Genomic DNA, 144,179 nt, shown 5'->3' with positions numbered 1-144,179 from the left:
ACGTCCTCCGCCCCAGTCAGGGACACCTGCCTCCGCACGCCGCACCCGGTGGCTCCTGACTGTCGCCTCCTTACGGCTCTGGGACCCCAATGCCACGTCCACTGTCAGCCCTGCCGGGTCGGGGCCCTCCTAAAGCGACGACCCTAGGCCTGCTGTGTGCTCCCTGCAGCCGAGTTAACCCGCAGCGTTTGTCAGTCATGCGTGTCATTGTCTGGGCTCTGGGTTCTTGCCACCCCCCTCCCTGAGCTGCTGGTCTTGCTCCCCGTCTTCTTGCCTTACTCCCTCACTCTAGAGGTTGCTAAAGTTGATTCTCTTTTTTCCCTGGTTGTCCTCCAAACTTCCTGCTCCTCTCTTGAGCCCGTATTGCTACCCCACCCCATTTCTCTCCAAAAAATCTCCTTTGCCCAGTCATCTCTGCATGCACTCGGGCTTCTCTGAGCCACATGTCTGCCTCTGTTCCGCTAGCCAGCTCTCTTAGGCATCTCACCTGTCACCACCTTCATGGGAACCATTCACTGGCTGTTTCCCTTAACACAGTACTTCGTCGAGCCACCATTAGCCCTTACTCTATGAGGCATCTTCAGCCACCAAGTCCCTACATGTTTGTTGTGCATTTCGTCCATTCTGACAATCGCCCAACCATAATGCGGTACCTAGAAGCTGGAAATAGGGCTTTTTACCTCACTGGGTCCCTGAGATTAGTGTTCTCTTTAAAACTTGAGAATTTAGGGGCGCCTGGTTGGCTCAGTCCTTAAGCGTCTGCCTTTGGCTCGGGTCGTGATCCCAGGGTCCTGGGATGGAGCCCTGCATGGGCTCCCTGCTCAGCAGGAGGCCTGCTTTCCTTCTCTCACTCACCCTGCTTGTGTTCCTGTTCTCTCTCTCCCTCTTTGTCAAATAAATAAAACCTTTAAAAAAAAAAAACAAAAAACGAAAAATGAGAATTTAGAAACTTTTGGTCTAAGTGTGTTTCCAGAAACAAATTGTGTGATTAAATATTTGTCTACAGGTAAATGGTACCCAAAATATAGAGATAGATAGATAGATTTAGCTAGCTATATTTATAAAGTAACAAGTCCTTCATCAAAACCCTCCGCAAAAGTTTTTCCATGACATGGAAATCTTTGGGGGAACCTTTCTTTAGGAAGGGACACCATCAGGTTCTCAGCGTCTGCCGATTAAGTCATTTGCTGTCCTGATGGAAGTTTTTGGAAAAAGAAGTGGTAGTGCTTAAATCTTTTTTCTTTTCTTTTTCTTTTTTAAAGATTTTATTTATTTGACAGAGAGATCACAAGTAGGCAGAGAGAGAGGAGGAAGCAGGCTCCTTGCTGAGCAGAGAGCCTGATGCGGGGCTTGATCCCAGGACCCTGAGATCATGACCTGAGCTGAAGGCAGAGGCTTTAACCCACTGAGCCACCCAGGCACCCCTAAATCTTTTTTCTTTAAGTGAATTACCATTGTTCTTTTCTTTGGAACTTGCTCTGAATTTTCATGAATATTCCAGACTTTAGGGGACTTATTTCTTTGATTAGAGCATAGGTAAAAGTCACATTTAGCAAAATGGTCTCTTTGGTGGACATCTCAGACTAAATTGCTGGCTCACATATAAATCCATTCAATAAACATTTTCTTGAGGAACACCTGCTCTGTGGCAGTGTTGGGCTGATCATATATGGGCACAAAGTGAGGTGGAAGAGAAGTTCACACTGAGAATATACTATGAGGAGCACTGAGGAAGGTCCTTTTACTTGGAAAGGAAATGAAGTCCTAAAAGCTTCTTAGAAGAAATGACACTTAGGTTTAGCATTGAAGGAGTAGTAAAATGAGAGAAGGGATCCTTATTTAAATGTAGTCGAACTGCCTGGGTAGATGTTACCTAACAATTGGTGATGGACGCTATTTCTTCCCATCTTCTACCCTTTTAACTATATTTTTTCTTTTCTGGAGTACTAAAGTAGTAACTTTTAGGGGTGCCTGGATGGCTCAGTGGGTTAAAGACTGCCTTCGGCTCAGGTCATGATCTCAGGGTCCTGGGATGCAGCCCTGCATGGGGGGGACCCTACTTCTCCCCACCCCTGCCCATTTGTGATCTTTCTCTCTGTCAAATAAACAAAATATTTTTTTTTGAGATTTTATTTATTAATTTGACAGAGAGATCACAAGTAGGCAGAGAGGCAGGCAGAGAGAGAGGAAGGGAAGCAGGACCCCCGCCAAGTAGAGAGCCCAATGTGGGTGGGGCTCGATTCCAGGACCCTAAGATCATGACCTGAGCCGAAGGCAGAGGCTTTAGCCCACTGAGCTGCGCAGGCGCCCCAATAAACAAAATCTTAAAAAAAAAAAAGTTTACTATAGTAATTGTAAATCAAGTAAATACTCAAGATGGGTTATAAGGTAAACCGTCAGATTTTCTGAAAACTTTGCTATATATTTTAAGCCTAACCACTTAGTTTGGTGGTACTCACTCATTAAAATTCAGGCTTAATTAATTGACATGTACTTTTAAAGGATTCACTGAGAAATACTAGAATTTTAAATGTCTATCTTTTGTCTTTAATGTGGCACACGGGAATTCAGTAACTACTTATAGAATAAACTAACAAATTATAAATATGTAACACAAGGAGAGATTTCTAGGCCTAGTGTCTTTATTACAGTGTCTAATTATATGTGGTTTGAATCTAGATGTCAGACTATATATAATCTCACTTTTTTTTCCCTTGAAGATTTTATTTATTGAACAGAGTGAGAGAGATGACAAGTAGGCAGAGAGGCAGGCAGAGAGAGGGGAGGAAGCAGGCTCCCTCCTGAACAGGAAGCCCAATGAGGAGCTCCATCCCAGGACCCTGAGACCATGACCTGAGCTGAAGGCAGAGGCTTAACCCACTGAGCCTCCCAGATGCCCCTATAATCTCATTTCTTATGTAAGATTTTTTCCCATTCCATTCAGTGTATAAATACATAGGTGCATTTTAAAAGAATCAAATATTGTCATTTCTCTAACATCTCTATACTTTCAAACATCAAATCATCTTAAGTATATTTAATGTTTCACCTTCAATAACTTTTTATCAATATTTCACTTAAAAGTTAAAATAATCTTCTGGAAAATATATATTTTTTAATTAGCCTGAAAATGACAGGATCTTTATTTCTAGATGTATTCTAGGTGATTCATTATCACTATTGTCTTTTATGAATTTTGGATATTTAATAATACTTCAGAATTATGCTTGAATCATTTTCAAAGGAATAGGATTCAGATGCACCAGTTCACCTAGATATCAACTTGCCAGCAATTACTAATCTTTTAAATTAATCCAGACATTTCTCTGGTACTAGTATGTCTTAATAGCTTTAACTGTCATTAGATATGGTAAAAGGAAATAAATGATTAACTGGAAAGTTTTTTGCTTTTAAAAAAAGTAACAAAACAAAACTAACCTAATTGATTTCTGGAAAAATTTCTAGAAAAGGTAACTTAAATTTTATTTCTGAAATCGTAAACTATAGTATAATCACTTGTTAATGTTACAGTATGTTACTTGTTACTGGGGTTTTAATATTCAATTCGGTTAAGAAAATCTTTGTATAGCAAGAGCTTTCAGTATAATGTACAGAAGTTGACATAATTTAGTAGTATATATGATTCTTAAATATTTATGTATATTTTGAAGGGTGGAAATGCAGTTGTGTAACTTATTTTTCTAATAGATTTTATTAGATTAAAATTTAAATTTTAGATTTAGTTTTCTATAAATTTTATTTACATTTTTAAGTTTGCAAAGTGGTTTTCGTAACTTGTGAAATGATTGTTTATTCATACAAATAATATGTACATAGTGTTTGTATAAAATATTAGGTGTGGGTTTTTTTTATTCTTCTGAAGTATAATTTTTTACTCACCAGTTACAGGGGTCCATTGTTGGAAGATGGCGCTCTATCTCAGGCAGTCTCTGCTGGAGCCAGTTCCCCCGAGTTTACCAAACTCTGTGCTTGGCTGGTGTCTGAATTAAGAGTATTCTGTAAATTAGAGGAAAATGTGCAAGCAACTAACAGTAAGTAAACATTCAGTGTTAGATACAAAATATAAAGTAAAATTGGGGTATTGTCAGTTGAACATTTTAGTACTAAACCTGAAGTTTTAAGTTTTTGTGAATTAAAAAAGAAGATTTATGAAGAAACCCAAATACTTTCTTCCTCCATTATTTTCAGAGATAAAGTGATTTTGGAAGTTGAGAAAATAGATTATAGTTGGGCAAGTACTAAAACATTGTAGTGGTTGAAAAGACCACATTACTAAGATATAGAAATGGGAGACAAGTATAGCATATATGAACTTTCCATTCTTTGTGAAACATGGCTTGTTAGTTAGATTTTTTTTTTTTTAAGATTTTTATTTATTTATTTGACAGAGATCACAAGTGGGCAGAGAGGCAGGCACTGGGAGAGGGGGAAGTAGGCTCCATGCTGAGCAGAGAGCCCCCCGAGATCATGACCTGAACAGAAGGCAGAGACTTTAACCCAATGAGCTACCCAGGCACCCTGGCTTGTTAGTTCTTAAATCAGTGGCTAGAACTGGAAATTGGGATGTTTTTCTTAGATTCCAAAGGTACATATAGCATGTAAAATAAATGCATTATAATCCTGTTATATATGGGGAGAAAGAACACTTTCTTAAGAAGTTGGTAATGTATTGTCAGGTCTGTCACAACCAGATGCAGCTCTGTCAGATTTATGAGATAAATCTCATAAGGCATTGAAAGCTGTTTTATATTTGCCAATTTTGTTATTGTATTAGCACTAGTTTGTTGACTCTGCAAAAGAGACAAAAGCTTGGAACCCAACACTTGACCATCTGGTTTCCTCCTACTGTAGGTAAACCTACAATAGGAGACAAAGAAAAATGCTCTCTTGTTAACTTCCCCTCATGGAGAACTATACACATAATCCTCCCCCCCCCACCCCTCCCCACACAGAATCCCATTTTTTTTTTTTTTTTTTTTAATATTTACTTATTTGACAGAGAGAGAGAGAGATCACAAGCAGGCAGAGAGGCAGGCAGAGGGGGAGGGGGAAGCAGGCTCCCTTTCTGAGCAGAGAGCCTGATGCAGGGCTCGATCCCAGGACCCTGAGATCATGACCTGACCCGAAGGCAGAGGCTTAACCCTCTGAGCCACCCAGGTGCCCCCAGAATCCCATTTTGAAGAGCTCACTTTCTTGCATATTCAGGATATTTAATGTGCTCATGTTAGTTGCAGCCAGTTCCGATTACTAAGAACACTGTCAGGTAACAGTAATGATGGCAGCAGCTTACATTTATTGAACAATATGTTGTAAGCAGTTTCCATTTGTTAAGTCATTTAAAACCTGAAGCAGGTTTTATTACTTTTTTTTTTTTAAAGAACTTACTTATTTATTTGACAGATAAGAGATCACAAGTCGGTAAAGAGGGAGGCAGAGAAAGAGAAGCAGGTTTCAGGTTCCCTGTTGAGCACATAGCCCAAAATGTGGGACTTGATCCCAGGACCCTGAGACCATGACTTGAGCTGAAGGCAGAGGCTTAACCCACTGAGCCACCCAGGTGCCCTGGTTTTATTACTCTTTTATATGTTAAAAAAGGAAGCACAGCTAGGTTAAACTGTCTGAGGTCACACAACTAGTACATGATACACACAACTCACTGCCTGAGGTCACACAACTAGTACGTGATACCGCCAGAATTCAACCCCAGCAGTCAAGTTTGGGAGCCAGTACTCTTTAACGCTGCCTCTTGACCTAACACTTATGAGATTGTAGGGACTTGGGAAAACACCTTCAATAGATGACAACTATTTGTAACCTGGAACCGCTTTGTTCAAACAAAAACGTAGACGCCAGCATACAAAACAGGTAACGGTGTACCGGTTTAGTTGAAGTTAAGAGGGAGTGCTTCTTACACAACGCTCCTCATCCTCCACAGCTGTTTCTAAAGGAGTTCTGTGGAATTTGAGTTCACAGAACAGCTTGCAAAACATTGATAATACAGCCTTCCCATTTTACAGATGAGAAAATGCACCCACAGAACCTGGTTGGTTCAGTCAATTAAATGCCTTTGGCTCAGGTCATGATCCCAGGGTCCTGGGATCAAGTCCTGCATCAGGCTCCCTGCTCAGCCGGGAGTCTGCTGCTCCCTCTCTCCCTCTCCTGCTCACAGTTGCTCTCTCTACTGTGTGCTCTCTCTTGCAAATAAATAAAATCTTTAAAAAAAAAAAAAAAGAAAGAAAGAAAATGAACCCAGGTCAAGTTAATTTTTGCCCTTGCGTGATAGAGAACCATCAGAAAGTAAGGGAGAAAGGAGCGTTGTTTCTTCTAGGTTCACAAAATGAACTCTCTACTTAACATGTTTGGGAATATAGAACTACAAGTCATGTTTGCTAACTTTAATCTCAGTGGGAATATTAGGCACAAATGAAACTGGAGATTAGTACAGTAATCTAACTTTGCAGCTCACAGGGGGAGGAAATGAGTGAGTATAACAGGACTTGGGGAAGGTCTTCTCAAGGAGCCAATGGGCTTTAATGGGGAGGTGGGATTTGATAGGGAAAGGGAAAGTAGAGGGTATGTCAGCCACGGGGATAGCTTCACTGAAGGCGCACAAGTAGAAATAACACTGTTCTTGGGACAGTGAGGAGACTGACCTGGCACAAATAGAATATGTATGGAGATAAAAGGTAACTAGTACATACATGTCATAGGTACTACTACAGCAATGGGCATGGGAAGGTGAAGCATAGAAGTTATGAAGAAATCTTTGAAGGCAAACAAATTATTGGATTAGATGGGGTAGAAATTAGGAAATAATTAAAGATTCTCAAATAAGGGACTTATGTAATGAAAACTTTTTTTTAAAAGATTTTATTTATTTATTTGACAGAGATCACAAGTAGGCAGAGAGAAAGGAGGAAGCAGGCTCACCACTGAGCAGAGAGCCCAATGTGGGGTGTGATCCCAGGACCCTGAGATCATGACCTGAGCTGAAGGCAGAGGCTTTAACCCACTGAGCCACCCAGGTGCCCCTGTAATGAAAACGTCTTAAGAAAATTGGCAGTGGTGTGAGAAAGGATGAATTAGTAAAGTAACTTGTGCTAGGAAAATACTATTAGAACTCTCCATTTGTATATAACTTTTATGCTAATGGGAAAAAGTCATTTTTATTAAAGTTCTTTTAATTCTTAAAAGGCCCAAGTGAAGCTGAAGAATTCCAGCTTGAGGTGAGTGGGCTACTAGGGGAGATGAACTGTCCATATCTATCACTGACATCTGGGGATGTGACCAAGCGCCTTCTCGTTCAGAAGAACTGCCTCCTTTTGCTCAGTAAGTTCATGGCTACTAGAATGTAGCTATTATTTTTATATTCATGTTTTCTTTGACTGATAAACTGACTGTTACACTATTTCATTATGGATTTATTTCAGAATGCTTCTTAAAAAAAACTATTACATTTCTAACTTAGAGGCTAGTGGAGGGCCTCTGCACTGGTAGCAGCATTGTTTCATAATTTCTACTCTTCTATCATTTAACTTTGCTGGTACTATTGTGCGTCACCTAATATGACGAAAGTTAGCGCCACGGGTTCAAGTGTGTGATCACTAAACCTTAGCATTCTAGACTAGAAACACATTTTAAAATAGACTAGGAAGGTAGTGTGGGAATGGTGAAGATTTTTTAGTAAAATTAAAGTGTTTTATATTGTGGATATTTCTTTGTGGTTGGGTAATTGTTTGGAGGTTTTGGTTTTGTTTGTAAATATATCAAATTACAGTGTAAAATTTTCTAGAATAGTATTCGAATTGTTCCTGTGCTTACTGATCATTCTGGGAAGTAAATTGTTATGAAAATTCTTTCCTTCCATGTTTTTTATATACTAACTACTATTTCTTTCTTCACCCCGAAAAACAGTAAGTAAACTCACAAATTTTATTGCCTTAAATGAACTCTCCAGCAACCACAACCAATAGTCTTAACTCAGAATTTTTATAGCAGTCTGAGACACATTCAGAATAAGCTTTGGTTAACTGAATATTATAGTTCTTATATGACAAACACAGTACAGAGGATTTTTAAAATACTGTCTTTCCAACTGTACTGGTTTCGGAAAAACGAGACAGCTCCCATTTTGAAGGTTCAGTTTTTGAAAAAAAAAAAAAAAAAAAAAGGAAAATGTATTCATTGCCATTATACCAAGGCACCGAGTTATTCCAGAGTCACTTCACATAATTTCCCCTTTGTTGAATCATTGTGGAGGACGGGAGGTGGATACATAGGTCAGATACTACTTTAAATACTGATATTGCTGCATGTTGTTCTTACGCATGCATTCAGTATCCTTCAGATTGTGTGATTTCTGTCAGTGGCTCAGCCACAGTGTACTCACTCATTCTTCCTTTGTAACACTGCTTACCAAAACCTAACATTTGGCACTCAGGATATGTTATCTTACATAGGAAGATAAGAACTTCATGGAAAACTTGCTAATGACCGTGAATAACTAATTCTTTCAAGGAGCTCAGAGTTTGGCCTTATTTAGTGTTCTGACTTACAAAAACCACTTTGAATATAAATCGTTATAAAATGCCTTTGACTCCTTCCTGTTAAATAAAAAGACTGCCCTGAATATTATTTTGGATTTGGGGTTACAACTTACAGACTTTAATAATTTATCGCCTCAGAAGCTCTTCAGTAATACACAACTATTTGCTTCTCAACTGAATGACTAAAACCAACTAAAGGTTATGCTGCTCTTGGAATTCATGGACACGTACACTATTCACTCCTCCTTTTCTTTGCTTTTGGCTGTTTCCCTTTTAAAATGTTTCCCTGAGTTTGTATTCTCTGTCGTGCTAGTATTTATGTGCTCATTCTCTTATTTTCTCTGTATAAATATTTCTCATCTTTCCAAGTTCAGTTGTTATCTTTTGGTGCTATAATTTCACTTATTTCTCCAGCACCCTTTACCTTACTGATTTGAATCTTTTAGTATGTTGGTCCAAGGGGGAAAATAACCAATCTCATTGAATTGTCAGTAAAATAGATTAGTCTTTGAATGGGCGGCTAAAAAACTCTCTTGTGTCTGGTGAAGAAGTTTTGGCTATTTATTGCCTCTCTGGTTGTCAGATTATTTCCCTTAGGTTAAAAAAAAAAAAAAAAGTCAGATAATCTGAGTTCCTAATAGATGAAGAATTCCTCATCGCAAATGCGTATATTCTTTATTCCTAACTAGATTGTCAGTAGAGATCATCTGTTTTGTTTGCTTTATATTATATCTCCAGTGCCCTTCCTGGTACTTTGAACACATCAGTAACAGATAATGTTTTTTGATGGTAATTGTATTGTATTGGTGAACTAATTTCATGGATGCCTGAGTTAATGTCCCAAATTTAGAGAATCAGTTTATTAAATCATATGATTTTCTAGAACAAGGGTTGGCAAACTTTTACTTTAAAGGTTGGGACGGTAAATATTTTCAGCTTTGTGAGCCATAGGGTCTTTGTCACAACTGCTTAACTTCCACTATTGTAGCATGTACTAGTCATAGAGATTATGGAAACGAGTGTGGTAATGTTCCAGTAATATCTTACTTAGGAAAACAGTGGTTATTTTCATGACAGTGGTGTTTTACTTTTTTGATCTTTTAACTCCTACAGTTTGCTGTAACAGAACACACTAAGATTTTATCAAAGCCATTTAGAGTGACCTTTGCAGAAACTTAGCTGTATTTATTGTTCTAGCATTACATCTTAGGTGTAGGAAATGAGATACTCAAGCTGATCATTCTTTTGAACTTTTAATAGGACTTAAGAGCCCAGAAAATATTTTTTCCAAAGCTATCATTCTAATGTTATCAGAAGGTTCTCACTTTGTCACATAACCTGAAGTCCTGAGATCCCATCTTTCATAAAAGATCTTTCATAAAAATTTAAATGTCCTTTCATAAAAGTTTAAAAGTTAAAGGAATAAGATTGGATATTTATACCCTCAGTTACCTGAAGCAGATTGCAGCTGTCCATTATGCCTGGCTGAAATCAACACACAAGGGGATGATATTGATACCATTGATATTTTCTGTTAAGAAAAGATTAGAAAGTTTTCTTGATACTATTTTTCGGGAGTTGGGGGAGAGTGAGGAAGGTAGGAAGAAAGGGAATACCGAGAAGAGGGTTTTATAGATGAAAGAAAGTTTTCTTTAAATAGAGAGGGTGGCATTAAGCTACTGGAAGCCATGAGAAAGGAGCTTTTGGGGAGTTTCATGTCTTCCCCCTTTTGTAAGTTAAGTTTGACCACTTATAAATATTTTATGCCAGTTCTGAACAGACTGCCTAAGTATTGGAAGTAAGAGAACAAGAGAGTTGTATCACTGGTGCATGTCAGTGGTGAGAAGTAAATAATAAAAGCCGGTTCCAACTGTTGCTGAAGTTGGCTACCTTCCACCTTTTGCAGATTTGTTAACAGATGCCAACCCCTGTTCTGGAGTTCCTAAATAGTGGGTTATAAGAATCCAGATTTTTAGATGTGATCTACCTTGATACTTTGGTTTCGAAGAAGAATCACTTATTTATAAATTACCCTTTAAACATATATGGATTAAGTACCTGAATTACAGAACCAGTTTATATGTTATGTCATTTGCAGGTAAAAATGGTTTTCTTTTCTTGTTTTTATCCATTCTTGCAGCTTTAAAAGTTACGTATCATTAGGTCTATAGAGTTGTGACTCCAGACTTATGATTATTAACTGTAGCTGTATCTCATTTTGAAATCTTATTTTGTTTACTTCAGCATACCTCATCTCAGAACTAGAAGCTGCCAGAATGCTCTGTGTGAATACTCCTCCAAAAAAAGCTCAAGAAGGAGGCGGTAGTGAGGTCTTTCAAGAGTTGAAAGGCATATGTATTGCTCTAGGAATGTCCAAACCTCCAGCCAATATAACTATGTTCCAATTCTTCAGCGGGATTGAAAAAAAAGTAAGACCTTTAGTACCAGATTGTAGTGTATTAAAGGCATAGTCCTACATTTGTTTGAAATGAAGCCAGTTAATTTCTCTTAATGGGAACCTAATGTGCATATTATTCATTGTACTAAATGAGTTTTGGGTTTTAAATCCTCAATACCTTAAAGAGAAATTAGTATTTTACTATTTTTTTTAACTTGTTAGCATGTTTCTTTTTCAAACAGGAAAATTTACACTTTGATTTATAAGCTGAAATAAACTAGGTATAATGTAAAAAGAATGAAGACTTAAGTCCTTTTTAAAATCTTATCATTGAACTTTGACGCAATTTTTAAGTTCTCGATCATTAAATGTTACCACCCTCCTTTCATTGACTGGACAGAAAGGGATGTAAATGTTGTTGGTTTTTAATCCAGTCATTTGAATCTTATGTTTCAATTGGCAAACTAGGTTTATTGACTACTAACATAATCTAGTATGTGAAAATAAGTCAGAATTATTTTTATGCCACACATTAATAGTTAAGAGGTTTTTAAAATAAAATTGACTAGGACTAAGCAACTTTAATAAATTAATGACTGTAAGAATGATATTTATTATAGCAGAGTTACTCTCTGTATGCATATCTGCTGGACTCCAAGAATTGGTACATTTGCATTGTGGGGTAGATGGACACCATGATGCACAAATTTGGCTGAACTCTACAGGGGAGCAGCACTGTATCCATAGTCCATATTTTTCTGTGTGTTCATTCATCCATTCAACAAATACACATTGAGTGCCTACTGTTGTCAGGCACTGTTCTAGGTACAGTGAAGGAATCATGCTTCCTTAGGCACGTGAGGAGTGGGACAAGTGAGTGTCTTTATCGTGTGGGTCCTGTACATTTCAAAACATCCTCCACCTTTGCCTCTGTCAGGAATCTTCTTTTGATGGCAAGATATGATGGGAATTGGGAAGATGAGGAGGATATGTTGTACTTTTAGATTTGTTTATTCATTCATTTATGTGTTTGTGTCAGTTAAAGGAGACATTAGCAAAAGTTCCACCTAACCATGTGGGAAAGCCTTTATTGAAGAAGCCAATGGGACCAGCCCACTGGGTGAGTAGCAGTCATCTTGAGTACTCTTGGTGAAGAACCACTTACCTATCTCATGATGTTGACACAGTTTGTGCTGTTGAGGTTATGTTTTCCAATATGTAGCTTCCTAGGTGGACATTCTTAGACTCCATTTTGGTGAATCTGAAGATTAATTCAGAATAATTTTATTTGTGGAAGGTTAGAAATACTTTAACCTCATAATTTGTAAATATTTCACATAGCTGGTCCAAATAAATTGAAGTTCAGTATGTTTTTAATTGCCAGATGGGTTGCCTTCAAGCCAAAAACGTCATTGGGCTCAACTTCACACAGCAAATTATGGGAAGGCTAAATAAGAATTCATACTTAATCTTTATTATGTTTTGAGGCATTATTTAGCCTATTATTTAATGAATTTATAATAACTTTTAGTAGTATATTAAGTAATTTGTTTTGTGTTAAGTGCTGGGGAATCAGTTATGAATAAAAGAGACACGGTCTCTGCCTTTTTGGAACAGTGTGTCAGGCACATTTAAATTCTAACTGGTCTTTCAAATTTCCTTTTTAGGAAAAGATAGAAGCAATTAACCAAGCCATAGCCAATGAATATGAAGTTCGGAGAAAGCTGCTAATAAAACGTTTGGATGTCACTGTCCAGTCTTTTGGCTGGTCTGACAGAGCTAAGGTACATATTAAATATTTTATTTACTTACTTATTTATTTATTTATTTATATTTGAGAGAGAGTACACAAGCTGCGGGGAGGGGCAGAAGGAGAGGGTGAAGCCGACTCCCTCTGAACGGGGAGCCTGATGATTTACTGCTCCATCCCCAGTACCCTCAGTTCATGACTTGAACCAAAGGCTTCTGCTTAGCCCACTGAGCCACCCAGGCACCCCATAGTAAATATTTTAAAAGAGCAGAATATTTATAGACATGAGACTTAAACATTCATAGCACAGGTTAGGTACAGTGAAGACTAAAGAGAAATGCATAAGAGACACACAGGAAGTTTTCTTCAGTGAGTTGTTGCATAGCAATTCTTTCAGCCTTCCAGGAATAATGAAAACATTATTTTTCAGCTTTTTAATATTTTTTAACAAAATGATATCTTTTAGGCTCCGTAGCTCAGGGGTTAGAGCACTGGTCTCGCAAAATGATATATTTTAGACCCTACTGGGAGGACTTACTTGTAAGAGAAACAGAGAGTATTTAAAAATAACTAAAAGACTAAATATCACTAAAATAATTTTTTTTCCACTAAAACAATTTTTATATTACTCATTTATTATACTTAAAGCTAACAGTTTCATTTGCTAATTATAATTAGAAATACTGGATTTAGCAAGACCAGACATTACTAAATATTTATAGAGAATTGGAGAATCTAGTAAGACTTCAGTTTTACTTCAGACTAAATGAGATAATCCAGGTAAAGATCTTGGTCATTCAACGGGTATTTATTAAGTATCTACTGTATGATCAGTGAGCAGAAAGTAATTGGTACAAAAGACTTCACATCCTTAGGACCCTGAAATGGAATTAATCCTTGAACTTATGGGGAGGTTGGTCCATTTGTGTGTTATATGTTCCCATAATAGTGCATTCATGTTTGAAAACAGATTTTTTTAGTTGACTCCAAAAAAAATTTTTATGTAGTTTTTTTGTTTTTTAAGATTTTATTTTTTTTAAGAGGGAGAGAGAGCTTGAGAGGGGAGGTCAGAGGGAGAACCAGACTCCCTGCAGAACTGGGAGCCCCATGTGGGACTCGAACCTGGTACTCTGGAGACATGACCTGAGCCAAAGGCAGTCACCCAACCAACTGAGCCTGAGCCACCCAAGTGTCCTATGTAGTTCTCCTAAATATGTTATTTTCGCCTAAAATCTTTAAACCTTGGTACAGCCCTGTTTGGCTGCAAAACTGTTGGAGGGTATTTGTTGGAAAAGGGCCTCAAAGATCATTTCTTAACTCCCCTCATTTTGCAACTAAAAAACAAACCAAAACAAAACAAAACAAAAACAACTGTTGACCAGTAAATGGGAGGCTTTGTCTGAGATCTCACAGCTAGTCAGTAGCAAATTGTTCTCTCCTGTGGCCGTTGTGTAGGAAACAGCTGTCCTTTCCTATGTTATCTTTGATAGAAATAATCATTCAAAAACAACAGACTGCACCTCTTCGCTAAAAAACTGTCTACTTGATAATATGCAGAGAGTGAGGCAGTAATACTGTGGTTCTTAACAGCTGTGTCTTACAGTATTTCTTGACTAGGTAGGAACACTGGTGAGTAGAACTTTTATCCTCCCATCTTAAGCCTAATAACTATTATTATCAGACATTTTGGAAGTCTTTAGCTTATTTAATATCAGTGTTTCTGGGGCACCTGGGTGGCTCCACTGATGAAGCGTCTGCCTTCAGCTTGGGTTGTGATCCCGGGGTCCTGGGATTGAGCCCAACACTGGGCTCCCTGCTCAGTGGGGAGTCTGCTTCTCTCCATCTGTCTCTCCCTCTGTAAGAATGCCCGCTCTTGGGCGCCTGGGTGGCTCAATTGGTTAAGCAACTGCCTTCGGTTCAGGTCATGATCCTGGAGTCCTGGGATCCAGTCCCACATCAGGCTGCCTGCTCAGCAGGGAGTCTTCTCTCTCTGACGTCTCTCCTCTCATTCTCTCTCTCTCTCAAATAAAATCTTTAAAAAAGAAAAGAAAGAATGCCCTTTCTCTCTCTAGCTCTCATTCTCTCTTAAACTAAAAAAAAAAAAAAATCAGTGTTGTCATTTTGAAAATTGACTTTTGTCTTTGAACACTTTGTTTCAACAGAGTCAGACAGAAAAATTAGCAAAGGTTTATCAGCCAAAACGTTCAGTTTTGTCTCCTAAAAGTACTATTTCTGTTGCCCACCTTTTGGCTGCAAGACAAGACTTGTCGAAGATTTTAAGGACAAGCAGTGGCTCTATAAGAGAAAAAACTGCCTGTGCCATCAATAAGGTGATTGAAGTACCTTTAATTTTCTTTCAGATACATTCATTTCTATTTATAAAATACAGTAGTTTAAAATAGCTTTCTTATCCCATAGGTGTTGATGGGCAGGGTGCCTGACAGAGGAGGTAGACCCAATGAAATCGAACCTCCACCTCCAGAGATGCCACCATGGCAGAAAAGGCAAGATGGGCCCCAGCAGCAAGCAGGAGGCCGAGGAGGAGGGAGAGGTGGTTATGAACATTCCTCATACGGAGGACGAGGAGGTCATGAACAAGGAGGAGGGAGAGGTGGACGTGGTGGCTACGACCATGGTAGCCGAGGGGGAGGAAGAGGAAATAAACATCAAGGAGGCTGGACAGATGGAGGGAGTGGAGGAGGAGGTGGCTACCAAGATGGTGGTTATCGGGATTCGGGTTTCCAGCCAGGTGGCTATCATGGTGGTAGCCACAGTGGTAGCTATCAAGGCGGCGGTTATGGTGGCTTCCAAACATCAACATATACAGGAAGTGGATACCAGGGTGGTGGATATCAGCAGGACAATAGATACCAAGATGGTGGGCACCATAATGATCGAGGCAGTGGTCGTGGAGGGAGAGGGGGTCGCGGAGGCCGAGGTGGACGTGGAGGCCAGGGAGGAGGTTGGGGGGGGAGGGGGAGCCAGAATTATCACCAGGGGGGACAATTTGAACAGCACTTCCAGCATGGAGGTTATCAGTATAATCATTCTGGATTTGGACAGGGAAGACATTATACTAGTTGAGGCTACAAAACCTTATACTTTTGCTAGAGCTCACGTAATAGAAACTTAGTTTCAGAATCCTGAGTCCAGCATCAATTTTGAATTAATGTGAGACCACAGGTGGCAGGCAGATTCCTGCTTGGGATAAGTATTTGTAGGTCTTCATTCGGTTCAGTTGGGTTTGTTTGTGGGCTTGTTGTTTTTGTTTTTTTTTTTCAAAGGACTTACATAATGAAGTTTGTTTGAGAAACACGTACAACATCTCCTTTATATAAAGAATTTTTTAAAAGGTAATTAAAATTGCCTTTAACTGACCAGTAGACTAATTCCACAGTCAGAACATGCATACTTTTTTGGGAAGAAATTACTTGAATAAGTAGTTTTCAAAAAGCGGTTTTTTGGAAATGAGGATTCTCCTAGATTTTTTTAGATTTTCAACTAGGAAACCTTCCTCATATTAACAGTCCATTTGTATGTGTTTTCCTGAAAGTATTCTAACACCTATTTTCCAAGCACAGTTCTGCCCTGATTGGCTTTTTATTCAGAGAGGTTATGCCACATTTGCTTCATGATAGACTCTTAAGTCAGTTCCTATTAAATGAGCTCTTCTGCAGATAGCACATTCAGTAGCCTTATCCTTTTGATGGAATACTGTACCATATGCTCAATTCTGAAAACCTTGAACATGGCCAAAATCCGTAAAGATTATAAAGCAAAAACTAAGTTGTGAACCTATAGTACATGTAGGCATTTATATAGTATAGCAATTCAGACTGACCTGCATCCATTCAAAACAAGTTCCTCCTCAAACTTTATTTTTACTTGAAATCTGTTAGAAGAAACAGCAAACTGAAATTTGTTTTATGCACGAGTTAATACCACTGGCTCAGCAAACACAAGTTAGTTTGCCTTGGGCAGGAGACTTTTTTTGTAATGGAAGAAATGCACTACCAAGTAAGAGGACAGATTTTTGCTTAGTGCAGGAGGCCCTTTATTATTGCTGCAGAAAACAAAAGCCTGGCTGAGTTGATGTTTTACATTCTCCTTTACTGAAATCGACATGAAGCTTCTTGCTGGGTTTTTGTATACATAAACATTGTCAAGCTGTGAAAGAAAATGGCTGGAGGTGTGCTTTGTGTGAAAGGTGAGCAATAAAGTATCTGTATGTTCTCTCTCTGGTTTGAGTTTTATTTTAGCTACTTCTAAAAACTGAATTCATGTTTCAAGCTTGTTTCAAGCTTATGAGCCAAGGCATCTGCCCCACCCCCCAAATTCTTGAGTGTTTCTTTAAAACAATTTGTAATGAAAAATAACCCTTACCCTACAACAGTAAATAAATTGAAAAATCCCTATTTCTAAATTTACCTTTTACCATAACATTATAGCTACAAAACGTCACTACTCATTTCTGGCCACTGGGTGTAGCTGTTGTTACACAATGTATTAGGCAAAGCTAAATTAATGACCCTAATCTTTCAGCATGTTTTTGGGTTTGTTTCTCCCTTTTTCCTAAGAATGAGGGACATTTCTCTTAAAAGGAAGTGAATTAAAAATATATTTGTAAAAACAGAAATAGTATTTCCTTTTTCTACTAATCTAGGCCTTTTAGAGTAAAGAAACAAGTCATGTCTTACATTAGAATAGCAATATTCTATTTGCTGTTGAGATAAGCACATTCTTTTGGTACCTAAAAACCACTTTGAAAGCCTGCCTCGATCATTTTGTTAATTTTACTTGTATATTAGATTTTTTTGGCTAGCTTTCACCATTCTAAAATGTTCAAACGAAGAAAATTTAAAATACTTTTTCTTATCATTAAAGACTTTAAGGTCTGTCTTGAAAGTTGTATTAATCTCCATGCTGTTAAATATGTTTAGTATGTATAGGAGTTTCCTATTACAGATAAAATTGTCAAGATTTCATATCTTAGAATGTATTCACATTTTCCTTAGCTTTTGCTTTAATCTGTTTTGAAACCAAAGACTCCACAGTATAGCTAATGAATATGTTTCATTCTTTTGACAAATATAATTGATTTATTTTCATGGTTAATAGATTGCTTTTCAAATTTGCACATACAAGCAAGCAAATTATACATTTCTCCATGATGGCTCAAATTTGCATTTCATTTACTGTTTCAAACTAGAATCCATCCCCCCATTATAATCCCAAAAGAGAACTGTCTCTTAGTTTCTCCTCTTTTGACACAAATTAAGTTCTCAGATAGGATTTCAAACCACTAGTTAGTTTGTTATTATATCAAAATAAAGTTCTTAACATTTTGTGTAGAACGTGTCTGTTGATTTTACACACATTCTTAACTTTAACTTGAAGTAAGGAAGAACTTACTGGGAATGTGGGAATTTCTTGGAGAAACAGGAAAACAAAAATTTTAGGAGGGAATTTTTGGTATATGAAATCTCAAAATGCTATTACTTGGACAGATTGAGAAAAACCGTGCCTGTTGGTAGTGCTTTGCTTCTTCCCTACACCAGGAACTAAAACAGGATGTCAGCATTCTCTATGAAAATTATCAGAGAGATGCCACTGTCATTTTTATTTCTTGATCTGGATTCAAACTGAGCTAGTGTCCAACTATGCTGGACATAGAAGAATTAAATAAATTCTTGCTAAGGGAAAGCATTTGAAATCATTTCTATGTATACCTAACCTGTCTTCCCACTTCTCAAATCACTTGTATTCTTTTTATTTTAGGTAGTGCTCTACCTACCTTCCTGGTAGGTGAAATAGTGAATATGAAGTATTATTTACCTGTATTCTATCCTTTTGAAAATAGTTTTTGAATGTATGTATATCATTTAACTCTCTTAAGTACTTTGAATGGTATTTGATTAATTTTAATAGGGCCATTGGGTTTAATTAAAAAATATATCATAGGGTCACCTAATGTTGTGTATAAAATGTCTTTTTTTTCCTGCTCTTTTTGTTCAGTGCTCCATTTCCACATTTGGATACATTAACATATGCCCACAGTTCAAACCCCTGATGAAAGCAGATACGCATGTCAGTGTTTGAACTCACTCATTTACCTCAGGTACTTTTAGTCACCTGTAAAAGTATGTTGGTAAAGATGTTGCATAAACACAGCTGTTGGCGTGAGTACTTCCCCAGTATATCCTTTTCTTCCCACTAAATGTAAATGAAGAGACTGGGATGGAACTGGAGTAAAACATTTTTTTCACATGTTCCCCAGGAATTTGAGGGGAAACATTAAAAAAATACAAAGGTAAGTTAGAAAGTCTTGCCTTGGAAAATGTGCAGACCCAGAAACAGATAATCATCACATAAAATAATAAGAAATGAAAGTTATGCCGGGGACCTAGGGTAGCAGTGTTCAGTATTGCTCATATGAGATGGAAATGGGCAGAAGTTGGAAAGGTGGTAGCGGCTGGTTACTAGGAGGCTGTACACATCTTCCTGAGTAACTTTTACCTGGTTTATGTACCTCAGTATATAAGGGTATGCAACATGGTCAGCTCTGGATTCTATATAAATCATTGGCCAGAGGACAATAAATTTAAGGAGGGACAAAGACTGGAATCAGAAGCACAGAGCTTAAACTAATGTATATAATGACAGGGATGAGGGATGATTTCAACCTGAAACTTGGGGAAATGTCTGGAGACAGATTTGGGAATTATCAGCATCCAGTGATTTTGCATTGGAATAATCAGAATAGTGATTCTGTATTAAATTACCCAAGAAGGGGAAAGAGCACCAACCAATGATAGGATCTTGGGGAATCACTTAAAGGGTGATGGAGCAGGGTCACCCTGCAAGAGGAAATCAAGAGCAGCATGGGAATCTAGGTTTAGTAGTAAGGGCAGTAGTCTGATACACTTCAAGAGCCTTGTATTACCCCAGTTTGACACATAGAATAAAGGCCAGGATGGTTGAGTAGACTGCCCACATTCATGTAGCCAGTAAGCAGGAAACTGAAACCAAACCTAGGCCATCTGGCTCCAGAGCTCAGTAACCAACAATTCCAGATGCTACAGAGATTCAGCAAAATATCCATTACATCTTGAGATCTTTTCAATAGAACTTTCGGAATAAACTAAAGCCAGCTTACTGGAGTTTAAGGAAGGAAAGACATGAAAGTAAAGTTTAGACTTTCCAGAAGCTTCACTGGAAGAGAAGGACAGAGCAAAATAATAATGTAAAGCTTAATGGGATGAAGTGTATTCTGAGAGGTTACAAAAAGGCAAGGAAATTTTCAAGAAAATAGAAGTTAATATCCACAAGAACCCGAGATAGTCAATTGCATAATTCTCTAGGAATTCAAAGCAATCAGGGGTGCCTGGGTGGCTCAGTGGTTTGGGCTGCTGCCTTCGGCTCGGGTCATGATCTCGGGGTCCTGGGATCGAGCCCCGCATCGGGCTCTCTGCTCCGCGGGAAGCCTGCTTCCCTCTCTCTCTCTCTCTCTCTGCCTGCCTCTCTGCCTACTTGTGATCTCTGTCTGTCAAATAAATAAATAAAATCTATTAAAAAAAAAAGGAATTCAAAGCAATTCCTATCTTTCATTGATTATATCTTAATGCCTTTTTTTTTTAATGAAGCATTTACAAGATGGTTGAGATAAATTAGATTTTCATGGGGAAAAGTTGTGAAAAGTACAAACAATTCCTCAGAACAGATGGGTTTACTCCCAGTTTTGCATAGTTTCCAGCACTCACCACAGCCTTAAGCAGCACTGGCTCTAATGTTTCCTAAGGCATTCCAGCTTCAGAATCCTCTTTCTCAATGGAGACCAGTTGTGGGGTATAGAAGATCAATCACAAATCAACCTCATTTATAAACTACAAAGAAATTTGTTTCATTCTAACTGATCTTCAATTATCAGAGATTAGTGAAAAAAAAATCTTAATGAAACAAGTAGAAAGTAAGTCCCAACCTTAAGGTGAGCTATTTTGTAATCTCATTTACAATGATCATGAGATACAATAGTTTTAAATCTTCCAGTGCCGAGAGCAGTTGACTTCTTACCCTGTTATTTTAGTACTTACCATGCAAAAACAAAAGTAATGGAAAGCATGTTTCCTTTTCACCAAAATACTAGCCAATAGGATCCAACAATACATTAAAAGGATTATTCACCACAACCAAGTGGGATTTATTCCTGGGCTGCAAGTTTAGTTCAACATCCACAAATCAATCAATGTGATAAAATACATTAAAGAAAAGACAAGAACCATATGATCCTCCCAAGAGATGCAGAAAAAGCATTTGATAAAAGCATTTGTCCTTTCTTGACAGTGTAGGGATAAAGGGTACATACCTCAATATCATAAAAGCCATCAACGAATATCATTCTGTGGGGAAAAAGAAGTTTTCCCCTAAGGTCAGGAACATGGCAGGGATGTCCATTATCACCACTGCTGATCAACACAGTACTGGAAGTCCTAGCCTCAGCAATCAGACAACAAAAAGAAAGAAAAGTCATCTGAATAGGCAAAGAAAAAGTCAAACGCTCACTCTGCAGATGATAGGATACTCTGTGTGAACAACCCAAAAGACTCCACCCCAAAACTGCTAGAACACACAAGAATTCAGTAAAGAGTCAGGGTATAAAATCAATGCACAAAAATCAGTTGCATTTCTATACACCAACAATGAGAAGAAAGAGAAATTAAGGATTAAATCCCATTTACAATTGCCCCCCAAACCATAAGATACCAAAGAATAAGTCTAACCAAAGGGGCAAAGGATCTGTACTCAGAAAACTATAGAAAACTCATGAAACATATTGAGGAGGACACAAAGAAATGAAAAAATGTTCATGCTCATGGATTGGAGAAACCAATATTGTGAAAATGTCTTATGCCACCTAGAGCAATCTACACATTCAATGCAGTCCCTCTCAAAATACCATCCACTTTTGCACAGAAATGGAACAAATAATCCTAAAATTTTTATGAAACCAGGAAAGACCCAGAATACCCAGAGGAATATTGAAAAAGAAAACCAAAGCTGGTAGCATCACAATTCCAGACTTCAAGCTCTATGACAAAGCTGTAATCATCAAGACAGTATGGTACGGGCACAAAAACAGACACATAGATCAATGGAACAGAATAGAGAGCCCAGAAAGGAACCCTCAACTCTATGGTCAAAAAATCTTCAACAAAGCAAGAAAGAATGCCCATTGGAAGAACAGTCTCTTCAACAAATGGTGTTGGAAGAATTGGACAGCCACATGCAAAAGAATGAAACTGGACCATTTCCTTACACCACACACAAAAAATGGACCCAAAATGGATAAAAACACTTCAATGTGAGACAGGAATCAATCAAAATCCTTGAGGAGAACACAGGCAGCAACCTCTTCAACCTTGGCTGTAGCAACTTCTTCTTAGACACATCACCTAAGGCAAGGGAAGCAAGACCAAAAATGAACTACTGGGACTTCATCAAGATCAAAAGCTTTTGCACAGCAAAGGAAACAGTCAACAAAACCAAAGACAACCGACAGAATGGGAGAAGATGTTTGTAAATAACATATCAGATAAAGGGCTAGTATGCAAAATTTGTAAAATCTATAAAGAACTTATCAAATATAACATCCAAAAAATAATCCAATCGAGAAATGAGCAGAAGACATGAACAGACATTTCTGCAAAGAAGACATTCAAATGGCCAACAGATACGTGTAAAAGTGCTCAGCATCACTCAGCATCAAGGAAATACAAATCAAAACCACAGTGAGATACCATGTCACAACAGTCAGAATGGCTAAATTAACAAGCTAGGAAACAACAGATGTTGGTGAGTAAGTAGAGAAAGGGGAACCCTTCCCTACAGTCTTGGTGGGAATGCAAGCTGGTGCAGCCACTCTGGAAAACAGTGTGAAGTTTCCTCAAAAAGTTGGAAATAGAGCTACCCTACAACCCAGCAATTGCACTAAGGATTTACCCCAAAGATACAAAGGTAGTGATCTGAAGGGGTACCTGCACCCCAATGTTTATAGCAGTGATGTCCACAATAGCCAAACTATGGGAAGAGCCTAGATATCCATCTACAGATGAATGGATAGAGAAGATGTGTACATATACACAATGGAATATGATGCAGCCAGCAAAAAAAAAAAAAAAAAAGTCGAAATCTTATCATTTGGAATAACATGGATGGAACGAGGGTATTATGCTAAGCAAAATAAGTCAATCAGAGAAAGATAATTATTGTATGATCTCAATGATATGAGGAACTTGAGAAACAAGACAGGATTATAGGGGAAGAGAGGAAAAAAATGAAACAAGAAGAAACCAGAGAGGGAGACAAACCATAAGAGACTCTTAATCTCAGTAAACAAACTGAGGGTTGCTGGAGTCGGAGAGGGTGGAAGGGATGGGGACGCAGGGAGATGGACATTAGGGAGGGTATGTGTTATAGTGAGTGCTGGGTATTGTGTAAGACTGATGAATCACAGACCTGTACCCCTGCAACAAATAATACATATGTTAATTTAAAAAAAAGAAAAAGAAAAAAAGCATGTTTCCCCCAGAGACAGTTCTCTGTAACAAACTAGGGCAATGAAATGTGTACCCATATAAAAACTAAAAAGCAATGTATGGATACAACAAATACTTGCCTAACAATTCGCTTAGAGCACCAGGAAACAGGTGATCTGGATTCAGAACTCCAGTGCACAAGCCATTATCTCACAATCTGTATGCCTTCATAGAACAGCTGTGCAGATTAAGTGACAATCTATATAAAATGCCCTCCATGGTTTATGGTACATAATATGCACTCAGTGTTCAGCTACTGTCAATAATTACTACTCAGGAACAGGATAAACAGAACCTTAGGGAGACTCTCTTCCCTTCCTGGTTCAGGTTTGGAATAAATGTTGCAAAGAAGTTCATAGCATTCAGTTCTCCTTATTACAACCTCAAAACAGCCTAAAAAAGCTTGATACCCCACATATGTACAGAATCTATGATTGACAATATTCTATGCATCCTTTTGTTTCTTGATTCTAGCTTTTGTCTGATAAGAGAATCTTTTCTTGTGCATTTGTGTGGAGCAGAGCAGCTTTGCAACCAAGGAATGGGGTGAAGATTAGAAGGATCATTCCTATTAAATATCTGTCAAATATTCTATTTGAGCACTTTTAAAAAAAATCAAGAGCATGGTAAAATAAGAAGGTAGGATGATGCCTCTGATATGGCATAGGGTTTTCCAAAATGAAATTGGCAAGAATATGCAGTCATCGCAAGAGAAATGCTACTTGAATGGATTGCTCTAAGCAAAGGAATGAATTCCCAATCCTTATCTTCCACAAATACTCTTCCCCAAAACTAGATGAGAAAATCACTCTTTCCACTTTGCCAAAAAACAAACTAGCAAACCAACAAAAAGCCCACAATACACCTCTGACATCTTCCTCTTGCAAACTGTGCTAGATATAAATTCTTTTGAATACCAAACATAGAGACTGTAAGATATATTGGTTCAAGGAAGCCTCCTTTAACACCTGTTTAAAGCATTCCAGCCCCTCTAAATCCCTTTGTATTTATTTACCTTAAGGATCAAATTGGCCTGTCTGGGGATATTCTGAATTCAGAGCAACCAAAAGAATATTGGTTAGTTATATGGATTCCTTTAAATGTAACTGGACTATTTTATAAAAATCAAATCTATTAAGATACATTGGATAAGAAATGTTAAGTGATTTCTTTCAGATTCAGAGGTCTTTATACAATAAGATAGTTAGAACCTATTTTACCAAATCATGTCATGAGATCTTTATTCCTATCACAGTGAGTGCTCATTTCATTTTACAGCAACCAAGGAATATTTAAATTTACAATGAAACTTTTTATATTTAAACCTAAAAATGTTCAGGTGAGCAGAAAAGCTTAAGGACCACTAACTGGTAAATATCTTCATGTATGTATGTATGAGGACTACTTCACTAATAATGCAGTGTCCTACACCAGAAATAGCTGTCTGTATATTGTGCACAAGAGAAGCCTCTTCTTGAGAATATAATCTCTATTATCATTGAAGTGTACAGAACACTCCTTCTGGGGTCTTTTTTAGCTATGGAAAAATCAAGAGTGATGGTGGGTTGTACTGAAAAGAATGCTAAATTTGGAATTTCTAAAAAAAAATCTTACTAATTTTGAATAGATAATACATAGCTCAAAATTCAAATGCAGTTATTCAGTGAAGCCTCCTCAATTCCGTCCTTTGCCGCACAGTCCTCCCCTACTCCTCCTCCTCATAACAGACATCTAATTTGTTAGGGGTGTGTATGTGTCCTCTTTCAGAGATATTTTAAACATATACAGAGAATATATTCATTTTTTCCCTCCACTTGTACATAAATGATGGCATGCAGTAAGTTACCCTCCTCATTTTTGTTTCTCTTGTGTCCCAGTCTATCTTGAGAGGTCACAAGCAAGAGCCTGATCTGACATGTATGGTTGGGGTTTGATTGGGCCTGTTAAGTTTTCTGTTCCTCAAGCTTTTCATTGATAAGAACTCAGGTTACTGCAGAGATTCAGTGAATGGCCATATACAGAAACTACTTAGAATGATGCCCAGTGTAGAGTAAATGCTGTATTAGCTGCTACTAGACTGCTATTGTTACTATCTATCATCAGCTTTAGGATACATTCCCAGACACTGAATTACTAGGTCAAAAAGGAAATCCACGTCAAATTTTGACAGATGTTGTCAAAACAGTCTTCATCGAGGTTCCGCAAATTTACATTCCCAACAGTGATGTGTGAATTGAATGTCTACTTTCCCACACACATGCCAAGGAAGTATTTAAATTTTTTGAGTCTGATGAGTGAAACCATTACTACAGTGTAGTTTTAAGTTATATTTCTTTTTAGTGAGGAGGGTAACATATTGTGTACTCTGGATTTCTTTTGGCACGAATTATCTGTTGAGTTCCTTTGCCCTTTTTATTTGAAACCTGGAATGTTAATTCATCTTAATGTACTTGTAGCTCTGTGTACTGTGTCATACTAAAAAAGGCTTTCCCTATCCAGATCATAATTTAAAATATTTATCCCATAGTTTATAATATGCTTTGATTTTTTTCCATTTAAATCTTTCATTCAGTTGGAAATCATTGTGGTGTAAATTTTGAGCTATAAATCTAAATGTATTTTAAGCTTGTTGCCCACTTGTCCCAAATTATTTTACTGAATATTTTCTGAAATGATATGAGATGCCTATTTATCATATACTCAATTATCATAATTATCATATTGCTTCTTCTATTTCTGGACTTGCTATTCTTTATCTGTCAATGCATACCCTTGTAATATTGTGTTACTTTATGTTTCAGTATCTGATGGATCTAATTTGTACTCATTAGTCTTTTTCAGGTACTCCCTAGCTACTCATGTTTGTTATTTTCTCCCATGAACTTCAAAATCAATATGTTAATGTAAAAAAAAAAATGTTTTTCCTCTTAGAGTTTTTTACGGATTGCTGTAAGAAATTCAAAGGTTCATTTGAAGAAAACCAAAATCTTTTTTTTTTTTTTTAAAGAGAGAGAGAGAGCCAGGTGGGGGAGGGCAGAGGGAGAAGCAGACTCCCTGCAGAGCAGAGATCATGACCTGAGCCCAAGGCAGACACTTAACTGACTGAGCCATCCAGGTGACAGAAAACTGAAATCTTCATGATGTTTTCTTCTTATCCAAAAATGTAATGCCTTTCCATTCATTTCAATCTTCTTTCATGTTTCTTGGAAGCATATTAAAGTTGTATTTGCTTGTTTTCTTTTTTTTTATCATTATTAAGGTTTTATTTATTTATTTATTTATTTGAGAGAGAGAGTGCATAAGTGGGAAAAAGAGAAAAAGAGAATCTCAAGATCTTAAGCAGAGTGTGCACTGAGTGCAGAGCCTAAATCTGGGCTCAGTCCCAGGACCCTGAGATCATGACCTGAGCCAAAATCAACAGTCAGCTGCTTAACCAACTGAGCCACTCAAATGCCCCTGCTTGCTTCTTACTAAGTTTTTTCCTTGATATCTTAACTTCTTTCTGTCACTCACGGATGAGGTCTTTTATCTTGTTAGATCTCCATATTGCTGTCTGTATTCAGGAAAATTATTTCTATCTTTAATATCCAACTACCTTATTGATTTTTTTGTTGTAGTAAGTTTTCAGTCGATTCTCTTGGGTTTCTAAAAATAGAGTCATATCATAATAATGATTTTACCTACTTTTAAATGTTGATATCCCCAGGGCACCTGGGTGGCTTGGTGGGTTAAGTAGCTGCCTTCAGTTCGGGTCATGATCCCAGGGTCTTGGGATCCCAGGGTCCTCATGTCCAGCTCCCTGCTCAGCGGGGAGTCTGCTTTTCCCTAGCCCTCTGCCCTTCCATCTGCTTGTGCTTTTCTCTCTCTTTCTCTCTCTCTGTCAAATAAATTAAACCTATAAAAAGAGAGAAAGAAAGAAAAAAGTTTACCAAAAAAAAGAATAAAAATTGATAACCCTATCAAATCAAAGAATGTTTTTCTCTATTTTATTACCTAATACTTCTCAAAGCAATGTTAGGTAATAGTGAGGATAGGCCTTCTTTTTTTCCCCCCTTTTTAAAAGATTTTATTTATTTATTTATTTATTTATTTATTTGTCAGGGAGAGAGAGAGAGAGCAAGCACACAAGCAGGCAGAGGCAGAGAGAGAAGCAGGCCCCCTGCAGAACAAGGAGACAGATGCGGAACTTGATGGCAGGACTCTGGGATCAGGACCTGAGCTGAAAGCAGCAGCTTAACCCACAGAGCCACCCAGACATCCCGGATAGGCATTCTTCTTATCTTAGATAAGACTTTAGCATAAATGCTTGTGGTGTTTCCTTACTAGGAATCATGCTGGTTTGGGGGTTGAGATAGGTAAATTTTAATCACATTCAGGAATTTGATCTATTTTTATTTTTAATACTATTTACATTAAAACATGTTGAATTTTTCAAATGTTTACTTAGCATTTATTAAGATGATCATTTATTTTCACTTTTTTGATTTATTAACATAATCACGTATTCATAGATAAATGAATATTGAACCATCCTTAAAACTCTAGTATAAACTTTCATCTGTGATTATTCTAGTTTTCTTATTTGGGGCAATACTTACTGAGTTTTATTGTCAATACTATGTTTGCTTAATTTAAAAGATTTTAGAAATTCTTTCCTTCTGTTCTAGAACAATATAAGTTATTCTGAAACTATACTTTAAAAAGTCTGATAATATTTTCTAGTAGAACCATCTGATAACTTTGAACAGTAACTCTTCAACAATGCCACTTTTTTATTAAGCCAGTTTTTGCAGATTTTCCTAGAAAATTATCCATTTTAAGTGGGTTTTTTTTTCTAGATTTGAGCAAAATAGCCATTTATTTTACTTCCTTAATGACTATTCATGTACTCATGTATTTAAGACTTTAACTTTCCTTCTGAGTACTACCTATGCTGAATCCCATAGGCAGTTTGTACAACGTTTTCATTCACATGTGTTAAACTTTCTTCAATTTCAATTTCCTCCCTGAGTCAGAAATTGTTTGAATGATTTAAAGAGGTGGGCTTTGTTTTTTGTTTTTGTTTTTTTTTTAATATTTTATTTATTCATTTGACAAAGATCACAAGTAGGCAGAGAGGCAGGCAGAGAGAGAGCAGAGAGCCTGATGTAGGGCTGGATCCCAGGACCCTGGGATCATGACCTGAGCCGAAGGCAGAGGCTTTAAACCACTGAGCCACCCAGGTGCCCCATAAATAAATAAAATCTTTTTTAAAAAAGTGAAAAAGGTAAAATTATTTTTAATACTATATTTTAACCCATTGTATCAACATGTAATCAATATTCAGAATTTCTTAAGTAACATCTTTTTTGTGTGTGCTATCTTTGAAATCAGGCATGTTTTATACCTACAGCACATTTTATTGTGGACTAGCAATGTTTCAAGTGCTTGACAGCCATAGTGGGTAGTACCTGGTGTTTTGGATGGCATAGGTCAGAACTTATTTTCTGTGTACTTGGCCTATCATGAACTGAGGAGGTGAAAATACCATTAATATATTTCTGTGTTTTTCTTGTTAAATCTCCTATAGTTTTTGGTCTATAAATAAATGTTGGGGCTTTGACTCTGGTCATGATCTCGGAGTACTAGGATTGAGCCCCACATGGGGGGGGGGTCTCTGCTCAGCAGGGAGCCTGCTTCCCCCTCTCTGCCAATTTGTGATATCTCTCTCTCTGTTAAGTAAAATAAAATCTTTTTTTTTTTAAAGATTTTTATTTATTTATTTGACAGAGAGAAATCACAAGTAGCCGGAGAAGCAGGCAGAGAGAGAGAGGGAAGCAGGCTCCCTGCTCAGCAGAGAGCCCGATGCGGGACTCGATCCCAGGACCCTGGGATCATGACCTGAGCCGAAGGCAGCGGCCTAACCCACTGAGCCACCCAGGCGCCCCAAGTAAAATAAAATCTTAAAAAAATATAAATAGGGGTGCCTGGGTGGCTCGGTGGGTTAAAACCTCTGCCTTCAGCTCAGGTCATGATCCCAGGATCCTGGGATCGAGCCCCGAATCAGGCTCTCTGCTCGGCAGGGAGCCTGCTTCCTCCCCTCTCTCTCTGCCTGCTTCTCTGCCTACTTGTGATCTCTGTCAAATGAATAAATAAAATCTTAAAAATAATAATAATAAATAAATGTCGATGCTCTGTAATTTGGTGAAAAAATATTTGTAATTATTATATTTTCATTGTGGGCTATATTCTTTAGCATTAAAATAAGCCTGCCTTTGTCTCTTTGTGTCTTTTGCCTGGCATTTAATTTTGTGTGATATTATATTTATGAGTAATGTTTTATCTTTGTTTTCATTTACCTGATATATCTTTGCCTGTTTTCTAACTTTTCAAACACTGAATCACTTATGCCCGTGTCTCATACATAGCTTAGAACTGGATTTTTCTTTACCAGTCTGAGAATCTTTTTACTAGTTGAGTTTAGCCCATTTACATTTATATGACAGATATATTTGAACTTAGTTCTGTCTTATTATTTTAGGATAGGTTTTCCATTTTTATGACTTTCAAAATTTATAAGGTCTCTTGGCTTTGTTTTTGTATTCTGGTATATAGAAATTTTGTTTTGTTCCAGTGTTCCCCTTTGTAACTATGCAGAACTGCCTCCACCTTCCATTTTCCTAGAATTACAAAGAAAAGTCATTGGAAATCTGGAAATAAAGCCAAAGATGGCTTCACAGCTTTTGGGTCTCAGTCTAAAGTATTGTCTAACTAAGGGTCATCTGACTTTCTGGAGCAGTGATTCGCAAATGCTATATCCAACTAGCAGCATCTGCGCCAACATCACATAAACAATTAGAAATGCAAGTTCCCAACCCCTAGTCTGGAGCAGCAAAATCAGGAACTCTATGGACGGTGCGCAGCCAAGTGTTTGAGTGACACCTGAAGATCATTCTGATGCATGGGTCCTGTTTCTCCGACAAGAGCAATTCTGCCCCATAGAGAACATTTGGAAATGTCTGGAGACATTTTTATTTGTTACAACTTAAGGGAGAAGAGGAAGTGCTCCTGGCATCTAGTAGTATCGCCTGCAACGAACAGGAAAGCCCTCCCCCCTCCCCCACAAATCATCTGCAAACGAATGTCAGTCAAGCAGGGCTTGAGAAACTCTCTTCTAGGGGAACAGAACTTTGTTTGCTATGCTATTTATTACGGATTAGGACCCAGACACCAACCTGTAGAAAACGTGACGAGAATGATTTTTATCTGATAGAGATTCAACTTATTTCTGTGCAATAGAGAAGATAATCTAAATCTTAGGGTTGGATTGTCCAGCAAGATAGTACCTTAGTTCTCTATTATTGTGTAACACGATACCCTAAAACTTAGTGGCTTAAAACAACACTAAGCATTTATTATTATTTTTGAGATTTTTATTTATGTATTTGACAGACAGAGATCACAAGTAGGCAAAGAGGTAGGCAGAGAGGTAGGCAGAGAGAGGAGGAAGCAGGCTCCCCACTGAATAAAGAGCCCAATGCAGGGCTCGATCCCAGGACCCTGAGATCATGACCTGAGCCGAAGGCAGAGGCTTTTTAACCCACTGAGCCACCCAGGAACCCCTAAGCATTTATTATTATCATGGATTCTGTGATTTAGGAATTCATTAAGTGACTTTGATATGTGGAGAAACAATTTTCAGATGCTCTGTAACAATGTGGCTTGTTTGTTTTCCGGTGAGAGGTCTTCTGACATTAACTATCCTATTTCCCCCTCCTCTACTATGCCCCTGGGGTTTTTGTTTTGCCTTAACTGTTAATTTTGAGCTTTTATCCAAAATTTGTGCAAAGTTCGGTTAGGAAAGGAGCCAGGATAATGTCCAGGCCAGGTGAAATTTGTCATGATCCTGGGATTCGCATGTAAATTCAATTAGCAAAGGCTAATTGGCAGAGATTGGCAATTGTGGATCCCCCCTACTCCCCTACCACAAGACTGTAGCATTCTGCTATGGTAGAGACAGATGGTTTTCTTGCAAATATTCCATGTCTGTGTGCTCTGCTTCTTAGAACAAACCAGGTTCTACTATTTCCTACCACTGGCGGTTGGTGCATTCCTTCTACTGTAAACAAAGGATGAGGCTAATACTTCTGAATGTGCCTCTTTGTGTTGACAGGGGTTTTTGTAGTGGTCTTTGTAATCTCTCTACTACAGCATCTTCTCTCCAGGCTCTCCTGTAAACCTCTGATCAATCTCTCATGTTGTGGGCCCATCTTTCCCGTTGGGCCCAGGATTTCAGATCCCTCCTTAGTTGCTCTGCAAGTGGAATTTGTTTCTTGTTTTTATTCTTGTTGTTGTTTTAAAGATTTCCAGTAGATTAGAAGTAATGATTTCTTTTTCTCTAAATTTTTTTTAGTTTTTTTTTTTTGACAGGGAGAGCCAAAGAGCAGAAGTGGGGAAAATGGCAGAGGAAGAGGGAGAATCAGGCTCCCCACTGAGCAGGGGGCCCAATGCGGAGGCTCCATCCCAGGACCCTGGGGTCATAACCTGGGCGAAGGCAGACGCATAACTGACTGAACCACCCAGGCGCCCCTTCCCTACTTTTTTTTTTTAAACTACAAAACGTCAGAAAAGCTGAAGATAGTACAATGAATATACAGACCATTTACATAGATTTAACTGTAGTTAACATCTTGCCACATTCGCTCTCTCTACGCAAAAATTTTAAAGTAAATACAGACATACTTCAACCCTAAGTATGTTAGCAGGCATTTCCCCAAAATGAAAATGTTCTCCTATGTAATCATAAAGTCATTATCACTCTGAAGTGAATAAACTTTCAGTAAGTTATTTAACATATACACTTTGTCCCCTCAGAGGAGAATATGATCTAAGAGCCCCCTAAAACTGCAGATAGTACTGAAACCTATAGGTGTTACATTTTCTCCTCTACATATGTACCTATGATAAAGCTTTATTTTGTTTTATTTTTTTGTGTGATAGACTGTGTGCACAAGCAGGGGGAGCAGCAGGCAGAGGGAGAGACAGGCAGGAGAAGCAGCCTCCCCACTAAGCCAAGGAGCCTGATGTGGAAGTCGATTCCAAGACCCTGGGATCATGACCCGAGCTGAAGGAAGGCGCTTAACCAACTGAGCCACCCAGGCATTCCTCTGATAAAGTTTAATATATAAATTAGGCATAGTAAGAGCTTAACAACAATACCTAATAACAAAATGGAGCATAACAAAATCACTGTAATGAAAATATGTGAATGTGTTCGCTCTCAAAATATCTTATTGGGCTGTACTCACCCTTCGTCCTCTGTCACATGACAATCTGCCTCCATGATGGTAAGAGGAAGTGAGGCGAGGCCTGCGTTGTGAGGCTAAGTGTTGCCGCGTCTGACGTCCAATGCCCAACGTCTGACATTGCATTAGGCCACTATTGACCTCTGAATGGGTCAGAAGGAGAAGCACCTGCTTCCAACAGTGTTGCCTACGGGTGACTGGAACTGTGGAAATCAGAGCTGCAGAGAAGGGGGATTGCTGACGTCCGTATTTAAATTTCCCTAATTGCTGCCCCCAAAGTGTCTGCTTTATTTATTTTTTGATCCAAAATCCCATCAAGGTTTACAACATATTATGTGGCTGTTGTGTTTCATTTGGTTAATGCGTTTCATGTGATCCAGAACTGCTCCATCCCTCTTTTTTTTTTTAATTACATTTTATTTTTGAAGTTTCAGGCCAGCTGCCTTAAAGAATGCAACCAAACAATGCTTTCCTTATGCTATTTTGTATAAGCTGCAAGTCACTTCGTTTCTGAATAGATGTGAGTTCCAGTGTGCCTGTTACTCACATTTTAAAAAGAAAATAGATACTTTTATTTGAGTATGCTCTAGACTTCAGGATGCAAGTTTTTTTTTTTTTTAAGATTTTATTTATTTATTTGACAGACAGAGATCACAAGTAGGCAGAGAGGCAGAGAGAGAGAGAGAGAAAGAGGAGGAAGCAAGCTCCCTCCTGAGCAGAGAGCCTGATGCGGGGCTCGATTCCAGGACCCTGAGATCATGACCTGAGCTGAAGGCAGAGACTTAACCCACTGAGCCACCCAGATGCCCCTAAATTTTTTTTTTAAGATTTTATTTATTTATTTGCCAGAGAGAGAGAGCGAGCACAGGCAGGCCGAGTGGCAGCAGAGGCAGAGGGAGAAGCAGGCTCCCCGCCGAGCAAGGAGCCCAATGTGGGACTCTATCCCAGGATGCTGCGATCATGACCTGAGCTGAAGGCAGCTGCTTAACCAACTGAGCCACCCAGGCGTCCCCAGGATGCAAGTTTTGGATGCAACTTGGAGGGAGCGATTTCCTGATAATCTTTAAATCCCAAGTAATTTCCTACCATTTCCACCCTCAGCTGGTGTAAAATAGATTCTGGTTATCAAATGTTGGTCTACTTTTTATATTTAAAGTTAATTGTTTTCCTCTGTTTTTTTTTTTTTTTTTTTAATTTTATTTACTTATTTGACAGAGATCACAAGTAGGCAGAGAGGCAGGTAGAGAGGCAGAGGAGGAAGCAGGCTCTCTGCTGAACAGAGAGCTGATGCAGGGCTTGATCCCAGGACTCTGGGATCATGAACAGAGCTGAAGGCAGAGGTTTAACCCACTGAGCCACCCAGGAACCCTTTGTTTGCATCTTTTAAACTAAATTCCTTCAAGAGCCAACAACCTCTTAAGCCTAGCTATGGGTTAACCTATATTCCTCTATACTCATTTACATTTTACCCATTTTGTTTCTTAACCTTGCCTACCTGTTTTTCAAACAGAGAGAGAACAACCAATGTTAAGAAACAGACCAGAATTAACCCTACACACACATAGTGCCAGGAATAAGAAAAAGCCCTTTAAATATTTTTCCATTTATACTTCTCCATTTAAATAATTCTTTTTTGATACAGAATTTAGTCAAATGTTGGGTTTGGAGCCTCCAAAGTACACAGTCATGTAAACACATAGTCTGGGATCTTGTTGACAATTTTAGAAAAGAACCCTGCTTAACTGCAAAGTAATGTCAACTTACTTATAAAGTCTTTATAAAGTATTTTTACATGGACTATTCGACCTGATCTTTCCAACAGCTCTGTGAAGTAGTTGAGGAAGGTGGTGAAATCTCTTGTTGTCAAAGGAGGAAATTGAGCCTCCAACAGATGTACACGACTTGCCCAGGGTTTCACAACTATAACTGGCAGAGACGGGATTTATTTTTTTAATTTTTTTTTCAGAGACAGGATTTATTTATTTATTTAAAATATTTTATTTATTTATTTGGCAGAGAGAGATCACAAGTAGGTAGAGAGGCAGGCAGAGAGAGAGAGAGGGAAGCAGGCTCCCTGCTGAGCAGAGAGCCCGATGTGGGACTGGATCCCAGGACCCTGAGATCATGACCTGAGCCAAAGGCAGCGGCTCAATCCACTGAGGCACCCAGGCACCCCCAGAGACAGGATTTAAATCTGATTGCGAATTATATGCCAGCGGCATGTTGCAATATCTCTCTTCACCGAATTTACCTCCTTAATCAAAAATCAGTGTGTTTGTTTTAGGAATGCTAAGGTTTCTACCACCAACAACAGTTGGGTGCTCCCTTACATAGGAGTCCTGCCTTCACTGTTACACAGCAAGCCCTTTGGACCTTTGGAAAGACTCCATTACCCTGGACATCTGGGGATATTATTGCATCAGGAGGCCACCACTAACCTAAAGTGTTCAACAACAACTAGGTCCACCCTCTGATTAGGCAGATCTTTAAAAAAAAAAAAAAAAAAAAAAAGCATCAGTCCAATTTGTACATTCTTCAAGGTAGTCCCAGTTGCAGCGTCTAACATACTCTCTCCTGGTATCTAATGACAGTCACTGTAAAGAATCTGGTTTCGCTTTTGCCTTTCACCTAAAAGGTATTAATGATCATTAAAGCTACAAAAGGGAGGTCTGGAGGAACCAGACGTCATAGTTCTTTTCCCTTCACTGTGGGTTTGCCGAATTTACTTATCTTACTGATAATGGGAAACTGACAGATCAGAAACCTTAGAGTCACCACTGATTGTGAGTAAATAACGTAACCAACATTACAAAGAAGCTTCATTGTGGACACAGATTCTTCTTTAGCAAATTCGTAACAGCAGTGTGTGTGTGTACCTGTGTGTGTATACACGTCTGCACACAAATATACGTTTGTTTCATTTTCTTTGTTGTTCATATTTATTTCTTTTTTAGTTGAAGTACATTTAGCATCTTTGTCACAGGAAGGCTGACAATATAAAACTCTTCTTATATATGAAAACTCAAAACTAACCCAAACTAAGTGACGAGTGTAATAATCGCTTTGAGAGGAAAAAGAACAATCCAAGTTTTCTTCCTGAATTTTCTTAAAATTAAAAAAAAAAACAAAACAAGAATGTTTCATGTACTTCAATTGCCATTTTCTGTTTGTATTTCATTGCATTTGTGACTAGGAATAGATAATATATACACACAGAGCCAACACTTGGGGATGGCTGCTTGCTTTCTGAGGTGCTTTGCAAACGGTGAGTTCTCTTATTACGTAGCTTATTCAAAGCTCCCTCAATTAATAACTTCATTTAATTTGCAATATTTCTGCAAATCGATTTCTCAATCTGTTTGGCACAATTAAGTCTGTCCTAGCAAATCCAGAAGTGTACTTTAAGGCACCATCTCTCCAGAGGGTAGAAATCAAATGTTGCTTGTCTTTGTGCATCTACCACAGGACCTGCCCCAAGCAGGTGGTCAAGTGTTGGGTGAGTAGAACTGTCCTCAATTTTATATAATGGAAAAAAAGAAGAAAGGTATTTCTTTACTGAAGTGACTGCGCCAAACAGAAATAAATTCAGCCTTACATGGTAGACACATCTGAACTCCCAATGAACCCCAGTGCACTTCTGTGGATACAATTTCTCACTGGCCACATGGCAGCAGGTCATTCCCCTTGTCCAGTGGCTCAATCTATTTTCCCTATTTGAACACCTTGAACTAAGTTCTTTGTCCTCTAATCATGTAAAAACCAGACCCATGCCTAGTTGTTTAGGTCAAAGGGAGACATTGAAAATACTGGTACTTTAAAAGCTGAAATGAAATAGTATTAATCCAAGGTGGTTCCTGATGATTTGATTTCTATGACTATTCTTTAATTATGGATGGAAATTTCTTAGGAAGAGGACAAAAGCTCTCTTTTATAACCCAAATTTTTCATTTTTAATAAAGTTCTTAAAACTGTTTTGAGTTTTTAAAGAATTGCTGGTTGTTTTTCATTTCACTAAGTGGTTTGCTTTTCTCCTAAATTTTATTACCCGAAAACTTAATTGATTTTGTAATCACTCTCCATATTTTTTTTTACTGGCAATCTTAACGGGAGTCTTAAGAAAGACGGCTAAACCTAGTCAGCTAAGACAAGTACACTTAATTTTCCCTCACAACAATTATAAATATCAGGAGAGTTTTCATGGCTTGTCATAGCTTCCTTATGATGCAGAACTAGTAAGACTTATGTGAATATAAATGTATGACTTGTTACACATTGTAATAGCCACTGTAGGATAAGAACAATGTAAACATCTCCTTGTGTTAGAAGAAACACCTCATTCCAGGATCTAAAGAGCTTTCTTGTCTCTCAAGAAAATAAGTCCTGGTCCCATCCCAAAAGCACAAAACAACAACAACAACAAAACCCCTCTAAATTGACTTCTCCTCCACCAGAAGTTTACAAAAATACTGAAATAATCTTCTCACAAAAAAGTAGAGTTTAGAGAACGTGTATCAAGTACATGCAGAAAGGCTTTCACTTCACTCATATATAAATGGGAAAGATACAGGAGACATCTACCAACTACATCACCCAGACCTGGTGACACCTGAACTAGGGCTTGGGAGGAGGAAATAAATAGTTCATATGGTAAATCCTCGGTCCCATAGTCCAATCAGGGAAACCCATGGAGTTATCAGGCAGTAAAAGTCCAAGATATCTTTTCAGATAACTTCCTGAGTTGGAGAATTCTTCAGACTTTCTCATCGTGCTCCTTCCAAATGCTGACATTATTGCCTCCAGTGTCCTCAGCCCGAAGTCAGCCATCCTGAAATATGAATCAGAATCTGTTGTATGGCTGGGTCACATTTAACCAAACAAGAATATTCTTAGATAGTGGCTTATTGGTTACATTTGAGGGAACATCTCAAATCATCAGTACTTTGTACCCTTAAGATTTAGAGGGAATGAAAAGACCATGTAGTCTATCTACCTGGCTAATGAAATCTTAAATCTTATGGAGTCCAACAAGGTCCTTCACATTAACGCCCCCTAAATAAGGTGCATCCCAAGACACTGGTCTATGAAACCCTTCTTGTTGAAGTTTCCCTCTTAGAAATCCACAGCATAAATCTGTATAAGGACACTGAGAAAATCTGTGAAGGAAAACAATATGGATCTGCATAGATATATAGAGAGATACATAGGGAGAGAGATACATAAACATATCAGACTGTTTACTCCAGGATTTCCTAGCCCTTCTACAATATTTGTTAGCTAGATTTAACTTAACAGAAGATAAGGGAAAACAAAGAAGCATTATAAGGAAAATAGACATGTTCTCACTGCCAAGAGAGCAATCATGACCTGACATTTGTCCCTGCCATCCAGTGCCTCAGTGATCATTGGTGAAATGATATGCATAGTCACAAAAAATGTTCAGACCCTCAAATTTTAAAATGAGTTTAAATCCTGGAACTCCACCAAAGGAAATACACAGATTACAAACATAGCTTTCTTTTCTGTCAGTTTCTCGTTTTTACTCATTGGATCACAGACATTATCTGAGTCTACATAATAAATCTGTAGATCACTTCTCTGAATGCCAGTCATTTCCTTGCCTGGCAGAAAAAAGTTCTTAAATATGAAAACCCCTTTGTCTACGTATTCAACTCTGATGTAATTTCATCACATTTTTTCCTTTTTCCTCAACAAGGTAATTATCTTTTCATCTGTTACTGATTTGGATGAGGACACTGTATACCATATGCATTACATATACAAACATATTGTGTTCTTTAATTAGCACACATGAAATTAAATACTAGTAGTCAGTGAACCATCCCTATGATTTATGACATGAGAAAATTGAAAGGATAAGACAATACTTGAATATAAATACTCAATTTTCAAAGAATAAAATAAAATTAAAAAAATCCAGATCTTTGTCTCTATTTCCTTATAAAGACTGAAGATCAGGAAATCCTACTCATGTAAATGATTGTCCTACATTGAACAGGCCATGAATTTCTCCTAGTCCCGGAGCAAAGTTTAAGTACCCTGCAGTGCTAGGAGAATAGAAGTGAGCTCATAGCTGATTTCACTATTTATTAAGCAAAAGCAGGTACTCCCCTGAATTCAGAGGTGGTCTACAAGGTGAGCACCATCTTGAAAGCTCTAGGTAGGCATCCTATGACTCTGCCCATAGAATCTCTTGTTTTTCCTGAGATTTTAATTATAACTACATTGCTCATGGAAACAACCTCTATAGGCTGAGGCAGTAAGGAATGACTAGCACTATTTCAAAGAATCTTGCACAGCAGTTTCTCACTTTTTTGGGGGGGCCATAGACCCCCTTAAGCATCTGCTCAATGCTGTGGACCCTTTTTCCAAAATGAGCATATATCCATAATTTCACATAAAATATAATACAGTTTCATGAATTCCTTAAGGCCCTTCTTGAGACTGCAAGTTAAGATCTCTTCCCCTAGAATATCTTCTTCTGTCATAGTATCAGGAACATTTTCTTATTCACCTTTATATTCCCAGTTTGAACTATGCCAGGCCAGTAGAAGAAATGGAAGGATAGGACTGAAATATTTGCCAAGATGATCAACGAAGAAATGTTAAAAAATAAAGTTGGCATTGCAAATCTATAGGGACAGAGAGTAAATTAGTGGTTTACTTAGGGTTGGGATGAGGTAGGGGAGATGAGCTGTGACTGCTAATGGGTATGTTCAGAGATGATGTAAATGTTCTTTTTCTTTTTTTGAACAATTTAATTTACTTACTTATTTTAGAGCGAGAGAGAGCACGAGGGGGTGGAGAGAGGAATAGAGGGAGAGGGACAAGCAGACTCCACAGTGAGCATGGAGCCTGATGTGGGGTATGATCCCACGACCCTGAGATCATGACCTGGGCTAAAATCAAGAGTCGGATGCTCAACCAACTGAACGATCCAGGCACCCCCAGAGGATGATATAAAAATTCTGTAATTAGATTGTAACGATGGTTGTATATCTCTGTGACTACTGAAAACCAATGAATCATATATACACTTTATTTATTTATTTTTTAAAAGATTTTATTTATTTATTTGACAGAAATAGAGAGAGCACAAGTAGGCAGAGTGGCAGGCAGAGGGAGAGGGAGACACAGGCTCCCCACTAAGTAGGGAGCCCGATGTGGGGCTCGATCCCAGAACCCTGGGATCATGACCTGAGCCAAAGGCAGCCGCTTAATCCACTGAGCCACCCAGGCACCTTATATATACAGTCTAAATGAGTATGTGGGTTTTTTTTTTTTTTCAAGATTTTATTTATTTGACAGGCAGAGGGAGATCACAAGTAGGCAGAAAGGGAGGCACAGAGAGAGAGAGAGAGAGAGAGAGAGAGAGAGAGAAGCAGGCTCCCCACTGAGCAGGGATCTGGGATCATGACCTGAGCCAAAGCAGAGGCTTAACCCACTGAGGCACCCACCCAGGCGCCCCTAAATGAGTATGTTTTATAGTACATAAATGAGGTTTCAATTATGTTGTTTTCAAAAGTTGGTGTTAAAGAAAGGAAAAAGAAATGGCTCAGCAGGAACTTACAGTAAACTGCCTAAAACTGAAGATAAATTGTGGCCTCCTTATTAATTGTCTTCAATGAGGAAGGAACTAGAGGAATTTTGGTTAAAGGTCATTGGGGTTTTTCTCATGGTGGGAAACCAAGGAGACTGTGTGTTTAGGTGACTTACAGAATGGAATGTGGAGGACCACCCATAAGAATAAAGAGTACTGGCTTGATCCAGTAGGATCTTTGCCTAACCCAATAATTCTGTTTATGACAACGACTCCATAGAGAGGCGATGGCTGCCCTCCATGGCACTGCTTGAAAGGTTAGGAATACGACACCAATTTCCCCAAATCTTTTTTCTTAATATACTACGGACTGTTGACTAATAAATTTATCTACGTCTATCTTGAATCAATTTATATTTTCTGCTTATTCTAACAAATTCCATATGCTTGGAAGATGTGACTGTAATATTTATGTGGAGCCAGAGCCTGGCTTATAGAACCTTGAGGCGCTCATGTCTCTGCTTCTCACCACCCCCTTCTCCATGATGCTGTCAAAAGCCTTTTTTTTTTTTTTTTAAATTTTTAATTGAGGGCAAGAGTTTCCAATGCTGCTTCTCTATCTGCAAATCTTTTGCTTCCATTACCCATCACTCTCCCTCCCCGATCCCGAGTTTGGCCCTGATTCTAGCTTGGAAAACTACACTGGTTGGTACAGGGCACTGGTCTCTTGGATACACGCAGTAAGTCATGGATCCCTGGGACATCATTTCAGTACCTAGAAATGGCAGCCTCACTAAGCCTTAGAATCCATCTGGTTCCATTTTAGACATGATGAAACTGTGCTGCAAAGAGAAGAAGTCATTTTCCTGGGATCACAAAACTAGCCAACAGCAAGATGGAAAGTGGTATGTGTTAATGCCTAACGATTCGGTTCGCAAAACTGGCTGTCTCCTGGACTCACTATAATGCTCATCTCCGCCCCTCTCATTTTCTTTCTTGCGATATTACTTGTGGTTTGACCCAGCACTGACCTCACCGTCCTGTCTTGTCTCACCCGCATCTGCTTCATCCTGGTCAGGCTCGAACTCCGTGCCCCGGTCAACAACATCCACGCCAGCCTGCACTCTGGGCTTCTCGTTTTCCCACTTGGCAAAACCTTTGTCCTTTGCTGCTTTGTCATGGAATTTGGATTTCATTTTGGGGAAGGTGTGGGACCCTGAGTCCCCCCAGCCAGCCTCGGACCATATGGGTTCAGTCTGGGTGGCCTGGCTGGTGGTAGCCCGCTGGAGCCGCACGGAGATCTTGCGAGAAGAGCCTGTGACCAGTGTGATGGCTCTGCTGTCCAGGTCTCGGTGTCCAGCAGCGACGCCAGGGAACTCGAACACCTCATCCTGCACTAGAGTGGGGGAAGGCTGTTGTGATTATTTGACATCTGATCACTTTCGAGCGAACCATCAAAGCTGGGGCAAACAACAGGAGTCTGATGGTCAAGGCCCTAGGGGCACAGACCAGAGGCAGACCCAAATAGGCTGCAGGGAAGTTGCGTAGCAGTGAGACCCGAAAGCAGAGAGCAGCAAGTGGGCGTCAAGGCTGTAGCCATAGCTACCCTCCCGGAAGTAGGTCTGGATGTCGATAATGACACTGACCAGGTGCAGATCCAGAACCCAATGGAAGCCCAAATGCAAGAAGGCGAGCAGAAAGAAATCAAGGTAGAAAAGAAAGCAGAGGCTATTACCTGGGGGCAGCGAGGGACTTCCAGGCAGTGACCCATGACTACTACCCAAGGAGGGCGCCCGGGTCAGTCTCCTGCAGGCCAGAACCAGGAGGTCTTTGCACTGTTTGTGACAATTGGCTCCACAGTCTGAAAAATTCCACAGTATCACAGATGATTAGTGGGAACCATGGGCATCGGGTGCTGCCTGGGCTTCCCGGGTGCCACCTGAGCTGCCAGCTGTGGCCTCCCGTCTCCCTTCCTATGTTGACTCAGAGTCCGGCCAAGGCCTGCAGGGTGTGGCCAGGGGCTGGAAAAGGGCCAGTGGGGCTTGTTAGCCTTCTTGGCGTTTCTCTCACATTTCCTCGACTTCTTCCTCTGCACAATTCACTGAGGTGCTAGGGAGCAAACCAGCAGGGGACAGACCTACTGGGGAGTTGCCTTTGCTTCAAACAGAATGGAAATCCCATGGGATTGGGGTTCTCTCCCAGGCCCAGACAGATTCTCCACCAAGAGGCTCCCTGAGCCAGAATGAGGGAAAGAAACCCCAGCTTCCAGTGTCGCCCCAGGACCAACAGCCACCTCTGATCAGTCATAGCGAGGTGTTCATTCAGTATTCACTTGCATTTTTTTTTTTATTCTTCTTCATTCCTCCAAATCTTTTCCAGAACAAGTGATTTTATCTCCTGCTTTCTTTCTTTGCCATAGAAACAGAAAACAAGGTGGGCTTATGCCCAGGGTCAGGTTCCAGATTTGACTATGGCTTTGAAACAGCAGCAGACTGTGAAAAAGTCCCATTAGATCGCTTTAGTTAACAAAGTAGACTATTAATTGCTATTTGGGGTAGAAAACTTTGGCTGCTTTGGAAAAGAGCAACACAATTAGTTCCCATAGAGGGTCCTACATTTCTCTTAGAATAACTGAACAGATAGGATCAATTTAAAGAGCATATTTCTTGCTCACTATCAAACAGGACCTTTCTAATTCTTTCTAATGCTTGCTTTCCCCCCAAATGGTCTTATTTCAAATGCTCTTGTAATGACATCATGGAAAGACCAAATTATAATGAAATGTTCAATCTATTTTAATTAGGTTTTTTATTCCATTGCCTTTAAGAGAAAATACTGTATATACAAAGATGATCCAAGGGCTTAATTGATTTTTGTCTTCATAAAAGTGTGTGTGTGTGTGTGTGTGTGTGTGTGTGTGTGTGTGGTGTATGTGTCTTTTTAGAGGATAAGGGTCAGAAACCAGAATAAAACTATGGCTAGGTGATAAGATACTGCAGTATCTTTGCAGCTTGCAAGTAAAAATCCAAGTTATACTCAGACAACGAATACCAGAAATTAAAGGGAAGGTTTTTGAGACTAATCTAGCTTCAGGGAACTCTGTTCATACAACACAAGGGCCAAATGCTGAAAAAGAGCTGGGGGGGGGGGGGAAGGTACCATAAAGGAATAGTATTAATCTGAAGGCATTCTGTGATGAAGATGTTTCCTTTTGTAGCTATATCTTTCAAGAGCATTGTCAGATTCTTAAAACCACCAGTATAAATAATGTGCATTACCTGTCCAGCAATTTCATAAACACCAGTAATAAATGATGATCATATATGCATACATAGTAACAAAGTCCTGAGTGCTTATTGAGATGAATTTGTATTGCTTTATAAAGTATATATTTATACTTGATATACTTGATTGATATTTATATATCAAGTACATATTTATTTGTTTCTAAATTTCAATTAAATGGGGGAACTATATGAACAAATTCACTGAAAGGGACAAAAATAAGTTTTAAGGCTTCCTTCTTTTCTCATCATCATCTGTGATTTGGTGGAGATAGGAAAAGCTACCTATGAGAGCAGATAGAAAGGCATACATATTATGGGAATGAGTGTCTGCTTATTCCCATGAAGGACAAAGTTCTTTTATAAGGTATTTTGGTTAGGCCTGTCCCACTCCAGAACCCCCACCCTAAATCTGTGCTGAGGATTCATAAGTTATCCTAGAGATGGGGCCACATGTGTGTGGGTTGATAAGGGTGGTTTGCTTGCTCTTGCAACAAATTATAAAATTCCAATTGGGACTCTCCAAAATTCCAGGTTATTGGATTTTCCTTCCTAGATGTGTTATCTCTTCAGTTGCCCGTGGCCCAAAGAACAGGGTTCTCTATGATGCCAAGAGTTTTTGTGGTTTCATCAGACAGATTTGATTCCTGCCCCAAATGTCACATTTTAAAATTTTACAAAATAACATTGATTTACCTTTGCATTTGTATCCTTGCTTGATTATGCCCCAAAGCTGTAACAAGAGACAAAAGAATGTCAGAGAACCTGAATTAAAATCTGGAAACAAACAAACAAACAAACAACCGCCCCCCCCCATCCCCCCCCAATCTCCCCCCCCCCCCCCCCCGCACACCCACCCCCCCCCCCCCCCCCCCCCCCCCCCCCCCCCCCCCCCCCCCCCCCCCCCCCCCCCCCCCCCCCCCCCCCCCCCCCCCCCCCGCCAGCCAGAGAGAAGGAAGTAAGTCTTGGGAAGCATGATGGTTGGCAGAGCACAAACAGGATGTAGCTGATCCTGACACCCTTCCTGTCAGACAGAAGCTCACTCCAGCTGGGGTGATAACAGCTTTGCTTCCCTTTTCTTTCTGGAAGCCAAATGGGAGCCGGGATGGGAAACTGACAAGGGTACATTTATTGGACTTTGGTATGATGCGCTCTCAGCACAATGCACAGGGGGAAACTCCCACTGTTTTTGGAAGCCCCCAGCTCCCTCTGCCTTCCTTTGAATCACTCCAGCTGCTCATGGCGCCCCCTACAGGAAATTAGGCAACGGATGGGGACGTATATCCCACTAAAGCATTTGCGTGGCACTAGGTTCTTTTCAAAGTAGCATTTGTATCTTGAAAGAATACGGAAAAGGGAAAAGATCTATTTGTTTATGTATCCATTCTCTGATTGCTCAGTGTTTGGCCTGTGTCAGGGCTCAGGTTGATGCAGTTAAGGCTACGATTCTGCCAACCACACAGGAAGCAGGATGTAGGAAGTGAGGAGTGTCTCAGGAGAGATGCAGGGGCCCACAGTTTAAGAAGGGGGGGGTGTTTGCCCAACTGATTCAGAGGATCGTCCTGCGGGTAGTGTGTTCGCCCTCCTGACACACCGTGTTCTTCCCCGTGTCTCCCTCAGCATGGCACGTGGGTCCCCCAAACAGAAACATATAATATTGATGAATTCAGTGGGGTTAACCCAAGCTGGAAGAACTCCCATTTTTAACCTTTTAGTGGTTAGGTTAGGTGACTAGTATCTATTTAATAAAATGATTTTGAAAGAAACAAGGCCGGTGGCCTACTAGGGCTGATGGCGGTGTCATTTACACGTGTGATAGGGGACCAATGCCCTGAGTGGGGTTATCACGACCCTCCCTGTAAGAAGAATGAAGAGTTGCTAGTGTGAAGTGACTTGAGGCATCAAGAAGACTGATCCTTACCCTCTGACCCGGAAATTCCACCAGTGGAAAGTGATTCCTTTGAGTCTTAAAAGTTATGGGGTCCTGGGATGCCTGGGTGGCTCAGTCGGTTAAGCCACTGCCTTCGGCTCGGGTCATGATCCCGGGGTCCTGGGATCGAGTCCCACATCGGGCTCCTTGTTCTGCCGGGAGCCTGCTTCTCTCTCTGCCTCTGCCCACCACTCTGCCTGCCTGTGCTTTCTCTCTCACACAAATAAATAAATATAATCTTTAAAAAAAAAAGTTATCAGGTCCTTCAGAGTACATTATTAAGATGGAAATGTGTTCTGGGAAAGAAGGATTATTAAGACAACTAACTGGAAGCAAGGCCTCAGTAACTCAGTGACGGGAAGAGGTCAGGAGCAGTCTATATAGAAAAGGGAAGTGGCATTGGGGTAATCATAGCATGTCAGAGATTCAGGGATCTTCAACATAATCTAGTTTGCTTCTCTCGCATAAAAGGTGAGTGGGATGGTCCAGAACATTAAATAATCTGCAAGGTCCCACATCTGGGAAACTCTGCAGTGATAAGACACTGTTTCCTCGCAGAGCCCTTGATGATAGAAATAACCATAATAATGACAGCTAACATATTGAACTTCGGTTGTGTGAGAGGCACGGTCTTAAGCTTTTTATGTGTACTCACTCGCTGAACACTACGTATGTATAGACCGGGCTCTAGAGAGGTGAAGCCACTTGGCAAGGTCTTGCTGCTAGTGAGCAGGGAACAAAGACTTGGGTCACAGGAGGGAAGGACAGGAAGCCACTGCTTCTGGGTGTTTTGTGTATGAGCAAAAACCACCGATTTAGGACAAGGAAGGTTAAGATTTAAGAAGAATTCTAATGTCCAGATATGGCACAGTATTAGCATAGTTGCAGGAACTGCTAGAAAACACAGAATGAAGCCTGCGTCCTATCAGGAGGGACACTCCGGGCACTGCTTGCTAATGCTAATGACTAGGAGACAACACAAGGCAGGAAGAGGCTCTGGGTCAGTGTGCCAGCCATGACCGGAGACAGGGACCTCATGGAGATGGGTGTATAGGACTATTTCCTACAGTCCTTTGATTTCAGAGCTCAGGTTGCTTTAGGATTTGGAGGGACTATGGTGTGAAGAGCACTGGACTGGGAGTCCAGTGCACATGAGTGTACACGACTCATGATCCTTCTGCTAATGCTCCCTGCAATTGTACAGAAGTCACTTACCTTCCCAGATCCCAAAATAAGAGAATAGCAAAACTCGTTCAGTTTGGGAATTCTAATTCTAAGATACATATACTTCAAATCATGTTTGTTTTGCTGACCCCTAAAATGGAATTTATTTTAAAAGCAGGTGGTCCTGGCACAGAAAAATGATTCCTTGCCTTCACCTGCAATTCTTTCAGTGACACATCTAAACTTATAAATTCCTGTTGAAAATCAATGACTTTGTGTGTGTTTGTGTGTGTGTGTGCGCGCGTGTGTAAAGATTAAATTAAATCACATCCACGAAATTAAATATATTTTAAAGAATAAAAAGGGCTATTAAAACTTTAAATGACTTATTTTCAGTTAAACTCTAAAATTAATCATGGAATACTTTTAAAAGAGAAGTATTAACTCTGAGCATGCTTGATATCATTTAATTATCATAACAACATGGTAAGTTTTTTTTTTAAAGATTTCTTTTATTTGAGAGAGAGAGAGAGAGCATGAGCAGGGGGAGGTGCAGAGGGAGAGGGAGAAGCAGACTGTTTTCTAAGCAAGGAGCCTGACATGAGGCTCAGTCCCAGGACCCTGAGATCATGACCTGACCCAAAGGCAGATGCCCAACCTACTGAGACACCGAGGTGTTCTATGATATGGTAAGTTTAAACCTCCTTTCCCAGATAGGAAAACAGAGACTCAAAGATGATCCGTAATTTGCTCAAGGACAAAAACTTAAAAAGGGCAGACTTGAGATTCAAAGTCAGGGTCCCAGACTCCAAGTCCAGAGCTTTCTACCTTATCACAGAAGCATCAAGAACATGATACCAGCAAACCTGCTCTGATGAGTCAGGAAGGGGAGTGTGGAAACTCCTGGGAAAGATTCCTTGCTGTTCCTTCTACAGAACCCGTGGCTCCATAGAAGGAAGAGATACCCTGAAGGACTGTAGGGCACGGATAAGACCTTGACCTTTGATAAGAGCCCACCAGCTCTCACACCATACCAAAGAGCAGATGTCTCAACCTGACTTTGGGTGGAGCTATGCCATGGCCTAACAGATTCCCTGGGCCCTGCTCTGCAGAAGAGCTTCATGTGGCCCTATCCCATATTAGCATTTTTCACGTCAGATACAAACAAAAATTCCCATCAGAGGATAGAAACATGAAAAAGGGGACATATTTGTTGTATGATAAAGTGGTCAGGCGATAAAATTCGAATGGTTAAGCTGACAGAAATAGAATCTCTCCTTCTCTGGGGTGGGCAAAGACAGCTGGTTGAGCTGGCCTTGCCCCTTGACCACATCAGCTGCAGTGACCCCCTGGGGCCATCTTTGAGGTGACTACTACCTCTTATTTACCCATTCTTGGGGTGTGTGTGTGTGTGTGTGTGTGCTTGAACACAAACTCCTGTCCTTGGGCCCCTCAAAGCCAGTCCTTCCAGCCTAGGATGGGAAAAGTCTAATTTTTGCAGTAGTAGCTGTGAATTCAAATGGGTCACCAGTAGAACCTAAATGGTTGAATGAAGCTAACACAACTGAGCTTTGGCATCTGGATGAAGAAGCAATCTTCAGGCTGGGTGCTGGGCCACCTGCATCTGGAGAACCACATTTTCATCTTCTAAACTTGGGTAACAATTCGACTTTCAGGGCCCATGACTCTTGGTTCAATATCAGGGCCAACGCTGCGCTTAGCTGCTAAAGAATTATCAAATGTGGGGGAACAGAGTGTACAATCTTCATTCGTGCCATGGTATACGTAGAGCAAGGGATTTAGAGTCAAGACACCTGCATTTGAGTCCTGGCTCTGGTAATTACAGGCTGTATGATCCTTTATCCTTCCTCTCTGGACCCCTTTGTCTTAATAGGCAAATGGAGAGAAGGAAGTATTCACCTCATGAGCTAGTTATGAGGATTAATTACACTAACATGCATGGAAGTACTTCATTACTGTCAAATGCCAAATAAATGTTATTTATTATTATAACCATCTTCTCTCCAAAAAGATTTTTTTTTTCCTTTTGAGTTATGAATCATTCAGCCATGCCCTGATAGATTTCTAGTGACTGACAGCACATGAAACAAGAACTGGGAGGAACTGGCTAAGATAAATAATCCCCCTTAATTGCACCTACTATGAGTATTAACGATGAATGCCAAGGCTCATTGGGCAGAGCCTTTCGTTGGCAGGGATTAACAAACTGCTCTCTTGAGTTAACAATCCTCGCCATCCCTTCCTGTCACCAGCCCAGCGTTCCTAGAAAGAACACAATGAAACCTGCAGATTTTGCTTTTGTTTTTAACTTAATTTTTAATTTCAGGGAGCCATCATAGTTTACTTCTGATCTAAAGCAGACAATGAACTCGGTTGGGGTATCATCTTCCTATCTTCTCAGAATGAGGCGCAAATAACTGCACACAAGAGAAAACAATAGAAAAGGGACTTACAAATCCTGCACAGTGTTCGCAGAAGGTTGGCTTGAGATAGGTCATCTCCTGAAAATTGTGGACAAATCCAGGTCCCATCTTACAGTGTAATTGGGACTTAGCTCGCAGAAAGTAAGCCATCATTTCGTCTTTACTAATGAGGCCATCCCTGTGAAGAGAATCAGAGAAGGGAGGGATCTTTGAAGACCATGTTGTGAGGTGGCTGACACACTGTAATCACCCAACTCCCCAAACCTTTGTGGCCAAAAGCAGGTGGGCAGTGTTCTCCTTTCTGAAAGGAGAGGACCTCGAAGGACAGCTTTTGGTGCAAAGGCTTTCTTAGTAAAGAAAAGAGACGTATGTATATCCTGTGGTCCACAGCATAGAACTCTCCTTCATTACCAAATGGAAGCTTCTAGAAGGAAATATCCTTGATCCCATCCCTTAGCAACAGGGTGTGCAAGAATCAGGCTGCTGGAGAAAGGCAGAAAACCGTAATAACTGGGCCCATCATTCTCAAATTCATTCAGCCTGACGTCATTTGGGCCACTGCTGTTGGTAATCTTTCCTTCATGTCTTACTGGCTTATGGACCATCTGTTAGAATGATTCTTTCAGATCTTCACATAGAACCTCTGGTTACACCCACCAGCACACAGCCAGACTTCTTGTTTATCAAGAAGATCAAATCCACTTGAAGCACGTGGTCTTCATACCACCTTCTCTCCACGTCAGCAAGTGACAGAGCATGTGCCCTTCTGTGCCAATTCAGAATGCCTTTGGATCTCATCTGTCCTCTCTTGTGTCCTCCTGTCTCTGAGGAAGTCATGCTCCCCTACCCAACTCTGCAGTCTCCCAGGACATGGCTCCTTCCATGTTCCGCTCAGTCTCTTCACCCACTCCTTCCTCTGTGTACAAGTACGCTCACTACTTCCCCATCTGGAAAATGTCTTTCCTTTTTTTATTATTTTATTTATTTTTTTAAAAGATTTATTTATTTATTTGACAGAGAGAGATCACAAGTAGGCAGAGAGGCAGGCAGAGAGAGAGGAGGAAGCTGGCTCCCTACTGAGCAGAGAGCCCGATGCAGGACTCGATCCCAGGACTTTGAGATCATGACCTGAGGCAAAGGCAGAGGCCCAACCCACTGAGCCACCCAGGCGCCCTGGAAAATGTCTTTCTTTAACCTTGCTTCCATCCCTGGCACCTGTCTTTTCTCTCTTCCTTTTCTTACTCCCAAAGTTTTCAGGAAGAATATTTTTTAGAGGGTTTTTTTCTTTTCCATTTCCTTCAATTACTTTCGGTCCATATGACCAGGATTCTAACCCTACTGTTCTGTCGAAACAGTCACGGTGACATCCTCAGTGGCCTTTCCTCACTTCTTTTTTTTTTTTTTTAATTTTATTTTTTAAAAAGATTTTATTTATTTATTTGACGGAGAGAGAGAGAGAGAGAGAGAGAGAGCTACAGAGGGAACACAAGCTGGGGAGAGGGAGAAGGAGAAGCAGGCTTCCTGCCAAGCGGGGAGCCCGATGTAGGGCTGGATCCCAGGACCCTGGGATAATGACCTAAGCCGAAGGCAGATGCTTAATGACTGAGCCACACAGGTGACCCTCTTTTTTTTTTTTTTTAAGATTCATTTATTTATTTATCTGACAGAAGGGAGAGAGAGAGCGCGCATGCAAAAGCAGGAGGAGAAGCGAGGGAAAGGGAAAAGCAGTCTCCCTGCTGAGCAAGGAGCCCAACGTGGGGCTTGATCCCAGGATCCTGGGATTATGACCTGAGCTGGGGACAGATGCTTAACAGACTGAGCCACCCAGGTGCCCCCTTTTCTCAATCCTTGACGATGTCGACCTCCTGGCTGCGTGTGACATGCAGGCAGGTTTCTTTTCTTTTTGACACTTTCTCCTCCACGTACCCGTGTGATTCCACACAGCCCTGGTTTCTCTCCTGTCTCCCACGTTCCTCCTTCTCTGGCTTTCCTGTAGGATCCACTTCTTCCTTTCAGCTGAATGTGGGGGGAAGCGTCCCAAGCTGTAGTTCTCAGGCCCTGAGCTCATGTGCCTTTCAATTTTCCCATAAGAATTTGCTCACATGCCCAGGACTCCAGCTTGCATGGCTAAGCTGAAGACCTAGAAACCAATATTTCTGATAGACACAGCTTGCTAGAATCTCCTCTGGAATGTTCTACCCCCCTCTCAACATCAACGTATCTCAGCTTACCTAACAAAAATCACGTAAGCTATGAATATTTCAAACTTTCATTTTTAGAAAAAAATAAAATTTATATATCTTTGCCAGGACAAGTGTCAGGTCTATCAAAGAAGAAACAAGAAAATGAAACAAGAAATGAAACAAAAAATGAAAAGTAGGAAATGATTTTAAGTTCATGTCTTACCTACATGTCACGGATAGAAATGAACTAAGGGAAGTCGGTAGTTAGCAGGTAGTAACTTGAATTTTATTTTGTAAAAGAGGTTCATGTTTCTAATAATTTCATTTATCTTAAAAGTATTCTTTGTCCTAGATATACAATAAAGATGAATTAAGGTTTTAAGATGTTATGATAAAATATCAAGGCTTTCCTTGGTGTATTGAATTACTTATAGATTTAGTTTTTTAAAAATTCTCACACCAACAAAAACATTAAAGAATTCTAAAGTGATATGATTTGGACATTTCATCAATATAAAATCTAGCACCTCATTATAGATGATTTTTAAACTAGGAACTAATCTCACAGAATCAAAAATGAAGCAGTCAAATTTCTAAGTCCAGTGTTTCTCTGATATATATATATATATATATATATATATATATATATATATATTTATTTATTTTTTTCCCTATTTCATTTTCCACTGTTTTCTACTGAGCTAGATCTTAGCCTCTAAGATCATTTAATTTTCCAGGAATCATTTAAGGCTACAGAGAAATGTATGTTTACTTCATTTATCAAAACAACCTTGAGCTAGGAAAGAGAGAAACAAAGAAAGGGCACTTCTTGGCTATCTGTAGATATTACCTGCTCTTCTGAAGACTGTAAGTAATTTAAAATAATTTTAGTTATTTGGTGAGTTTTAGTCCTGCCTGCAGGTCCACTGATGCTGAGGACTCTACCAGCCTAGGTGTAACGATATTTCTCCTCTACACTCCTTTTTTTTAAAGATTTTATTTATTTATTTGACACACAGAGACCACAAGTAGGCAAAGAGACAGGCAGAGAGAAAGAGGTGGAAGCAATCTCCCCGCTGAGCAGAGAATCTGGTGTGAGGCTCGATCCCAGGACCCTGGGATCATGACCTGAGCCAAAAGCAGAGGCTTTAACCCACTGAACCACCCAGGCGCCCCTCTCCTTTGCACTTTTTGATGGAGTTTTGGGGGCTGATGAAAGAGCTAAGCAGAAGTAATGTGGGGATGGAGAATCATCTTCATTTGCAAATGGGCACTCGGACTGCACACTGATGGTATAGTCAGCCCTGTGATTTCGCCCAACCCGTCATGTTTGTGGACACCAAGAAAAAAATCAGCGAAATATTAGACTTGTCTCATCAGTGCCCTAGGATTGAAGCTGTCTGAATGTACACTAAAGGTTCTCCTCGGACACTAATTTTCTGCTTCAGGACAGTTGCATTAAAATATAACAAAACGAAAACTTACTGATCTTTGTCCAACACACAGAAGGAATCCAAAAAGGGAAAATTGGCAGCTATACTTTCAAAGTCCTCTTGGGAGATGTACCCATCGTGGTCGTGGTCATAGTTTCTAAACACGGACTGTAAAGGAAAAACAAATATTTATGGAAAAACTATTTATGAGGCCAGCTCTGAACTTGTCATTGGGAAAGCAGTGATAGCCAGCATATTGTTCTATTGAGGAGCTCAGAATCCAGTGGGAGATAATGAAATTGAGAAGCCTTTATGATATAAAAAGATAAGTGCAATGGTGAGGATAAAAATGGGGTGTCATGGGGCACCTGGGTGGCTCGATTGTTAAGCCTCTGCCTTTGGCTCAGGGCATGATCCAGGGGTCCTGGGGTGGAGCCCTGCATTGGGCACCCTGCTCAGCAGGAGCCCTGCTTCCCCCTCTAGTACTCCCCCTACTTACATTCCCTCTCTCACTGTCTCTGTCAAATAAATAAATAAAATCTTTAAAAACAAAAAAATAGGATGTCCTGGGGAGGAGTGGAGATGGGAGATTTTAAAAAGTTTCCTGAAGAAAGTAAGGCCTAACTGAGACCTCAGTTTTTGTAAGAGTTCAGCTTGGTGAATTCGCGAATGCCAATACCATGCCGATAGCAAATGAAGCTTTAAGGTGTTAAAGTATCCAAAAAAATTCAAGTATATTTTTAATGCAATTCTAATAGAATTCCAGCGGGAATTTGTTTTAAATAAACAAACTGATTCCAAAGTTCAAACAGAAGTAGACATGTTGAGAATAGCCTAAAATTGTTTAAGATGAATGAGGGAAAAGGTGTCCTATCAGAAATCAAATAATCTACAAAGCTACATTAATCGAAACAACATGGTACTGTAACTTACTGCAGATAGCAGAGTCTGAAAATAGATCCATGTTTATAAATGAATTTAGAATATCAAAAGAGTATCTTTTGAAATCCACAGGGAAATGCAAAATTACCCAATAATTGCTGTGGAGCTAAATGGCTAATAATCTTACAAAATCAATTGTCCCGAAACTAGATTCTAGATGCATTAAATATTTTAATAGAAAAAATAAAGCTATAGGGGTGCCTGAGTAGCTCAGTGGGTTAAGCCTCTGGCTTCAGCTCGGGTCATGATCTCAGGGCCCTGGGATCAAGCCCCGCATTGTGCTCTCTGATCAGCGGCAAGCCTGCTTCCCCCACTCTCTCTGCCTGCCTCTCTGCCTACTTGTGATCTCTCTCTCTGTCAAATAAATAAATAAAATCCTTAAAAATAAGTAAAGCTATAAAAGTATGAAAGGTAAAGAGACAAAAATAATTTTTATGTTTTGTCATCTTTGAGTGGGAAAGGCCTCCTGACATCAAAGTCAGCAGCTCTAAGTAGAAACATTTTATTACATAAAATGCAAAATATCTGAATCAAAAAAGTCCAGTGGATAAATTAAAAGATAAATGACAGAGAAGATTATCTGCAATATACAAGAGAACAAAGACATAGAAAGGAAATCGGGAGATCAGAAAGTAAAAATACAAACGGCCAATACATTTGTGGAAATTGCTCAATTCTGCTAATAATTATAGAAACACGAGGAAAACTTTTTTTTTTTAACCTTTCAGATAGGAAATGTTAAGATCATTGATAATTTCCTAGGATATGAGAAAATAGGCACTCTCCTATTAGTTGATGAAGTCAATAGCCACAGTCATTCTGGAGGACAGTCTGCTTACTCTCTGACCCAGCAGTTCCACTCAGGGGACTCTGTTCTAGGCAAATTGGTGAACCATGTTACTCAGAGGCATATGGGGGCGTGTGTGTTTATGGGGGGATTAAGTCATACAAGGTAATTTACAAATTATCAGTGTTTATCCCCAGAGAGCAGAATTCCCAAGGTCTGAAAGCAAAACTTGGATTCTCTCCTTTTTATGAAAAGTTTGCATATTTACAATGATTCTGACTTTCTTTATAATCAGAGAAAAATAAAAGGAGTGTTCCAATGCCCTCTGTTAAATTGGGTTTTCAAAAAGGTATGTTATGCTCTCCCTAGAAACCCATCTATGCAAGCAGGTAATGATGAGTCTTTCTCCCTTTTCCTGGTGGTTTCTGTCTATTCTATTTTATCCATGGCACTCGATGTTGCAAGCTCCTTCCGGAGTATTTTGGGAGATGGGCAAGGTATAAATGAACAAATTACTTAATTAAAAATATGACTGTTCAGCACCTATTGTAAGTTTATTTATAGATAACTGAATTGTGCAAAATCCTAAAGCATTACCTTTTTTGTAAGTCCCAATATCTGCATTTATCTACAATCGAAATTGCTTAAAACTGACCATTGTACTGTGCCTTCTATTTATAGGTAACTTCCATATTTCTGTTGAAAATACAATCTTTTGTGGAATAAAATTGAGTTTCCAAATTCCATGATAAAACACAGTCTTTCATTTGATTGAGCTGAAAGTAGGCAACTTATCCAAACTGGGCCAACCTTCTCCCCTAGGAAATTGGAATTGGAGAGAAAATAGGAGAGATGGCATCAGGGTGGAGAGCGGGAGGGAGAGAGAAAGGGGGAGAGAGTGAAACAGACTCCCCACATGGGACACAAAAAGTCTTTCAGCAGGTAATGAAGTGAGCATTCAGAGAAAAGAGTGGGAAAGAGAATCGTTCTGTCTTTCACTTCCTGGCTCTGGACCTTCCTGAGCTGCCACTCTGTCCGCCCTGGATCCTGCCCCATAGCCCCGCCCCCTTCCTTGGCTCCAGGTTGGGTCTGTGACCACAACACCGACACATGGCCTCCTCCACTGGACCTTATGCGACTAAACACCTTCCCCCATCCTTTCTGACCTTTCCTTGCTGCCTCACAGGCGCCACAGAACTTCTCTTTCAATGCACTGTAATTCCCTGGATGATCCAAGATGTAGAACATTCTTTCTTTTCCTTTAAACACCCATCCCCAGCAAAACAGTTCATTTTATCCCAAGACGCAATCCTATTGCATCATACCCACCCATTAAAGCTGATATTTAATCAGGGGTCATAGTTTTTAGGGCCAGGTTTATTTCCATTTTCCCCACACTGACACTCCTACCCTTTCTGTCTTCCTTCCTTCTTTCTTACCTTCCTTCCTTTCCTTCCTTCTTTTAAGATTTTATTTATTTATTTTGAGAGAGAGAGAGTATGCACATGATCAGGGTGAGGGGAGGGGCAGAGGGAAAGGGAGAAGCAGACTCCCCACTAAGCAGGGAGCCTGAAGAGGGGCTTGATCCCAGGACCCCAGGGATCCTGACCTGAGCTGAAAGCAGACGCTTAACTGACTGAGCCACACAGGCGCCCCTCTACTCTTCTTTCTATGTAGAAAACTCTGATGGAGACTCTCTCATCATTAAGTGATGTTTCTGACCTAGATGTCATTGTGCTGCTGTGTCACAGACCCCCAATACATACAGCAAAAGAAACTATGCAACCTACAGGATCTTTTCCTACCCTCAGATAATCAATTTCTTGGGCATTTTATTGTGACCCATGTAGGTTTTTCATGAGTAGATTCTAATCCCCAAACAGCCCTTTGAGTAGCAGGGGCAATAGTGGGGGCGTCAAATGCCACTGAAAGAGAGTTGGGAGTAGCTGAGGGTATTCTGGCAAATGAGAACATGAGGACAAGAAGGGGAGGGGGGCCTTTCTGGGATACTCTCCCCCAGAGGCCAATGCCAAGTACAGAGAGTGTCTGCTAAATTGCTCCTAATTGCTCCAGAGGCCTGTTTTCATTGACTTCAGTTGATTCTTGGCAATGGTAGAGTATTCTGGAAAGAGAAAGGGGCCTTCTAGTGCTCAATCTCCACTCTCTCAACCACTTACCTCAACTAACTTCCTTATGTGCTTATTGATGACTGTGGGGTCTGGCTTCGGCATCACTCCTGATGCCCATTCCAAGGGCACCACAGGCTTCGTGGGTGTCGTAGGGGAGGTAGGCTGCTGACAGAGAAAACACATTTTTTTAACTTTATCTGAGACTTTGAACAATTAGGGGGCACTGAGAAGGACATGCACTTTCTATATTAAAAATATCAGCAAAAACATATATGCAACACTTAAATGTTCTGAAAGCAAACATCTTCTATCAATGGAATCTAATCTGTGACTACATACACGTGTGGATACTGTATTTTCTTTAGCAATAGCCTAGATTCCATTATTCTAAATGGAAAAAAAAGATGTTGCTCTCCCAGCCCACTCGAAAATTCTACTCATGTTCCCCAAATATTACTAAAACAGCTTTGAAACTTATTTAATACTCCAAACAGATTTTTGTATAATATAAAATATATAAAACACCAGTTGTCTAATTCTTTAATAACTGGATTGCTGATAAATTAGTAGATGTGTGCAGTAAATGGGCCCATGAAAATGGTCAAGTTTATGTCCTCAAGCCGGTATCTTTATCTTTCTCAATACGCTTAATCCCTTCTCGCTGTTTGGCTAATTAGGTTTTTCTAGCCTCTTTGGTGGATTTGCCTTCTCTATGTTTTCCCACGTTCTTTCAAGACATTTTCACTAAATAATGTGGAGGAGATGGTGGTGATAATGTATTACATGTTTACACAACACAAAGGAAAACACAATCCCCTCAAGAGACTAGCCAAGAGTACTGTGCACTTAAATCCTCTCCCTGGGACTGTCATACAATGTAAATATCTTTGCTGGTGCAAGCATGAAAACTGTATTGGAAGGTTTTGATACTGAATTGGGGATAAATATGTTTGCAAGAGGAATTAAGGAGTATCTATTCTGGATTTAAGCCCCTCACAATGTTGTGAGATGAGAGAGCAGGACCAAAATCTACCTGCTGCCTGGATGTGATCACCAAAACATAGACTCACTCCCACACACATCATACATATCCTGGCTCCTTCTTTCAAGCTTTTTATTTTGTTCATCTGATGAAGGATAAACCCATGGTTCCCAAACTGTATAACAAGGTGCCTCATTGGGAACATGGCAGTGGACTCATATGGGGGTACCAAAAGATATTTCAAACTTCCAAGGTAAATAAAGCAATACTCCATATTTGACAGACACCATGTGAACTACCATCTTAAAGTAGTTCACAATTCCCCATTAGATCCTGCTACATTTCTTCCAATATTATCATATCTTTCCAAAACAAAAAATCAGTGTGGAACAAGGAGAAAGATGGCAGTATTCAACCTGATTCTAAGATTTAAGAAATTGTTCCATGCCCAACAGGCACACCCCTCCATTTGTAAGTAATTGTGGTTATTTAAGAATGAAATTAAAATATTATTTTTATTTCAACATGTGTTATTTTTTCAAGTGGTTTCTACATCATTAGAATATTAATATATATTAAATTGTTTGGCCCTAACTATCCTAAAAGTGGAATTGTGAGGTATTTCTTTTGATCTAGAGGTAGTCTGAAAAAACTGAGACACAAAGTAAAACACAAAGAACTAGTGAGACACGAAGGATGCGCTGTGCAGAGCAAAAGTTCAGAGGGGGACTATGCAAGGTCCACCAGCATTAACCATAAGCACACCCGGTACTATCATCCTGACAGGAGCTTGTTCTCTAGTGTCAGCATATGTCAAACCTAAACACAAAACAGGAGGACAAGAGATGGAAAAGAATTGGGGAAATGTGTTCGCATAGATTCAGAGGCTTTTAGTCGTTGGAAGGGGCTTTGAAAGCTTCTGCTTTTATAAAAGATAAAAAAGACTACATTGGATGGAAATGTCTCCTACAATTGGCAAAAATTCATCCTGAAAATAAACTAAAACATCTAAAGAGCACAAATCAGGCAAGTATGCTAACATGGTCATTCCTACCATGTTCCTGATACAAGGGCTGCCAGGAAAATGATGGGCAGCATCCTGCGGCAGAAAAAGCACAGAAGGGGTGCCTGGGTGACTCAGATGATTAAGTGTCTGCCTTTGGCCCAGGTCATGATCTCAGGGTCCTGGGATCGAGCCCTGCATGGGGCTCTCTACTCAGCAGGAAGCTTGCTTCCCCCCTCTCTCTGCCTGCCTCTGACTATTTGTAATCCCCCTCTCATTCTGTCAAATAAATAAATAAAAATCTTAAAAAAAAAAGAAAAGAAAAGAAAACGAAAAAAGCACAGGAGTTGAAGACAGACAGGCCTGACACCACCTCCCATTTCTTCCACATACAGGCTGTGTGCTCCATGTGAGACACCTGTCCTCATCAGACTCCACTTCCTTAAGAGTTAATGAGATACAGAAGCCCCAGCAGGTGCTCAACAACCAATGGATAGCAATTAAGGTGCCTGCTTATAGGTAGAGGAAGGGGTGAGGAGGTGGAAATGCCATGTGCACGTGTAACAGCTTGCCACACTGAAATCAGCATCCTCCCATCAAAGCCAAGGAATGAGAAAAGAGCTCATGAATTCCTTTTTTCTAATAACTTTGCCTTTCTCTCCAGCTCTTAGGCGTGCTAACTTTGCAGAGTCTAGCCCTCATTCTTCCCTTTGGTCTGTATCTGGCCACATGGATCTGTTCTTCAGTGTCCCCAGGAGATGAGCCTCTGGGGACTGGTGGGGAGGTGAACATGCTGATGGAAACACCACACTCATGATCATAAGAACAGATGCTACCAGGTCAACCGACTCAAGCTCAAGTGCGTAACCTCCCAGCACCTCACAGTCATTCTGCCTCTTTCGGGCTGATGCTTCAGAATCAGAATAGAGGGTCACACTTAAGGTCCACATCTCTGGCAACAAGCCACAGAACTCAACAGGTAAGGAGGTAAGGCATGAAGCCTTTATCAGAAACCTGATGTCAGGATAGGAGTCTAAGAAGCCAACATAGAGACAGTTTTTCCTTCAACATGTGAACCTCATCCTCACTATAAATTTCAAATTCGCCCAGGTATTTTTTTATTAGCACAAAACATATCTAAGACACAGACAACTGTTTCAGTTTGCTGCATAAAATACTCGATAAAACTAATGGCCAGTGTACTTTCGGTAGTGCAATTTCCCCAATCTCAGCATAGAATGTTTCTTTACTAAGAGTCAGTGATCCAATGTGATACTGAAATTCTGAGCTGAGTCGATCATTAGCAGGGAAATTTGTGAATTATGATTAGGGTCTTCAAAATTTATTACACTTAATTTCATACTGAATGGGTTTTATATTGGAGAGTCTAAATGCTGTTTAACATTAAGATGAGTTCTTGTTTTGTTGGGAAGAGGGCCTATGTGTACACAAATTCTCAGATGGGACACAGCACATAGAAGATAAACAATGAAACGGAATAATTGGGAATAATGTTGTTCTTTATTAGCCTCTGATATGAAGAAATAATCTCAAACTGTCAGAGCTCAGCTCTTCCACAGGCAAAATGGAATAATACGAATTTTTAAAATTATTCAGTCTTCAGATCACAAAGCATCACTGGAACAGGCATCATGATATATGACAAACAACGGTATTTGACTCTGATCCTTAGAGAGAAAACACCACCTACCGATTTAGAATTTCTAGGCTCCAGCACCAGTGACAGTTTGTAAATATCGTCTTCTGTGTGGTAGAGGTCCAGAGAAAGCTACAACAAATTAGAAGGGATAAATAATGATGTTGGATCACATTTACTTATTTATTTACATTGCTGAAATATTTTTCAAACTCAATGTGTAACCTCAGTGTCTAATAATTTGAGAGAATGTAGAACATTAAAAAGAGAGCAATTGGAGGTGGAACGTGAACTTTTAAAAAGAAATAGTGAAACCTAGTATGGCCATCAGCCATACTATGAGTTATGTCAGATGTGTTTACATCAACAAAAGGCAATGCGCTCAATGCAATAGGGATTGTTCAGAGAGGTGACAAATATAGCAGAGAGGGAGGTTCTGGAGTCCAGTGGGTCTGAGTTCAAGCGCAGGCCTTCCACTGCTTAGCCCAGTCACCTTGAACTAGTTACATCTTCTCTGATACTCAGTTTCCACATCTGTAAAATGGAAATTATCTTAAAAGTCCCTACCGAATTGCATTTTGATCAGGATCAAATGGAATACCTCATGGGAAGTACTACACAGGGGCCTTGGTACACAATGAAATGTCAAGAAAGTTTGTTTGGTATTGCAGTATCTTCTCATTTGTCAGAAGAAGCCAGAAATCTGAAGTTTTATATGAAATACTCAATTTTTAAATATTAGCAACTAATTTTAAAAATTTAAGATTCCATGTCAGCCAAATAAAACCCATCTGCCACGGGCAGTTGCCCACCATTTTGTAAATTCCATAATGGAAAACTCTACTGGCCTCTAAGCCTCAAGAAAACAGTTAGCCATTTGTCTTTTCTGCCTCTGTAAAACCCACCCCCCCATGGCTTGCTGCCTTGCATTGTGAATGCTACATAAACAGAAAGAAAATCAAGTGACTTCTTTCTTCCAAATTCTTTGTTACCAGGAGTTATTCTGGACTTTGATGAACCTGTTCCTGTCCTCCAGGTCTCCAGGTCTCTAGTGACTGGCACTGACATCTGCTGGAGAAGGGATGACAAGAGTGCTAGTACATCTGTCCAGAAACCCAAATAACCACATGCTATGCAGGGGAGATGCTCTTTCAAAAGACACAGAACATCCTTGAGCATTTTCTTTTTTTTTTTTCTCATTTATTTATTTTCAGCATAACTATCATTTTTTCACCACACCCAGTGTTCCATGCAATCCGTGCCCTCTATAATACCCACCACCTGGTACCCCGAGAATTTTCATATAGCACATGGACAGATACCAGATCCAATAATGGAAATATCTTCTCCAAACCTTTGCTCTCTATTAGTGGTATTGTGAACCTGGGCAAGTCATTAACCTTCCTGGGGCTCAATCTCCCAGTCTATAAAATGGGAAGCATAAATAATAAGTCCCTCCTAGAACTGATGTGAAGATTAAATGAGCTAACGCGTAACCAGTGGGGTTTGTTTAGTGGGCCATACTGATAGGTTTCCAGCCAAATGTCACTGCACGCATCAGTGAATGTGAAGCTGCCCCCTGGGTTACTCCTGCCAGCTCTCTGCTTCCCCAGCCATGATCCTACCTTCGTGCATTCTCTCATCTCCTCTGGGTTTTATGTCCTGCGTAGAGTAACCTGTTGTATTTCCTATATGCCTGTATTTTATAATTATAGGCAGTGGAATTTCAGGAATGTTTGCTTGTGTCTAACATATTCTGAGTCTCATTGTTTTTGAAATATGTCCTGAGTCACTGTTTCCATTTGCTGCATTTACATCAAAGTCTATCAGCAAAGATGGTTGTGGATTTACTCTGTACATTAAGACCACATTGCCTTGATTAGAGAATTATAAAATAAAACACACTTGGTCATCAAACTATCGCCATTCACCATTTTTGCAATTCTTCTTCTTCTTTTTTTTGGAAACTGTAAAAATACAGGGGGCTTTCCAGATATTTGCATATACTCAGAATGGTAAAAGTAACTGATAGATCTAAAAATACTATGAAAAGAATCAGACGATTTCATATGCCATGAAGCAAGAAGCATTGCTTTTAAAGCTTCTGCTTCTAGGACTGGGAGGGATGACAATGGAAGATGCCTTCTCTAGATTGTCCCTGAAAAGGGGAACAATTCAAATCCCAACAGTGTAGTGCTGGGGTCCTAGTTCCTTCACGTGCTGGGTACTTTTCAGGGGATAAGTTTACAATGATAAAAATGGCATCACAGTATCTGACTCATAGATTTGGTTCTGTAATTAACTCCTTCTCTGAACACCCATGAAGAGGGAGAGAGAGACTATTTAATTTTTTTTTTTAAGGATTTTATTTATTTATTTCACAGAGATCACAAGTAGGCAGAGAGGCAGGCAGAGAGAGAGCAGGAGGAAGCAGGCTCCCTGCTGAGCAGAGAGCTTGATGTGGGCCTCGATCCCAGGACCCTGAGATCATGACCTGAGCCGAATGCAAAGGCTTTAACTCACTGAGCCACCCAGGTGTCCCTAGACTACTTAAATTTTTACAGATGCAAAATAAAATAAATGTCAGCAATGTTTCCACATTACGGAGTAAGAGTCCATGGTTGAGGAGAGGTGGAGTGCCCCCACCACTCCATACCGGGATTCAGAAGTTTGCCATTTGCAAGCTTCTTGTCCTTCAGAAGTCTGTTTGTTTCTTTGTAAAACACAAAGGGTTAGGGGTTGAGGTTACAGGCTCCGGTCTGCAGAGGCTAGCTCCTAGGGTGTCTGTGAGAACCTACCAAGGAGAAGTTCGTGGAAGCACTGTGAAAATGCAATCAATTATTACAGGAAGTTCGCACACTGCTGTGCAGCTCCCTGCCTGGGGCAAACACTCAGTAGTTCTGGATCCATTGAAGAGTCCTAATTTGCTGTTCTCCAGGGCTTTCTATTGTGAATTGTCTTCCTCACCTAGGGCCGTGTTTAGAAGCAAACAATCACTCTGGGCAAAAACCTGACCCAGAGTCTTGGGGCTTCCCAGGCCTTTGCATGCATTTGGGTAGCTTCCGTCAATCAAACGGTTCTAATCCCAACACATGTGTGCTCCGTGAAATGCCCCCTGGGGTCCAGGGAACCCCCGACGGGAGTCTCCTCTATCCACATTGAAGAGATTCATCCGTCGGTGGCAGGAAGAAGGAATGCGTGTTCCTGTGCCCTGAACCTTCTCCTCGGTGGTGGGGAGGACAGAGGGATGTGGGCTCTTAAGCAGGACCTGGCTTGCTGATGAGTGCTCAGAGGGGGAGCTGTGCTATTGAGGGAACCACGGGGCTGGAACCACAGAATCAGACTGACACCGGCTGCCTTAGTCTCCAGGCTCCCCCCGTGCTTATATCCAGAATCACAGAAGTTTAGAGCTGGAAGAGATCTCATAAAGGAGCACGGAACCCTTTATGAAAAGTCCAAAGTCAAGACCAAACGAAGTAACTGCACACCCAGAGCTAAAAAGCTAAATCTCCCACCAGGGATCCTTGCCCCTGCAGTATACTAACAACCCTGCTCTTCCTAAACGTGGGGCTTGGTGGCTCCTATATACTCCTTTAATGGCCGAGAGAGAGAGTGAGAGAGAGAGACTGAGTTGGCATCCTCTTTCTTTTTTCTTTCCTTCCCAGAAAAAAAAAAAAAATGTTTTCTTCATCCTTATTTCTGGAGTTCAAATTTTCCATTTGTACCTGAAAAGTTTCATTCAAAATCCTTTGATACCTTCCAAATAGCTGTCATTAGGGTGCTTGCTGCATTCGTGACCCAAAATGTATTCCCCTTCTCCATCACTGTCTTTTTTTTTTTTTTTTTTAAGATTTTGTTTATTAGCTTGAGAGAGAGAGCTTGTGTCAGAGAGAGCATGAGAGAGGAGAGGGTTAGAGGGAGAAGCTGACTCCCCGCTGAGCAGGGAGCCCCATGTGGGATTCAATCCTGGGGCTCCAGAATCATGACCTGAGCTGAAGGTAGCCACTTAACAGACTGAGCCCCCAGGCACCCCCTTCCATCACTATCTTTTGTGTGGATGAGAAAAATACATGGGCACCTGTTCGATGATGCTCTCACAGAGCCGCCTGGACACAGACATGGGGAACTCAGGCCAGTCTGCAGACATCACCTGGGTCTGTGGGTTTGCAGTCCGACTGGGGCTGCAACTCTGGTCACTTATTCATGGAAACAGATTTACATGGCAAATGATTAATAAATGCAGGTGCCTGGTCTATTGTGAGGGTTTTTTTCCCCCAATGGCGAACGTCTGCGTGTTTACTGTTTGTCATATAGATTCAGCCCCAGGAGATTCATGTTTCTGTGCGTTGCCCACTTCTGCTTTATACTAAGGTACAGCTGGCTTTACGACGTGCATTTAGGGGGTTCTGTTCTTTGGTAAACAATTATGTGCTCTAGGAACAGTCTATGAAAGGTCTAGGAACCAACGCTCTCATTCCAATGTAGCAGTAGGGGATTTCAGCTCTCAGAGCTTCAGAAAGTTATTGTTTTCATTTTCCATGGTCATTACGGGAAAATAGTCAATTCGGTGTTGCAGCCACAGGTCAGAGGCTTCAGTGTTATAAACCCAAACAGGGAAGTTGCTTCTGCATTTGTGAAACGAGGGTGAGAGAATTTGGTCATGCCTCTACCCCCTGACAAAGCAGCCGCCAGTGGGGAGGCTCTCTTCTCTACACCTGTTCTCTCTAAAAGCGCTAGGACCTGGTGACCCACCACAGAGGACAAAAAGTATGATTACTGGGTGAATGTCTTCTGTCTGACCCATTCATTTCTAGATACAGTGTTCATCTGTTGAGCGCCTAAATATGCCAGGTACTGTGAGAAGTGCTGGGGAGATGGGCTGTGTCAGGCAGGTAAACAGGAAAAGAAATCTATTACCGAGTGATACCGCCTATGGTTAAGAAAGCATAAAGGGCAAGAGCCACACATGTGACCGATGTGTTACTGCTCTGGAGAGGAAGAGAGAATGCTCCAGAAAGACAGAGGCTTTTGAATTTGAGCTAGTCACAGGGGTGGGAAGGGAAGGGGTTTTCCAAGAAAGCGCAAAGGCCAGGAAGCAGAAGGCAACAGTTCACAGTGGAAAGTCCAGTGTTCCTCAAAGGCGAGCGTGTTGTGGGAGCAGGTGATGGCAAAACAGGCTAGATAGACAATGAGTCTGGAAGGGTCTCCAATGCCAGGTGGCTTTGGGGAGGTTGGCGTTAGGGGCAGGGAGATGATGGAGGAGGTCCTGACATTACCCCAGGCTTCAGCTACGGTTGTACGGGGCGGGATGGGGGGCAAAGGGAGGCAGATGAGATGAGCCATGTAGAGGGAGGGAATGAACAAGACAGGTGTGGTGAGGGAGAGTGAGGGGCTGAGAGCGGGAGGGGCTGAGAGCGAGAGGTCTGGATGCGGAGCTGGAGCGGTGCTGATTAGGCTCCTCCAGACAATGGGAAATTTCTTGGCCCCAAGATTGCAGTCTCAATTCATGCTGCTTATAGGGCTGGGCTCCCCTCCCCTCCCCCACTCTTGCAGATCTCTCCGCGTCCACTGGCCCAGCATGCAACCTGGTGAGTGACTGGCCCGGATGTTCCTGTACACCCTGTGCAGGGAGGCACGGAAGAGCCCTGAACACAAACCCGGTCCCTTGAACTCACCGTGAGCAGGTTGATCAGGTCCATGTTGGGTTCTAAGTGGTGGGAGGCGTTCTGCAGGGACACCAGTTCACTCAGGGTCACGGAGAGTTGGTGCATTTTTACAATGTTCACTTTGTTGTCCTCCGTCCAGTCTGGGAAAATGACGTGGACTGCTATCAAGTCTTTCAAGTGCACGCCAAGGATGGGGATCTTGAAGCCCTCGCAGTCTGCAAAGGCCCTGCGGTAGCTGCAGTAATTGCCGTTGGAGGAGACCAGCTCTGTCATTTCGTGCCAGTTCTGGGAACGGATGGGAAAGGAGAGGTTTCAGTTTTCCTGTCCGCCCACCCCCGTGTGCATCTGCTGTGTGCAGCTAGGACATTCCTCGGCCACTGAGAGAAGCATCGATCGAACCAATACTGATGCAGGGAAATATTAACCTGGGAAAAGAAAATTAGAGAAATGCACTGGGCCTGGCTAGGAGAGGGGCAGCCTGTTCTCTTTCACTGCAGAGCAGAAACCTCCCTGCTCCTCTACCTGATGTCAGGATGTTAAATGACATCAAATAGCTATAAGTAGTTTGCAATTCATGGAAATCTTACAGTCCACAAATATAACCATGTATCCTATTAAAATATAGTAGGTACTATATTGGTGTGTCCTAGTTGTTCTAAGAAAGTTGCATTCATGGTATTACTTGAAGGTTCATCTGGGACAGGATGGGGTAGGAGGAAAAGCCACACTTAGGTGTAAGACAGCGAGGGGTTTGGGACAAGCATGACCTTGAGCAAGCAACTTCATTTTGAGGGGCCCGAGTTTTCTTTTCTGTAAGAAGGAAGAATTCAAATAATTTTCGAAGATACACGAGTGGTTCCAAGCCTCTAAGAGCCTCTACTGAATTCTTACTCCTCACAACATGTAAAATGTGTTTTGCTCTTTACTTGAAATTCAGTACAAAGACAAAGGATATTAAGACACTAAGATAACGAGCCTCTTTATGCTTTGAATGAGTGTTTTAGGTCAGACAGCTGTGTATCTTGGCTTATATCCTGCTGTTTATTGTTAGTTGCCTAACAGCAACCAGACCTTTGTAATAGACCTCAATTTCCATGGGGCTATACTTTCTCCAAATGGCCCATGTAACTCAGAGGGAGCTGCCTCCATTCCCAAGTCCAAGGATGGGTTCTGATTTACCATCATCCCAATTCTATCCCCTCTGGTTTGTGATTGGTTCAGGAGCACAGACCTAAGCTAATCAGTACATTCTATTTCTCTAGCCACTGTGATTGGCCTAGTGATGAGCATGGAACTTGAGGTGGGCCAAGCTGCCTAAAAAGAGGTCTTTCATTCCACCCGGCAGGGCTGAGAGCTTTCTCTATCTCCAACTTTCGTGAACAAGAGCATATCATTTATGGAACACCTGGGTGGCTCAGTCGGCTAAGCTTCTGCCTTCAGCTCAAGTCATGATCCCAGGGTCTTAGAATGGAGCCCCACATTGGGCTCCCTGCTCCGTGGGGAGCCTATTTCTCCCTCTGCCTGTCGCTCTCCCAGCTTGTGTGCACCCTTTCTCTCCTTGACAAATAGATTTAAAAATCTTAAAAACAAACAGACAAACAAAAAAACCCAAAGCATCACTTTCTTGCTGCTACAGATGGTCTAATCAGGAAAGAAGGCAGTCTAATGAAATGAATAAAAACCTGATGCTCCAAGGAAGACAGAGCTACTGAGCCAAGAGCTCTGATCAGACCATGCTTGGATCTGGCCCTGCCTCTGGACTTCCAGGTATGTGAGCTGACCCATTCCCTTACTGCTCCAGCAATTCCCAGATTTTTTTAAACTTATAACTGAAAAGGGTCCTTACTGATAGAGCGAACTCCACACTTACAAGGAAATCTTTTCGTAAGGATGCAATGTCCTTTTTCACTCAATAAGGAAAAATATTATTCTAGTGGCCTGGAAACCAATGTGGCAGAAAAAGCTCAGTTTGGGAAATGATCACTGTTTTTTCAAAAATATATTTTTTTCCCTGAAAACTCATCTATCAATCTGAGGGATTTCTGGACAAGGTCTACACCTGCCTCTTCCTTTGTCTCTTTCACCATGCCGAACACAGGGCCTTGAAGAGAGCAGGTGTTGAACGGCTTCATTTGAGGAGGGTAGGAATGACTTGTCTTATTCATCTTGTATCCCCTGTGTGTGTCACGGGGCCTGTCACACAGTAGGCATGAAATGCACACTAGTACTTACAACTGCAGTACGTTTATGGTATTCACGGCCTTCCTACTGGGACACTTGCCACCACTTCCGATCCGGTTTTTCCAGGCAGTGTGGCTACTCCTTTCCTATTTAATTCTCCATGTGTAACCAATCATCACCTAAGAAGAAAACTTCCCCCTCTGAGTGACATTTCTTAGGAGCATCCTATCCCTAAACAACTTACAGATGAGTTTTTTTACTTAAGATTAGGATCTAATCCACTGTACCTTTGTAACTTCTGAAGAAAGATGAGAATGGGTCTCCTTGAGGCGTGAAATGGAACTGTGACTAAGGCCTCCCACCACCGCCATCAGAGTGTTAAAATTTTTAAGCTGGAGGAGCTTCTGCAATAAAAAATTTAAAAAAAAAGTTAACATCAATACTTTGTAACAATTTTTCAATTATTCTGATCTATCTGAATTACAGGTGAATGCGTGCACCATTTCAATAACAAAGAAAAATGTCATCAGTTTAAAATGAAGTACAAATGCAATTCACCAGAAAAATATGCCAATAATTTTACCAAAAAAATAGTTATAGTAAGTTCTTCTAAGTATTGCCAATTAAAAGCAATCTTCTCCCATGATAGCAGTATGAGGTGTTCACCAGATATTAAGAATACTTTAATTGTCCTTTATATTGCAAACCCCAAATTTCTTCAACAGCTTTTCTCTAGAGTGAATGAACGTTCCTTTAAGAACCCTGTCCAAGGGACACCTTGGTGGCTCAGTTGGTTAAGTGTCCGCCTTCAGCTCAGGTCATGATCCCAGGGTCCTGGCCTGAATTGGGAATCCTTGCTCAGCAGGGAGCCTCCTTCTCCCTCTGTCTGCAGCTCCCTCCTCTAATGTTCCCCCCAACCTCTCTCTGACAAAAGCCTAAACCCCCTCCCCCCAAAAACCCAAAACCATCTAACTCCAAGACATACATACCTTGGCAACGTTGATAAACTTTGTAATGACTTCTGCCCTTTGCTGGGGGGTTGGTTTGCTAAGAACCATCAACTGGACCCACTTAGAGATTCCATTAAATAAAGCAATAGATCTCTCCAAGGTTGGGTTATTCTCCAGACAGCCATGGATGACATAGCTTTGGTAATCAGTGAACTAGTAAAGGAAGATTCAGAGACTCTGAATTAAAAGGGAGCCTTTGCAAAATCAGAAATTAGAACGCTGGATGGAAGATGTGGGATATTGTTTCATAACAACAGAATGATTTCTTTCATTTCACATTCATAATGGCATCTTACACATTTGAATATACATGTACCCTTCACATATTATTTTGCTGTTTCACTCCCCCATACACAGATACATACTTATACATCACAGCATCAGGGGTGGGGTGGGGAGGGACAAGATTCCAAATCACATTCCAGTGAGTCCCAAATTTGCCAGATTGTGAGATTCACCGGGGGCATTTGTGTTATAACCTCTTGGTTTCTGGGAACCCTCGAGACCTAAAGGATCAATCTCCCGAGGAAGAACCTAAGAATCTCCATTTTTCAGTCATTGGTGCTGGTGATTCCAGTGGTCAGGCAAGGTTGAGATACAATGGCATGCATTAAAGAAAAGAAAATGGGGGCGCCTGTGTGGCTCCGTACATGATCCCGGGGTCCTGGGATTGAGCCCTGCATTGGACTCCCTGCTCAGTGGAAGGCCTGCTTCTCCCTCTCCCACTCCCCCTGCTTGTGTTCCCTCTCTTACTCTCTCTCTCTCTCACTCCCTGTCAAATAAATAAATAAATAAATAATCTTTAAAAATAAAGAAAATGAATATATATATACATATATATGTGTATATATATATAATGATTTCAAGTCAGAATAATTCTGTAAGGTTTTTTCAAGAAAAAAAATAAAAACAGCAGTTGAAGTAAGGTAGCTCCTTAGCAAAACGGACACCTTTTCAGGAGGTCATCATGGATGTCATCAAATACATACGAGCCTTCCATCATATAAACAATGCAGCGGGTTACCTCTCATGGCCTGCTGGTGGAGAACCATGAAGGTCCTCTCCAAGTAGGATTATTTATTGAAAAGAATCTGTGTTTCAGAAATCCATACTTCTAATTCCATGTTCTTCTTTGCAACTAATAATATAATTAACTCCTTGGCATTTTGGAAAAGTAGGAAGAAGAATGGCTGCCCCAGAGCTTGGTGAGACAAAGGCTGATTATGAGCCACTGCAGAAATATTATCATAACAAGTGGATAGAGAGTAGGTGGCTAGGAAGAGACAAGAGACCATACTCAGGAGGAAGAGATAAGAGGTGGAGAAGGAACGCTATCAAGACAGAGTAGGAAAGAAAGGTTTAATTCAGGACCTCCATTCTTGGGAAAGAAACAACCTAATGGAAGATTCTTATCAAAGCCTACAACTCTTATTTTCAACCTACACCCATAATTAGGCATTTACAGAAATCCCAACCTAAATAAAGATTTCTTCCCTCAAATGAAGGGCCTAGCAAAACACATTCACTTGGGAGAAGTTGGTGGAGCTCCATAACCCTTGAATGGTTAAATCTCCACTGAGTATTCAGAAAAATCATGCTTTAATCCTATGAAAGGAGACATTGAAAATAGCGACAGATATATAGCTCCTAAGCCATAAACTAAAGACAGGATAATATTTATCTTTGGTTAAAAGGGATTGTTCCTGTGAATTCAGGGCACTTTTCCAGTGGAGCACAATGACGGGGCTGCCAATACTTCAGAGTATGAAAACGTAGCTCTTGGGAAAGTTGGCATGGTGGTTGTTATCCTTGGAAGAATAAATGTCAGTTTCTTACTGAGATCCTTCTAAAAGATTTATGCTCCAGAAAAGTGAGGTGCTCAGCCAATTCAATGGGCTCCAGATGGTCAAAGAGCAGACAGGCTTTTCCCTTCTTGGATACTTTTTTCCTCTGTGTGACTCTTCTCATCCAGTCATAGGAAGGACTATAAAAAAAACAGTGAGTCTGGTCAATGTGCTGAAAGGCCATTTCATTCGATGGAAGTTATTAACCTACTGACTCTGTAACTCTTGGCCTGCTTCCAGGAGCAAAATACACGCCCTGTCCCTCATATTTGAAGAGAAAACCACTGACCCATTGCCAATAGAACAGAAACTTTGAGTTGTTTTTCCAGACAGGGTGGGTTTGCACTGATCCATCAAGAATTTCTTACTTGCTCTTTCTTATGACCAGTGAGGTTGGGATCACAGGGGAGAGGTTTGGGTTAGGTATATAAATTTGTCAGATTATCAATAAATAGGATGGTGATTTAAGGCACATGAAAGCTACTAGAAGTTGGTTCTCACACTTCAGCAACATATGGATGATCTGAAAGGCTTGTGATAAAGACAGAGGTCTGACCTCACTGCCGGAGATTCTGATTAACTAGGAATGAACCTGAATAATCTCTATTTTTAACAACATCCCTGATGATTCCTGGATAATGCCACCTGGATCAAGATTCTTGAAGAAGTATTCTAGGAAAATGGACTAGAGTATGAATGCCCACAATACAAGAGCTTATCTTTGCAAGACGGATAACCATACTTAGAGTCATTAAATAGTTTTCTCTGTGGCAAGTTAATAGTAGATATAAAATGTCAGTCTCATTAGCACTGAGTTCCTAATAACTGAGTTAACCAGCGGGGCCACACCACTCCCTCCCCCAACAGTGGGCTCATCGTGTTGGAAAGAAGCGTGAGCCACTCTTACATGCTGGATATGTCGATGAGGCTGATGTGCTTTTCATACCCTAGTTGACTAGCTACTTCCCGAAACTCTTCAGTCATACGGATCAAACCAAGGTCCAAGTTAAACTCTGCAGGAAACTTGAGAATCCAGTACCTGAAAGGCATTAAGTAGTTTTGATGAAGAGAAGATTTCAAGCTAGATCTTTATGGATAATGTTGTATCATTTTCCAGATTACAATTAACAATGAACCCAGGACTGTAACCCAAATTAGCAATCTCTTATTCCCCACCGATGACACAGAGTCTCACTCTTCCCACCTTCAATTAAGGATCCAAGCCTACCACTCCCACTCTGAGCCTCTCTTTCTGACCCTAAGTCCTGAACATCTGGACTTGCACCTAAGTGCTGAGACACAGCTGAAATTGAACGCTTCTCCCAACCCATGGCAACTAGATGGGAAAGCATATGGTGGGAAAATAGAAAAAAAAATGAATTTACTCTTTCCAAGAGCTAGTTTTATTCCCTAATCACATGTGCTACTGCTTAATCTCTAAAAGAAAGATAAATTCTACTCCCAGGAACAGAGGAAGGCCAATTTAAACAAAATCAGTAAAGTGGGGTTGGGGGTGGGAATCTGAGTCAATTCTATTGCCAAACTAGGTCTACTGTCTGGGGGGAAAGAAATGGTCAACAATTCCAGAACCATCCGCTGCAAGACAGTTACATGTATATTTACCTCATGAAGTAGCAGATCTTTAACCGAAATTCATCACAGGTTTCTCCACTGGCATCTTGATACGTGCACTAGTTAAAGAAAAAAATCCCTGCACCAAGGTCCTTTGCCCACACCTGCATCTCTCTGACCAATTTAGATGAATTCCTAATACAAAGGCCATAGTGGGGACATCTGGGTTATGTGGGCGTTCAGATGGGGAGAGAATGGGCTCTGATGATGTCAGCAATGAATAATCGTCACCTACACACTAATCCTCAATATTGAGACCTGGGGATTAGGATCTTGCTCACTTTCAGGAACCTCTGTTCAAGGCGAATGTCTTCTTACCCTCTCAGACATCCCCCCTGGCCCTGAGGTTGTTGGGAGGATGGAGGGGAGACGTAGGAAGTGAAGGAAGCTTGCAATGAGCAGAAGGATGACCACATGGCCCTAATAATCAGACCTTCTGCCTTTCAGGCTCCTCCTACCCCATAAGGCTTCCCAGTCATCTGCAAGGTCCCCTAGGCTTGGAGCAGGCTGAGACCGTGGGAACCAATATTAATGGTTGCATAATCAACATTAGATCTCTGAGAATAAAATCCCCTTTTAAATCTAAGAGTGTTTTGTCATTTTGAGTCATTTGGCTTTCAGTCACCTTTTAGTACTGTTTTATGTTCAAAGGTGGTAGACTATTAAAGCCCTTATTATAGAACGGAGTCTCTAACTAGGGTTTTTCCCCCCTGTTTGTTTTTGCTATTATATCGAAGGAAATCTGAAATTATGATCAATGAACAGATTCCAATAAACTGCTAGAATGTTCTTTGAGTTTTGTAATCAAGGGAAGATGTGAAAATTCAGGTGCTGTTTGTTCCTGAGCCAGATCGCGTTATTTTGGCTGGCATTTTCATATGTCTAAACTGTATCCTCTACGTCCATCATTTTATCATCCCAAAAGGAATAAATTAGGTCTGGAATCAGTGTTGACTATTCTTTCATTGTACTAACAGCAGAAATGTTTAAGTCAAGTTAGAAACAGTCAGCCTACAGCTTCTGTTTCATTTTGTATCTAGTGATTATTTTTCAGTAGAGCCAAAACATCCAGATGGATAGTCAACTGTTTGGTCCATCATCCAGATGTCTTGTCTAGACATCTATATATATCCACAAAACAGCTGGAACACTGACTAAAGACTATTTATTCATCTTAATTTACCGGCTTTTGTTAGACATTCTATCTAAATACAGAACTTGATTTATGATTGTAAAAATTACACAGTAGTTGAAAAGATATATGCAGAGAAGTTTTTCTGCCAATTCAGTGGAAGATAAATACCATCGGTGCATCAGTAGAACTATTCTTGGCAAATAACTATTATTCAGCTCTCCATTGTCATCTGTTAAAAAATAAAATAAAATGAGGGGTGTGGAGACAACAGTGCACTCTTCTCTTTTTCTAATACCAGTAGAGAAACATCAGTGTCAAAAATTTCTCATAGACCCAATGATTGTTTTCCTCCTCCTTCCACTGGCTCTTCCTTGCAAGTCAAGTGGATGGACGGGGGGGGGGGGGTTCACCCTCCCTCTGGTGATGGATTACCAGATTCGGCAAACCGAAGTACAAGACACTTAGTTAATCGAAATTAAGGTAAACCACAGATAATTCTTTAGTACAAGTATGTCCCATGCATTATTTAGGACATGCTTACACTAAAAATATACTTTATCTGAAATTCAAATTTAATTGATCTCCTGTATTTTATCTGGCCACCCTACTCTGGTCTAACTCTTCCTGTAACAATCAACTTAAAAAACAATTAAAAAACCATCCACTTTATGACTCTGTTTGTGCAAAGAATAATCTGAAATGCTGAGGTGATGATGTAAACAACATTAGAAAGCATACAGCTATAAAGTCTGTAAACTACTAGGAGAAATAAGACATACATGCAAAGGTAGAACACAGCAGATTATGCTACTTGTCTGAGTCGAAAGACCGAGAAACGATCACAGTACCATGGGAAAGTCACAAAGAGCTGTGGGAGGAAGCAATCAGCATTCCTGACAGTGGAGATTAGGAATGGTAGAATGAACATCTGACCGGCTTCTGAGATGAGCCCTGAAGTAGAATTTCAGTGAAGGCACAGAGGTAGAAAGATGCAGGGAATATTCCAGAAACATTAAAGTGGACAGGATGCCTGGCATATTAACTATGGGCATGGAAATGCACATGGCAGTGTTACTGGGGAGGCAGACTGGAGTCCATCAAAAAGGACTTAAATGCCAAAGATGGAGACTGAATTCTGTTCCATAGCATTCCGATTAGGGAGAAGTGAGAGTATCAAGGTACATCAAAGGGAGAAAGGGCTCATACCAAACATCTCAATGCACGTTCTCAACAGTTCATCTAAGGTCGCTGCTTTTCCAAGTCCACTTGACCCCATGGTTATTTAGCCGCTGTCAAAAAACTAGATACATTTTCAGCATCAAATAGACCATCTCCATAATCACGTGACTTGGTAAGGTTTGTGCCACTAATGGTGTCTGTTCTCAGTCATACTTCAAGACTCTAAAGAAAGAGGAAACGGAAGTTATCAGACTAGAATTCAGACCTCATTAAGGCATCACTTTCCCACATAAAAAGATAAGGGCTTCCATGACTGTATCTTTCTAGAAGAAAAGTCTCCTAGTGAGAAAGTCCATCAACCACCATGATGGTCAAATGCCTGCTGAAGTGTTCCTTCGCATGGAGGGCGCCCCAGAACGACCAGAGTGTTCTGTGAGGTACCATTCCATTCTGCAGCTGACATTTTCTGGATACAGTATCTTACACTTTCTTCATATTCTTAAGTGATAAGAGAGCCATTCAAGAACATTATAAACGTTACTCGGCTTAATATTATTACAAGTATATAGGAGGTAAATTTTAAAGTGCAAATATATTGATATGTATCATCTGCTGTGATCATATAAACATTCAACAACTAATTTAAAAAATCTTATTTGCCTGATTTCTCTAATAGTAACACTAATAGTAGTAGTGAAAGTATTAACAAAAACCAACTGAACACACATTCTGTACCAGGTGCCATACCAAATGCCTTATGTGTATTATCTAACTTGACCTTCATAATAATAACATTATGGCCAACACAATGATACTTCATAACAAAGTTAACTAACAAAAGTAATCATTATTCCCAGTTTACAGATGAGGTCATGGGATTTGCAGAGATTCAGCAACTGGTCTAAACCTACACAATTAGTAAGGCCTAGAATCAGGACTCCATTGTAAAATAAAGTTTTTACTTTCCTTTCTCTCCTTTCACTGCTCTCTCAAGTAAGGATATCATAAGCTGTCATAATTTTGTCCCCTAGTCAGAAAGAGGACATAGCTGAATGAGCGGTCACCTAGGTAGAAGAAAAGTGTGGGTATGACAGAGGTCCTATTTTACAGCACTGTCATGGGAAAAATGGGAATTAGAAACAACCTCTTAGAGTTCCTCATACTGAAAGTATTGCTGTTGGAAACATCACCATTTTATTTTACAGAGTCCCTGTGACAAGTCTATACAGGGCCTAGGGAAGAGAGAGGTTATCATGATGTAACAAAGTTATCAATGTTGGGTGGTTTAATAGGTAAATGTGGCCACTGGGCATTAATCTCACAAACTGTTTGAAGTCAATGTCTATTTTGCTTTCAAAATTTATTTATTCAACTAGTAATCATTGAGTACCTGACAAATACCAGGCACTGGGCTAAGCGCTGAGGCCGGCAAGATGAATAAATCATTGTCCCAATCCCGTCTTCAGTAGGCTCAAAGTCCACTTCAGAAAGCAAACACATGAACGTATAGGGAAAAAAACTAACGTCCACGTACATGGTTTTGTTAGTTCAATCAGACCACCAAACAGTGATATTTGAGTGGATCTGCACACTAGGCATACAACTCCAAGGACAATTTTTTACCATGTATGATTTCTGTGTAAAAACCATATTCTTGCTGAAGGTGCCATGCTCCAAGCATAAAAAGTCAGATTATTTCACATGTGCGGTAAAAATAACAGAAACACTGGATCAGGGCTCTCCCACTTCTGCTGCTCAAATGATTTGTGAAAGGGAAATACTAAAGATGTCTGGGACCACCTCTTTTTACATCTCTTCACCAGGTTACCTTATCGGTGAAACCTTTCCTGACCACCCCACTTAAAACAACAAGACCTCTCTCCCCACACTCACCTCCTACTTAGCATGCCCTACCTCACCTCCTGGATTTATTTTTCTTCATAACAGTTATCCCCATATGACACACTATATATTTTACTAGATTTGTTTTGAAATCTCTCCAGCGCTATAAACATAAACTCTATGAATGCAGGGATTTTTTTGTGTTTTGTGCTCTGGTGGACTCCCCAACACCAAAGATTTTGTCCCTCAGAGAGAAGATACTGAGAAAAGCAATTGATGAATTAATGAAGAAGTGGATGGATGGATGAAGAAATGAAGAAAATAAGGAAGTGTAAAAAGTTTGCCTTTTTAAGTATATATTTGTATGCACGCATGCTATAAATTTTTTAGTTTGTTTTAGTAAACAGCCTGGAACAGGAGTTCCTGCCAGCTTTCTAGACTTAATAGAATCTCTCTGTATTCATAATAAGAACTTGATATCTCTTCCAGGACATTTGGGAGCAACAATTCTCTTATTTCCCTAATATAAATTCTCCCAATCCCATTAAAAGTCCAGATTGGACAACTGACAGGTTTGATTCTCCTTCATGTCTGTATAGACACTTTTTATCTTGTTAACTCTTGTTACTGGATAGTAAATATATTACTTAGAACCAAGAGCTTAGATCAACTAAACTAGATTCTCAGGGCAAAACCAAAATTATTCAGCTGATCTACTTGAGGAAGTTATTACCTTTCCATAAGGCGCTGGACATAACCTCATACCAAAGACCTGTCACCATGTTTGGAGTTAGATTTGTGATCCGCAATAAAGCCAGCACCTGAGAGCCAGGTGGGCCAGACTACTCAGTTAAAATCTGTTTCTGCAGTCAGGAGATGTGTCTGTGCCTCTACTTAGCATTCTGTCACCTGTACATGTAGTTGAGGTCTCATTTCAGATGTGTGGCTATTATTGTGTCTACAACTGATTTTTTCAACAGTAAAGCTTCTTTATTATAAAAGCAATATATATTCTTCATTTAAAATAGGACAGAAAGGAAAAAGGAAGGAAAATTATGTTACCCATCATCTCATCATCATGATTGTTAATATCATAGCACCTTTCTTTTGTTTTTTCTAGGCATATTTATCTTGTCAAGCTTCTTACATCACCTATAATGGTTTACAGAAATACTTACCTACTGGCTTTACACTGAAAGATCTCCAGGTCTGAAAAAATTGTAAGGGCAGTTATCATCCTTGGAAAAGGTGCTGGGGATGCAGTCAGCAGAACCGGTTTATCCAACTTGAATTATAAGTACTTTGGAGAATCTGATAAAAGAACATAAAGAAATCCCCAGACAGAGTTAAATAATAGAAGCCCAAAAGAATCCATGTGGTGTTAAAGGACTTCCAAAACCCTTGAGTTATAGGTGGTATTGAGATTTTGTCTAAATTTCATCTACAAAGTCAATTTAAAAAGAAAAAATATTCAAAATAGTTATTTGGTGACATGTTATTTATTTTTTAAAAAAGATTTTATTTATTTATTTGCCAGAAACAGAGGGAGAGAGAGCGAGCACAGGCAGACAAAGAGGCAGGCAGAGGCAGAGGGAGAAGCAGGCTCCCTGCCGAGCAAGGAGCCTGATGTGGGACTCGATCCCAGGACCCTGGGATCATGACCTGAGCCGAAGGCAGCTGCTTCACCAACTGAGCCACCCAGGTGTCCCATGTGACATGTTATTTTTAAAATCAAGTCGTTTTCCTTTAATTCAGCCTATTACAATTCTGCAAGTGTGGCAAAATTGAAATTTATACACATAGTGTAAGACACTATTTTGGTCCAAATATACTTCTATTATTGGAGTACTCCTTAAGAATTTCCAAACACTGACCTTGGAGTGTTAGTAAATCTCCAGAATAGTTTGTTGTGGTGATCATCAAACTCTAACTCTAAATCACTCCTGACTGTCTCAACGTGAATGCCAATGTTATTTTAGTCCAGGTTGTTTAGTCTCCCGATGGTTTGGGACTTGCTTTAGTGTTGATAGGTACTCTCTGGCTGCAAGGAAAATTATTGCTCCCCAGCATCCACATTTTCTCGCAAGTTTGAAAAGGACACCATAAGCCAAATTTCCCCAGGGCTTGAATTACTTCTAAGAGAGAAGTTCTCACTTCCAAAGGGCAATAGATTTCTGTTGGGTGTGATTTCCAAAGGCTATGATGTATTCATGCAGCGAAAAGGCTTTCACTAACATGAACGCCTCTATCTTCAAATAAATCCTCGTGAGGTTGTCTAGGACAATAAGAACTATGCTCCCAAGTTTAGAAATAGTAAAAAGAGCCAACTCTATGCAGCTGTCCATTAAGTGACATAAATTAGCACCCCAGCCTCTTGACTCAGAATCTTGGATTGGATTTCAACATTAGATAAGCAAATGGGGAAAGTCTTACTTACCACCGACTACAAGGTCATTAATCCTGCTTTCTTTGCTAGATTGTTGAAGGAGTTATAGAGGTAATGTAAAATCTATCCACTGGATGTCTTCTAAAACACTGGGTGCTCAGGAAAGCTCTCTCTCTTTGCCCACTCTACCTCTTCCCTTCCAGTATTTAAGGGTTTCTAAGTTGAGGACTTAGGTGAAGTAGAAGACATATGTTTGAAGTGACAGGAAGAGAGATGTTAAGTTAGAGAAGGAAAAAGGAGAAAAAGTATTGTGACACTGGAGCTTTTAGGAGTAGGGCAGGTGGCCTCATCAGCAATGGAATCTCATTCTTGAAAGTTCTCAAGCCAAAGTAAAGTAATGACTATCAGAGATGTTGTAGGCTTAATTCCCAGATGGTGTCTAGGAAGCATGCCAGAATGACAGCAAAGGTTGCTCCTGGCTCCAGGACTGTAGGATTTATAAGGTGAAATATTATATCTAGTGAGTATTCAATAAACAGTTTTGAAATGATTTTGGCCCTATTAGAACTTCCAAAGGTAGTCTTGTCTATAGTTTTATCTCTATTGCAATAAAAAACTAACAAAAACCCATAAAGACTCTTTCCTCCTAATGGCAGATATTGTCTTTATGTATTAATAACCACAAACATGTCTTTGCTTTTTTTGACCCTCATATGATCAATTAATTGTAAACACCACTGCACTCAGACCGGCCATTTGACCCTCATATGGAGATAAGGGGCGGGGGGTGTCTCTAAATGCCTAAGTCCTTAGTGAAAATGACTGCTTGATTACAAACCTTAAGCCTTAAGGATTAACATAGCATTTGTTGTTCTGGCCATGTTCAAGCTTAATCTCCCTTTCTCACCACAGACGTGAGATCTGAAATGTGCTGTGATTATATTCTCTGAAACTCCATGGGAGAATCAAGACTATTAAGTTCAGTAAGAGAAATGATAGCAAAACCCTGAAAAAAAATCAGGTTATTTGACAAATACTGAGGATCTATTAGAAACCAGATACTAAGCAAGATACCAGAGTAGCTGGTAAAAGAGATTGGGAGCAAACAGAGAGAAGGATAAATTGGTGAGCAAGAAAGACATAATTCTTTTTTTTTTAACATCTTCATTTTATTTTTTTCATGTTCCAAGATTCATTGTTTATCCACCACACCCACACCCAGTGCTCCATGCAATACGGGCCCTCCTTAATACCCTCCACCAGGCTCACCATCCCCTCTCCCCCCTCCCCCTTATAACCCTCAGTTTGTTTCCCAGAATCCAGTCTCTCATTTTTCATCTCCCCCTCTGATTTCCCTCAATTCATATTTCCTTTCCTTCTGCTAATGTCCCCCATGTTAGTTTTTATGCTCCACAAGTAAATGAAACCATATGAAAATTGACTTGCTTTGCTTAACTTATTTCACTCAGCATAATCTCCTCCAGTTCTGTCCATGTTGATGCAAAAGTTGGGTATTCATCCTTTCTGATGGCTGTGTAATATTCCACTGTATATATCGACCACATCTTCTTTATCCATTTGTCTGTTGAAGGGCATCTCAGCTCTTTCCACAGTTTGGCAATTGTGGACATTGCTGCTATGAACATTGGGGTACATATGGCCCTTCTTTTCACTACATGTGTATCTTTGGTGTAAATGCCCAGTGGCACAATTGCAGGGTCATGTGACCCTGCAAGAAAGACATAATTCTGATACTCTAGCAAAGAATTAAACAAGTTATTGCAATAAAGAATCCCAGGAAGGGGAGGAGCACTACTTTAGTCTAGGAGCCAAAGGAGTTTTAGCTAGGCAAAGAGTAGATAGGAAGATGGCAATAATGAAAAGCTGAAAGACATAGAGTGATTGAAGTACTGAATGTGGTGAGACATGAGACTCAGAAGTTCATAGGAGTAGCTCATGAACAGTACTGTAAGCTATATGAAGAAGTATGAACTCTATCTGAAAGGCAATAGGAAACCGTGATTTCAAAGATGAGTAAGAGTGTGGCATGATCCTATCTAGACTTTTTAAAGATTCCTCCAGCTGCAGTATGGAAAAGAGATGAGTAGAGATGTACACAGATGATCGTGAAGCCCGTTAGTAGTTAGTTATGACCATCTAGGCAAGAGATGATTGTTATCTAAACCAGTATGTGGCAATAGAGATGAAGAAGACTGGTTGGTTACAGGATATAATTTGAAGATAGATCCAACAAGATTAGCTGATTGAATGGCTTTGGGGACTGAGCAGAAAGGAGGAATCAGGGATAATGTCCAGGTTTCTAGCAAACCATTTGGTTGGGCTATGAAGCCATTCCCCTGAGACTGAAAAAACAAGAAAAAGGGAAAGGAGAAGGAAGTTCATTTTGGACAAATGATGAGTGCATTTTTAAAGGTGTTGAGTTAGAGATGTCTGAGATATCCAAAGGGAAATGTTGACTTAGCTTCTGGATACACTATTACAGATTTCTGAATTGACACCTGAGCATATTTAAGTGCTAACAATCAGTGGAAAGGAAAATTTAAGAACAGGAGAAAAAGAATTTAATCTATATAATAAGGTCCCCAAGAGGACAGAGGTGATGTACCCTTTTATAGGTGGAGGGATTTACCTTGGATAAGGTAGCAAGTCACCTTTTTAAATTTAACATGAGGAAAGAGGTGGGAAATGGGTAGAGGTATAGGTAGGTCTGTCCATTTGATAGTAGGGAGTTGAGGAAGTTTCTGTCTAATGACTCATTTACTCTAAAAAGAAGGAGACAAGGTCATCTGCTGGAAGGTCTGAGGTTTATCAAGAGGGGAAAAAAATATGCAGGAGATGTTATAAAGCACAGAAGAAACCAGAATTACTGGGCTATCTCCCATTATTTCCATTGAAAAGGCTGATGTTTCTCTTTTGGAGTTTGTTTTGAAAGAAATTTAGTGTTCCCTGTTCCCTGGGTGACATCACTCACTTATGCCATGTTTCTGAAATCATTTAACTTTTCTGGAACAACTTATACAGCAAGTTCCTTCTTTATGAAGCAGGCAATTCTGAGTTAATGCCATTATGGTCTAGTCACATGTGGTTTCCATAACTCAGAGCTAAAGCATGGCTGGCATTTGCTAGGTAGTTTCATCACAAGGACACGAGCCCCTTCCATTTCATCTAGCTTTGTTTCAAATGGTGAAGAAGAGGACAGACACTATTGGAGAAGTCATTTGTCTCCCACACTTTGTCTTGATCCAGGATACTGCATTCCAAAGCTACAGCCTCAGCCACCATCCCCCTGTCTTGCACTTTCCCTGCGGGGACTTCTGTCTCTCTCTGCCCCCCCCCCACACTCACCAATGCCCTAATTATCCATTACCTCTAAAAAAAGGTCATAAATAAAAAGATACATTACTGTTTCTTCTCAGTTCATTCTTCATACCTGGCATTCTTATTTCTGTATTGGTGGTTTTTTTTTTTTTTTTAGATTTTATTTATTTATTTGACACAGAGAGAGAGATCACAAGTAGACAGAGCAACAGGCAGAGGAAGAGAGGGAAGCAGGCTCCCTGCTGAGCAGAAAGCCCTACACGGGGCTTGATCCTAAGACCCCGAGATCATGACGGGAGAAGGCAGAGGCCCAACTCACTGAGCCACCCAGGTACCCTGTATTGGTGGTGTTTTAACTTTGATTTTCCTTCTCACTTCTTTCCACATTGCCTCTTAGTTCTTTGAATTGCTCTTTCTACCTTATTTCCTCCATTCAGTAACTCTTGTCATGGCCTCATTGTCATTATTGTCAATGTTGATTCTATCACAGACCAACCAGGATAGTACATACTGAGGAAATGAGTTTATTTATTTGCTTATAGCAAAGTTATAACATTTTAAGTGGGCCATCACGATGACCCAGTATCCAGAGTCCAGTATCCTACATTTATACAGAGTGGAGCAAAATCCCCAAAGGTTATTTAACAATTACATACGGAGTAGCTGTGGAAAATATTTTCTCAACTCTAGAGTAATTTTTTTTTATTCTTGCCTTGGATAGGTTTACTTAATGTGATAATGAGTTTTTCCTGGGTTTTAAGCTTTCACTGTTGTTGTTTTTCTCCTACAAAGAGCTTTTCCTAAATCAGTAGGGCATTAATAATCAACATTCTTGTGGATTTTGTGTGTGTGTGTGTGTGTGTGTGTATTTTAGAAAACAAAGTAATAATATCTTCTTCAAATACTACTTGTTCGTGGCATGTGATGTGATACACATAATGTTGGGGAAAACTAGCTATATGATGTTTAAATCTTATAACATCCCCAAAGCAAAATATTATTTTCCCCATTTCATAGATGAGGAGATTAAGGCCTATGGAGGTTAAGTTACTTGTCCCATCATGTGACTAGCTTAGTGACAAAGCCAGCTCTGACTTGGAAAATTTATATTTTTCTTACTACCAATAGAAATTTTAGCTGTTGTTAAGGCTTGCCTATTAGATCAATTTCTGAGCATTGTCTAGAACAAATGTGTACTATGCCTCTGCTTCTTTTCTAAGCATTCTATCACTGGCTCTATTGTCTGCAGATGAATAACCATTATTATTAGAGCAAGCTTGGCATTTCAGGGACTCACTGGTACCAAATACTGAACGGAAGTCAATAACTAGCTCAGAGCTCATTCCACAAGGCCCTGTTGTAGTTTGGGTTAACAATTAAGTAACAAGGTTAAGCTGCATTATATTTATTCTTTCTTGGTTAACTGAAATATACTATTGTCAACCCAACGGACATATCTACAGCTATCTGACATGAGTTGAATGACAAATGAGAATCTTAAAGAAACTCTAGGAATAAATATGAGATTCCAAAGTCCAACAAGGAGGTATTTTCCTAGCATTAGGCTGAAGCTAAACACAGAGGAGAACCGATATACACACATATTAGACATTTGCAATCTGATGGTTTCCAGAAAAACACATTCAACTCCATGGAAAGGTTATGACCTACTACAGCAACTCTAGTGTTCAAATTATAAATAAAATCTCAAAATAAGATTCAGAACTAGAAAATATTTAGCTTATAAGTTAAAATTTTAAGCCTTGGGAAAACAGTTTTTGTGAAGACCAGTGTTTTCTTCAGCATTATATTCATAAGAATCTCGTCTGTGGCACTAATGCTTGGGAAGGACCTGGTTCCAAATCCCCTGAAATGAAGTCACATCCCCTTATTCATTGACTCCAGACTGAGCTTGATTATGATGTTGGTGGAGGAGAAGGAGGAGAAGGTCATTGTTTTGAATGCTGTCTGTACCATCACTGTGCTGATGCTTTAATCCATTGAACTCTGGGAGGCCAGTATTCTCCCCAGAAATCTAGCAACAAATAAAGCACAGTTCTACCTTGTTACTTAGTTGTTATAAAAAATTTCAAGGAAGTCAGGTTCCAGGATGAGGTCTGAGCTGGTTATTGACTTCTATTCTGTACTTGGTACCAGCACTAACATGGTATTGTCTATGTGCCCACCAGGGGCAAGGAGACATTTTCAGTAACTGGCATGAGTAAATAAAACTCTTAGGGATCCACCCACTGGGGCCAAAGGACAACCTTGGGGGTTAGAGTCTACATAAAGGAGGTTCTAAGAGAATGAAGATACTATACAGAAAGCCTCTAAGAAAAAACAGAATGTGAACAGAAGGCACAGCTTGCAGTATACTCTTTCTCTCTGACCTACCACCGTTCTGTGCTGGGAGTGGAAGCTGCTTATCTTTGAGAACACTAGGAAAGCATTTTATTTTACTTCTTCTTCTTCTTCTTCTTCTTCTTCTTCTTCTTCCTTCTTCTTCCTTCTTCTTCCTTCTTCTTCCTTCTTCTTCCTTCTTCTTCTTCTTCTTCTTCTTCTTCTTCTTCTTCCTTCTTCTTCTTCTTCTTCTTCTTCTTCTTCTTCTTCTTCTTCTTCTTCTTCCTTCTTCTTCTTCTTCTTCTTCCTTCTTCTTCTTCTTCTTCTTCTTCTTCTTCTTCTTCTTCTTCTTCCTTCTTCCTTCTTCTTTCTTCTTCTTCCTTCTTCTTTCTTCTTCTTCTTCTTCTTCTTCTTCTTCTTCTTCTTCTTCTTCTTCTTCTTCCTTCTTCTTTCTTCTTCTTCTTCTTCTTCTTCTTCTTCTTCTTCTTCTTCTTCCTTCTTCTTCTTCTTCTTCTTTTTTTTTTCCCTAAAAGCAGGCTTCCCCGTAAGCAGGGAGCTCGATGATCCCAGGATCCTAGGATCATGATCTGGGCTGAAGGCAGATGGCAAATGACTGAACCACCCAGGCACCCCAGAAAAGCATTTTAAAACCTGAGTTCAAACTTGTTTCATGGGAATGCAGCAAGAAACACTAACATAATGAAAAACTGACTTCCATGCTCACAGAAAGGCATTTGTTTGGTTGAGAGAAAAAAAAGCCAATGATTATTAAATATCTACTAAGCATTAAGTGCTATGATATGGGCTGGAGATGTAAAGAGCTCATTTAGGATCCTACATCCCACTGCAGTTTACAGATCATAAACCAGTCATTATAAAACAATGAGCCCATTAAGTCCAGTGTCAGAGAAACAAGCCCTGGGTGTTATGGGAGTACAAAAATGGGATAAAATTTAACCAAAGAGAGCTGGGAAAGCTTCCTGAAAGAGGAGACATCTGAGAATATTAAGTTTTATGGGTCACAAAACTAGAATGGAAAATACAAGTTAAAGTCAGTGTTATCAGATAGCCAGTGCCCTCCTCAATATCCATCACCTGGCTACCCCATCCCTCCCTGCCCCTCCCCTCCCCTCCAGCAACCCTCAGTTTGTTTCCTATGATTAAGAGACTCTCATGGTTTTTTCCCTCTCTGATTTCACCTTGTTTTATTTTTCCCTCCCTTCCCGTATGATCCTCTGTTTTGTTTCTTAATTCCGTGTATGTGAGATCATATGATAACTGTCTTTCTCTAACTGACTTATTTCACTTAGCATAATACCCTCTAGTTTCAGTCACGTCATTGCAAATGGCAAGACTTAGATTTCCTCCTTTTTAAGTGAAATGGTGCATGTTATCATTTAAATGAAAATTTTATTTTATTTTATTTTTTATTTATTCATTAGACAGACAGAGATCACAAGCAGGCAGAGAAGCAGGCAGAGAGAGGAGGAAGCAGGTTCCCCGCTGAGCAGAGAGCCCGATGCGGGGCTCGATCCCAGGACCCTGGGATCACGACCTGAGCCGAAGGCAGAGGCCTAACCCACTGAGCCACCCAGGTGCCCCTAAATGAAAACTTTTGATCCTATTTAGAAACCAATTCATTCATGGTACTCTTTTGTGGGATGGTAAAGTCCCAGTTTTCAAATACTTCTGAATCAGGGATTTGGGGCTAGACCTTTTACTGAAAACAATTGAAAGTGAAGTGTAGGAACAAAAAATGTTTTTAAGATTATTTCTGTACTCTCAGTTAAATGTATAGAGCCTGAAGGCCATAATTAGAAGACTCCACTTAATGACTTTGTCATTCTCTCTGATTTCATGTCTTTTTCCTACAGCAAGTGTTTCTTCCTTTCTTCAAAAGGAAAACAAATCTCAAGAGGTGGTAATATCTCCTTTTTCTCATTTAAGGCATTAACTAATTCCACTTTACTCCTGAAAAGAAATCCCTGTACATAGCAACAAAAGAGAAAATATTAGTGACTAACAAGCGTCCGTAGTGTCTTAGGTCCCTATTTAACTACCTTAAGCCTTGTTTTCATCATCCCTAACACGAGAGAAACAATATTACTCTGTCTTCCTCATCAGAACAAAAAAAGCTCTTTTATAAAAGGTTTTCAGAGCATAGAACCCAATGGGAAAAAAAAGGAAGTCCTAGAATTACGAAATGTTTCCAACTATATTTGTAAAGTGGTTATTTGGAATTTAGAGTATATTTTCCTACTAGAACAACATTATACATGGATTAATAGCACATTACATACAGAGGATAAGGAGTTTGGTGGGCATCTATCAAAATGCTGAAAAGAACTTTTGGAATTCTCGTGGAGTTTACAGGTTGATGGAACTAATTGGTTCATATGCCAAATTACTCTTCGGAAATTGTGTAACTGCTAGAAACATGAATCAGATGGGTTTATTAGAGGATCTAGAGACACACAGGAAGAGGGGGGGAAAGGGAGAACATGGATCCTTATCATAAAGTAAGTACTGAAGAGTTGGAGAAGGCAAAGGACTAGAAATAAGGGTTTTGTTGATCCCATTATAAAAAGGAAGAATTAATGAATTGGAGCTAAACTGCTAGCAGTTTGAGTAAAGATGGCCAAGTCTGGCCAAAACCAGAAACAAAGAATACCAGCTCCCCATTGGCCAACTCTCATATCTCTCCCATCCTTGAAGGCCAAGTAGAATTTGCTGGATTTATTTCATTCCCTCTTCTGATGACCCAAATCAAGCTCTGTCCAGTTCTCCCCTCACTTCCCACTCCCACACTTGACCAAAACTACTCTGGTGGAGTCCCCACATTTATGCTAAGGCTCAGCAGCCTTGTGTTACCTCTTTACCACACTCCCCCTGAAATTCTTCCCTTGGGTGATTTTCCTGACGTCTTCTCTTCCCTGGTTTTCCTCCCGTGCCTCTGGTCACACCTTCTCAGTCACACACAGACTCCCCTCCTTCTGCTGGGGGCCCACAGGTATCTATGCCTGGACTTTCCTTCTCACCTCAGACTCTCCATGGTTAACTCACCCACAACCATGGCTTCAACTACCACTTCCATGTCAGTAACTCCAAATCAGAGTGAGGCCAGCTGCAAGGTGTACAGTAGAGGGCCAAGAGTGGGGGCTGCCACTTAGGAGTGGGTGCATTTAGGAAAGTTTTATTTAACTTGAGGATAGGTTTTCATATCTAACCATCTTACATTGCTAGTGGAGATATGAAATGATGCAGCCACTTTGGAAAACAACTTGGAAGTTCCTCAAAAACTTCAACATAGAGTTGCCTTATGATTCAGCAAATTCACTCCTAGGTAGATAGATCCATGAAAGAACTGAAAATATATGTCCACACAAAAGCTTGTACACAACTGTTCAAAAGTATTATTCATATTAGTCCAAAAGTTAAAACAACCCAAATTTCCATGAACTGATAAAGAGATGGACAAAATAAAGTATATCCCTACAATGGAATTTTATTCAGCCATAAAAAAGCATAAGGAACTGATACATCCCACAATATGGGTACACCTTGAAAAAATGATGCTAAGTGATAAAGGCCAGACCAAAAAAAAAAAAAAAAAGCCATATGTTATAGAGCTCTATTTATTTATTTTTTTATTTTTTATTTTATTTTTTTTTTTAAAGATTTTATTTATTTATTTGTCAGAGACAGAGGGAGAGAGAACGAGCAAGCACAGGCAGACAGAGAGGCAGGCAGAGGCAGAGGGAGAAACAGGCTCCCTGCCGAGCAAGGAACCCGATGTGGGACTCGATCCCAGGACCCTGGGATCATGACCTGAGCCGAAGGCAGCTGCTTAACCAACTGAGCCACCCAGGCGTCCCTAGAGCTCTATTTAGATGAAAGCCCAGAATAGGCTATACTCATGACTTTGACTCTACTCATAGAGACAGAAAGTAAATTAGTGGCTTCCAGGAGCTGAGGGAAAGGAGGCATAGGAGTGACTACAATGAGTTGAGGGTTTCTTTTTGGGATGATGAAAACGTTCTGAAGTTTGATAGTAGCAGTTGTGCTACAAACTTGTGAACAGACTAAAAATCACTAAGCTATACACTTTTTTAAAAAAGATTTTTATTTATTTATTTGACAGAGAGAGAGATCACAAGTAAGCAGAGAGGCAGGCAGTGGGGGTGGGGGGGAAGCAGGCTCCCTTCTGAGCAGAGAGCCCGATGTGGGGCTCGATTCCAGGACCCCAAGATCATGACCTGAGCTACCCCAGTGCCCCTACACTTTTTTTTTTTAAAGATTTTATTTATTTATTTAATTGTCAGAGAGAGAGAGAGAGTGCACACAAATATGCAGAGAGGCAGGCAGAAGTGGAGAGAGAAGCAGTCTCCCTGCTGAGCAAGGAGCCTGATGCGGGACTTGATTCCAGGACCCCAGGATCATGACCTGAGCCAACGGCAGCGGCTTAACTGATTGAGCCACCCAGGCGTCTCTAAGCTAAACACTTTATTTTTTTATTTTTTTTTTAAGCTAAACACTTTTAAAGGGCAGATTCCAAAAGCCTGTGAATTATATTTCTACTAAATTTTTTTGATTACTTAAAAAAATATGCCCTCTTCACCCTCCTAAACTTCTGTATCTGTTTCTCCTTCCTGGATGTGTGGCTCCGTCTACCTCCCAGTACTCCATGCCAGAAACTTGGGGCTCCTCCTAGACCTCCCAGGGCCTTCTTGCACTATCCCTCCATACCCAAGTCTGCTCATCTACCTCCCAAATGCTTCTTATACGGGTTCACCCCTCTTCCTCTCCAGTGCTTCTCCTGGGCTTTTGGAGATGGGGCCTTTGGGAGGTAATGAGTTCATGAAGGTAATTTATTGCTTAAACCACCCAGTGTATGGTATGTTTGTTACAGGAGCCTGACCTGACCAGGACAACATGCTTTGGATATATTTTTTCCTTTTTTTTAGAATGTTTTCCTTTCCCTCTCTAAGTCTGTTTGGTAATCATATACTCTTTTTATTTAAATTTAGATGTTATTTATTTATTCGCCAGAGAGAGAACAAGACAGCAAAAGCAAGAGAGAGAAAGAGAGCACAAGCAGGGGGGAACAGGCAGAGGGAGAAGCAAACTTCCTGCTGAGCGGGGACCCTGATGTGGAACTTCAGGATCCCAAGACCCCAGGGCCCCAGGATCATGACCTGAACCGAAGACAGCCGCTTAACTGACTGAGCCTGCAGGTGTCCCACATACTCACTTCTTAAATGCCCACTTGAATTCTTCTCCTCCCTTCCAGCTCCTCTGGGCAGATTTTTGGCACTCAACGTACTGACTTGAGTGAGTCTTTGTGTGACTTTTGTTACTGAATGGTTCTGTCCCCCCAGTAGTTTCTTAAGAACCAGACAGTGTCCTTTGTCTTTCTAGCTCTCGACCCAGAAGTGTGTCTGATACCTGCATATGCTTATCTTGCTCCGTCACCTTACTCTTCCCACATGATCTGCAGACTTCAAATTTGTTTCTTTTCCACTTTTCCCCTCTACTCTTATTTTTGTCTTGAATTTTTTTTAATTGAATGAATTTACTCCTCTTATATTAACTGCCCCTGATGGAATTTCAAGACATGCTTCCAGATTTTTATTACAGATTTATGTTACAGAGAATAAAATTACACTGAATACTTCTTCCAGTCATTTTATCATTTATTTAATAAACACTTATTTCTGTGCCAGACACTGTGATTAACACCATGGCAGAGGTACAAGCTTATATCAGGCACAGATTGTGATCTCAGAGGCCTTAGAATCTAAAGAAGGCGGGGGGGGGCGGTTCAAAATAAACAGAAATGACGATACAGGGCATTATGAAAGAGTCACGAGAGAAGTAAAAACTTCTGACTCACAGAGTTGGGCTGTGGCCTTAAAGCATGAGTGGGGTTGCACTGAGTGGAGAAAAGGAGAAACCACATGTAAAGAAAACGACACTGAAAAAGGCAGAGAACGGTGGAGAAGCAGGAATGCTAACAGAATAGGGAGCTCTTAAAACTGGAATTAAAGAATCTATGTGTTCATTCTTTCATTCAACAAACTTTGAGGGGGGAGAGCAGGAGGACCATGTTGTAAGGAGCAGAACTAAAAGCCACTGTGAAGGTCTGTGTGATAGAATCCAATGTAGCCCTTCTCTGTGGCTTTGCACAAGCTTCACATGTTTTAGTCACTTGATGAGTTCTGAGTAGAGCTGGACGGTTGAATAAGAGTCTGGACTCAAGAGCCAGACCCCTGGGACCAAATTTGACTTTTGTGCTTTTTAGTATGTGGCCTTGGGCACTTTATGGATTCTTACTGTGTCTTTGTATCTTTAGTTATAAACTTGGATAGTAATAGGATCTATGTTGTAGGGTTGTTCCAAGAATTAAATGAGTTACTAGAGAGGTTAGGGGCTTATTAACTGGAACATAGTATGCCCTTGATAAGTGTTAGCTACTATTATTTTTTTCTAGGTAAATGATGACATTCTACTTAAGGAATAAATGATTCCTATTTATATCATTTCTCTCGAAGTTATAAGCCCCATAATTTTACCTACATATAGTCATTTTGCAAAAGAAAGAAAGAAATATGAGAGAGAGAGAGACAAAGAAACTGGGGGAAAGGCAGCACGGGCTAGGAATGTGAGGTATGAAATGAGAACTAGTTGAAATTCCATTTCTTCTAACTGACTTAGGCCCACATTTCCTTAAATTAAGAATCCAAAATCAGCTTCTTACTATGTAATATTCACTATTTGGGAGGACAAAGTAGCTGCCTCTAGACATACAATCCAAACTATTAATATTCACCTACTTATACATATGTATATATAATTAATGTACCTAAAGTACATATATATATTAAAGATTTTATTATTTATTTATTTATTTGCCAGAGAGACAGAGAGCAAGCACAAGCAGGGGGAGCAGCAGTCAGAGGGAGAAGCAGGCTCCCCACTGAGCAAGGAGCTCAACGTGGAACTCAATCTCAGGACCCTGGGATCATGACTGGAGTCGAAGGCAGACACTAAATGACTGAGCCATCGAGGCATCCCTCAACTATTTGTATTTTTATCGATCAGTTATAATCTATTTTTTTTTAAGATTTTATTTATTTATTTGACAGAGAGAAATTACAAGTACACTGAGAGGCAGGCAGAGAGAGAGAGAGAAGGAAGCAGGCTCCCTGCTGAGCAGAGAGCCCGATGCGAGACTCGATCCCAGGACCCTGAGATCATGACCTGAGCCGAAGGCAGCGGCTTAACCCACTGAGCCACCCAGGCGCCCCAGTTATAATCTATTTTTTTAAAGAAATATCTATCAAGCATTTAAGTACTTAAGGGGATACACAGACACATACAGGTCCCCAAAGACGTCAAAGAGGAGGATATTTTAGTAGATTCCTATAGAAATCCCAGTAGTATTTCATGTGTACCAAAGAGTCATGAAGAGGATCCAAGTTTTAACATTGCCATCATTTTTCTCCAGCATGGGAATAAATGCATATTAGGTTATTAATATCCATAAAAACAATTCTTGAGGGGAGAAATCACACAAAGGCATTTCCACCAAAGGTTCTCCTGATGGATCTCCTAGTCACAATAAGGATGTTGAAGAGTTGAAATAGTAAGTGAAACCAGGCTGGGCACTAAAATTAGAATCATCAGCTTCTGTGGTAATTTGTGGGGATTTCACAAGTCCCCGTGTTCACACAGTTTTAAACCCTCACCAATCTTTATCTCACCACAATATCTCATTTTCAGTGACTTTTTTTTTTCAAAAGCTCTAATTTCTAGTCCAGGAACTAGAGCATGTATTTATTTATTTAGCTATTTTACCATGCTTCAACTGTTAATCACATACAACCTGAAAGGATTTAGCAAACATGGAGGTGAAAAGATACTTCCTCACTACTTAATGCAATGCTGATTACGATTATTTATTGCCTTCTTATGACAGAAAAGTACAAATGAAAATGTTTAAACCTCTCATTATCTTATTACTATCAGTAATATTTGGTTTTGGTGATAAAGGGGGGGAAAAGCTACCATAAAACGGTCAGTAACTGGGGAAAAAAAAATACTGGACTATCTCAAAGGTGTCTTAATGAAATATAAAGGAATACTCAAGACCCAAACTGTGTTACCTTCAGTATCTAAAGCAATGTGAAGGGAGCTCGAGTTTGATAAAAGTGTTTTTGGTTTTCAGGCATTCTAGTCATTTTTTCCCAAAATTCAGTTTTGCTTTTGGATAAGGGAGTCTTGATTTCAGTAATGTGCTGTCTACACGGTGCCAAACATTCATTTTATAAAAACTAGAAAATTGTTTATGTCGTCTAGATGTCTCCAAGTATCCATATCCTCGTTGTAGTACTGAGTGATCTGAATCACCCCAGTGAGTTTTTTTAATTGAGAACTATGTTCGTGGCAAAATGACTGAACAGATGCTATGTACGTGACATCAGCAACATCTTGAATAGGTGTTCTTGTGGGTCCTAACATAAAGTCATACTTTCTATAAAAATCTAAGAAACCGGCTCTAAAGCCATAGAAATTAAATATAAAAGTACTGCTTAAATATTCTATTGTTCTCAAATGCTTTTCTTTTTATTTTAAAGATTTTATTTATTTATTTGACAGACAGAGATCACAAGTAGGCAGAAAGACAGGCAGAGAGAGGAAGGGAAGCAGGTTCCCTGCCGAGCAGAGAGCCCGATGCGGGACTCGATCCCAGAACCCTGAGACCATGACCTGAGCTGAAAGCAGAGGCTTTAACCCACTGAGCCACCCAGGCGCCCCTCAAATGCTTTTTTGACGTTTTTCTCTTTATCTGAGAAGGCTTATTTAAAGACATACAAATACTGAACCACAAGTCAAGTTCTTTTCTCCAAATTAAAGATGGTGCAAAATAAGGTCTCTTCCTCACTCAGCATCCACAATTATAAAACAGTGACCTCTTGGACAGAGATCCAGCCCACAGATTTTGTTTGTTTGTTTGTTTGTTTTTTTAATTAGGCCCACACAGAATTGGCTCTCACAAAGATTCAGAATTTTTCCATTATTTGCAACATGCACAAGTCCAGACTCTCACTTTTTACAAATCCAGTTTTCTAGATTTTTTTAAAAGATTTTATTTATTTATTTATTTGAGAGAGAGAGAGCATGAGCAGGAGGGAGAGGGGGAGAAGCAGGACCCTGGGATCATGACCTGAGCCTAAGGCAGACACATAACTGACTGAGCCACCCAGGCACCGCAGTTTCACTCATTGTAATATTTTCTTGGCCCTGCAGACATTTGCATTTTTGAGCTCCAACCTCAGACACATCAGGCTGCCAATTGACATCACAGATGCTCAGCGAAAGCAAAGGAGGACTCTTCCCTGGGCAGATCTTAACAATGTTACTATTCGTGGATTAAACAAAGAAGAATCCCAGCTACTATGCCTTCTGGCACATTTTCATTTACAAAGTAGGTTCAAATTGCAAGACAAACTTCACCTTGTGCCCAAGCAAGAAAGTAAGTTTGAGGATTTCTACAACATTTGTCAAGCTTGCTTTGGCTAACATATTATTATTTATTTCCATTTATAATATTTTTTTAAATGTCAACGTTACCTCCAAGCTTTGCAATTCCCCCAGATTTCTGTGTTTTCCTTTTGGAGAAAAGCTCTCGTAATAAACAAAATAAATGTCTACTAATGATTCCCAAAGAGCATGGGACTTGGTGCAAATGCCCTTGCAACACTTTACTCTGTAGATTCTGGAAAGACTAAGGGAAAACAGAATGTATACTGGGATATTTATATAAAAAATATGTAACTACTCATGCTTAGAGGCAAATACATTTTTAGATTCCTCACATTATAATGAGTGTCTAGTTTCACTCTCTCCCACTTCCTCTCTGGGTTGCTTTGGATATGTTGACTACAACTGTTAACAACTTACTCCTCCATGTTAAATTTGGGTAATCCGCAAGTACTCATCGCTGTGGGCTTTTCAGGATAATTTCCTATGGATAAATCCCACCACTTAGATCATGAGTCACTTGGGTAACCAGTGACTACACAAGTTGAGCTGGTATTCTTCCTTTGTTGTTGTTTATTGCTCTAAAAGGAGAAACCAGAAACCAGGGAAGGGTTATTTACTGGTCAGTGCAGCTGCAGGGACTGGTCTCTAAACACCTGATTTCATCAGCTTGCTCATTCAAGTCTTCTGATAGTGCTTTTTTGGGTCTACTCAGAGAAACTCTGTAGTTCTAATGGGGAAAGAGATTGTGGTACAAGAGAGACTGACAACATTTCTATTTTTCAGGGGGACCTTTTATTTTCCAGGTAAACTCCCTCACTTTATAAAGGAGAGCCCTAGAATCAAAAAGTCAACATAATTTACCCAGGTTTAAAGAGTGAGTTTATGGGAGAAAGGGAAATATACCACCATGGTGAGCGTTCAGAAAATCCAGCCTCTTCCTGGGGACCATGGGACATAAAAAGGGTATGTATAAGAAAGCCAATTTTGAACTTAGACTTGGAGGAAATGCTGTCTGTCACAGAATTTCTGCTCAGCGGTCTAATTTTAAGGGGATTTGGCTCCTTGACTAATATGATTTCTATCCCATCATCTCCCTTGGCCAAAATATATATATATATATATGTATATATATATATATTTACATTTAAGGGTCTAATGTGATAAAGGAGGTTTTAGTAAGAGGCTAAAATCCCTGGTTGGTGGGTCCTGGGCATCTGAAACAGTTCTGGATACTTCTGAGCTAGGCAGAGATGTGTTTGTTGGTAACGGTGACCTTGAGAAGGTGGAACCTTGGAACTCTGATATTTGCATCCTAAACCCTGTCTTGTCATTTACTCCTGTCCTATGAAACCCCACATATTTTGTTGGTTAACTTTGGTCACTCAAACTTTGACTTCTTGTTTAAAGTCTTCCAGAAAAGACCTGCACACATTCCCCTCCCCGAGTCTAAACTCACTCCTACGGCATCACCAGGCTTTGAGACTCTGCCCTTCCTTTCCCAGGTTGGAAGCAAATAGTCTATAGTTTACAGTTCCTATTGTCGTCACCCTCAAATTCTACCCACATCAGATAGTGGCAGCCTTTTTAAGAGGGATAAGGCTGGATTTTTAAGCAGCAAATGCTTCCCACGTTCTCAGAGGTTTGTCTCTGGGTTGGGTAGCTCTAACCTTTTTTTTTTTTTTTTTTTAAGATTTTGTCTATTTATTTGACAGAGATCACAAGTAGGCAGAGAGGCAGGCAGAGAGAGAGGGGGAAGCAGGCTCCCCGCTGAGCAGAGAGCCCGAAGTGGGGTTTGATCCTAGGATCCTGGGATCATGACCTGAGCTGAAGGCAGAGGCTTTAACCCACTGAGCCACCCAGGCACCTCAGGTAGCTCTAATCTTAATTGGAGAGAGACCTGCCTCTTATTAAATGCTTGAAAGAAATTCAAGGAGGTCCTTGGTTCAGAGGGACAATCTTGTCAGTGAAATGAAGGAGAACCTAGAAAGAAGTCTACACCCAACTTGAGAACACATCAGCCTTCAGCATGACCTTCATACTTTGCTCTGTGAGTGTGGACTCATGAAGCCAGGGACAGAAAGGGAGAGCCAGGCATAGTGCTGGCAGCTGGTCCTTTCCCTGATCTCCCAGGTCCCATACACAACCACCATGCCCTCCCCCTCCTGCCAAGTTGGTTCTTCCACATGCAGAAAAGTTGCTCCCTAGGGAGTCCCCCTTCTCAATACCTACTCCTTCAAAGCACAACTAGTTTACAAGACACAGCAGTTTCTAGAGTAGACTGATATTAGTCTGCACCAGTCACTAAAATAAGATATCACAAACTGGATGGCATAAACAACAGAAATTTCTTAGAGTTCTAGAAGCTAGGAAGCCCAAGATCAAGGTGCTGGCCAATTTCGGTCCTCGTGAGACTCTTTCTGGCTTGCACTCTTCTTGCTCTGTCCTCACATGGTGGAGAGAGAGAGACAGCTCTGGTGTCCAGTCCTCTCCGATGAGGGTCTTACAGTTATGACCTCATGTAACCTTAATTACCTCTGTATAGGCCCTATTTCTCAATTCGGTTACATGCAGAGTTAGAACTATGACTTATGGGGGCGCCTGGGTGGCTCAGTGGGTTAAAGCCTCTGCCTTCAGCTCAGGTCATGATCCCAAGGTCCTGGGATCAAGCCCCACTTCGGGCTCTCTGCCCAGCTGAAAGCCTGCTTCCCTTCCCCTCTCTCTGCCTGCCTCTCTGCCTACCTGTGATCACTGTCTGTCAAATAAATAAAAATCTTTAAAAAAAAAAAAAAAAGAACTGTGACTTATGAATTTGGGGAGGGACACAATTCAGTCCACAGCAAGACTCTTAACCAAGAATCAGAGATTTATAAGACCCCCCCCCAACACCATATATGGAATTATATGTGTTTGTGCCCATGAGCTTCCTCTTTTTTTTTTTTATGATTTATTTAAAATTTATTTAAGATTTATTTGACAGAGAGAAACAGCACTCAGGCAGGGGGAACAGGAGAGGGAGAAGCAGGTTCCCCACTAGGCGGGGAGACCAATGCAGGGCTCGATCCCAGGGTCCTAGGATCATGCCCTGAGCTGAAATCAGACACTTACCTGACTGAGCTACCCAGGTGCCTCCCCACTGACCTTCGTTCAGGGAGAGGGTCCATAGCCTTCTTCACAGTCTCAAAATGGTCTGTCATCAACAATAGTTTAGGAACCACTATTTAAACCCACAAAGACTGATTGCCTCAGAAGATATCAGAAGAAGACAAAGTAAACCTCAAATTTCTTGAAGTTCTACCACCTAATGTCAGTTTTTAAATATACTAAAACAAATGGACTTGCCCAATGTAAAAGGAAAGGAAAAGCAAAATTATTCCCTGACTACTACCAACAGCATTTTAGTCACAAAAATTTGAGATACTGGTGGGGCTCCTGGGTGGCTCAGTGGGTTAAGCCTTCGGCTCAGGTCATGATCTCAGGGTCCTGGGATCGAGCCCTGCATCAGGTTTTCTACTCAGCAGGGAGCCTGCTTCCCCTTCTCTCTCTGCCTACTTGTGATTTCTGTCAAATAAATAAATAAAATCTTTAAAAAAGAAATTGAGATACTGAAATGTTTTCCCCTCCCAAGATTCTATGTGCAACCTTAGACTGAACATCCAACTTAAAAACAATGTGAGCTTCCCTCCACCCCCCCAACTCTTCTGAGATATCTATGGCACTGTCAAGGTCTAGAGATACTACCCCACTCCTCCCAGTGAAATTGCTTTTTTTGCCACTTCGTTCAGCACCTTGGCCAGATGCCATCAGGTGAGGTGGGGTTGACACTGCTGTGTGGTCCACCAGCTTCGATGGCAATTCCCACAGGGCACAGCAGCTAAGAGGAAGACTCCAAGGTACATGGACAATGATTTAAATCCAACCACTTCATAAAAACACCGTCAAATGGTGTCCTTTCAAATAGGGCTTTTAATAAAGAAGACTGGTGACATTTTGTTGACCCACAAACCACAAGAGTTCAGACATTAGTGCAATGCAGTTCTCAGCCTAAGGAAATTGATAATACATGTAATCTCTGCACCATCTTGAATGGGGCTTTGTGCCTATCTAAAGTCTTTATTCAAAAGACATTATAGCACACGGATCTAATTTCACCCTACAAAACAATTCTGAAAAAGAGAGTTGATAATATTATTTCTATGTTACAAATGAATAGGAACACAAAGAAATTAAGTAAATTTTCAATTATCTATTCAACCAATTCATCAGTGAACAAGCATATTAAAGATTAATTTTTTTTCCTTTTTTTTCCTTAAGAAATTCATTTATATCACACACACACACACACACACACACAGAGGGGGAATACAAGCAGGGGGAGTGGGAGAGAGAGAAGCAGGATTTCCTGTGGAGCAGGGAGCCCAACTCAGGGCTTGATCCCAGGACTCTGGGATCATGACCTGAGCTGAAGGCAGATGCTTAATGACTGAACCACCCAGGAACCCCATTTTTACTATTTTTGGGAGGGGAGGGGCAGAGGGAGAGACAGAATCTTAAATAGGCTCTATGCCCAGTATGGAGCGCAGTGTGGTGCTCAATCCCACGACCCTGAGATCATGACCTGAGCTGAAATCAAGAGTTGGATGCTTAACCAACTGAGCCACCCAGGGATCCATTTTCTCTTTTTTGAATGATGTATAACTATTATCTTTTCATCTTCTTATGAGTATGATTCAAACAGCAAAAGGATCTGATTCTTATCTCACCAGGAAAAAAAGTGTTGGTTTTAGGTGGTATCTAAACTGTCCTTTATTGACTAAACACAATATTGTGTTTATCGAACACAATACCTCTACCTTCCAGACATTATGACAGGGCCTGGGTACCCAGCAGTGAACAAAAGAGACCAGACCCCTGCCAAAGGGAATGTACAGTTTAGAGGGAAACCAACATCAGACAAGTACACAAGCTGATACACAATTACAAGCCTTTATAAGAGCGATGAATGAAAACCCACACAGGAAGTGAAGAAAGAGGGTGACAAAGAGGGATTATTCTAGGTGAGTAGCAAGGAAAGGTCTCTTTGAAGTGTTGGAACTTGGAGAATATTTAGTGAGAGATGTGAGAGAACGAAAGGCCTGAAGAACTGTCAGGATTACAATCTCACTACTGAGTTGGGAAAGATGGACAGGACAGAGGGGGAGGCACACTGGGAGAATTCTAGTGTTGGGCTTCAGAGGCGCTAAGGTTGAGTTGCCTGTGAAGTCCCAGACGCAGGTCTCAAGATGCAATGAATTCATCCAAATGTGGCAAGATCAGAGATGGAATTTAATTTTGGGAATTATCCCCATGTAAACAACATCTAAAGCTACAGAAAGGATTTGAATCGCTCGGGAAGAAAGCAGAAGGAGAAAGAGAGCTCACCCTTGCACCTCGGGGACTCCAACATCTAGAGGTCAGAGAAAGGAGGTAAAGCAGCAGAGTGTTGGAAGGAGCTCCCAGAGAGACAGAAGGAAAATGTAAAGCATGTTGTGCCATGAGGCCAAGAGAAGAACATGCTTGTGGAAGCTGAAACCATGCGCTGAATGCTACTGAGGGAGGTCAAACAAGAGAAGATGGGAAGCCAGCTGCTTTATGCATTTTCGCTACATGGAGGTCACGGGCAATTTTGACAAAAGCAGCTTTAATGGAGCTGTGGGCAGAAGACTGGTTGGTGTGAGCGGAAGAGTAAATGGGAGATAAAGAAACAAAGACAGCATGTGTAGAATAGGAGTTTAATGACTTTATCTAGAATTGAAGAGAAATTGGCAGAGGATGTGGGGATCAAGGGATATTTTTATAAGACGAGAGATGCCGAAACATTCCTGTACCTGGATGGTGATGATCTTGTAGAGAGAAAGAAGTAAACGACTCAGAAGGAGGAAGGAGTAACCAAGGGGACGAGCCCCTGTTGTAACATGGATGAAGAAAGGAGAACATGGTTGCCAACACAGATAGAGTATGTAGAATTAGTAGGGGGAAGGAGAAGAACATAAATGAGACGGGCACCTGGGTGGCTCAGTGGGCTAAAGCTCAGGTCATGATCCCAGGGTCCTGGGATCGAGCCCTGCATGGGGCTCTCTGTTTAGCGGGGAGCCTGCTTCTCCCTCACTCTCTGCCTGTCTCTCTGCCTACTTACGATCTCTGCCTGTCAAATAAATACATAAAATCTTAAAAAAAAAAAAAAAAAGAACATAAATGAGAGACATAATCATCAGGTTGGTAGCAGTTTATCTAATCTACCTGCTTCCAATAGTCCCAGTTCCCCTTCCTGAGATTTTTGAAGAGGAAAGAAGCAAACAGAGAAACAAGCTCCCCAAGTCCCAGAGGGAGAAGTCCCAGGATGAACTGTCCTATGACTTAGGATCTAAAGATCACTTTTCCTGCCCGTTAAATAGTATGGAGCTAATTCTCTTGAATATTTTTCTAGTCATCAAGTATCTCGATTCTTGCCTGCCAACATGTGATCCTCTTAGATAACAAAGTGTTGTCTACTTACATTGTAAACCACTCAGTTTGGCTTTCTGTGGACCTTATTCTGAAAGACTGGTCATTTTCTGTCTCGTTTTTTGCCCTGGTGCCCATGCAATAGTATTTCATTAAGGGTATTGGATCATCATTAGTTACCACTCTTCAATAGCACTCATGAGATGAGATGGCATGTGTAAATCACCTAGTGTTTTCAAGGCACATGAGAGTAAGATTTGTAACCAACACATATTGATCAGAATTTCTCAACCTCAGTACTATAGGTACTTCAACTGGGTAATTCTTAGTTGTGGAGGTCTGTCCTTGGTTCTGAGGGATGTTTAGCAGCACCTTTGGTCTCTATCCACTAGATCCTGGTGGGACTCCATCTCCAACCCCAGTAGGAACAGCCAGAACTGACTTCATAGGTTGTCAAATATCCCTGGAGGATAAAATTGCGTGCACGCATGCACACGCGTGCACACACACACACACACACACACACACACCCAACTCTGGGGAAAACCACTGAAACAGACTGATGTCTTAACATCAAAATGGAAACTGAAAAAGTCAATCAAACACCTACATTTCTTTCTAGTATCAGAATGTCTTTTTTTTTGTGTAAGCAAAGGGTGGCTATTTGAATTTTTCAGTCTTCAAATGAATCCTAGATATCTTCATCAGCAAGAAGCCTTTGAGAAAAATGCATCTTCTAGACATGCTCTCTGCTTGATTTTTAATCCTTGAGCCAATCAGTGGGTTTTAACATGTCAGAATTTGACTTCATTTACAACATTTCAAAGCTTCCTACGTCTAAGCTTGTTATATCACTCTAACTGACATATTTTGGCCCTTGTTTTATTCCTGTGCTAATCATTTTCAGTTTTATTTTGTTTTTGCCATTTATCATAAGCTGCATTTAATCTTTCAGGAGACTGTCAGAAAATTTATGAACATGGACATTTTTTTTTCTCAATATGTGAATAAAGAGTTCTCTTTTGTGTGGATAGTTTACCTTCTTTCCTCTTGCACACATACCGGCTCTTCTAGAGTCATCCCAGGATGACTCTGTATGGAATGCGTTGCCTCTCCTACAGTTTCTCCTTATAAACCATTCACTCTGTTATCCTGTTCTTCGGCGGAGTCATTATAGGTAGGGAGGGATGAGATGCTCAGCATGAAACGGTTGGAGGTGATTTGTTGTCATACCTGCTCAGTCGTTTCCTGGCAAAGAGTTTATGTTTCTGGGTGTCAGTTTCTTCACATTCAGAGGTCTGTCCTTGGTTCTGAGGGATGTTTAGCAGCACCTTTGGTCTCTATCCACTAGGTGGATATCCCTTCTCAGTAGGAACTGAGAAGCTTTAGGTTTGCCAAGTCAATAACGGACATTGCCTCAAAGGCTGTTTTGTGGACGGGTATGGTTGCTCCATATGGCAACAACTTTTGAGAATCAAGAAGTTCTCAAACAGCTTCTCATTTTCATAAATAACCCAGTAAGAGCCAGCCATGAATTGTGTTCATCCTTCTTGAATTGTAGCCTTTCCTTTTGGCAAAATAAATGTATAAAGTTCATCTCCCTTGTGTAAAATACAAATTTTGCACAAACAAATATTGAACTCCAGTTAAAAATATGACTGAAGAAGTATTTTGAAATGAAGTGCACTGCTGTCTGCAACTTATTTTGGGGGGGAAAAAAAAGGATGAACCAATGGATGGATAGAAGAACGGATAAGTGGGTAGATGTGAAAAAGCAAACGTAGTAAATTGTTAATGATAAAATTGAATTGGTGGCACATGGATATTCACTATATAATTCTTTCAAGTTTTTTTGTTTGTTTGAACATTTTCACACAAAAGTGTGAAAAAATTCCTCCCATTATTTTATTTTATTTTTTATTTTTTAAAGATTTTATTTATTCATCTGACAGACAGAGATCACAAGTAGGCAGAGAGGCAGGCAGAGAGAGAGGGGGGAAAGCAAGCTCCCTGCTGAGCAGAGAGCCCCATGTGGGGCTCGATCCCAGGACCCTGAGATCATGACCTGAGCGGAAGGCAGAGGCTTAACCCACTGAGCCACCCAGGCGCTCCTCCTTCCATTATTTTAAATTCACATCTTTCAAAACTTTAGTGTTTGGGGATTTGATGAATAAGTCATGTTCATTAGCCTTTATGATTTTGTAACTATTATCAGCTGTAAACTAAAGTGATCTCAGTTACCAGTCTGTCCAAGTGGCTCCTCTATCCCCTTCAACATTTTAGATGTTATTCTGGCTGTTTCCTAACTTTTGTTAATGACTTTCTTAAAATGGGACACTCAAAATTACTTCAAATGTTCCAAGTCTGAAAGTTTTGTTTGAGGAAGATATTTTTTTGGATTTGTATCCACACATCTCTTACTAATGAAAAACCAGGCTGAATTGCTTTTCAAGGACTCCCTACACTATATTAGTTATTGGTGTATTCATATGCTGGTAATCCAAATTTTCCTTCTTACCCCCCTTTACCCTCATATCTAATTGATCTCCAGAATTACCAGTTTACTTTTTAAGTACTCTGAAAAAAAAAAAATACTCTTCCACCTTCTCCATCACTATTGGCTTGGTTCAAACCCATCTCTGGAGTCTTCTATTGGTTTGGTACTTTTTTCCAAAAATATTTTTGGAATATTTTTTCGACTTATTCCCCTCATTGCCTCCAGAGTTTTTTCCAGATTACAAATATATTCATATCACTTCTTTGGCAAGCTATAACAAAACTTATAAGTTATTAATTATTTGAGATGTATTAATGACCTCATGGGTTTTTCAAAAGATAACTTATCTTTTAGAAATACACACCAAAATAGTTACAAGTGAAATGATTAAATGACTGAGATTTGTGTCAAAACTAATATGGAAACAAGAGAACATCTGTGGGACGCCTGGGTGGCTCAGTTGGTTGGACGACTGCTTTCGGCTCAGGTCATGATCCTGGAGTCCCGGGATCGAGTCCCGCATCAGGCTCCCAGCTCCATGGGGAGTCTGCTTCTCTCTCTGACCTTCTCCTCGTTAATGCTCTCTCTCACTGTCTCTCTCTCAAGTAAATAAATAAAATCTTTAAAAAACAAAAAACAAAAAACAAAAAAAAACCAGAATACACATTCTTAAAAAAAAAAAAAAAGAGAACATCTGTGGGGATAGAAATGACAAGACTGGCCATTAAAAATTGTTATTCAGGTAATGAATATCATGGGGGTTCATTATATTATTCTGTCTACTTTTGTATACGTTGGGAATTTTCTATAATAAAAAACTTTTTGGAGGGTATGTGCTATGGTGAGTGCTGTGAAGTGTGTAAACCTGGCGATTCACAGACCTGAACCCCTGGGACTAATAATACGTTATGTTTACAAAAAAATTTTAAAAATTTAAAAAAATAAATAAAAAGCTTTTTAAAGACTTTCAATGGTCCTCAAAAACATCTAAATGCTTTGGGCGCCTGGATGGCTTAGTGGGTTAAAGCCTCTGCCTTCAGCTCAGGTCATGATCCCAGGGTCCTGGGATCAAGCCCCGTATGGCATCAGGCTGTCTGCCCAGCAGGGAGTCTGCTTCCCCATCTCTCTCTCTGCTTGCCTCTCTGCCTACTTGTGATCTCTGTCTGTCAAATAAATAAATTAAATTAAATTAAAAAATCTAAATGCTTCAAAAGGGTACACACTACCCTTAGCCATCAGAACCACCTTATCTTTGGACCTTTTCTCCAGTTCCTCCTCTCACATGTACCCTCTGGTTCAACTGTATCAAATTACATGTTCTTCATGGAAAGTAGACTTTCTATTTTTTTAAGGTTTTATTTATTTATTTATTTGTCTCAGAGATAGAGAGAGAGAGTGAAAGAGGAAATACAAGCAGGGGGAGTGGGAAAGGGAGAAGCAGGCTCTCCACTTCGCAAGGAGCCCGATGCAGGGTTTGATCCCAAGCTCCTGAGTTCATGACCTGAGCCGAAGACAGATGCTTAAAGACTGAGCCACCCAGGTGCCCTGAAAGAAGACTTTCAAAATATAGTTTTTTCTCCTTGAATAGTGATTACTTATCCTTTTATACCTAGTTCAAATGTCACCAGTCCAAGGGAAACTTCTTTGACTCAGCCAGATATATAGACATCTCCCTTTTGCCAACTTCCTTCCATAAGACTCTACACAAGTCCCTTTTAAAGACCAAGTATTTGTGTGTCATGATTGTCATAACAGTTTTTAAAAATATTTATATGCTTAACTAGGTGGTAATATCCTGTAAGGTAAAGTCTGTGCCATTATTCATGTGTGTAACAAGCAACACAATGTATATGTTTAAAAACACTTGCCAAATGAATTGTATGAAAATATATTTGGGGTCTTTTCTCCTTTCTTACTTTTGTTATGTAAATGTAAGCTCTGGCTTCTACATAAGAAGTCTCATAAACTAGGCCATACTTACTGATGTTTTGATAACTTTCGGTTGACTAAAATTTCCGTTATTGAGGATTAAAACTCAAAACAGTTTTCCAAACATACTGGCCTCTCTAATAGGAGAGAATATTCCACATAGTTGCAGAGTTTAAGGCATACACATTTCTCAGTCATCCTTATAGTCAGAAAGATAAAACCTCAAATCTTACACAATAAAACCACCATGACTGACTTAAGTCAACCAAAGTTCCTGCAGCTTCCAAGAGAGGGTGAAGGAAATATTTCTTCTAAAACCCCAGAGAATTAAAATAGCATGAGATATGTTCCACTGGTCCTGCTTCAAGGTCTGCTTCGTCCTTTTATCTATTTGTAATCATGGCCCCAAGACACAATTTATTAAGTGAGTATGATTGCCTCGTTTGATGCCAATATTATGTCACTTCTTATAAAAACCAAATATAATTTAAAGCAAACTGTCATTGCTGGCTAATCATCCAGATCCTTCGGTCATGATCTTTTTTATACCTGTCATCATCTGAGATAGTGTTGTGATTTTCAAGCATAGCCAGAGGCTTGGCTCTGGAAGAGAACCCAGCCCAAGGTTCAGAGGACCAGAGTCGAAAGAACAACTCAACAACAGAAACAGAATGAGTGCATTCTGGGTAGAGGCTAAGAGGCGACTGCAGGACGTACTCATGAATCCAGAGCCCTAGGAAGTTTTTTTTTGTCATTTAGCAGCATCCCTCTAATGGAAACGGCTATGTATTGAGCATGACATAATGTTGGTTGTGTGTAAGCCAGCAAAATCCAGACTCCACAGAAAGGCTACCCTTTCCACAGTGAGCAGCAGTTTTTAACATAAATATAGTGAGAGACATGTGAAGCTCAATAGAAAAAGTATGTACTTTGTTTACGGGCAAACTAGGACCAGAATCCTGGCTTTGCTACTCGCTGGCTTTGACCTTATGGAGGATACTTGACCTCTCTGAAATTTAGTTTTCTCTTCCATAAAGAGCATCAGTGATGAAGTTTACCTCTGGGAGTTGTGAAAAGAAATACCCGTTTCTTTCCTCTCCCAGCCGCAGATTCTGTTTAGATGCTAACTACAGAAGGAAAAGAGAGATGGATTCATCTTAGAACCTGAGTGAGCCAGGAGAGAGAGACAACAGAGAAATTTAGACGGAGCACTGTCCTTGCCATAAACAAACAAGGATCTGCAAAACATCCTGTCAACTCATATGATTTTGAGTGGCAGGCATTCCACGCATACATGAAATACTTTCTACTTTTGAAAAGCAGAACCGAAAGGAAAGCAGAATCCTAAGTTCAGTCAAATTGAAGCCAGGGTATGATTTTTCCAGAGCCAAGTATGGAAACTATACTCAGTTCTTCTATTTTAAAATGGTTTTAAATTCTTGAATCGTTTTTGAGCTTCAGGATTCTATATTAACTTGAGATTTGAGAACATTACTCCTTGATAGTCACGGGCAAGTTGATAGAGTATGGCTGGGGAAGGCTGTTTGTCCTTCCTAGCTCCTTGACTCCACACCCAGAAAGTTCTGTCAAACCAGTGTGTCAATTCCTAAAAAGGAACAGACCCCCAGGTGGTACCTTCCTCAAGTGAACTCATATACAAGTCTCCAAGGAAAATTGGTTCAGCTCATTTTGAATTGTTAGTTGAAAGGAAAATTACTAATCTCTCAAAACAAAACAGATGATTAGCTAAACAGCCTTTTTTTCCTTCTTTCTCCCTCTCTTTCCTTTCTCTCCTTCCTTCCTCCCTCCCTTCCTCTTTCTTTCTTTCTTTCTTTCTCTCTCTGTCTCCCTCCCTCCCCCCTACTTGCTTGCTTGCTTGCTCGCTCCTCTGATTCCATGACAGATTGATATCCTCTTTGCTTGAATTCTTCTCCAGCCCCTTGACTTCCTTCTGGCCCTTTCATCAGTTGCTAAGGTCGCAACCACAGTACAAAGACCTTGGCTGTGATTTTTGAAACAATGAGGCAGCAGCAAGGTAGTAACTAAAGTGAAGTTCTGGAATTAACGACGAACCTTTTTCCATGTTATTTTCCCCATCACTAGTTCTCTATCAAAGGCCGTACCCAGAACACATTCTCTTATAAACACTTACAACACAAAAACAAATCAAGGACACAATGATCTCGGCACGGGTCTTGGAATATTTTGTGGGGTAGGGACACGTCCTTTTAAAGCAGCACTAAATTAAGCGTAAAGATAGGACAGCAGTTGGAATAGATGAGCCTTCAAAAAATAAAATGACCAATTTGATCCCATGGAAACTTCCAAGATGATGGGGTACCTGCAGTTACATGAATCATTTGTATAATGACTTGAATTCTCCAATTACAAGAGGGATATCAGGTTTATATTACTTCCTACTCTACACACTGAAATCCAGGACACTAAGGGTTTGTTTGTTCTGGGCTTTTTTTTTTTTTTTTTAAAGATTATATTTATTTATTTGACAGAGATCACAAGCAGGCGGAGAGGCAGGCAGAAAGAGAGGGGAAGCAGTCTCCCCGCTGAGCAGAGAGCCCGACGCCAGGCTCGATCCCATGACCCTGAGATCATGACCTGAGCTGAAGGCAGAGGCTTTAACCCACTGAGCCACCCGGGTGCCCCATTGTTCTGTTTTTTGTTTTAAGATTTTACTTATTTATTTGAGAGACAGAGAGAGAGAGAGCAGAGGGAAAGGAGAGAAGATCCCAAGCAGACTCTGCACTGAGCACAGAGCCCCCCATGGGGCTTCATCCCATGACCCCAAGATCATGACCCAAGCTGAAACCAAAAGTTGGACACTTAACCAACTGAGCCACCCAGGGGCCCCCAGGACACCAACCCTTGAACCTACCCTTGAATCTACCATTTCATTTTCTTTCTTTCCCGCTTTTAAAAAAATGTTCTTTCCCCTTTTGTCCTCTTGAGAGGTTCAGAAAGTTCTGATTATTACAGTAGTTACTAAGAAAAACATTCTTTGAGTCAATTCTTGAATTAAATGTTTTTCAGGATTTTTTTAATTCAAAGAAGGCTACCTTTCACATTCATACTAAAAAAAAACAAAGGAGGGGACAGCTTTAGAAAGAAAGACTGTAATGGCTATTACTGTCAGAGGGCGGTTCCCTTGCTTTCCCCCACCCCCACCTGTAAGTCACAGCCATTAAAATGTGCAGCTACATTGTAAAATCATCAGGCATTGGGTGCTGTCATTTTTATGACCTCGCCAACACACAGATAACATTGTTATACAATGAACTGGGTGACCATAACAGAAAACGGACTAGTAGTGGAGATGCTCAATTATCCTACCAAGCTAGGGCTCTTGAGGTAACTTTGTGGAGGCAAATAGTCCCAGTGGACCCTGTTCCTAGTAGTCAGATTTATACATTTCCCATGGGAGTCCAGGTATTATAACCAGGAGGATTCCAAGGCTGCTGACGGTTTTGTGGGATAATGGGAGTGGCATGCTGAACAACAGGCTACATTTTTTTGTACCTAAAACGAACACATAAACAAAAAACCCCAGATCCCTTATAGAAGTTGAATATTATATCATGCCCTAGTTAGTAGGACCCCAACTTAATCATACTGTGTGTGCAGAGGAGGAAAACAACCACTAAGTTCGTTTAGAAATACTGCACAGATACACTCACTGACGTGCACAAGACGGTGCATTCTGAACCAGTCTCCCCTTTACCCTTTGCCCACCAGAAATAATACAAATTATGGCACTTTTGATCACAGAGGACAATTCTCTAGCTAGTACTATTCAGAGTCAGAGGACACAGGATTTTGTGGACCTCTGCCAGGGACTGATTCCCTGTCACACTCACTTGGCCTCATTCTCAGCTTCCTCACGGCGAACCGTGGTGATGATGCCCTCCCTCTCTCACAGGATTGTAGCAAAATGCAAGCAAGTGCCTTACCCCAGAACATTCCAGTAGAAATGCAGGAGTTGGTCTTCTAGATACTCCAAATGGACTCAAGATCAAACACAGCAAACCTACACAGACTCAGAGATGCTACTGTGATCATTTACAACGACGAAAACAAACAAACAAAACTCCAGACTTTCAAATCCATCAGAGGAAGGGAAGAAGGGAAGGGGACTTGCAAGTAGGGGAACAGCTCTAGCGACTGTAAATGCACCATCAGTACAAAGGGGAAGTGGGGCCCAGGGGAGGGAACTCTGCTAACAGGGTCTTTGGAACACACCATCTGGAAAAAAAACAAAGACACAAAGCCGACCAACACGGTATCACAAATTTTGTTTCCTCATCCTAAAAGCTCCCAAGAAGATAACCAAACACTTTTTTATTTTGCTTTAAACTGGATCTGGAGTATAACTTACAAACTCTGCAGTGATTTTGAATCTGTCTCATGTGTCTCTGTTTATCACACGGGACTGTTCCCACTGCCATGGAAATAAGCCATTCCCAGCAAGAACTGGAGGTAATTTCCTAGTGGTTCTGGTTTAGCAGACTGTTTGGGTCACTTCTCTGGAGCTGATTTAGAAGCATCGGCAGGTGATAAGTTGATTAAAAATTCCCCTTTCTTGCTGTAAATAGCTTGACCTTCAGAATGCGTAATCTTGCCATGTAACAGCCTTGAAAAAAAAATGCAAACTTTCTCAAAGACATCCATGACTGGTCTCCAGACTTAATTTTCTTCCTGATTAAGCACAGGACCCTTCTGCTGTCTATGTATCACTCAGTCCTCTTTCTCATTACCAGCCCTAATTTGGACATTTAACGACAGGGAGGAACCAAATTAAATTTTTAGAAGGGTTCAAGAACTATGGCTTTCTTTCTTTCTTTCTTTCAGATTTTATTCATTTACTTGACAGAGAGAAAGAGCACAAGCAGGGGGAGCAGTAGGCAGAGGGAGAAGCAGGTTCCCTGCTGAACAAGGAGCCCCATGCGAGGCTCGATCCCAAGACCCTGGGATCATGACCTGAACCGAAGGCAGACTCTTAAGCAAGTGAGCCACTCAGGTGACCCAAGAACTATGTTTCTTTAAGGACTTGGTCTCTGTCTGGCCGATGACCCAGAGAAGCTTCAGGTTCCTGGCCCACAAGTGAAGAACCATCAGTCTTTAGCTACGCGACAGGTGCAGGGGGAAGAGTGTACCTGGGGCCAGGGCCAGAGCCCACAGCATTTCCTTGGACAGGGAAAAGCAGGCCTCTCCTCCCGCACCTCACTCCCCCCAGCCTCCAACCTCCCCTGTCAGGCTCAAAACCACAGGAGCAAACAGAACCACAGGAGCAAACAGAACCGCAGGAGCAAACAGACGGAAGGACTACATTGTTTCTATGCATGAGGAACACCCACCTGCTGGGACAACCAGCCTTCCAGGTGGAATAACAGCGAACAGGTCTGCAAACAGTGTTATCACCACAAAGCCAGCTATTGGGGTGCGGCAGGGGTGGAGCAGCTGTCCTCCAAAGGAAAGGAGTGACAGGAAAAGCTGAGGAAAAGGCCAGAAAGGGCAGGGACCATGGAGTGCTCCAGCCTAACGGGAAAGCTCCAACTTGCCGTTCTTCCCAATGGGAGAGCCATCCCTGAACTACTCGCAGTGAGAAAAACAAGCTGCAGGTCAGTGATCTGAACAGCTCAGGCCTGGACGGTCACAAGGGGAAACCTCGCCCTTCCTGCCCGGGAGCAGCGTCCGAAAGAGCCTTCCCGCGGGGTGTGTGCGGTGTGTGTGTGTTCTGTGCAACTGAAATGGTCTCGTTTGCATTCAGTTAAGCACTTCATTAAGCATTACGCTTTTAAGCGTGAATGTGTGGGATCAGTGTATGTGTTCCATGCTTTTTTTTTTTTTTTTCATGTGTGCAGTTTCTGGAGTCAGATCCAGGAGCCGCTTCTGTCTGTACCATGGACTGCCCAGCAGCCGAAGGGGACCCTGAGGCTTCAGGTTCTCCGTCTATAAAACTGAAATGATGATAGCTAGTACACAGATGTATTGTGAAGGTTATATAAAAATGAATACACTTGCTTAGCACATCATTTGGCAGAGTAAGTGCACGGTAAATGGAAGTTATAATTATTAGGATTAATGTTATAATCATAAAATAATAATAGTGGCGGAAGCCTTGAGCCCTCTTTGTTGGCTCTGCAACAAAGTAGCTCTTTGACCCAGATAAATGTGTTATAATTTTCTCAACTTTGAAATGGATGGTACATTCTAGAATTTCTATCCAAATCTAAAAGTCTGTGACTCTATCGGCATTCTTTTGGCATGTAAAATAATTATTCATTAGGCTGTTAATATTCAAGGTAGCATGGGGTTTTTCAAAATCATCTGTGGGCCTTGAAAAAATCAGCACTTGAATAATTCAAAGGATACCCTGTCAATGAGACCCCCCTCCCATTTTATCGTGGGTGTCTCTATTATCCTGGAGACAAAATTTCACCTGATAGTTCTTTTCCGCGATGCCTGCAGTAAAAGCGAAACTAAACCATGAGCAAACTCCCCTAAAAAGTGGCCCAGTGGGCAACCCTGGGAGCCAACAGGGCAGTCACTGAGCCACACGGCCACGGGCTAAATCAAGGCCCTCACATAAATGGCATAAAGAGGAATTTTTTGCTTGTTGAACTTTCCAGGTCTTGTAGACTCTTCTACATTTTAAGGAGAAGAAGGGGAGAAATTTCCCAGTGCCAGACTAGCCCCATTTACAGATGGGCATCTGAAAGTGCATTCGTCCCAGATGTTTGACTGATGTGGTACCCAAGACCGGCTGCGCCAAGGGAAACCGCCACAGGCCCAGCGTGCTCTGGTCATTTTCAGTCCATCCTCTGCCTCCCATGGGTGGAGGGGGTGTGGGGAGAGCAGAGCTCCCTCCCTGCAGGGAGCAGAGACGGCAAGACAGCTGGACCCCTTGAGCCTATCTGACCATCCATCAGTCATCTGGGGGAAACAAACTCACTTTGAATACCCTGTGCTTGTCTCAAGCAAAACAACTGTTTGGTAAGAACCGAATCCAAACAACCTGCCCCTGCCTCTCTTCCTAATGTCCGGGCACTCCAGAAAAAGGAACTTGTTTGGTTATCTCCCCCAGGGCTCTGATTCAGAGGCCTGTCACTTCCAGAGGTTTGCCTCACTGATTCCGGGTTCTGTCCTCTCCCTTTCCCCTTTTCCTTTCTTAAACATTCTGGCTGGTGACGACCACAGAAAGACGAAAGTCCCTGAACAACAGCCCCATTCCAGCATGGTGCCTGCTGTGCTGCTCTCCCCAGAGTAAGCTCCAATCAGCCGAATGAACCCGAGAAAGAGAGAACAGGTCTGTTACTTGGAAGCCGGCTCTCAAGCCCCCAGAGCTGATAATCAGCCACAGGCAGCACTTTCATCACCCAGGTCATCGACAAGGAGGGACACTGAGCATCATCAAAACGCTAACTTGCCCTTATCTAAAGTCAGGAGGACCAGGGGGTGACTAAAAAAATTAGCTTTAAAGTAATGAGGTTGAATTAGCTTGTTCCCGAAAAGAGCTACAAAATGTATCTTCAGTGAGTTGGAAAGCATGCCTGAACTCAAAAAAAAAAAAAAAAAAAAAAAAAAGCTTCCTTATCTAAATCTCCATATCATTATGTTAGTTTTCTATATTGCAGATTGTTATACACCGTTAAATGAGATCGTTTCCCAAGCTGACCGATCAAGTGAGACATACACCTTTCTCAAAGCACTATTTTTTTCAAATTTCAATGGCGAAATCGATTCAAATCCAATCCAGTCATCCATCCACTTTATTGTAAGCTCCCTTTTTCATAACTTGAATCTTGGCTTTGAACCTAAACACCAGAGACCATAAAAATCCCAGACACCAGGAAATCAACTCGTAGCTTCCTAGGTAGGAATCAAGCAAAACACCTTATTCACCCTTAAAGTTAGAATAAAACACTGCTGCAAATGACAGATTCTAATAATAATAATAATAATAATAAATCAGTAAAAACGCAACTGGCTATTAACAACAGATAACATAAAATACCTCCTTGAATGCCAAATGGAAACCAAGATCCAAATTAAAATTTGTCAGTGCCTTGCAAAACACACACACACTCTCTCTCTCTTTCCCTCCCTCTCTCTGTCTCTCAAAAGTTCTCCAGTTACTTACTGGGGCGGTTCCGACGTCCTCCTCACATCGGCACCCTGCCTGTCCGGCTGCCAAGTGCTGGAGCATGCCTCGAGCAGCTGTTTCCTTCAAGCTGCGGCTCTGTGTCTTAACCAGTCACATGCGCCTCCTGATAAATACTGCTGCCGTGCCAGGAGGTCAGAAACTGAAGATCATTATTCTCCTAATTCGCAAGCCTCATAACCCCTGAGCTGGCTCAGCCATTTCATTAGCACGCAGAGCGGTGCATTCCACAATTTGTTTTCTTTCAGTGGCAAACCCCAAACAGCTGATAAGTCACCCTGAAGGGCAGGTCACTGCAAGTGGAAAGTTGATGTGTATGTGGAGGGCGGGGGAGGGGTAGGAAGGGGTGTGGGGAGAGGAGCTGCAGTCCCTATGGTCTCTCATCTCATCAGGTTTTCACTGGGGTTCTTGAGCAGCAGGAAGAAGGAGACGCAGCAGGTGGAAACCATGCTGCAACCGGGTGCCCCCAGGGTCCATCAAGATGCTGCTCCATCTTGGTTTTCTCTGCTCAGCGTCCAGGCTCCGGTTTGTGGGAAGAGCTGTTTAAGACTGGGCAGCCTGGGCGCCTGGGTGGCTCAGTGGGTTAAGCTGCTGCCTTCGGCTCAGGTCACGATCTCAGGGTCCTGGGATCGAGTCCCGCATCGGGCTCTCTGCTCAGCAGGGAGCCTGCTTCCTCCTCTCTCTCTCTGCCTGCCTCTCTGCCTACTTGTGATCTCTGTCTATCAAATAAATAAATAAATAATCTTAAAAAAAAAAAAAAAAAAAGACTGGGCAGCCTGTTGTGAGGAAGGCGGACTAACCATCTCAGGATGTTTAGGTTTAATTTCGAAGGCCAGGGCTTCTGTGCCAGGCGATGCTGAGGGGCGAGTGGGTGAGGGTTAAGGAAGACCATTATCTTCGTCTAGAGCCAGTGGAAATGACTTTCAGGTAACCTGAGACTGAGCTTCCGCACACTATAGTTATCTGTTGGAGCGTATCAACATTTGGGGGGCACCGCAGAGCCGTTGAGACTATCAGCGGGGAATCAAGAGTGGAAACAGAAATGATCACAAGATGTACAGGCCACTTTACAGATGTGCTGCTGCCCCCTTTGGTGCTAGGAAGTTGAACCGACCTGCTGTTTCCTGTGCGACTCAGGAAGGTGGCAGATGTTCTGGGAGCCTTGTTGAATTCATACTTCTCACCTGAGCTGATGTTTCCCCTCTCCAAGGAAAGCCTGTGGATGCTCTGACTTTGGATAGCACCTGACTTCTTATGCCACCTTCTAACAGCAGAGCCCAAGCAGGCTAGAATGTAGGTATGACAGGCAGTGAGCTATTTGGCAAACTGAACATCCAAAAGAGATTTTAAGAGGCTAAAATGCCCCGGGGGATTTCTGCACCATAATGAGCCCGTTAAACTGTCAACCTTGATTTTTAGTAAGTGAGATATTACTCAACAGAGGAGCTTGTGTGGGCAATCTTCCATATCTGGGTTTTGTCTCATAATTATTTACAAAATCAATCAAACCAGAAGTTTCCCTCCATACAGAGGATAGAGTGTTTTTTTTCCAGAATAACAACAACAACAACAGAAGACCAAAACCCCTCAGTCTTACCATTCTTTCAGGGGACTAATTTGTTACCAACATGTGAGTGACCAAAGTGTAAATAGAAAAATGTTTTGCAAGCTGCAAAACATACCCCTTTTGTTCAAAGTTAGTAATACAACGAAACTACAGATATTAAAATACAATGTGCTAGAATATGTCACCTTCCTAACCCTTTTTCCTCGTATGACAATCATGAATCAGAAGCAGAAAGGGAGGCCTACTGAAGACTGGAAATGTTATTTGGATTTATTTATACTTCACACTTAACAGTAATGGAAACTTTGGTGATCTTGTGGCATCCATCAATCACCTTATTTGCAACTGGTGGTGTTAATTATTCTGATGATCCATTGCATACCACATACTTAATGAGGCAGAGGCTTCTGGAAACCCTTCAATGAACAATGAAAAAAACAGCCTCGGGAAAGGTAAGCATAGAAATTCTCTCATTCCTTTGGGAGAGAGGAAGGGATGGATTCCAAATCATACATATCAAGGGAACTGTCCACACAGATGAAGATCCTGGGCCTTTCTGACAGCGTCCAGGAGTGTCCCGGAGGTTCCAAAAGACCCTTTTCTAACCTTGCAAACAAATGGAGAAATCCCTCCTTTGTGTCCCAAACACCTACAGGGACCAATCTTCTCCTTTAACTCCAAAAGAAGTGCCCTCCTCCCACCAAAGGCTACCCCCACCTCGGCCCCAACTTTCTGTCTCACCTTGGATCCTTTGCCAACCATCACGCCTTCTCTCCCTGTCCACTTGCCCTCCTCATTATCTAAATATGTTCACATTATTTTTACGTCCTAAAAACAATCTTTTTTGATCTTTTGCTTCCTTAATTACTGCCCTAACCTACACATTCCCAGCACAGGTGAGCTTCTAGACACACTTCTTGTGTCGCTCATCTTCACATCCCATTTATCCTGAGGTTGGCTTCCAGTCTGCCTCTTCCCACAACTTCACTGAAACTCATTTCCCCAAGTCACCAAAGACCAATGCTATTGGACACCTTTTTGCTTTTATCTGACTTGACCTCTCTGCTGCACTTGACCTCAGTGGCCAAGCACTCTTTAATGTGTTCTCTTTGGGCTTCTGTAAAATTTCATTCCTACCTCCTTCAGCCTCCTACATGGACTCTTCTAATAGAGTCCTGCTCTATTAGAGTTATTTATTATTATTAGTCCCGCTGCTCTCACATGTAAAAATCCCCTCTCTTCTTCATGTTTTCTAACAGCTCCCATATATCTTCATTTATTACTGAATGACTGCAGTAGTTTCCTGATTAGTTGTTCTGTGTCCAAAAGCCTGTCTCTGACAAAAAAAATTTATTTTGTTTTATTTTTAAACTTTTGTACCATAAGCCTCTCCAAAACTATGGTAGAATCTCAGGCATCTTTGTATTCCCAGAACCTAGAACAAGGCTTAAATCCTTCTTTTGTACATTCTGTTACTGTTGCATTTCTTACTCTATGTTATAAGTAGGTCTTTTTTTTTTTTTTAAGATTTTATTTATTTATTTGACAGGCAGAGATCACAAGTAGGTGGAGAGGCAGGCAGAGAGAGAATGGAGGAAGCAGGTTCCCCGCTGAGCAGAGAGCCCGATGCAGGGCTCGATCCCAGGACCCTGGGATTATGACCTGAGCCAAAGGCAGAGGCTTTAACCCACTGAGCCACCCAGGCGCCCCTATGTTATAAGTAGGTCTTAATGTGTCTATGTCCCATTCACACTTTGACAACCTTAAAGAAAGCCTGTGACTTCCTGATTTTATATCCTGCAGTGCCTCATCCAATGTCTGACCTGTAGGAGACACATGGAAACAATGCTGAATGAATAAATGAATGATTAAAAAGAAAGATCTTCTGTTTACTCCTCTCAGAAAAGATGATAAGAAAAGTAACAGTAACTCATGTTATATTAGACCATCAAAAAATCTTAAGTAACGTCCCCCCACGAAGAAAGTATTTTCACCACATTCTATGACTGCATTGTAATACAACTATAAAATAATTGCAAAAGTATAAGTCAAAGAAGAACCAAGCTCTTGGAAAATTTTTATGACTCTTCTTTAAGAAAATAATTGATTGGAAAGAAATCAAAAGGGCAATCACAGAATGCTTAGCAGGTCTCAGTAATGAGAATACCATATCCAATACTGTAGGTAGAGCCAAAAGAGTTAATGAGAAGCAAACTGACCCAAGGAGTTGAAAAACAACGGATCAATAAGCATGGGAAAATGCCAAAGTTATTAAGAAATTGTTTCCAAAGAAGTTTTTTGTCCAAATTACTTACACAATCAAGTTATCCTTGAGTTTCAAGCCAAGGATAATTCCCAGGCTGTATTAAATGTTCAAATGAACAAAAGTAACAGAAACCTAACATAATACCCCAGACACAAAAGCACACAAACAAACCACCGATAAGGCATAATAATGGAAACCACAGACTAACCTCACATATAAACATAGTCTGCTAGAGAAACGTAAAAAAACTGTGAATATTAAGGAATGCATCAGTATGATGATGTGATGGTAAAAAGCCTTTGAATTAGCACAAGAGGTACTCTTCAAAAGTCTTTTGATAAAATTTAGTATCAATTTTTTTAATTAATAAAATGGAGTTAGGAAAATTTTTCTTGGCATGATAAAGATGATCCCAAACCAAACACAAGTGTCATATAGTATAGTAGTAGAGATATTAAATGGTATATTAGTAGAGACATTAAAATTAAATTGAGAAACAGGGAAAGGGTGCTCGTTGTTACTACAGCACTGTTTCCGTCATTCAAGCCCTTGCAATCAGACAAGAATAAAAACAAACAAGCAAACAAACAAACCAAAAAACTAAAGAAGAATTAGGGGAAAGCAAGAGACAAAATTACCCAACTTGCATATGTTATAATCATTTACTCAGTAGAATCAACTTTTAAAAATGTTTTAAATGATTATAAATGCCAGTGAACAATCACAAAATCAAATTAATTGGGTTTCCCACGTCACAGCCTAAAACTGTTAGAAAAATCATGGGAAAAAAAAAATTTCATTCAAAATGGCAACAGTAATAAAATTTCTCGGAAAGACAAGAAAAGTGAAGAAAATATAAAGGAATTTATAAGTTTACTGAGAAAATAGGAAATCTTTTTTTTTTTTTTTAAGATTTTATTTATTTATTTGACACACAGAGAGAGAGAGTGATAGAGGGAATACAGGCAGGGGGAGTTGGAGAGGGGAAAAGCAGCCTTCCTGCTGAGCAGGGAGCCTGAAGGGAAGCAGGGCTTGATCCTAGGACCCTGGGATCCTAACCTGAGCTGAAAGCAGATGCTGAAGGACTGAGCCACCCAAGTGCCTCAGAAATATTTCAATAAATGGAGCATTCTATGATTTTCCAGGACTGGAAGACTCAACATTGTCAAGCTGTCGATTCTTTTCTATTTAATTAATACATATAATTAAATTTTGATTAAAATGCCAGAGATTTTAAACAACAGGTCAAAAAAGAAATTCTGAAGTTTATGTGAAAGAATAAAAAGCTGAGAATGGTAAAGAAAATTTCAGAAAACAAGGCTAGTCAAGGGTACTAGGTATTAAGTAGGCTGAAAAATCAAGAATTAAAAGTTTGATTCTGGAGCCAAAAGAGGCAGACCAATAGCAGAACAGAAAGCCAGAAATACAAAAACAAGTACTATATTAAAATGTTTATTCGTTGGGGTACCTGGGTGGCTCAGTGGGTTAAAGCCTCTGCCTTCAGCTCGGGTCATGATCTCAGGGTCCTGGGATTGAGCCCCGCATCAGGCTCTCTGCTTGGCAGGGAGCCTGCTTCCCCCTCTCTCTGCCTGCCTCTCTGCCTACTTGTGCTCTCTCTCTGTCAAATAAATAAAATCTTTAAAAAAAATGTTTATTTGTTAAATATGATATTTAAACCCAGGGGAAAGAAATGGACTATATAATGACTGGTTGGATAGTTAAGTATGAGGAACAATAAATTATTACCAATTACTAAAATAAAATAAAAATCAATTATTACCTCACAAAAATAAAATCAGTTATTATCTCATACCATACACAAACTAAATGCCTAGTAGACAAAGGAACTAAAAGTGAAAATAAGACCCCACATAAACTTGAAGAAAATCACGTGATTTTTTTTAACATCTTAAAATTATTTTAATTTTAATTATTTTAATCATGACTAAATGCTTTTACCATGAAAATTATTTTAATTATGATCACAAAAGTGAAAACCATTTAAGAATGTTTTAAATATTTAAATAAGTAAAAAGTAAAATGTCAAAAAAAAAACCCACCATAAACAAAATTAAATCACGCATGACAGAATGAGATTAAAAAATGAAGCCTCTGCCTTCAGCTTTAAATGCTTTAATCATCTACACAAAGAGGAGAAAGCCATAAGAAATGTGATCATGAAAAAAGACCCAGAGCTGCAATGTCTCACCTTCCCCTGATTAGGTAAGACACGTTTTCCTAAGTCTCAGTTCTCCACCTTTCTGTGTCTGGACTCCATATTGGACAGCAAGTCACTGGACGTGGTGGAACGAGCAGGTTCAGAGGACATGGGAAGAGGAGAGAAGTATGGTCTTGCTTGAGCACCGTGGGTTCAGAGATGCCCGGATGGGCCTTTATGTCTACCTGAGATACTCCCTTAAGTAGAAAGTCCCAAATGGTTTCCATCTTATGCACACATGGTCAGAGAGCAGGAAGGTCCTCTGCCAACTGCCCCCACAGGAAGCTGCCATTCACTTTGTGCCAAACTCCTACTCCAACTTGGTGGCCAAACTCCTACTCCAACTTGGTGACACACCACCTCCTGGTCGATTTGAGGTACTAACGCCATGCTGCATCCCCAGCCCTACCTGCCTTTCTTTTCTTTTCTTTTTCTTTTTAAAGAATTTATTTATTTATTTGACACAGAGAGATCACAAGTAGGCAGAGAGGCAGGCAGAGAGAGAGAGGAGGAAGCAGGCTCCCGGCTTAGCCGAGAGCCCGATGCGGGACTCGATTCCAGGATTCTGGGATCATGAACCGAGCCGAAGGCAGTGGCTTAACCCACTAGCCACCCAGGCACCCCCCTACCTGCCTTTCTTTTCAGCGGACCTTTCACACATTACTTTCTTATTTCTACTGGGTCATGTCTTTCTCAGATACATACGCTTCTTTCTTGTTTCTTCCAACATTTGTCTAAGTATCATGGGGGATTTTTCTCTCCCACTCTTGTTCGTCCCCTGTATTTCCCCTTGAGCCAAAATAACCCCCTAGACACCATCAGTTCTCCTAAGAGTTGTGCTAGCCACATGTCTGTAACAAACAGAAAAAATTGTGAAAAGAAAATCAGAGCGTGGAGTTCTTAATCTCTAAAGCCCTTGAACAAAGCAAACCATTGTCAACAAATAAAGAAATATAGTGTCTGCTTTCAAAGTGCATTGCATTTAAGGAGTCACCAAAGCACGTGACAAAAATCTCTGCTCTCAAAGCTGAGTCTCTCTTGGAGAAAATAGGACATGCAGAGACCCATACATAAGGAATTCTAATTATAATATATCATAACACTTAATACCTATTAATATTGTACCATACTAATATAGTATTAATAATATATAACAAGCTAACATCTGTGCAAAATACTCATTTAATTCTCACAACAATGCCCTAAGGGGATGCTATTATTACTATGATGATGACCTTTAATGAGATTAACTAGCCTGCCCCCAGCTAGTAAGCAGCAGAGAGAGAAAGAGAGAGAAATACAAATGCAAACAAACCCAGATCTCTCTGACTCCAAACCTTCCATGTTTACTATCTCCACCCAACCAAATGATTTAGGGTCCATGGAAGTTTTCATAGACTTGCTCGTCTTTTTCTAATTAAACCTGCTCGCACTCATGCACAACGGCCAGGTCAACTGTATTGCACTGTGGCGTCTAATGACTGGCATTACCACAGCAGTTGTAACCGACCAATTCATAAGTGAACCTTTTGGTACAAGCCATTCACAAACTGGGGTTGGGCTGTATAAAAGTAAAAAGGTGGCTGAGTCAAGGGGACAACCTCTACCATAGGCTGCAGAAGCTTCTCCCACACCCTGTCTGGGCATCGTGCCCCCTTTCTTCAGCATCTCTGGACAAATTCCCAAATTTCTGGACAAATCAGTTACATTTAAAAATGGACTTCCTCTGTTGGTCTCTTTCTTTTTCGTGTATTTTATCTCTTTTCTTTCTTCCTTTGTGTTAAATTTCATTTGTTTTTTAAAAACACATTACATATTAATGTGGCATTTACTGAATCTAATTCATTTACATTTACCCTTATGGAAGATTCTTCTCCATCTAATCAGCTTCTCAGTCTGGGCTAGATTTCTAGCTGAAGCTGGATTCGTTAAACATGAGATGGAAGAGTTAGCATCCATGACACAAATCACCTCGCTTAGCATAATTACTTAATAATAATAATAATTACTTACATAATAAATAAATAAAATAGTAAATAAATATTATATTAAATATAATAAATAAACAAAACAGTTTTATTTCTTTTTTTTAAGATTTTATTTATTTATTTGACAGACAGACATCACGAGTAGGCAGAGAGGCAGGTAGAGAGAGGCGGGGGGGAAGCGGGCTCTCTGCTCAGCAGGGAGCCCAATGCAGGGCTCGATCCCAGGACCCTGGGATCATGACCTGAGCAAAAGGCAGAGGCTTTAACCCACTGAGCCACCCAGGCGCCCCTTATTTCTAAACCCCGATTTGACAGCAACTTGCACTAATCTTTGAAGATCTTACCCCTATAAACCACAGACTAGTGGTCAAACTAATCTGATATAAGTCTTCTAACATACCACTGCTGCTTTCCAAATTTAGTTCTTTTTTTTTTCTTTTTTTAGACTTATTTATTTGAAAAAGTATGCGTGTTGGGGAAGAAGAAAAGGGAAGGTGAGAGGCAAAGGGAGGGGAGAGAATTTCCAGCACACTCCTCACGGAGCAGAGAACCTGGTGCCGACTAGATTCCAAGACCCTGAGATCATGACGTGAGACACAATGAAGAGTCGGCAGCTTAACCCACTGAGCCACCCAGGTGCCCCCTCAGAATTGTTTTAGTTCTTCAAGAAGTTGCTTAGGGGGAAAGAAAAAGCTTCCTAAGGCTGCCTCTGTGCATTTTTCTGAGAATCATTTAGTGTGCAGAAAATAATAGAAGGGCAGTTTCAGATTTATAATTTCCTTTCTATTCAAGTTTCGGCATCATTGCTGTTTCAAAGGAGAAAATACAAAGCTGCTTCAGGGGAAATGAGGCTAAGAATATATTTTTAAAAAATTTTCTCGAAATGTGTGATTGCTAAATGCATGAGATGGGCACAGTTTGCTCTTTGCAGGAATCCTAGGAAAAGCACTGTTAGAAGCTCCAAATCCTTTTTCTCATATGAGTATTTGAGACTCTCCTGCCTTCTCCCCACACTCCTACATCCGCTCCACTCTGAGTCTGCTGACCTGCACTGGGTTCATACCATAGCCCACCAGTCTTGGCTGGAAGATGATGCTCAGGGTACACTTTCTGAATGAAGGAAGGAACTTTTACACCATGGCTGTGATAATAAAATAGCCATCTTAATTGATACTAAATCCATTCACTAAAATTGTGCAAGCGGGTATCCCCCACTTTTTGAAAGTTCAAGTTAGGCTACTTCACTTTTACAATGAAAGAGCTGCATTAGTACCGGTTTTGGTTAACCAACAGAAATTTTAAAAAAGATGACAAGTGAAAATAATGTTCCCCACTTGGCAGTGAGCCCTCACAGAGGCAGGGCGCACCCCAGAGCCACGTGTGTGGCACCGCCCCCATCTCTGGGGGAGAATGTGGTGCCACCAAGCTCCTTTCCCAGGAACTACACTGAGCATCTCAGTATCAAGCCCCCGTAATTTTCAACTGTGTGAGCATCTGTGCTTTTCGTGGATTTATTTTGTGCATCTATTAGTAAGATGTGATAGCAGAAAAGTCTAAGAGAAGTTATTTTTTGGAGTGTGGGCATGCTCAAAAACTTTTCCACACAGGGGCGCCAGGGTGGCTCAGTTCTTAAGCATCTGTCTTCCACTCAGATCAGGATCCCAGGGTCCTGGGATGGAGCCCACATAGCTGGGGGGTCCCTGCTCTGTAGGAAGCCTGCTTCTCCCTCTCCTACTCCCCCTGCTTATGTTCCTTCTCTCATGGTGTCTCTCTGTCAGATAAATAAATGAAATCTTTTTTAAAGTCCCATATAAATTAATAATAAATTATTAATGTAAACAAATTGTTTTATTGCTTTATGTCATTTTGGCTTACACAAAGTTTCATAGGAATGCTCTACTGTTGAATACCTGGGGAAACCTGTACTAATTCTTTTTTTTTTTTTTTTTGACAGAGAGAAATCACAAGTAGGCAGAGAAGCAGGCAGAGAGAGAGAGAGGAGGAAGCAGGCTCCCTGCTGAGCAGAGAGCCCGATGCGGGACTCGATCCCAGGACCCTGAGATCATGATCTGAGCCGAAGGCAGCAGCTTAACCCACTGAGCCACCCAGGCGCCCAAAACCTGTACTAATTCTAAACAATGTCCATGTTCTACATGATCACTTCCGCTCTTCACTCTAGCTATCCCATTATCCAAACCCAGCTAGCTGACTGCAAGTCCTGTTTCTCAGTCCTTGGTGCCAAACTACTTGCTCACGTTTTAATCCAACCATCACCATCCCTAGGTTATAAACCTGTGAGGATTGAGCTTCTAACTTCATTTCCATATCCTTTCCTAAAGTATCATTACCTTTATCACACACTTCATTAAACATCGCCATGATTTACTTACACGGTGTTTGCTCCAACTTTTGGCTGCAGTCTTGGGATTACTTAGGACCTTTGTGTATGGAAAGCCTTTGGATAAGATATTCTTCATCACGACTGCCCGGGAGAGCACAAAGGCAACCACAGACAGAGCAGGAACCTACTGAGTAATAAGGCTCTAAAAGTATTGCAACCAGATTTTCTGATTTGTAGATCAGAGGGGGTAAACTAAGAAAACACTTTAAGAAACACATAAAAATGGGGTAGGAAAATTTCCAGTTCTCCTTCATGTTTTAATTAAGCAGGGAATTTTTGTTCTCAGGGCTCATCTTTGTGTTGCCATTCTAATTCGTGAAAAGCAGTAGATTGATGCATGCTGTGTCCAAACTCTCAAACTGAAGGGCAGGTGGAGGGGAGGGGTCAGAACTGAGAGTGGGTGTTGTTTCTTTAAAACAACCGTGGGAAGTAGGAACTTTGCAAAGCTTCTTGGCTGGTGGAGATAAACACATGGTAGTGGGAAATCAATGCAGGCGCATGCGGGCTAAAACAGCTGAACAATACTAGCCTACGTGGTATTTGACAGGTACTGAATGCCTATAAATTCTTTTTAAATTTATATTGTAACCGGTCAGACTAACTACTTTATCAATGGAAGAATAGTCTTGTTTCCTTTTGGAAAATAGGAAAAGCAGGACTCCTACGTTTCTCTTTGTACTTTATAAAATATATACATTTAAAAAGCAATAATGTTCACTGTAGCAAATCAAATGATACAGAGATAGACATACAGAAAAACTTAGTAACCTATCCACTTCCATCTTGCCAAGATGACATACACCTATGGAAAATGTATCTCATATATATGTACATATATAAGGTTCTAGTTTTCCATTAAAAAAAAGTCTGTATTTGGGGTGCCTGAGTGGCTCAGTGGGTTAGAGCCTCTGCCTTTGGGTTGGGTCCTTGGGATCAAGCCCCATGTCAGACTTTGCTCCGCAGGCAGCCTGCTTTCTCCTCTCTCTCTGCCTGCCTCTCTGCCTACTTGTGATCTATGACTGTCAAATAAATAAATAAAATCTTTAAAAAAAAAAAGTCTGTATTTTATTTTTTCCCTTATCATATCATGGTCATGTATATGGTCAGTAACAGAGATTTAACTTATATTTTTCAATAGCTGTATACTTCTCCACAGCAAAGTTATATCATACTGTATTCACCCTATTAATGAACATTCATCATGCTCTCAGTTTTGTGCTAGTATAAAATGTTGTACTGATTATCCTCACCCATACACCTTTAGTTTCTGGTGTTTTTCATTCCATGGTAGAGATATCCAAAACTGGGATTATTGGGTTTGCAAAATTACTCATTTCACTATACAGTCTTAGTTATTTTCCCAAAACTAACTTAAAATCAGTGCAAACATCAATGACCTTAAGAAGACCAGTAAATATCAACTTAGAGGATCAAGATTTTAATCTGAGAAGCATTAAAATTTCCTTCCAGATTTATTTTCCATCAGGTATATTAACTACATCATTTATATTGAAGATATTGACTGGCTTTTCACAAGCAATAGTAAGTTTTTAAAACCAAAATGTTTTAATCAAGTCGACTCGAAATGTGTCCAAGTTAAAAGTTGGAGCCTGTTTCCCTCCAGCTAGTCTTTATTATCTTCACACACCAAAAATTCCATAAACTCTCAAGCCCATTCCGACTGCAGAATCAATTGCTGATTAATTTTTTAAAATTATGAGTGAACGTGAACGGATATGTTATGAAGAACGAAAATGTGAATGTTGGACTAAAACTGATTCACTGAACTTTCAAAGAACGCAGCGGGGCTAGTGCAAAAATGGGTCAGAAACTCCCTTGTTTTGATTTTATGCTCTGGATTTTGGTCTTAGTAACTGAAGAGCCCACTATCGTCTCCAAGAGACAGGAATGGGCCCTGCTGTCCAAACACACGGCTAAGCGTACACACTGTCTACAGCTCTACTCCTCCTGGTTTTCTAAAACTGCCTCTTCAAAATTATATGGTTTTTCCATGACATTTGGTTTGGGGCTTTGGAATGAGAAGTTAGGCAACATTTTTCTATATTTTTCACAGCATATATTTTCCAACTAATATGGCTACAGCCACCAACATACTCTAAGATGCAAGCGACCAAGCATAAGGTTCCTTGCCCTCAGAAAAACTTGGTTACAGTCAACATAAATTCAGGGAAATTTGTTCACATTACCAAAGCATTCTTTGTTTTAGAAATCTACTCGTCGCAGGATTATAAGAAATGTGTGCACCTCTGGTGCATTAACAATGGCATTCAACCAACCAAAATTTAGCTCATATTATTCAAGAGCACATTTATTAAGTAAAATAAACATGAGTCCCATTTTGGACCCAACTTACTGGCCCAGATGGACTGTGTCCTTTCCTTCAGAACACAAAAGTGGGCAAGTAATTCTACGCTGCCTGTGATGGACAGGCTATTTCACAACCCCCACCCCCCAGAGGGCTTAAAGTAACCTGCTAAAAATAGCCCCTCAGGGCTCATATTAGCCTCCTTTGCTGAAGGGCCAGGTGAAAATATAAATTGCTTGAAATACGTCCTGTATTCGAATTCCATAGGAACTACCATTAGCTGAAAATCCCCACTAATCCTCCTGACAATTCCAACATTAATAACCTTTTTCTCTTTTAACCATTTTTCCAAGCCAGTAGGAGAGGCAGTGTTGTTGAGTGTTGAGGACTTGGACACGCTGGGACAGTGGGATGTCAGGATTCTCATTCCCCCATCAGCCACTCACCCACTGAGTAAGCTTAACCCTTTCAGGATAAAATTCCTCAATTGCAAAAAGCCAATGATAATACCCAACTCAAAAGGAGGCTATATCGGTTGGGAATAATGTGCTGTATTTCAGGATGTTCTCCTATAAAAATACTCAGCAAGTACACAAAAATATATGTTAAGACAAGCTCAGTGAGACACTGGTAATCACACCAGAAAAACAAAAATAACCTAAAAAGAAAAGGAGATTGAGGGGCGCCTGGGTGGCTCAATTGGTTAAGTGTCTGCCTTCAGCTCAAGTCATGATCCCAGGGTTCTTGGATCAAGTCCCACATGGGCTCTCTGCTCAGCAGGGAGCTGCTTCACCCTCTCCCTCTGCCTTTCCTCCTGCTTGTGCTTTCTCTCTCTGTCAAACACATAAATAAAATCTTACAAAAAAAAAAAAAAAAGAAAGGTAGGTTGCTAAAAATAATCACAGTGCATTAATTCAATGCTATACACATTATGCAGCCAGTAAAAGGATTAAATGGGAAGATGGCTTTGCTGTAAGAAGTGGAAAAAGCAAGCTGCAAAAATCACTAAGTATAAATGATTATTGTTTTAAGCCAGAAAGAGCCCTCCACTATGTGTTTAGTTCCATTTTTATCATAATCCGGTATGTTTTCAAATACGTAGAAAATATCTACGATGATATCAAGCAAATATCCACCCTGAAGAAAACAAGAGGGTGGCCAGAGTTGCTAGTCTTTCCTTTTTCACACTATTCACTTTTGATATTGAATACATTTATGTATCATAAACCTGTGCTGTTTTTACAATTAAAAATTGAAGACACTGAAGAATGCAATGAAAATTAATCACCGTAAAGCACTTGGCTCAAGGCCTAGCGGGCTTTGATGAATGGTGATTATCACAGTTAATTCTATCCAGAAACCACAGAACTTCCTAAGTAAAATGAGGGTATGGAAAGCAAGCAGACCTTGGTAAAACAGCAGCCAGTTCCGCTCGAGTGTGACCCTGATCCGTTTACTTTTTTCAAGTGACTGTTTGTGATCTCGATGTGCTGATAGCTTCCTGGGTACCGCCATGAGTCAAGACAGCAAACAGTATACTTGCAATAGGCACCTTTTATTATATGTCAATTACGCCTCAACAAAATTGTTTGAAAGAGAAAAAAGTGGAGCTAAAATTTTCAGCAGTAATAAGACGACGGATGGGAAAATGAGATCAGAGTCAGAGGTTTCTAAGGTCTTTGTGTTATTCGCAAGAAGTTGTCCATGTGAAGACATTAGCATTAGGCTTTGTTACATCAAAAGATGTCTTTAATGTGCAAATGCAAGAAAAGAAATAGAGGACATAGCTTCCAGAACACTAGAGGGGAGACCCGAGAATAACGAAAACTTGAAAAATCCAAAAGGAGCAGGACAGGCGAGGAAAAGAACCTCAAAGAGAAAATAATGCTCTTGACTCTTCAGAGCATTCGAGCCTGGCTGAACTCACCATGAAAATGCAGAGACTCTTATTAAATAAGAAGCAAAAGGAGGGACTCATTTTTAAATCAGTTCAGCCTCACAGGCACAGGGCGCACACGTGGGTGTGTGTACAGAAAATAGATCAGATATCTCCCCTCAACTCAACGTTTTAAAACTGCTTTTCTGAAGCCTTGAAATTCATGGAAGGAAAGTTTTTTATACCAAAAATAAGAAGGGGAACGGACTTGGTCGGGAGGGGAGAGGGTGAGGGAAGTGTCAGAGAGGCAAAGACAAGCGGCGAGTGGACAGCGTGTTTGTCTGCCAGGACCTCAGCGGAGGGGAGATGCAAGACACAGGGAGGTGCCCAGCGGATCCCGCAAGGGGCCACCCTTCCTACCTACAGTGCGGCCCTCCGCTGGCGTGGGGGCTCCCCTGGGGACCCTCGAGCTCCTCTCTCCAGAGGGTGTCTGAAGGTCCAGAGCCCTCCCCAGCCTGGCGGAGCCGGCACTCTTCGGCCACATGTGAACTCAACACGGCCACGCCAGACGGCACAATTCATCCATCCTTTCATGCAATCTGCAAAGCAGGGTAGATGGTTCTAATCCATCTTATCTGGAAAACAGATGGAAAATTCTTCCCAGAAGTTACTTCTTTAGTCTTATTCCAAAAAAAGGAGGCCACGTGGCTCCTCTGGCCCTGTGCACTTGGCAGCGCCCTCCCGGCCTCTGCGGATTGGACACGTGTTGGGGCGGCCGTGCAGGCGACGGTGGGGGAGACCCTCGGTGACGAGCGACACCTGTCTGCCCTACAGCCCGCTGCCCCGGAATGGCAGGCACCTCCACACATCCTTCCCTGCCCAGTTGTCTGGGAACCTCACGGATGGGGTGCTACCATAGAACTGGAATCAGAGGAAGAAAAGACAGACAAATCATACAAGACTTTATGATGGAGAACAAGCCAAGGGCTGTGGGAGGGGAGGTAGGCAGGGGATGGGCTAATGGGTGCCGCGGTATTGAGGAGGGCGCTTGTCCTGTTGCCCGCGGTCGGATATAAGTAAGCCATGAATCATTGACTTCTACTCCTGAAAACGAAACAAAACAAGACCAAAAAACAGGGTTTCTCCTACCAGCTCTGCCTTAATCTCGTTGAGCAATAGTGAGCCAGTCCACACCATTACCATTAGAGGTCCCCCTAATCATCAAGAAAGTGGAAATGACACTATCTGTCTCATAGGTCTTTCTGGAAAGCTAATAAAATGATGTACTTTGAAACCCACGGAGTTTCAGCTGACATCTTTGATGGGCCCAATGTGCCCACTCTTAGTGACAATCTCTTCTGCCCCTCCTACCTTTGGGACGGCTTTGGTATTTGGGGCAGTGTTCACTGGTCCAGGGATGGGCGCGTGTGATGGCGCGTGTGATCCGAAGGGGAGTAGTCTTTTTTTTTTTTTTTAAAGATTTTATTTATTTATTTGACAGAGAACACAAGTAGGCAGAGAGGCAGGCAGAGAGAGAGAGAGAAGCAGACTCTGCACTGAGCAGAGAGCCCGATGCGGGGCTCGATCCCAGGACCCTGGGATCATGACCTGGGCAGAAGGCAGAAGCTTTAACCCGCTGAGCCACCCAGGCGCCCCATGAAGGGGAGTAGTCTTAATACTTCTCTTGCTTTGGCCACAGTTGAGTGTTTCAGGGATGAACATCTGACTAGATTCAGGCAGATGATTCCCTAAACTATGAGTCCCTGCCCCATGCTTTTCAGACATGGAGCCAGAACATCCTTTTCAGTGGCCAAATCTTAAGACGCAAAACCTAGAACCTATTGGCACTCACATTATCTGCTTGGCCTATACCATTCTAGGAGATGAGGGGGAGTAGAGGGTTGGTGTTGATCTTCAATTAATTCTCTAGTTTCAGCTATAAAAAAAAAAAAATGTCTGCCCTCAGCTGGGCCCTATCCAAAGTGCTTTTATTTATTTATTTTTTTAAGATTTTATTTATTTGTTTGTCAGAGAGAGACAGAGAGAGAGAAAGCAAGCATGAGCACAGCAGGGGTAGCAGCAGGCAGAGGGAGAAGCCGGTTTTCTGCTGAACAGGGAAGTGCCTGACACAGGGCTTGGGGCTCTATCCCAGGACCCTAGGATCATGAGCCAAAGACAGATGCTTAACTGACTGAGTAGCCCAGGCATCCCAAGCTAACCATTTTTTTTTTTTTTTTGAAGATTGTATTTATTTATTTGAGAGAGAGAGTGTGCATGTGCAGGGGCAGTTGCAGAGGGAGAGAGAGAAGCAGACTCCCAACTGAGCAGGGAGCCCAACACAGGGCTCCATTCCAGGACCCCGGGATCATGACCTGAATCAAAGGCAGACGCTTCCCAGACTGAGCCACCCAGGTGCCCCCCAAGCTAGCCACTTTTTACAAAGATTTCAAACCAGTCTTCAAATTGGCCTCATTTTCACCTACAATTAATTTCAGGGGTGGCTGGTGCAACTAGTTCCTGGGTCGTGCACATGTGCTCTGGTGCAAAATGAATGAATTTTCTGATTTCTATTGTTGAATTAGTGATCAACTGTCTGTTTTCTAGCTTTCTAAATACTGTCTTATGACTTATTTATGACTTAAAAACAAAACAACACACCAAGCCCTGTGATCTCTTTGAATGGATCTCAGAAAGCAGAAGAGGAGTTAAATGTTTGTGTTACACCCTCCTTTAGCAGAAAACTCCAGGTCTGTACAATATACTTTCACTCTTCATCATACTCAACCCTCTTTGGTGGTCCCTGTGGGCCAGGCCTCCTCCAGGCTCTTTACCTAGGCCACCCTTCCCAGTCTTGTGCTCCGGATTTCAAAACTATTCCTCTTCCCACATGATATTCCTAAATTACAGGATTATATGCCTAACCCAGCTTAGAAAAGTCAACAGATAACCCAACTTTACGTCGAGGTATCAGGGATTCGACTGGATCCTATTTGGAATAGTTATGGTTTTTGAAAAGTGACTTGTGTTTCTTTGTATGTGTGTGATTTCAAAACTCATGTTCACCACAAGTGATCTGAAAAGTATAGAAAAGCACAGAGAAGAAAAATAAGATCAACTCTTACCACACTCTTCTTAAAATTTTTTTTTTCTTTATATACATGATAACCAGCATATGGATGTTCCCAGTCCCAGTGACGCTCTTATGCCTTATACCTCCAGGAATCTATAATTAAGTGGATGAGAGAAGAAACTCCTGGAAGATGAACCAACCAGGCATCTAACGACTGAATGAAAGAAATATCACCAAACATCTTGTGATAGAGAGCATGTTATAACACGTCGGAAGAGGCAAAGTTAGGAGACGCATTGTTGGCTAGGGTCTGGCAGAGAAAAGGAAAAAAAATAAAATGCTCTATTCTGCCCGATGGCCAGGTGTGTAAGGCTCAGCTTCACAAGCACGAGCCTCTCTTCCGAAAACGGCCCCCACCCTCTGGATTAGTCCCGGGACTTGCCTCTCAATGTTATACAGGACTAGACGAGGAATGGACACCTGAGGCAAGTTTAGGCCAGTCTGATAGTCAGATTCTTTCTAAAAAGAATTTGGAGTGGAAAGCAAGAGATGTATCCATTTCGATCAGCGCTTGAATAAAAAGAACCTTCAAATGAAGAGCGGATGGACATCCTCCATGCTGGGCTTGGTGAAGTCGAGACAGAAAGAGCAGCCGGGGTGGGAGGAGGTGAGCAGAGCCTCTGAGGAATGGGGCAGAAACCATCATGTTCCAGAATTCATGGCCTTCAGCTCTGGTCATCAAGTTTCTGGAGAGAGGCCCCTGCCATTCTCCACTTCATTACTTGTGTTTCCATGACGTACATGTTTTCTTATAACCAATGTAGCTCTGCTGAATGTATTTCCATTCCCTGAGCCTTGGCTAAGAGCCCAGGCCGTGTGCAGCCTTGTGTCAAGAGCTTAGCTAATGGACACCAGCCCCTCACGCAAGGGCCTTCCCTAGATAACAGCCTGCAGAGCGACAGGTTCACATCAGTTCCTCATAGGACTTCTCTAAAGACCCTTGGGATCAATAGTCTCCCCCACCTCCTAGGGCCTTCCCTCCTGCTATCCTTAGGTAAGACCTGGTGGAACTTACCAAAATCCACACTTTGTGGTTTGAATCGGCCCATCAGGCCTTAGCCCGGGAACCCCAAAGCAGGCCAACCACAGCCTCTGACAAAGGCGTGTGCTCAGGTCCGGGGCCCGCACCCCACCTTGACTTCCTTGTTTAGGCTCTCAAGGTATGCGGCGCGCTTCCCCCAGAACCTGTGAGTAGTAAATCTATTTCAGTTTCTGTTGTGGCCTTCTGTTTTGCTCACCATCCAGCAACTCTACAGGGCTCTACTTAACAAATGTTAACTTCACAAAGGGTAACACCGTCCAAGACAGATCCTGCTCTCACGAGTGTGGAGAGGTGAGTGTGGGGGAATGGGAGAGCCCGAGGGAAGGAAATCAGCTGGACGGCTACTGACAAAGTCCCCGGTTGAGGTAAAAAGGACAAAGAAGAGAAGCATTGGTGACAGGAAGGGAGGAGCTGAATGTGAGACACATTCAGCGGGAAGGATAATCTCCTGGGTTACCAGGAGGTGAAGAACAAGATGGAGGAAAGATGGCTCCAACCCAGATGGGATGATGTCACCGTCAAAGGAAAGAACACAGGGCGGCTGCGTAGCTCAAAGGAAAGAACACAGGGTGGCTGTGTAGCTGAGGGAAGAAGGGTTAAGATTTTTATCCTGGACGTGCTAAGCTTGAAGTGATGAAGGAACATCGAGTAGAAACATACGGACCAACACCTGGTCCTAGAATGCAGGCGACAATCCCCTTAAAGCCAGAGAAGCAAGTTCAGAGTTCTTTACATATGGAAGCCATGAACGAGCTCTCTGAGGGAGAAAGGATTTCGAGAGAAAAGGATCTCTGGTAAATGGCTGCGTTTGAGGGCAAAGAAAAAAGAAAACACTTGTCAGGATTGAAAGAAAACAGGAACAATGTGGCATCTCAGATTTCAATAGAGGACAACTTTAGGATATTAAATGGTGCAGGGGTCGAGAGGAATAAAAGTGGAAAGAGATTATTTCCTGCATCATTGAGAAAGTTTCTGACATTATACTTTCAGTGGAGTTAGGGACAGAGTGGCCGATTTAATGTGTTTAAAAATCTTGAAAGAGAAATGAGAAAACAAAGGTGTTATGTGCCAGAAGACACATTGAAAGCTTCAGCGGTAGAATCTGAGAATTCAGATGGGTAACTCATGAGGGCAGCAGATTTAGGTAGTCTGGGTCAGTTTCCACAGCAAAGAGAAACATGAAAGTTTTAAAGAAAACGTCCTAGAATCCAAAGAAATTGAGAGAGAGGATGGATTTATCAGACAGGAAGGTTAGGGGTCGTTTCAGATACAGGAAACACAGATGTGCATGTCCCAGCCGTGGCCTGCCTCTTTGAGCAGCACATGGCACAGCACCCACCCTTGGTCTCTGTTGGCCAACCTCCCTGCCCAGGGAGACAGCCCCAGGTCCCAACCAGAAGGAAGGACAGGAAGACGTTCTAAAGGAGAGAGGTCACAGGCATACTTGATCCTCCTGGACGAGGCTCCTGTTCTTGAGCTACGGACGTCATCTCCACTCACCTGCATGTCCTTGAATTCTCTTGTTGACTTGTGAAACCAACCAGTGGCCCTTGACCTTGCCCGAAGGGCAGTCAATGTCTCACTTTGTCACACACTCTTCATTTACTGGTGATGAGAAAAAGCCATGGTCCTATCCGCAAGATCCAAGAGCTCATGGCGCGCATGAGCAGCTCATGCAGAAAACAGAGTCAGAAAGTGCCCTCTAGGTGCAGAGACCGGCTGCACAAGCCTTGCTCCCCTCCTCTTTGCCACCCTGGAGACTGCAGGGGAAACACAGATGCAGGGTCCCTAGGGCTCTGCCTCCGTTTCCCCTCTGCAGAACTGAGCCATTGGACCCAATCTCCGTCTCATGGGCCCACATAATCTCCTTCACTGCAACTTTCTCTCCACCTTCCTTTCTACCAAATGTTACTTAGGAAAACCTCACCCTATTTGGGAACAAAAAAAGATCCTAATTATGGCTACACACCAAACGCAGCGCTAGACATACTTCATCCATAAGGAACGGGCAAATCTAAGGTTCAGACATGCAAATGAAAAGGCCATCTCCACCGGCAGGTCACAGAGGTAAGGCAGCCTCCTTAGAAAAGAATTCCACCTGTTTTCTCATTCTTCAGTGAATTTGCTTTCCTGCCGACATTAAGGGACAAAATAGGTATATCTTTTACACTTGTTCCCACACCCAGTGGGACACCTGGCATTTGCTACCTTCTCTACCAGTGTTTGTTGCTTCGGATATAAGGTGACGTGTGCCTTGATTCTACATATTCTTTTTTTGTTTTAATTATTCATAGGTTATTAATCTATTAATGGGATGTAATTATTAACATATTATTAATGTATTATGTAATATACTCATGTAGAAGTGATATATGAGTAACTGCATTTCATGATAAATGCATTGTAATAATTTAGCTAATACAGATTTATAAAAATTATAAATATATAACATATAATATATAAGAGATTTATATTAATCATGATTTAATAACGAATAATAATTTAATGTAATATATTGTGAATATAAATATATTGTAATAATTTCATTGTAAGTACACAGTATTTCATTTTTATTTTATTTATTTATTTTTTAAAGATTTTGTTTGTTTATTTGTCAAAGAGAGAGAGAGCATGCACAAGCAGGGAGAGGGAGAAGCAGACTCCATGCTGAGCAAGGAGTCTGACGTGGGACTCGATTCCAGGACCCTGAGATCATGACCTGAGCCGAAGGCAGACCCTTATCCAACTATGCCACCCAGGCGCCCCAGTACACAGTATTTTAGATGCACATACCCCATCACTATTTATGACTTTGTTTCTTTCTTTCTTTTTTTTTTATGACTTTGTTTCTGTGGGAAAAATGGAAAGTGAATTCAGAGGGCCAAGAAAATTCTTACAAACAGGCTTTTGGAGCACTACCAATTTGTAAATCACACCATAGATGGTCATTATTTACATTGTAATGTCTTTATGTTTTATTTTGATTTTTGGGTTTTCTGACTGCTTTCAATCTAGCTCTTATAAACAGACCCTCATAGAATAAGAAATAAACCCAAACTCTGAGGAGACCAGGGGACTGGGACTCTTTGCCAGGACTTCGGGGCTCTCCTCTCCAGCTCTCTGCCATGGGTGGGGCCACAAGAACCTACAGAGTCCTTTAGTTTGATCCACTTCCACCGGCTCTATTTTAGTATCCCCATATTTAGCACACACAGCTATATTTATCGCTCCAGCTGACTGGCATGCGAGTCCCCAGGGCATCAGAGTTATACAAGATTATTGAAGCTTACTTCCTACTCTTGAAATAAGACAATGCAGAATGCCGAAAAGACATCAGCAAGTGATCACAATGTTAGAAGGAGTGTGTGTGTGTGTGTGTGTGTGTGTCTGTGTGTGTGCGCTTGCGTGCACGAATTTCTAAAGGTTTCTTTCTTTGTACTAAGTTGTATGCATTATTAGAAACACAATATTTATAATGCTTCCTGGAAATACGTCTTAGGTTGTGTAATGAAATCTATTCCTACGCCTAAGCTCACTTGAAAACATTAAGAAGTAGGGCTTCTTACCACCATGTAACCCAGATTTCAAAAACGGGGAACTTTTTAACCTCTATTACCCTCTTCTTAATTGGGGCATCCATTAGTTACATGGTCTAAATGAACAGCTGAATTGTTCTAAAGGAAGAAACTCAAAAACTGCCAAGATTTTGCTTGCTTCTCAGTCCTTCAGTTTTAGCTGATTCCTGTAAGAGTGGCCAGCAGAATCGATCACAAAGGAGAAGACTGAGTCCTGAACAGATAGTAGGATCTCACAGACCAAGCTTCACATGCTATTGATATAACTCTAACTCTTCTGTTCAGATCTGCTGAATCCACTATCATGAGCCTCGTCCCAATGGGGATCTGTGCTAAGAGTAAAATACACTAACCTGATGTCAAAGACTTGGTCCAAAAAAAAAAAAAAAGTAGACTATCCCACTAATAATCTTTTATATTGATTATGTGTCAAAATGATGATGTTTTGATATGTTGGATTATATAACTACATTTTTAAGTAGGTAGAGAGGCAGGCAGAGAGATGGCGGGGAGGCGGGCTTGCTGCTGAGCAGAGAGCTCAAACTGGGCTTGATCCCAGGACCCTGAGACCATGACCTGAGCCAAAGGCAGAAGCTTAACCCACTGAGCTACATTTAAAAGACCAATTCTAATTGGGGGCACCGGAATGGCTCCAGTGGTTAAGGGGCCAACTCTTGATTTCTGCTCATGTTGTGATCTTAGGGTCCTGGTTTTGAGTGGCTCAATGTGGCATCTGCTTGAGATTCTCTCTCTCTCCATGCTCATGCTCTTGCTCTCTCTCTCTCAAAAATGAATAAGCTCTTTAAAAAATTAATTCCGTTTCTTTTCTTAGTTTCTTTCTTTCTTTCTTCCTTTCTTTCTTTTTCTTTTAAATGTGGTGACTGGAAAATACAGAACGACATTTGTGGCTCACATTTGATTTCTACTGGACAGCCCTGGTCTAGAAGCTTTCACAACAAACAGCAAGGCCTATAAGTGGTCTTTAAGATTGGAAGCCAGAGCTGCTGCAGAACTGTGCTTCCAATCAGGCTAACCAGAGGAGAATCTGACTTGGGATAAAAGTGAAAGCATGCCCTGTGTGTTTAGTTTCTCCACCCAAAGAATGTACTTCATTATTTTTTATTAACATATGATGTATTATTTGTTTCAGGGGTACAGGTCTGTGAATCACCAGGTTTACACCCTTCACAGCACTCGCCATAGCACATACCCTCCCCAGTGTCCATAACCCAGCCACCCTCTCCCTCCCCCCAGCAACCCTCAAGTGTTTTGTGAGATTAAGAGTCTCTTATGTTTTGTCTCCCTTCCGATCCACCCAAAGACTTTTAAGAGTACTCAACCTGACAGTGACATTACACTACGGGCACATGCCACTAGGGAAGAGAAATGTTACTGTAGTATATGCAACACCCGTCTTCCTTCGCTCTTTCCTAATCGATAATGCAGCCTTCATTTCGGCTCTGTGGTTGCTAACTGTGCCCATCCCACTAGCAAGTGAATCAAGAATTCACTTGCTTTGAGTTTCTATTGTTTGTTCCCCCAGCCGCTGCTTGTAAAAGGAAGACCAGGCATCCTTTCATGGAAAATAGAACTATGAATTTGATATTTTTACATTTAATAGAAAAATAAAGCTTTTAGAGTTTTAGGTATGGACAACCAATGGCAAGTTTATTATTAGAGAAGCACTGTTAGCAGACATACACACACACACACACACACACGGAAAAGTTCACACTGACCCCAAGTGTTGATATACACAAAAAGTTCAGTACAAAACCCTGATGTGGGATTACCAGATTACTGAATCAAAAGCATACGGGGGGGGGGGTGTCACTGCTGCCAGCAAAGAATTGTGTAACTGCTGGTAAAAACAACAGTGATTTCAGGAGTGGATTGAAAACAAAACAATGACATCTTTGTAATGTTCTGAAATTGTTGCAGGAATAAAATTGAGACTGGCTCCTTTGCATTTCCCAGTCCGATCTGCTGACCATCTTGTCTGCCCATAATTGTTTTCTGCCATTCATTTCCTCCAATTGTCAATTATTACTAAAACAATTATGAAAAAAAAAAGTGTGTGTCTTTGTTTCCTGTTGCTGATGAATATAGTGAAGTCACAGACCAGGCTAGTGCATCATAATCTTTTCCATTACAATGAATTATGCTGTCACAAACAGGATACAGCTCTTTACTGGGCAAAGGGGCCGTAAATGGGGCTGAATTAGCTCAGATGTTATTGTCAGCCATGACAGCAAGAAATCAACCCTGGGACTTAACTCTCCACTTTTTCTAAAACACACTGGTTTTGTTCCTGATTATAAGAGTAGTTAGTGCATGCTTATCTTGAAGAACATGTTTATCCTGGAAACAAAGTAGAAAATGAAAATCCCCATTATCCCACCAAGGAGAAATTCCTATTGCTAATATTTTGATATGTAAAATTTTAGGTAACTAATTTTCATATAAACATATACAATTGTTAGGTAAATGAGTTCGCACCATGTATATAATGTTTTGCCTTCTTTTTCACTTAACATTTACTAAAAACATTAACTATTTTAATTAATGGCTATGTGAAATTCCACATTGTGGAACACTATTTGACAATTTCCTCATTTTGTATATTTGTCCAAAATGTGTCCATTACAAATAGATACGCATTCTTTCACATACATTTTGGTCTCAATCTGTGAATATGTCCTTAGGATATATTCCTAAGAGAGAGATTACTCACTTTTGACTAAAACCTATACTGTGTATCTTAGAATAAAAGGCCTAGGAAACTTTCTTAACAATTAAAGCACCTATGTGAATTAAAAGCTTAATAACCAAACTTGATAATATGTGTCCTCCTAACAAGATAAAGAAGTGACATATTTTTCACGGTTACAAAGTTTAAGGTAAATCTGAAATGTATCTATTCAAAAGACCCTTCAGGCCAACCAACTGTAGGGGGTATATAATTCCACGAAGACCTTTTCCAGAATCTCCTAGCACAACGAGGCTCCAAACCATTTAGGAGCTCACAGATGTTTCTGCAGGGATTCTGTGAACTCTTGGTTTCCTAACAAGCTTGCTGCTAGACGGTGCTAGACGGGGCCAGCGCTGTCCCTGCCTGGCCTGGGCGTCGTTACCTAGGACGGCCACTAGAGGACAGCCGGGGACAGAGAAAGGAGTTTGTTGTTGTTGTTTTTAACACTCGAAGGCCTGTTTTTGGCATAATTACTCATCTGATAAGCAAGGAAAAGTAAAACACGAGGCACGGAAGGTAAAATCAATTTTGGAAATAAATAACCATGAAAGTAAAGAAATACGCAATTCTCCGAGTATACATGTTTCCCTTTTGGGGGAGATGAACCAAAAGGTGCAGAATTCTGAGAGCTACCAGTTAGAAAAAAATTAAAGACCAGGAATCCAGCTAAAAATCGGGTGACAGCATGAACAATTGGTGCCTTTAGATCCTTGCAGAGGCAGAAGGGGAATTCAGAGCTGATTGCTGGCTTGGGCCTCCTACGCACCTGCTTTTCACTCTCTCGCTAGCTAAGGAGTCATGGACAGATTACTTAACCTCTCCGAACCTCCATTTCCTCTTTTATAAAAGGTGGCTGGTGATGGAGCCTGCCCCTGGGAGGCTGGGAGCATCACAGAAAAGTCTTGGCATGAAGGAAATGCCCAATCAGGGCTGGCCCGTTGTGATCTCTTCTGCTTCTCTCCTTCCTCCTAAGCTGTTTCCCATTTCCAACTGCTCACTTAGGATTTCTACCTGGCTGTCCCATCAGAGCATCAAAGTTAAGACTTCTACAACCCAAATCCTCATCTCCCCGCCTCACTCCCTGACCTGCGGCTATCCCTCTGACTGGCTATTTCTTAGCATAGAAACGTAACCCGAAACACAACATTCTCTCTGATGCTTCCTCTCCTCCTGTAACCATCACCGATTAGTTGACGAAACATGTCGATTTGTTCTCTAATGCGTCTCCATCTGGTTTCCATCTGTCTGCGGTCACCAGAGCCCAGGCCTTGGCAACCTGCTCTCTCTGCCCCACCAGGTCCTGTCTTGAACAGGCAAATTCTATTGATGTCATTTCCCTTTCCAAAGCCCCGCAATGGCTTCCCAGTGGCTTTAAATTAGATTCTAAGCTCCTCTGTCCGGCATCACAGTCACACCAGTCTGACCCCGAACCTCCTCCAGATGCCTCTCTCTGGCCTCATATGCTCACTGCCTCAGCCCCCGCCAACGGTTGATGCACAGCTTCCTACTATGGTTGCCTGATTTAGGAAATTAAAGCAGAGGACACCCACGTATGTGTGAATTTCAGATAAACAACAAATAATATTTTTGAACATGTATGTCCCGTGCAGTGGCTACACACACACACACACACACACACACACACACCCCTGTGCAATAGGACAGAGATATACTTTAAAAAGTTCATTGTCTAGCTGAAATTCACATTTAACTGGGAATCCTGTTTTCCGTCTGGCAGTCCTCTTCCTTGGGTACACCAAGAATATTGCTGTCCCACTGGCCTGCGCAGAGGCCCACATACACAGCTCCAATCCTGTTCTGGACACGCTTGTCTCTTTTGTCATCAGCTGTTCTGCCCTGCGAGTCAACTCAGCCTCAGAACTCCAGGAAGCCCGCCTGGACTAGGATTTACCCAGTACCCACCATCTACATCGTTCATTTAGTTAATACGAATCAAGAAGTTGGTGTCAGGGGCTTTGTGACTTACATAATTCCCTTTCTCTGAGTAAATGCTGAGTTAGCAAAGGTAAAGATTGCCGGATAAGGAGGAAAACTCAATCAATATGCTTTGGTGGCGTGTGCTGTTGTTAACCTGTCACATAGGGGTATGGGGGGGGATGAGAAAACCTCCAGAGACCACTTATCACAGACAAACTAAAACCATAATGGGACCCCCTCCATGGCACCTGGCCAGGTGGGTGCGGCCGCTTGGCCTTAGCATGCTTCTCCCCACACTCCACACCAACACATCCCACAAATTGTGCATCACATGCAGTGACTTTGCCGGCTCTCAACACTTCGCACTATCTCTTCAATAATCTGATTTCCCCTGTATTTAAATGGGAGGGCCAGAGGTGGCTCTATCATGAGACCTATATACACAGAGCAATCATAAGAGTCACGTTGGAAGCCAAGCGATACATCTCTATTTAACAGAAAACCTAAAAAAAGTTTTTTTTTTTTTTTTTTTCAAAAAATTGGGTAACTCTACCTTCAAATAGTCTGAGGAGCTTGAAATTACATCAAGAAACCAGTGAAACGATTCAACAATCCTCCCCCCAAATCTATTTTAAATGACTGGGATTTCATGAATATATTTATAATCATCTGTGGGGCCTCCAGAAACCAATGACCCACCATAAGGTTTCTAAAAGTGAAAAAAATATACACTTTTAGAATAAAAAGCATAATGCCAAATTTTCTCTATTATTTAAACCTTCAACAGTATTTAAACCATTTTTATTCTCGTAATGTAAATATACAAATGTGTCAGATGAGAAAGTTGTTTTGAAACCGTTAAGAGCAGGGAGTTCAATGTTCCCAGAAATGAAGATCACCGTCAGCACCATCTCTATCACTAGACCCACGTGGAGGGGCAATTAAAGACGTTACCTGGGGCTTCACTTTGCAGAAGTGAAAGAAAACAGATTCAGAAATAACTTTGCAGCACAGGAATGTCTTGGAAATGCATGCTAAGAGTTTGTCTCTTCAGATCTACCATATTTATCCAGATTAATTTTATTTCCCTCTTTCTTTGTACAGTTGAAGTTCAAGGAAGAAAACTGTTCTCCCTAGTCAAGAATACCACGCTTGAGTACAGTTTCCAAGGAATGAATTCTAATATTCTAATTAAAAAAAAAAAATAGCCCTTAAATTCTCCTAGGAAAGAGAGCAGCCAGCGGACTCCACGTGGAGACAGATCCGTGTCCTGGCGTCCTCTCCCAGTCACAATCTGGTGACCTCAGCCTTGCTGGCTCCCAGCTTTGCTATCTCCTTGCGACAGATTCTAAACATACCAATCTCAAACTGGGATAAGGCAAAATAACAGCAACACGTTTCCTTCTGCTCTTTCTTGTCAACAGACCACAAGAAACATATTCTTTTGTTGTCCTTGTGACAACATTAATCAAGTTCCGCCAGGACACAAACGTGGGTATTCTCAGCAGTGGATGCAAATACGGTGCATCTTGTAAACAAACGTACTTGTTTGATGGCAAGGAATGTTAAAAGAATTTAGAATGGCCCTAAGGAGCTTTCCAAGTTTTTGTGGGTAGCATCGACTGTTCTTGGATTTAACCCTTTCCACCTTTCTTCTTCCAAACCCGGGGGGCAATTTTCAGGTCACTCAGAAAATGTATGCGACACGATTGTTTTGAAATCACCACTTAAATGTAAATAGTTATTGCGAACAGTTTCTATCACTGGAGCTGGTCAGTGATGTTTTTGGTGCTTCTGGAAGGTTCTCCTTTGTCTGAAAATGAATGTCCAGGAAAAGAAGCTCTGTGTTAAAAACAACAACAACAACAACAACTTTCTCTCTGCTTACTTTTCTGCCAAATTTAACTTTTAATTAAAGCAACTTTTCTAAAGTTGACTATGTTTGCTTGCGAGCCAATTTAAATGTATTCTAAGCCAGGAGTGATGGAAGGAATGGTACACGGATTATTAAGCAGCGATTTGAAAGGACTGGACAGACAAACTCAAGAAATTATTTTTCAAAAATGATCTTTAGTAAAATTATTTATACTATTTACTCCCTGGTGATGATGAAGCAGAAGAATACTTTAAAGCTATCTTAAGGAAACAACTACGATTTCAAAAAAAAAAAAAATTATCATTGTTAAAAACTGAAGAAGTCATGATGGAGACTGGTTTCTGCATTTCTTCAGAAATAGAAGCAAGCTTCTGAGCTCTTCGTGAGGCCGTGCCCTCACAGGATACACACTGTCTCTGTTTGACACCCGTTGCTCCCGATACGCATGTAGACACAGCAATGGTTGGTCTTAAAAATGACACTTACCTTCATTCACAGATGTGGACTCTTTTCCAGCTTATTCCTCTGTTGAACTATCTCTTTCCGCTTCTCCAACCCCTCCCGAGCGTCTCTTCCATGCATGCAAAGTCTTAGAGATTTCTGTCCTGTCTTCTAAAACGCTGCCATCACCTCCACTGCACCAGCACTGGTCCAAAGTGGGAAGAGGAAAAAATTTCAAATTTGCAAGCTGTTTACGCCTCAGGACGACAGTGAAGCTGCTAAGCTTTGAGCTCAATGAATTAAAGGTTGTTTGGCTACATGGCAGGCACACTTCCTCCTATTCTTTCTGAACTTAGTTTTCCTGCCTCCCCTGGAGCTTTTTCCTTTCCTGGGCTATAAATAGGCTGGTCGTAAGAGCACGGAGGAAAGAAGAAGGCAGGAAATGTATTTGATTTCAAAAAGCAGTCTGAGGTGTGTGTGTGCGCGTGTGTGTGCGTGTGTGTGCGTGTGTTTCTTTCAAGTGAATACCAATAAACAAGCTAAGGGAAATTCAGCTTTGGTCACAGTACCATAGTCAAGTTTAACTTCCTATCATCTTGGTTGTGCTAAATTGACATTTCCCACCACCAAAGCTAGGGGTTGGAGATGTACCATTTTCTATATAAGATACCATCCACAAACCTGTATCACCTTCGTTTCCCAAGGGAATGATCTAGAAAATGAAACTCCTGGGGGAGACGAGGGAGGGGGCAGACGATAGGGATTGCCACACTGATTTCTTTTCATCCTTTTGGAGGCAAGGTTCAACAACAGAAGGTATCAGCAGGTGGATGAGAAAAGTAGATGCTTTGCCTTACAAGAAACAAGGAAGCGAAGTTTATAGACTCGTCCTCCATTGGCGTTAAACTAGAGGCGGTCCGCAGTTTTGCTACTCAAAGTTGTTTGACTTCTCTCATAGTTACAGATGCCATAAAATAAAAATTAGACCTCATTTTTCACCTATCAGATGGACAAATCCAAATGTTGATATTGCCTGATATCATTCAAGTGGGGAGAAGTAAGAATCCCCATAAGGCCGATGGAAGTACCAACGGGCATCAAGCACCCTATGGAGGGCAATTCTCAACTGCTTTCAAAATGTGACGCTCACCTACTCTAACAAAATACTTAAACATGGCTGATGTGGCGAGTGGGAGAGCAGAGCTGGAATGTGGCGACAGCTCAGTTTATGATAGATACATTGAGTGCTCTTTGATTTTTTATAATGTGCATCTCGTGCTTGAAAAACTTACTAATTTTCAGGAAGCCTCGATGGTTCAGTTGGTTGAGCATCTGCCTTCGGCTCAGGTCATGACCCCAGGGTCCTGGAATTGAGTCCTACATCAGGCTCCTTGCCTAGCAAGGGCGGCATCTTTTCCCTCTGAATGCTGCTCCCCCTGCTTGTGAGCTCTTTTTCTCTGACAAATAAATAAATAAAATCTTTAAAAACTTACTAATTATAAAGAGAGAATTTT

At 40.8% G+C, this 144,179-nt stretch overlaps 2 protein-coding genes across 8 annotated transcripts in view; one reads left to right on the top strand and one right to left on the bottom strand.

Moving 5' to 3' along the window:
• The window catches only part of FAM98A (family with sequence similarity 98 member A), a 17,170-nt gene extending 218 nt beyond the window's left edge, over positions 1 to 16,952 (top strand). The window contains exons 2-8 of the mRNA XM_004765461.3: positions 3,904 to 4,052; positions 7,216 to 7,350; positions 10,812 to 10,996; positions 12,005 to 12,085; positions 12,633 to 12,749; positions 14,878 to 15,045; positions 15,134 to 16,952. Coding sequence (XP_004765518.1) covers positions 3,904 to 4,052; positions 7,216 to 7,350; positions 10,812 to 10,996; positions 12,005 to 12,085; positions 12,633 to 12,749; positions 14,878 to 15,045; positions 15,134 to 15,799 — 1,501 coding nt within the window. The 3' untranslated portion in view covers positions 15,800 to 16,952. The remainder of the gene's footprint in view (positions 1 to 3,903; positions 4,053 to 7,215; positions 7,351 to 10,811; positions 10,997 to 12,004; positions 12,086 to 12,632; positions 12,750 to 14,877; positions 15,046 to 15,133) is intronic.
• An 18,554-nt stretch (positions 16,953 to 35,506) lies between these two features.
• Positions 35,507 to 143,015, bottom strand: RASGRP3 (RAS guanyl releasing protein 3). Of its 7 annotated transcripts, none has more exons than XM_004765469.3 (18): positions 142,711 to 143,015; positions 77,755 to 77,887; positions 74,762 to 74,956; positions 73,682 to 73,784; positions 72,412 to 72,474; positions 71,696 to 71,827; positions 70,781 to 70,928; positions 68,924 to 69,097; positions 68,222 to 68,338; positions 65,763 to 66,038; positions 60,142 to 60,219; positions 56,494 to 56,610; positions 52,640 to 52,755; positions 49,002 to 49,149; positions 44,130 to 44,166; positions 41,885 to 42,010; positions 41,204 to 41,545; positions 35,507 to 37,416 (listed from the first exon to the last, which is right to left on the bottom strand). In XM_004765469.3, the coding sequence occupies exons 3-18, from the start codon at positions 74,829 to 74,831 to the stop codon at positions 37,397 to 37,399; spliced, it is 2,067 nt and encodes a 688-aa protein (XP_004765526.1). In that variant the 5' UTR covers positions 74,832 to 74,956; positions 77,755 to 77,887; positions 142,711 to 143,015; the 3' UTR covers positions 35,507 to 37,396. The 7 variants fall into 7 exon arrangements, with proteins under 7 accessions (XP_004765526.1, XP_004765524.2, XP_004765525.1 ...); XM_004765467.3 differs by having other exon boundaries at positions 41,181 to 41,545; positions 56,494 to 56,607; positions 142,711 to 143,014; XM_004765468.3 differs by having other exon boundaries at positions 41,181 to 41,545; positions 142,711 to 143,013.
• Positions 143,016 to 144,179: the final 1,164 nt, after the last annotated feature.

This window comes from Mustela putorius, unplaced genomic scaffold, assembly GCF_011764305.1.
Source record: "Mustela putorius furo isolate JIRA1106 unplaced genomic scaffold, ASM1176430v1.1 tig00000281_pilon_pilon_pilon, whole genome shotgun sequence".
Classification (NCBI taxonomy): Eukaryota; Metazoa; Chordata; class Mammalia; order Carnivora; family Mustelidae; genus Mustela; species Mustela putorius.
This window is presented reverse-complemented; position numbering and strand designations above follow the sequence as displayed.

Coding starts and splice junctions, on each gene's coding strand:
- RASGRP3 (XM_004765468.3), bottom strand. CDS start 74,831: ATGGGGTCAAGTGGACTTGGAAAAGCAGCGACCTTAGATGAACTGTTG. Junction 69,098..70,780: donor AATCTTTTAGAAGGATCTCA/GTAAGAAACTGA, acceptor TTCCTTTACTAG/TTCACTGATTACCAAAGCTA. Junction 60,220..65,762: donor ACCTGATCAACCTGCTCACG/GTGAGTTCAAGG, acceptor AATTTGTTGTAG/CTTTCTCTGGACCTCTACCA.